Source organism: Cupressus sempervirens, chromosome 1, assembly GCF_028749045.1.
Source record: "Cupressus sempervirens isolate cs-2001-9-10 chromosome 1, ASM2874904v1, whole genome shotgun sequence".
In the NCBI taxonomy this organism is placed as follows: domain Eukaryota; kingdom Viridiplantae; phylum Streptophyta; class Pinopsida; order Cupressales; family Cupressaceae; genus Cupressus; species Cupressus sempervirens.
The window spans coordinates 819,246,086-819,390,264 of record NC_143118.1 but is presented as its reverse complement, the minus strand read 5'-3'; the positions used below and the strand labels follow the sequence as shown (position 1 = coordinate 819,390,264).

General features: G+C 35.0%; 1 protein-coding gene and 1 pseudogene across 2 annotated transcripts; both read left to right on the top strand.

The window, feature by feature from the left end:
- Positions 1-67,128: 67,128 nt before the first annotated feature.
- LOC149580391 (SWIM zinc finger family protein) lies at positions 67,129-127,894 on the top strand. Its single transcript, XM_089790553.1, has 8 exons — positions 67,129-67,266; positions 67,384-67,532; positions 100,155-100,365; positions 124,879-125,153; positions 125,275-125,923; positions 126,014-126,213; positions 126,320-126,564; positions 126,661-127,894. Exons 3-8 carry the CDS (start codon positions 100,234-100,236, stop codon positions 127,848-127,850), a joined length of 2,691 nt encoding a protein of 896 aa, XP_089646679.1. The 5' UTR covers positions 67,129-67,266; positions 67,384-67,532; positions 100,155-100,233; the 3' UTR covers positions 127,851-127,894.
- Positions 127,895-128,942: 1,048 nt separating this feature from the next.
- Positions 128,943-130,429, top strand: LOC149580390 (16.9 kDa class I heat shock protein 1-like; annotated as a pseudogene). The gene is made up of 2 exons (XR_016353540.1): positions 128,943-129,205; positions 129,957-130,429. The product of XR_016353540.1 is annotated as a 16.9 kDa class I heat shock protein 1-like (transcript).
- Positions 130,430-144,179: the final 13,750 nt, after the last annotated feature.

Here is a 144,179-nt window from a genome sequence, read left to right as displayed (position 1 = left end):
AAACCCTCACTGGAGCAATGTAGGATAAATGGGATAGATAATGTTTTACAACATAAAACCATTACATGAACTGCCATAGAAACACATCTGATGATTCATCTTTTTCTTTGTGTGTTTCTCTTTATATCGAATGATATTGAAAATTGTCACTAATTCACCATTCAAAACAGATATTTTACCTTTTGTGCAAACTGTTGACTTTGTGCAAGGAGCTTCTAAAACTGAGTAAAACACTTGCCCCAGCCCTGGCACTTGATCCAATTTCTCTATTGTTAACACTCTTTCAATCTACAAAAATTACTTCATGACAATCACTTGGTCAAAAGTTATTAACCATAAAAAATGCCTACTTTGAACTGCGTACAAACAAACCTATCAGAAAACAATAAATTGCCTTCGAATTTGGCTTTGAAAATAGGTCAAACAATCACATAGGGACTTGAGATCTTGTGAATTGATTTGTTGTCACATGGAGAGTATAATTTTTTGGTTTAGGCTTATGACTAATAACTGGGCAAATTTTGCATGTGTACAAATTTGGGTACTTGAAATTGTGAAACTGGGATTACTAGCAAAAAAGTGATTTTTACAAATGGAAAGGACATGGGAAAGTGTGCAAATTGATTCATCAAGACTTGAAAACTGGCACAATTAAAATATTTTCAAAGTAGTACAAAGTGGTAAAATCCATTTCACTCAAAAAATCATGAATTCAAAGTTATGACATCCTGAATAAGGCTACCGATCAATCTGCACTTTAAGATACCAGTGAAACTTCAAAAGTTGCATTTGGAATCGTGTTTAAAAACTAATCAAATGGATTTTTCATAGGCTCAAATCTACAACATATCATGTCTCTGACCCCTAGAATACATTTCAAGAAGATTTTTCTCAATAGGGTCAACTAGGTCAAAGTTATAGCTGGTCAAACAGGGCTACCCCAAATTCAAAACAATATGCATCAGCATGACAATAGTAAACAACCAACTTTGAGGGATTCAAAACCTGGTCAAAACATATAAAAATGACTTTAAATATGAAACATTGGTTCTATTATATGCATACTAAATACTCCCAAAGTGGCAAGTCATGAAATTTAACCAGATGCAAGATCTTCAATTGCAAATTAGGCTTCCTGTCGTTGTTTGACACTTAGGCAAAAATGGAAATTTAAGCAATGCTCAAAATGAAACTTCATAGAATGACTTATAATGGAAGTGTATCATCATAGGATGCATGCATATACTAAATGAAAGGTGTTAAACACATAAAACACATCATAGGCCTTAAAATGACAGTTGGGTACATATGCATGAAAAAGCTCTTATAAGGGCTCAATTCAAGAATGGTACTCAAAATCAAGACTTTAATTTTGAGTCCCAATAATGGCTCTATCTAGGGATGCATGTCCTTTGTAGGCATGGTAGGGATTTAGATCTTTGGAAGAAGCAGACCACTCAAAAAATTTCTCTTGAACAACTTTATTGAAAGCAAGAAAACTACTCCTAAATTATACAAATGATGATCTCGTGCCACCGAACTTCAACAAAACTTCTTAGCTCTATCATAAACCTGATTCTCATTTTCATTTTCTTGAGGTAAGATGAATGTATCACTTCCATCAGTTTCACCAATCATATTACCATCTTCAATCAATTCTCTTGGCAAAACAAAATCTACATCATCACTTTCATAATGCATGTAAAAACTAGAAACATTCCCTACAACTTGCTCATTATGAAAGTAAAAATCAGCATGCCCCTAGATTTCATAATTAGATTGAAATTTAATCCCATAAAAAATACTTATGCATTCTATCCAATAGAAACATAAAGGATTTTTTCTCAACTTGATTCAAGGAGTTACATATGTCATGGATTTGAAACTCACCTTGTGTAACTAGATATGAAGGGTATATGAAATCTGATTTCTCCTTATTTGCAATCTTTTTGCTCATCCAATGAGATTCAAAATGTTTTGAAACTCCTTCACATCCTTCAAACAATGGATTAGTTACCAAGTTACAAAAACTATCTTGAAAATGTTGACACATAACATGTTAATTATTGTCATTATCTTTCTTCAAAAACTTATTAGAATGAACTTCAAATATATCAAACTTATCATTACTAGATGAATCAACATAAAAGGAAACCTTAGAATTAGAATCATAACTTCCAGCCCTTTCCTTTTCATCATATGAACAATCAAAATTCATTGTAGTATCATCAACATGAGAAGAATTTGAGTCAATGCTAAATCTCCCCTCAGTAGTACTCCTCACATCAAATTAGTCATCATGTGTATTGACATTTGAACTATTATCATATACACTTCCAAAACATGACATATAATATTCTAATTTTTCATTACATTTAACATTGAACTTTGGGGAAATGACTTCATCTTGAGAAAAAACATAACAAGGGAAATTAGAAGAATCCTTAGAAGCATTTGCATACATTTCACAATCACAAGTAAATAGTTCTAAAATTTCATCAGCATTTAGCAAGACTTCATCACAAGTATGTTCTCCTTCACTATGATCATAATCCAAGTGATCTGAAATACTTATAACAGTAGTATCATTAGTATAGCAAATTAAAAAATTAGAATTCTTACTACAACATGTTTCCTCTTCGCTACAAGATACCTCTACAATAAGTACATCACCATACTTAATTTCATCCCAAAAAAATTTATCCCTTCTGTTACAAGAGTTTTCTTCACTCTCATATATACTATCATATAATTCATTTTGAGTTATATAACCATCTTTCTTATGTTGACTGCAATCATTTGATTCACTAAAACTTGAATCCTTTTCTCCACAATTAGCAGACAAATTATCATTATCTATGGATTCATCACATTCAACTTGGCTTTCAACACATTCACATTCATCATTAGAATATTCAACATGGAATTCATTATCAATCAAATAACTCTCAATTTTATTCAAGGATTCTTTAATGTGCATAAGTTTTTGCAATCTTAAATCTGTTGGCCAATCAACTAAATTAGACATAAAGACTTCTAGGAAAACAATGGGCAATGAAGATTCCTTGGATATTAAAGAAAAATGTAGCTCCATGAGTGTTGACTTAAACTTCATATAAAGTTGAACATCATTTAGACCTTGAATGCTTCCTACTATATATTTTATGAAGCTAATAACCTAAATACAAAGTTCCTTTCTCAACTTTACAATATCTTCAACCACCCTTTCATGACTTGGTAAACAACCATTTTCAAGTTTGAGATCTAAGTCCATTTTAAACTAAAATTCTACCTCTTTCCTTAATGTTGAAATTACTGAATAGATGCAACCATTCTTATCACTTAACTTTCATGAAAGGAAAACTCATAAAAAGTAAAATACCTTCAAGTGTTGATATTGCAACTAGATTTGTTGCTTTGACACAGGTGTAAACATGAACTTCTTTATACCATTCATAAAAACCATGTAGAGCTACCACCTTCTTGAATGAGGACAATGAAACCACTGTTGTGATTTATCCTTTAACATTTCAACTTCTTAAAACAATAGATGCATGCAACACTTTAAACTTACAAATCAAAAACTTATAGCTTATATTTTCCTGTCAAGAACTACTCACAAAAGCTTCAGATCTTCCCACACAAGCTAGAAATCCTTTAAAATATTTTGCATACAATAATTTGCAACTAGTATAGGGATTTTAGAGTCACCATTCACACTTGTGAGAAAACATTTGAAACATATTTTGTCACTTGACAAATCTAAACCATACCTTCAACTTATAGGAAAACTTGTAGATCATCAAACCACTCTTGGAGATTTACACACTTAGGAAAAGAGGAATTTATATATTGGATCATTCTTGACTCTAAATTTTGCAATAGCACTATAAAACATTACCCAACTGAATTGGTTGATGATAAACTTACTATGGTTGTAATATAGAATTTTTATCGAACTCTTCAAGTACTATTGTCATGAATAAGACAATATTGGGAGACATGAATCTTCAACAAGGAAATGGAAGAAACATCACAACCTTACTATTGTAGCAAAAAAAAATATGCTTATCTTCTTTTGTATTGAATCTCGTTTAGATTCAATACTTCCCCAGTAGAGTTGACATTTCATTGGTGACTCGGATGGGCAAAACATAGCTGAAGACATGACTGAAAATGCATAAAATATACTAGAGATTCTAGTAATTTTAACAATGAATTTCTTCACATACTCCCTAGCAGAGTTATCATTTTGCCGGCTCCTGATTTAACAATGATTTCAACTACCAGATAGCCAAGACATGATTTGCATCTAAGGGAAATTATCTTGTATGATGGACATATTTTTTCAAGAACTTGGGCTAGCTATAAGTTTGAACTCCTACTTTAGGCTCTACAAAACCTAGGTAGGTAGACCCTCTACATTCACTCCTATGGTACCAGCTCAAAGCATATATCTAAATATATACAAAGAAAACTAAACCTTTATTTCTCCTATACTCATGCAATAATAGAGGTATGCAATAGCAAGGTACAAAACTTATGAAATCCACAAGTTTAGTGAGGGTATCCTTTCAACTCCTAAATAGAAAAGAAAAATGGATAATTGATTATTTTAATTTGAATCAGCAAAACCCCACATATGCAACAACAAGTTGAATTGATCTTGTAGTTGATCAGTACCCTATCCATTGGGTATTCCATAAATCACAACATACATCTAGGATATCAATTATTTATCACATACATCAAGATATCAAATCTATCCTATCACTTTGTGAATTAGACATCAATGTTCATACTGAATCTCATACTTATCATACATCCTTCTCATGTAACTCACAAACCTATCAAAATGTATCAAGCATTTACATGATTTTTTGAATCAAAGGAAAATCACATGAATACATGCAACCCAAAATGAGATGAAATTGGATCTATGTGATTTTTCCATAAACCACAAAAGATTGTAAACAACAGAGAAAGGAGACAAGAATCAGAATGAAACTAACTTTGTACTCTTTGTATTCATTCCTTTGCAACTAATACATTAAATACATATGAAAATAACTCATGAAACAACAAAAAAACCAAAACTATCTCTATACTTCATTGTTGTTATTCATACAAGAGAGGAATGCTAAGAGAATGGTGGAATCACAACTAGAGCTCCACTAAATATCTAGAACCAATGTTGTACAAAGAAAGAAGAAAGAAAGATATAGATGAAAGAAAGAATCTCAGATCTAATCTAGAATTGACACTTGTTGACTTGAATATCCCTTAAATTCTTTTGCAAATCCTCTCTCTTCTCTCTAGAACTAAAAAAAGAATCCAATCCCATCATTGTGCTCAACAAACTCTGAAAATATCTCCTAGAATGATGAGAAAAAACCCTCTTTTTGATTTTAAAAAAAAATTATTTGTTTATTAAATCTACCAAAACCTCTACCAAACTGATTTGGAGGAAAAATATTACTACTAGGATGAATCTCTCCAAGTTTGTTGCATATGCATTTCATCGTTTAGCGACAAATTGAATCTGAACTGCTTACACCATAATGTAGTTGAAAAAGAGTACCTCAAACAAAATTGATAACTATTGCTTCCCACTGATACCTATGTAGAATCTAATGGCATATTTAGAAATTATATATTGAGTTCTTTTTGACAATATATGATAAGCCTATATTGGCCTCAAAGAAAATCTCAAGGCAGCCATTTAAATTTCCAGGTTCAAACTGGTTATTAGATCTTGATTTCTTGCAAATATTTCAATTTATGCTAAAGTCTGAACTATATTAAATAATAAAACATTATTTAGAAAAATCTTGCACATTCATTTCTAAGAAATGAATAAAATATATTTTTATAATTTTGAAATTTCTCCCCATTTTCTAATTTGGGTCAAACCTAGTTGATCGGCACTTGACACATGGCACTCTCTGATTCACTGTCTCTACACCATCACCAATGATATGTCAAAACACTAGGCACCTATGTCCACCTCATCACCATGTGTCATGATCTAATTCACTCACACATCTACCACCTCATCACCTAGTAGGACCCCTTGTGATGCTCTCAGGCCTTCGCAGCTCTATACCCTAATCGTGCATTAACCGGAGTGACCCTGCAACTAAGAACTAGTAGTTAGTCATGATGTTTGAACTACTAGCATCTAATTTCACCTTTAACCAACAACCACGTGACTAATGTCCAATCACACAATCAAAATTGCCAACTCAAAACTGCCATCTTGACTGTTGACCACATTAAACTACGAACCAAAATTGCTTCACATAGTCAGAACCACTAATTGTTAACTTCTTCCTTGACCATTGACCACACAACCACCAATCATGCCTAAGGATGCATGCCACATATTGTGCTCCTATTTTCCTACTTGCCTTGAAATCTATGCCTCATCATATGTTCACCTATCTTAGCCTCCTCAAATTGTGTACCACATGGCACTCTATCATTGGTCCACCTAGCTACCACATGTCACTATTTGATTGGTCCACTTGTCATTGAGTCAATTCCACATCACCGATTACGTCAGTCAAAATTATCCTCTATCTAGCTTGAGTTGGATTTGAGTCCCACCTACGTGAGCCTTGTGTCTTAAAAGGCTCATGCCTTTAAGACAAGCTCTTATTTTGCAATGGGGTATATAAATAGAAAAATCAACCCTCACTGGAGCAATGTGGGATAAACAAGATAAACAATGTCTCATAATATAAAACCATTGTGTGACCTACTACAAAAACATTACCCATGATTTATCTTTTACTTTGTTTTTTTCTCCTCATATTAAATGACATTGAAAATTGTCTCTAATTCACCATTTAAAATGTATCTTTTACCTTTTCTAGAAACTATCGACTTTGTGCAAGGATCTTCTAAAATTGGCTTAAAATACTTACTAAAACACCTGCCCCAGCTTGCAACTTGATCCACTTGCTTTATTTTTAACACTCTTTCAGTCTACAAAATCTTTCTTCATGGTGATCACTTAGTCAAAAGTTATTAACTATCAAAAATTCCTACTTTGAACTGCTTGCAAACAAACATGTCAGAAAACAATAAATTCATTTCGAATTTGGCTTTGAAAACAAGTGAAACAATCACATAGGGACTTGAGATCTTGGAAATTGGTTCAATTTCACATGGAGAGTATAAGTCTATAATTTAGGCTCATGATAAATAATTGAGAAAATTTTGTAGTTGTACAAAGTTGGGTACTCAAAATTACAAAATTGGGAATACTAGCAGAAAAGTGATTTTTACAAATGGAAAGGACCTCAAAAAGTGTGTAGACAAATTCATCAAGACATGAAAAATGGTACACTTGAAGTATTTTCATAGTAGAACATATTGGTACAATCCATTTTTCTCAAAAATTCATAGATTCAGAGCTATGACATCCCAAACAGGGCTACCAATCAATCTACACTTTAGATACTAATGAAACTTCAAAAGTTGCATTAGGAATCACATTTGAAAACTAATCAAATAGATTTTTCATAGGCTCAAATCTAGAACATAGTATGTCTTAGACCCCTAGTATACCATGCAAAAATAATTTTCTCAGTAGGGGCAACTAGGTCAAAGTTATAACTGGTCAAACAGGGCTACCAAAATTTAGAATAATATGCATCAACATGACAAAAGTAAACAACCACCTTTGAGGGATTCAAAACCTAGTCAAAACATATCGAAATGACTTCAAATCTGAAACATAAGTTTTATAATATGCATACTAAATACTTCCAAAGTGGCAATCATGAAACTTAACTGGGTGCAATATTTTCAATTGCAAACTAGGTTTCCTGTCATTGTTTGACACTTGGGCAAAATGTAGATTTAAGCAATGCTCAAAATGAAACTTCACAGAATGACTCAAAATGGAAACTTATCACCATAGGATGCATGCATATATTTAAACAAAGGTATTAAAAACATAAAAAACATATAGGCCTCAAAATGACATTTGGGAACATATGCATGAAAAAGCTCTTATAGGGGATCAATTCAAGAATGGTACTCAAAATAAGGACTTCAATTTTGATTCCCAACAAGTTGAAAGAAGAAATAGATCAATCATTGATTTTGTTAGAATATTGATGATGGAGAAAAATATCTCATAGAAATACTAAAGAGAAGCTTAAAGTATAGTTGTTTATACCCTAAACAAAGTGCAAGTCAAGAAAGGTACAAATGTTGCACGTTTTGAATTGTGGTATGGATATGCACCTAATGTGAAATATTTCAAAGTTTTTGGGAGAAAATGTTACATACTTAAAGATAATAGAAATGGAAAACTTGATGCTAAAAGTGATGAAGGTATATTCCAAGGATATTTCACTAGGATCAAAGCTTAAAAGTGTTTTGTTGGAATAAGTACATGGGAAACAAGATACTGAGGGGGGGGGGGGTTGTGTGTGAATCAGGATCTTAAACTTTTAGCCTCAAAACCAATAATATGAATTCACACCTAATTCATCTCACAGATCTATCATTAAAACTAAAATTTTGTAACATAAATGAAATACATCACATCCATAAAAGTTCAACACATAATATAATGATTTGGTAACCTAGAAACACTTCAAGATGAAGGTAAAATTAGGGTGGGGATGAAACCCACAAATCTTCACTGTTGCAATAATAAAGTTAACTTGTTAAGGTTATAATGTTTGATCATAAGATATGATCTACCCTATGAGAGGTCTAACCTATTAAAATCTTAAGAGACTATTAGGTCTCACCTTGTTAAAGGATTTTACAATCATAATTAAGTAAGGACTCTATTAGGAGGTATGCATTAACCTGTTAGGGCCATTCTGTTAAAGATTTACCCTGTCTTAATTAATAAGTAATTGATTCAATACCTAACCCTCGGTACTCTCTACAAAATGATATTGGGTCTCCTCCTTGCTATATTACTGTATGATTCTCTTAATTTGATTTAAAAAATTATTCCTTCACTACTCCAAGATTGCTCTCCATTGGATCTGTCTCTGGAACTTTGACTTACTCCTTCACTTATGCATTCACATGTTGATAAAAACTTGCAACACTTGCAATATTTTTCTTATCCACTCTCTCTTTTTTTGATTCTAGGGTTAGAATCCTCCTTAAATATATGTTCTATGAAGTTTCTTTATCTTGATCAATGGCTTAAACTTCATCATCTTTTGTCATTTACATCACTTTTTCTGATTGGTTAAATTGTTTGCCTTGGGATCATTATCTTTTATAATGACATGTAAACAACATCTAATATACCTCTACAAATATTAAATGCCATAAAAATGTCAGCCAAAAATTGTTTTCTTATGAGTTTGTGCAATTACAAACTCTCATATCAAAACTGAATTACTTGGCACTTGAATATTCTAATGCTTGGTCCTACTTAAAATTTCATATTGTTAGTTAGCCTCTATGTGTCTATTTTCTCAGCTCTTACTGACTTTTCAATATGCTTAGTATTCTTTATATTTCTAGGCCTTCATTATATTGCTCGACTTGTACTATGTTTCTTGGCTCACATATCTACTAGGTCTCTACTGAATGCTCAGAAATCACTATCTTGCTTGATATAAGTATTGTATGCTCAACCTTTACTAGATAACTCATTTGCAATGATGACCTTTTAATCTTTCTAAGTAAATGACTTGCAAATGACTAAGTGTTTGGACACTAATTGACAACATAGGCTTAGAGATCAACATGTTTGAATTCTAACAATAACAAAGTTGTGAAAAGTGCAAATGTGAAATTTGATGAGTATATGAAAAAGAATGAAGTTGAATGCAAGAAAGAACCTAAAGATTACAACTCATTCATATATGTAAATGGCAGTGCTCCTAGTGTTGGAAATATTCAAGACTATGCTAGGTTACTAAGAAGAGAGGGGTAAATCAGTAACCTTAAAAACTTTCTTAGATTCATATCTTAATTGCAATAACCTAATAATCATTTAATTCATTAACTTAGATCTAGTTGCATGCATGAGAAACTGAAAACATAAACATTCATGACACATGAACATAATAATTTAGTGACCTAGAAACCTTCCAAATAGAAAGTAAAATTGAGGTGGGGATGATACCCACAAAACTTCATTATTGTAGCATAAAGTTGGCCTATTAAGGCTTACAATGATCACTTCTAATGATATGCCCTATTAGGAGCAATTAGGACTGCTAGGTCCACCTTGTTAGAGGATTTACAAGCATACAATGAAGTATGCACTCAGTAAAGAGATTTGACAAAAGACTGTTAAGTCTACCTTGTTAGAGGATTTTGGAGCTGATTCACCTATTAGGATGAAACAGTATATCTCTAACTTACAACTAATTTTTTGATAGAGATTCTTTGAAGCACTAATCACCTCTATGTGATAGATATAACACTCCATTGCTCCTAATATGGCCTTACAATACACTTTCCTCTTTTGTTGATTCACATTCGCATGCATACATTTTATTCACATATCTCATCGACCCATACTATTACATTGGATATGATACAATACATTATGTGTGTGTGTGTGTGTGTGTGTTTGTATCAATCCAATTTACAAAATTACAAAGTCAGCCTATATACAAGTTAACACCAATATTACAAAGTCAGCCCAAATGAAGATGCTCAGGTTGTAAAGACTGACTTGGTGAAGTTCTGATACATAGCATCCACTATCATTAGTCGACATCATCATGCATTTGGTAGATGTGGAAACTTGGTCCATAATAAACATCTCAAAGTATTCTCAAACTTGGTCTACACTGGCAACTCAGTAGATACCGTACAACTTGGTAGAAACTAAATTCCATGTTTACCATACTTGAACTCAGTAAACACTAATCATTTCATAACTTGGTTAACACTAACTTCATTTCACATGAACTTATGGCTTATTAGAAACTATGAATTTTGGTGACCACTAAACTACTTGGTAGAAACTATAAGACTTCACACTACCTGAATTTACTTGGTAACCACTTAAATGCTCGATAGGAACTATGAAGCTTGGTGGCTACTGAATTACATGGCAAACATTGTAGATTGTTCAATGAGCTCGGTAACCATATAGAATTTGAATAAGTGTTGTACTAATAACAAACTTGACTTAATGTCAACAATCTCCCCCTTTGGCATTAGTGACAAAAACACTTATTAGCCAAAACTTATATACATCATTATAGTGTGATACTGGCTCGGTACTGGAATACTATTTTTTATTTTTTATTTTGAGATTTTTCAAAAAATTTCTTTTTAATTATGTACTTTCCTTTGCTTTGCATGATTCTCCCCCATACAATATACATACTACGTGTTTCTTCCCATATATACATATAGACTCACATAGATATATTTTGTTTCTCCCCCTTTTTGACAATAATGCCAAAGATTTACTCAAAACTTATTTACATAGATACACCAATGTAAGAAAGAAACTTAGAATGTACCTTAAGTATGATAGCTAAAGTCTTATCCCAATTTTCTTGCAAAACTTTACACGTTTGTAGAGCAACTTGCACTTCTACAGAGAGCTCGATCATGTGATCTGCAATTGAGAAATTATTGTCATGGATCAATGTTTTGGAATAGGCAATGTGCTTCTACATTGTATCCATGATGGGAAGGATCATATTTTGAATAGGCAATGTGCTTCTACCTACATATCTAACAAGAATTTTATTTTTACATGATGTGCAAAGCTTGAATTAGGGTCAAGTTGCAACTGTTGTGCACTAGCCTTCATATCTTCTTTGCTCTTTATTTCCTTTGTGAACTAAGTAACATTACATAACTTTGCAAAAAGTGATGTAACATTTGTGCAAGAATTTTCAATATTGGTTAGAATTGAGGAAATCTCTACTTGTTGAATAGCAATTTGTTGAGCAATGTGCTCAAGCACTTTGTTATTAAATTTCTTCTCTACTTTTTGAATCAATTTTTCTTGACCACTAGAGTCCTCATTAAATTTCTGGACTACTTCTTCCAATTGAAATAAAATGTGTTGAGAAGTATCAACTTTAGTACCTATTACCTCAGTCAAAATATCCTTAGCACTCTTTATGATTTTATATTCGATGTCTCTTTCTTATCTTAATTTCTTCTACTTAGCTTTCTTTTAGAGGAGCTGACTAGCTAATTGCATTTGATCTACAGTGGCATTATCAAAATCCCACTTTGGAATTTCAATTTCCTCATCTAAATCAATATCTTCCTCTATCTCCTTTCCACTCAAAAGTCTTGTACAAGGTTGAGCATTGAGTTCAACTACCTTAGTACAAACTGCCGTAGAATCTAGAATGGAGACAATAGTAGACATAGCAAAACTAGCAATAAAAATTGATATAGCACTAACAGATGGAATAGTGATTGGAATGCTTACTAAGTCCAAAACTGATATACTTATAGAAGTATCCAAAGCTATAGAAAACAAAACTATGGAATCCAAAATTGTAGAACTTGAAACTGTACTTGCTACTGAAGAACACAAAATTGTAGAACATGTTGTAGTCACTAGTGATGAACCTGACTCAAGAACTGAAGAAAAGGGAGGTTGCACCTCTATAGATGAAGTGGTAGACACTTCCATTGGTGATACACTAAGCTGAGAGGGAGCAAAGAGTGATTGGACATTTGATGTACCTGTTCTGGGCATAATCAAACTTGCTAGAGCTAACTCCAAATTTGATGTAGCTATTGATTTGCTTGGAGAATGAAGAAGTGAGAAAATGACTATTGTAGCTACCTTCACAAGATCAATCTCCTTGTCATTTTCTTTGACTTCCTCAATAGCTTCTTACTCTTTATGTTCTTCAACTCCTTCATTGTCAAACTAAATTGTTTCAAAATTTGTTTCTTCTTCCTCATCATCACTGTCATCATACTTGACTTCTACTAGAGAGTCACTTGGTTTCTACAAGTGATAGATATTCTTCCACATTCCTATAGCATTCTTGACTACATGTTCCATATCCTTTAACAAAATTAAACAAGTATTGAATCTAAGAGTCAACCTATCTTCATATTTCTTCATAAACTCTTTTACCTTAGCATCAATAATGCTCGATAACAAATGCCTCAGGTTTTGTTCATATATATCTCTTGTTATCTACATGGCTAATTCCCATCTTGGCTTTAATCTCTCTAATATATCTTTAGAAATTTGAGAAGTTATCTGATCAAGGGAATACTTCCATTTACCCATCTTGGTTAGCACCAATTCCTCAATCTGCTTCTTCTCAACCTCTGTCCTAGTCTCATACTTCAATGATTTGAAGTTGGTTATGCCTGAACCTTCTTCCATTTGTTTCAATCTTTCTTGGAAGGTGAGAGGAGGCTTGCTAAATAGAACTTCAATATCTTTCTTCCTGGATCTTCTGGTAAACACTACATTGGATGGCTTTGATGGCTTGGTGATGATCACCTTGCCTTTCTTCTTCACTGGCTCTTCTTCCTTCTCTAACTCATCTTCATCCTTTGCATCATCATCTTCTTCTTCTTATCCTTTACCTTTGGTCAATGAAAGAGGAGTGCTAGTTTTGAGTTTTGTTATTCTCCTCTTGCCTTTGTTAACCGCTTGTGGAAGCTTGATTTCAAGCTCTCTTCTTGCCTTGGCCTCATCATAAGTTCCAAACTATGGTGCCTTTGGATCAAAAATTTCATTTAATAAGGCTTCAATTATGTCTTTTGTTTCATCAATGTTCACCTCATAGGGAAGATGTTTTACCCATATAACTCTTGGAATCACTACCTGAATGTAGACTTTGTCATTGTCTACCATGAAACAAACATCATCTTTGTAATCTTCAACCAATTTCATGGGAATCCTAAATCTATTATTCATTTTTTCCTTGAAAACATCAAAGTAGATATCCATTATGCTATCAAAATTCTCACCCATTTCTACAATGTACTCGTTAATTTGATACAAAACTGGCACATCCTTTCTCCATACAACTATACCTTTTGAAGGGAAAAAATTTTGAACATGGAAAAATAGACATGTCAACAATGAATTGAATTTACAAGGATTATTCTTAGATGTCCTTATACTTTCCATGTTTATACTTTCCATGTTTTTGTTGAACTATTTTAACGATAATTCTGCAAGATCATATGACATATTGTTTTTCATGACTTTGAATGACAAGTCTACTGCTTCACATGATGCACTATTGTGAAGGCTCAAACTATAAATCTTGTGTGCTATCACATGTATGCCAAATTTTTGTTCTGCATTAGTTACACTACTAATCTTCATGCCTCTACCATCCCACTCAGCTAGGGTTTTCTTCTCTAACCCCACCCCACCTAGGGTTTTAGTAGCTTTAGCTTTGGCGAGCAAAATTTTAAAAATACTCCAATAAGCTTCCCCAACTTGAGATGTGTACAATATACAAATTATGCTACCAATGCAGTATTTTTTAAGTTAATAATAGTCTCAATTGTCTTCAAGCTTGGTTTTCATGAAATAAATCATCTTCTTAGTAATCAAAACTAGTTTCTTAAACCATAATTAATCATTGTGAACTTGGATTAGGATGTATCTAATCCATTTGATTTGGAAACTCTGGGGTAGGTGGGGAATGTGGGTTAAAGCTTTATCTTCCAAGTGCTTATGCTCGGGTTTAAGAACACCATTTACACATAATTCACCTAGGGCATCATCCATCTCTAGGGTTCCAATTTCTTGAATTGCACACTTAAAATGAGTTTGGATATCTTTAATGAGAAGTACCTTAAGAGGGATTTGCAATTGTGCTCCATTTGGATTGAGGGTTTTTACAACTGCTGGTACAAGTTTGAAATCTAGTAATTTCCATTCAACTCCTCAGACCAACATTTCTAACCCTTTCTTTGCCTTGCTACTGCTACTTGATGCTACCATGGTTACTTGGTAGGATACAGAAATCTTCAAAAAAAATTACTACAAATTTTGCTCGAAATTGCTTGATCTCTCTGCAATTCACTTGATTGCAATAATACTTTAAGATTTTCATGAAAAATGATTTCAATTTCCTACCCTTTTGATAACATTTTTCCATTAATGCTTGGTACAAAAGTAGCTATGATGATATCATTATGCACGACAGACTATCATCCACTATCTGCTTGGGTTGCTTGATGAATACTTCATAACTCGGTAACCAAACATGTGTGACTAATTACTCCTAAGCTTTCTCAGTAGAGTCCATGATCCAACCTTACTTAGTGATTACTGATACTGATCTTTTTGTGATTCCCTTGTATCTCAAATATTGATTTGGATCTTTACTTCCTTTTCAATTTTGGAACTATTTTAGATGTGACAATGATTACGTAGTTCCAGTTCTTACTTAAGAACTTAGTTGGAAATGGTGGAGTCACCCACTTCTTGAGTGACATGACCATCATTGCTTGGACTAGCTTCCTCAGTGGATTTAGGAATCCATTGCTACCTCATTTTCTTTCTGATGTTATCTACATTTGCCTTCTTTTCATCTTCAATTCTACCTGTATTCATGCAATTTTTGGCTAGATGACCAAGTTTTGTACAAGTGTAACATCTTATGGTGGTATCTCTCTTCCTTGTATGATGTTTAACATAGTTCATGCCAATGTGTCCATACTCTCCATAGTAATGACATCTGAACCAAGTGCTATAGTCTTAACCAAATAATGCTTTCACAATTTTCTCTGCTGGATTGAATGACTTAGTTTGATGCCTTGTGACCTTGTTTCTTGCATTTGTGACATTTTCCTTCAAATTTTGGTTTCTCTTTGCATTCATTAGCCTTCTAACCATGCTAATCCCAATTATAACATTTACCATTGAATTTTTCTTTTCCATTACTCCAACATTTATTTGATGTATGACCTATCTTACCACAGTGATTGCAAGTACATCTTTGATTCCTTTGAGCACCTTGTTTGGATGTTTCACCTTCTTCTTTGTATCCAAGTCCTGCCTTACCCTTTTGCATATAAAGATTCTACTCACTTTGTTGATTCAATTGATCCATGTCTACTTGGGATTTTATTATTCTTTCATTGAGTTTCTTTTTAGAATTTAGATCAATTTTCATCCTTTCATTGATTTTCCTTTTAGTGTTTAAGTCATTCCTTAACTTTTCATTTTCAGATCTCAAACTCATGATTTCTTCATTTGCATTGGAGAGTTGATCAATAAGATTTTCTTGCTGAAGGGATTGATTTTGAATTTCATTGTTCCTTGTATCCAAGTCTTCTTTTGCCTAATTTCTTTGTTCTGAGATTTCACACAATCTTATTGACTGAATTTCTTGTTCTCTTTTCAATTTTCTTACTTATTCTTGCAGGGAACCATTCTTTTCTAGGAGTTCTTTGATTGCATCATTTGCTTCATCTGAACTATTTGAAGGGAAAAAATCGTCAACATTTTCTTCAATGTATTGATGATCATTCATTTTATTGGCAAGCTCCTTCCTTCTTTTCAGGGATTGGGAAAGTTGTTCCTTAGCTTTCTTGAGTTGTGCAATGACCATCTCTAGATCTAGCTTTTCATTGTCGATTGCTTTATCAAGTCTAAAAATCTCCATTGTCCTTGATCTTTGCTCAAGCTGTCAAGCTTTATCCTAAGAACCACAACGCTCTGATACCAATTGTTGGAAATATTCAAGACTATACTAGGTTACTGAGAGGGGAGGGGTGAATCAGTAACCTTGAAAACTTTATCAGATTTAGGCCTTAATTGCAATAACCCAAGAATTATTTAATTCATTAACTAAGATCTAACTACATAAGTGAGAAATTGAAAACATAAACATTCATGACACATGAACACAATAATTTGGTGACCCAAAAACCTTCCAAATAGAAAGTAAAACTGGGATGGGGATGATACCCACAAAACTTCAATATTGCAGCGTAAAGTTGGCTTGTTAAGGCTTACAATGATCACTTCTAATGATATGCCCTAATAGGAGCAATTAGGACTACTAGGTCCACCTTGTTAGAGGATTTACAAACATACAATGAAGTATGCACTCGGTAAACAGATTTGACAAAATACTCTTAAGTCTACCTTGTTAGAGGATTTTGGAGTTGATTCACCTGTTAGGATGAAACAGTATATCTTTGACTTATAACTAATTTGCTGATAGAGATTCTTTGAAGTATTGATCACCTCTATGTGATAGATATAACTTTGTTGTTTCTGATATGGCCTTAAGATACACTTTACTCTATTTTTAATTCACATTTGCATGCATACATTTTATTCACATATCTCATCAACCCATACTATTACATTGGATATGATACAATACATTATATATATATATATAAATATATATATATATATATATATATATATATATATATATATATATCTATATATATATATATATATATATATATATATATATATATATATCAATCTAATTTACAAAATTACAAAGTCAGCAAATATAGAAGTTAACACCAATATTACAAAGTCAGCCCAAATGAAGACACTTAGGTTCTAAAGATCGACTTGGTGAAGTTCTAATACATGGCATCCACTGTCATTACCCAACATCGTCATGCATTCAGTAGAAGTGGAAGCTCAGTCCATACTAAACATCTCAAAGTAGTCTCAAACTCGATCTACATTGGTAACTTGGTAGATACTGTGCAACTTGGTAGAAACTAAATTCCACGTTTACCATACTTGAACTCGATAAACGCTAATCATTTCATCACTTGGTTAACACTAACTTTGTTTCACATGAACTGATGGCTCAGTAGAAACTGTGAAGCTTAGTAACCACTAAACTACTTGGTAGAAACTGTAATACTTCACATTGCCTGAATTCACTTGGTAACCACTGAAATTCTTGGTAGGAACTATGAAGCTTGGTGGCTACTAAATTACATGGAAAACACTGTAGACTATTCAATGAGCTTGGTAACCATACAAAATTTGAATAAGAGTTGTCACTAATAATAAACTTCACTTAATGTCAACACCTAGCACTCCACCTACACAAGAAAACAAAGTTATAGATCCTCAGCAAACTAGGAATGTTGAGTTGCAACAGCAAGTTGTTGAGTAGTACATTGTGGTGTTGAGCAATAGGAAAATGATGTTAAGTCGTAGACAGAGGAAGTCAAACATCAGGAAAGCAATGCTAAGTATGCAGAACATGAACCATAACTTGAACAAGAGCGAGATAATGAGCTTGAAATTATTTTTCAAGATGAACCTATTGAAGAAGACAGAAGAAAAGACCCTATATTAGCAAAATATATATAAGAAGACATCATGCACCTGAAAAAATAGTTAGAGATAAAGAATATGGTGGTATGAAAAGGAAAAGACTCAAAAGTGATACATGCTTACTTTGTGAGTTTGAGCCCAAATCTATGAAAGATGCCTTAGAGAATGAAGATTGGATACAAGAAAAGAATGAAGAAATTGAGCAGATTTAAAAGAATAAAAAATGGACCCTACTACCCAAACCTAAAGACAAAAATGTTATTGGAACAAAGTGGGTATTTAGGAACAAACTGAATGAAAATGGTGAAGTCCCAAGGAACAAGACTAGACTGATATGCAAAGGGTATGCACAAGAAGAAGGTGTTGACTATGGGGAAACATTTTCCTCTATATCAAGACTAGAAAGAGTTAGAACATTGCTTGCATATTCTTCTTATAAAGGATTTAAGGTATATCAAATGGATGTCAAATCTGCATTTCTGAATGGGATACTTGAAGAAGAAGTATACATAGAATAACTTGAAGGATTTATGGATCCTAGCAATAAAAATATGGTGTGTAAGTTGCACAAATCTTTATATGGTTTGAAACAAGCCACTAGAGCATGGTATGCAATATTGCATAACTACTTGGTAAAGATTGGTTTTGTAAGAACAAATGATAACAACAAACTGTACTTGAAGAGTGGTAAGAACAATGAGTTATTGTTGTCTGAGATTTTTGCTAATGATATCATATTTGGAGGAAATGAAGCATTATGAAAATCATTTTCTAATGAAATGAAGAAGGAATTTGAAATGTCAATGCTTGGAGAGGTCAAATTATTTGTTGGTTTAAAATTATATCAAATGAAGCAAGGTATCTTCATTACTCAATCTAAATATATTAAAGAGATACTAAAAACTTTTGGGATGCAAGATTCAAGACCAGTGAGTACACCTATGTCTACTAGACATAAGTTATCTAAGAATGATGATTCCACTAATGTGAACCAAACACAATACAAATCAATGATTGGAAAACTATAATATGTTATTCATAGTAGACCTAACATTGCATTAGTAGTTGGCATAATTGCAAGATTTTCTGCAAGTCCTAAAGAAAACCACATGATGGAAGTGAAAAGAATACTAAGATATCTGAAAGAAACATTAGAGTATGGAGTGTATTACTATTGTAAATAATCAAGACTAGCTAAGTTACTGAGAGGGGAGGAGTGAATCAGTAACTTTAAAACTTTAAATCAATTCAGTTTTGAAAGCATTAACCATTTGTTTATTTAATTTATTATATGCATGGAAAGATAAACATTCATAACACATGAACACAATGATTTGGTGACCCAAAAACCTTCCAATTAGAAAGTAAAACTAGGGTGGGGATGATGCCCACAAAAATTCAATACTGCAGCATAAAGTTTTCTTGTTAAGGCTTACAATGATCACTTCTAGTGATCTGCCCTGTTAGGAGCAATTAGGACTGCTAGATCCACCTTGTTAGAGGATTTACAAACATACAATAAAGTATGTACTCTGTTAGGAGATTTATAAAAAGACTATTAAGTCTACCCTGTTAAAGGATTTATAAACTAATTCACCTGTTAGGATGAACCAATGGATCTGCTTACAACTGTTTGCTGATAAGATCCCTTTTTGCACTGATCACTAGATGTGATAGATATAAATTTTTTGCTCCTATGTTGACCTTGTTGAATTCATTTTCCTCTGTTACTGATTTGCTTTCACTATTCTCAAAATATAGCAATACCTTCTTCACATGCGAACATCACTCTCTTTATATTTTCATATCCATCCTGCTGCAAATGATATCATACATTACATATATACCATTCCAATATTTACAATTGCAAGGTCAGCCAAAACTTAAGTGAACAAAATATTACAGAGTCAGCTAGATAGTAGAAAACTCGGGTTCCTCAAGCTGATTTGGTGACCTTCTGATACACGACATCCACTACGTTATTTGGCATCATCATGCACTCAGTAGGAGTAGAGGCTCGGTTTATACTAGCCACACAACATTGCTTGGAACTTGGTAACCATTGGTGACTCAATAGATATAGTGTCACTCGATAGAAACTAACTTCTTCATTTACCTTTCTTTACTCGGTAAACATTGAGTCCTTTATTTCCCTTCTTCACTCGGTAAACACTGAGTCCTTCATTTACCTTTTTAACTCGATAAACACTGAGTCCTTCATTTACCTTTTTCACTCAGTAAATACTGCTAAACTTCTCATTCACTCAGTATCCTCTGGAATGCTCAGTGAGAACTGTTTACCTGCTAAACTTACAAGGTAACCACTGAATGCTCGGTATACACTATAGACTGAGTGATGAGCTAGATAAGCATTCAGAATTGAATAAGTGTTTGCACTAATGACAAATATATGATAATTCCAACAATCTCCCCCTTTGGCATTAGTGACAAAAACACTTATGTGCAAAATTTGACATATTGATTTTGATTTTTTTAAATTGATCTTTGTAAATCTATTACACATAGCTTCCTTATTTACATATATCTCCCCCATACAATATGCATAGAGTATTTAAAAATATCTCTATCTCTTCTTTGGTACTCTATCTCCCCCTTTTTGACAATAATGCCAAATTAAACAATATATATTTACACAGAGACACCAAAATGGGAGATAAACTTAGAGTGTACCTTGAGAATAAGAGCCAAAGTCTTATCCCAATTCTCTTGCAAAATTTTGCAGGTGGAGAGTGCTATTTGAACTTAAACTGAAAATTCAATCATATGATTTGCATCTGAGAAATTATTGTCATGGATCAATGCTTTGGAGTAGGCAATGTGTTTCTGCATTGTGTCCATGATAGGAAGGATCATATTCTGAATGTCAATCAAGGTAGACCTGATCCTTGCTTCCTCTCTCAACAATTCTACCTACTTTTCTAACAAAAACTTGATTCTAATGTGATGGGATGAACTTGAATTGGAGTCAAGTTGTAGCATTTGGGCACTGACCTTCATATCCTTATCAATTTTATTCAATTTTTCTTTGATCTCCTTGGTGTACTCGGTAACATCACAAAGTTTGGCAAAAAGTGAAGTTACATTATTAAAGGAATTTTCAAGATTGGCCAAAATTGTGGACAATTCTACTTATTTTATTGCAATATGCTGAGCAATGTGCTCAAGCACCTTATTATCAAATTTCCTTTCAGCCTTTTCAATCAATTTTTCTTGACCAGAGGTGTCCTCATTGAATTTATTTACAACCTCTTCCAGTTGTAACAAAATGTCTTGAGATGAATCAATATCAACACCTATAGCCTCTGTAATGATGTTCCTAGCACTTTCAATTATGTTATACTCTTTATCTCTCTCATTCCTTAGTTGTTTCTGCCTTGCCTTCTGCTCTAATAGCTGACTAACTAGTCTCATTTCATCAACTGATGCAGTAACCAGATCTATCTTTGGAATGGAAATGTCCTTATCCAAATCTATGTCCTCATCCATTGCCTTTCTAGTAAGCATGAATTTCTTTGATTTTTATGCAGTTCTTAATCTTTGCCTTTAGAAACATACACAATAGTTGATGAGGCTGGACCGGCAGACAAAATTGGAATAGGACCAACCAAAGGAAGGCTAAGAGAAGTGCTAATTGTATCAAAAATTGATGTTCCTCCCAAAATTGATGTACATGCTGGAATATTTATAATGGGAGGACTAACTGGTGCAAAAATTGGTGCTAATGTAGCTAAAAAAATTGTACTACAAATGGGTACACTTACTATACATACTGTAGTAGAGGTTGATACACTTGATGTACTTACTACTATAGAGACTACTGAGGAAGATGACTCGGTAGCTGATGATGAGGGCTGCAGCTCGGTAGATGAAGTGGTAGACACTTCCATTGATGATACCTGGAGCTGTGATGTGGAAATGCAGATGATAAATCTGATGTAGATGCTATCAAACCTGTGGAAGCTGACTCCAACCTTGATGGTGTGATAGTTTTAGGTGGAGAGTGAGGAAGGGATACAATAACTGCTATTGTAATTTTCACTGGATCATCTTCCTCCTTATCTTCCTCTTCAGCTTCTTCCTCCATTTCTTCTTCCTTGTCCTTCATCAATTCTTCTAGGTCTTCATTAGTTACATCCATAGTTATAGAATCATTACCTTCCTCAACCTCTTCATCATCATTATCATCTTCATCATCATCTTTGATTTCAACTGGATGATCAAATGGCTTATGTAGATGATAGATGCCTTTCCACACTTCTATGGCATCCTTGACTATTCGTTCAATGTCTTTAATTAAATTAGGCAAGTATGAAATCTGATTGTCATCTTATCTTCATTTTTCTTCAATGCCTCTTTCACCTCTGCATCAGTGAGACTCGGTAGCAACTATCTCAAGGATTGCTCATATATATCCTTTATCATTTTCATAGTTGCTTCCCACCTTGGTTGAATCCTTGCTAGTAGTTTAGTGGAAATCTAAGGGGCAATTTGGTCAGGGGAATATTTCCATTTACCCATCTTGGAGAGTACTAGCTCCTCAACCTACATTTTCTCAGCATCAATTCTAGTTTCATATTTCAATGCTTTGAAATTTGACAAGCCTAAACCTGCATCCAATTGCTTTAATCTTTCTTCAAATGTGAGAAGAGGCTTGTTGAATACAACTTCCTTCTTTCCTTTCCTGGTTCTTCTTATGAAGACTTCCTGAGGTTTGGTGATAATTACCTTGCCTTTCTTCTTCACAGACTCTGCCTCTTTCTCAGATTCCTCTTCTTCCTTATCATCTGGTTCATTTTCTTCTTCATCCTCATCTTTTCCCTCAGTTAGCATTAGAGGGTTAGATGTAGTTTTCAATTTTGCTATCTTCCTCTTGCCCTTGGTGATAGCCTAAGGAAGCTTGATCTCAAGTTCAATTTTGGCCTTTGCTTCGTCATATGTTCCAAAGGTAGGGATGTTAGGAATAGTTGGTTCATTCACCAGTGCCTCAATGATGTCTCTTGCTTCATCAATATTTAATTCATAAGGCAATGGTTTTACCCATGCCACTCAAGGTATGACTGGCTATATGTACACTTTATCATAGTCAACCATGAAACATATATCGCCTTTATAATCCTCAACAAGCTTAGGAGGAATTATGAACCTGTTATTCATCCTTTCCTTGAAGTCTTCAAAATAGTTATCCATGACTTTGTCAAAAATTTCACCCATTTATGCTATAAACTCATTAATCTGATATAGAATTGGAACATCTTTTCTCCATGCTATAGATCCTTTGGATGGGAAAAAAAATTGTACATAAAAGAACAAGCAAATTAACAATGAGCCAAATTTACAAGGGTTATTCTTTGAAGTCCTAATACTTTCCATATTCTTGTTTAACTATTTCAACAGTAAATCTGCCAAGTCATATTCCAGATTTTTCTTTACTACCTTAAATGTTAAATCCAAAGCCTCACACGATACACTATTCAATCTATTGGAACTATATAGTTTATATGCAATTACATAAATGCCAAACCTGAGTTCCATGTCAGATACATTGTTAAGCTTTAGCCCTCTTTTGTCCCATTATGCTAGGGTTTTCTTCTTCCCAACCTAGGGTTTTAGTGGTTTTGGCTTTGCTAAGCATTTATGAATCATCTTCTTGGTTATCAATACGGGTTGCTCCAACCACAACTGACCATTGTGTACATGGCTCAGAACATATCTCACCCATTTAATTTGGAAATTCCTTGGTAGGTGCGGAATGTGGGTCAAGCCTTTTTCTTCTAAGTGCTTATGCTCAAGTTTTAGGGCTCCATCAACACATAATTGTCCTAGGGCATTGTCCATATCTAATGTACCAATTTCTTGAACAGTGCATTTGAAATGAGCACGAATATCATTAATAAGAAGTACCTTAGGTGGAATTTGCGATTGAGCTCCATGTGGGTCAAGTGATTCAGCAAGTGCGGGCACTAGTTTGAATTTTGGGGCTTTCCATTTGACTCCTTTCATGAGCATTTCAGAACCCCTCTTCGCCTTGTTGTTGTTAGTGCTTGCGGATGACATTATTGCTCGGTGGATGATAAATTCTTCAAACAAGTTCTTTGCAAGAAATTCGCTTCAAATCACTTGGAATCACTAGCATGCAACTGGAAATCTCTTAGCTCTAAATGTTCTAAAGTCGTGGTGAAAAATGAAATCGAATTCTGCCCTTTTGATGGAAATATTGTCATTAATGCTTAGTACGAAGGTGGCTGAGATGATATAGTGCTTGCCAGTCTGTCATTGATTTACTCGGTAAAACCTTGCAACTTGGTGGTCAAACAAAATCTTTGATACTCTCGACCTAGCTCGGTAAGGTCTTCAGCCAACCTTGCTTAGTAGATGCAACACAGTGAATGATAACTTTTCTTTGATCCTTGTATCTGAAATACTGATTTGATCATTTGCACTCTTTCACTCTGGAACTACTTAAGATATGGCTAGAAGATGCAGGTCTTGATTCTTCTTAAATCTAATTGGAAATGGTGTAGTCACCCACTTCTTGAGTGACATGACCATCATTTGAACTGTCTTGCTCAGTAGATTTAGGAATTCACTGTTGTCTCATTTGCTTCCAAATGTTATCAGCTTTAGCTTTCTTTTCATCTTCAATTCTTCCAATATTCATGCAATTCTTGGCTATATGACCAAGTTCAATACATGTGTAACATCTTATGGTTGTATCCTTCTTCCTTAGGTGATGTCTTGCATAGTTTATCCCAATGTGTCCATATTCTCCACAATAGTGACACCTGCACCAAGTATTGTAATCCTAACCAAATATTTCTTTGACAATTTGTTCTATTGGATTGAATGTTTTTTATTTGCATTCAGATTCCTTGTGACCTTTTTTTTTGCATTTGTGACATTTGCCTTCAAATTTTGGTTTTTCTTTGCATTCATTAGCTTTGTGACCATGCTGATTTCAGTTGAAGCATTTACCATTGAATTTTGCCTTTCCATTACTCCAACATTTGTTTGATGTATGACCTATCTTGCCACAATGATTGCAAGTGGGTCTTTGATTCCTTTGTGCACCTTGTTTGGAGGATTCACCTTCTTCCTTGTATCCAAGACCAGCTTTACCTTTTTGTCTATATAGATTCTGCTCACTTAGTTGATTTAATTGAGTCATTGTCTATTTGAGATTTCATCATTCTTTCATTGATTTGCCTTTTAGTGATCAAGTCATTTTTCAAACTTTCATTGATTTGTCTTTCAGATCTCAGATCACTTTCTAAGCTTGCATTGATTTGTCTTTCAGTGATTAAATCATTTCTCAAACTTTCATTCTTAGATCTTAGATTCATAATTTCTTCATTTGCATTAGATAGTTGGCCTACAAGATCTTCATGCTGAAGGGATTGATTATTTCTTTCCTCTAAGTCTTCATTTGCCTTGTTTCTCTATTCCAAAACTTCACATAGCCTGATTGATTGGATTTCTTGTTCTCTTTTAAGCTTTCTTACTTCTTCCTGCAGAGAACCATTCTTTGCTAGGAGTTCCTTGATTGCTTCATTAGCTTCATTTGAACTGTTTGATGGTAAAAGGTCTTCAATCTTTTCTTCAACATACTGATGATCATTCATTTGTCTTGCAAGTTCCTTCTTTCTCTTTAGAGATTGAGAAAGATGCTCCTTTGCTTCTTTGAGTTGAGCCATGGCCATTTCTAGATCTAGCTTTTTATTTTCAATAGATTTGTCAAGTTTGAATATCTCCATTGTCCTTGATCTTTGCTCAAGCTGTCAAGCTTTGTCCTAAGAACCAAAATGCTCTGATACCAATTGTTGGAAATAATCAAGACTAGCTAAGTTACTGAGAGGGGAGGGGTGAATCAGTAACTTTAAAACTTTAAATCAATTTAGTACTAAAAGCATTAACCATTTGTTTATTTAATTTACTGTATGCATAGAAAGATAAACATTCATAACACATGAACACAATGATTTGGTGACCCAAAAACCTTCCAAATAGAAAGTAAAACTAGGGTGGGGATGATGCCCACAAAACTTCAATACTGCAGCATAAAGTTTGCCTGTTAAGGCTTACAATGATCACTTCTAGTGAACTGCCCTGTTAGGAGCAATTAGGACTGCTAGATCCACCTTGTTAGAGGATTTACAAACATATAATAAAGTATGCACTCTGTTAGGAGATTTACAAAAAGACTTTTAAGTCTACCCTGTTAAAGGATTTATAAACTAATTCACCTGTTAGGATGAAGCAGTGGATCTGCTTACAACTGTTTGTTGATAAGATCCCTTTTTGCACTGATCACCTGATGTGATAGATATAATTTTTCTGCTCCTATGTTGACCTTGTTGTATTCCTTTTACTCTGCTGTTGATTCACTTTCACTATTCTCAAAATATAGCAATACCTTCTTCATATGCGAACATCACTCTCTTTATATTTTCATATCATCCTACTGCAAATGATATCATACATTACATATATACCATTCCAATATTTACAATTGCAAGGTTGGCCAAAACTTAAGTGAACAAAATATTACAAAGTCAGCCAGATAGTAGAAAACTCGGGTTCCTCAAGCTGACTTGGTGACCTTCTGATACACAGCATCCACTATGTTACTCAGCATCGTCATGCACTCGATAGGAGTAGAGGCTCGGTTCATACTAGCCACACAACATTGCTTGGAACTCGGTAACCATTGGTGACTCGGTAGATATAGTGTCACTCGATAAAAACTACCTTCTTCATTTACCTTACTTTACTTGGTAAACACTGAGTCCTTCGTTTACCTTCTTCACTCGATAAACACTACTAAACTTCTCATTCACTTGGTATCCTTTGGAATGCTCGGTGAGACCTATTTACCTGTTGAACTTAAAAGGCAACCACTAAATGCTCGGTATACACTGTAGACTAAGTGATGAGCTAGATAAGCATTTAGAATTGAATAAGTGTTTGCACTAATGACAAATATATCATAATTCCAACATTACAAGAAGAAAGATAGGTTTGAACAAAAGGTATTCACTAACTCTGATAAGGCAGAAAAATGTTGATGACAGAAAAGGCACAAGTTGAGGTGCTTTCTTTCTAAGAAAGAGATTGATTTTGTGGACAAGCAAGAAGCATAATTGCATTTCCCAATCAATAGTTTAAGCTGAGTATGTGGGGGAAAAAAATGAATTGTTCAAATATCATATGGATCAAGAAATTGTTGAAAGGTATGAAGGAAGAAATTATTGATCCAGTTGTTATCTATTGTGATAGCACTAGTGCTATTAACATATCAAAGAATCCTATAATGCACACAAAGACAAAGCACATTGCTATCAAGTATCATTATTTGAGAGAGTTGCTTTAGGAAAAAGAAGTGAAATTGGAATATGTGAACACTAAAGAGAAAATTTTTGACATATTCACTAAAGCTTTACCTAAAGATGCTCATGAATATCTTAGAGGTAAATTAGGGGTGATTCCCCTAGACAAAGCTAGTTAAGCATAGATGGTGCTCTACATCAAATGTGTTGATCAGACTATCTTACAAATTAATGTAGACAGTTCTACTTTAGGAGTTCACTAAGGTAGTAGTAAGGAAGAAGGATAGAATGATGTATTAGTCATACAAAGATGACAGATGGTGAAGAATTTAGAATTGATATGAAAGTAACTACATGAGAAAGATGTTTTTGCCATTGTTGTCAAAGAGGGGGAGATTATTTAGAACCATGAGGGAGAATATGCAATTTAGTTACCATTAAGAATAAGAGATTATCAAAGAGGATATCTAATAGAGAGAGATTAGTCATCTAAAGAAGATTAAAATGATAGAGGGAGATAATAAAAGCTGGCAGAGATATCTATGCAAGAGGGAGAGATTAATTGGAGGGAGTTTATAAGACTAATGATGTTGCCAAATCTGATATGATAGAAAGATAATTATAGATGAGAATCAAAATGAAACTAAGGATATTAATGAAGGTTTGACACACTAAGAGTGTTTCTTGAGACAGTACAAGTTTTGGATTGCATAGTAACTAGAAGTATTTTTGAGGTGTTGCCATTAATGCCAAAGAGGGACATTGTTGGAAACTATAATTGAAACAATTGTTATGTTATCATTGATGTCAAACCTATTGGTAAGATAATTTTCTATCTATTCTAAGTGTTATATATATTTGATTAATGAAGAGAATTTAAGAAGGTTTTTATAACAAAATAATCTAGAGGAAAGGTTGAGTTATGCAAGGGAAACTACAAATGGACATTTGATTAGTTGGACTTTGACAAGATGAATTGATTTTTTAAATCATATTACAAGTGGAGAAGACAATAATGCTCAAGTCTTGAAAGTGTGAGCAAAGATAGATCAAATGCATAGGCTTGATTGAGCAACAGAGTAGAATACTAAAGAATTGAAGGACATGCCAAGTGATGCTAGTGTCAACCAAGCCATAGTAAGTGCTGAGAAAATTAGTGTTGACCGAGTATTAGTATCGATTGAGTGATAGTGTATGAGTAAGCAAGAAACTTAGTAGCGACTAAGTAACCTAGTGATGACTGAGTGTCAGAACATAGTGTTGGCCAAGGAACAACATTTAAAATATTTATGAGAAATCATAATTTCTAACTGACTAAGCTGATTCTTGGAATATGGAAAGTGTGTTAAAGATAAGAATCAATGAGTTGGATCATTCAATATTAGGAGAGGATTAGGTAAATGACCTAAGGATTGGATTCCAAGAGAATTTTCTAGAAAAGAAGAGGAAAAATAAAATGGTGATCAAATTCATTGTATGTGACAAATCTAATCATAAACCCTAAGATATACAAGGATATTTAAGTAGAAAAATATTAGAATTGCCTATTTAACAAGGTACAAGGGTGAACTTTCAGCATGTGCAGAGAGTATATGTGTGTGCGAAGGAGTTCCAGAGATATGTTCTAGAGAATTGGAGTAGTTATTGATGTTATCAACTAGTGAATCTAAGCAAAAGGTTGGGATGGGTTAAGAAGAAGTGAAGTGTGATTGCTTGAAGGGTTGCCAAGCGAATGAAGAACAAAGATGACAATGGAGGGCAAACAATGAATTAACTCATGAACTAAGCAGAGATCTGTACATGCAAAGTGATTTGTACTTAACAAATCAAAACTTCTTGTTACTTTCTAACCATTGTAAACATTATTTGAAATTCTTTAATCAAGGTTGACGCAATAGTCATATTGACATAACAATCATATGTAAATCCTTTAACAGAATGATATTTTGATGGAATATTCTAAAGTCCTCTAACAAGGCCACTCCTAAAATGATGATTAAATCCTTTTACAAGGTCACATTTAATAGTGTTTTTTGTAACCTATAACTAGGTTAGCTCCTAATGGAACTCACTTTAGAAGAGTGAAAATGGGTGACATATTGCTAGTGGTTTTTCCCAAATTGGGTTTCCACATTAAATCCTAGTGTCAAACTTATGGGGATGTTATTATGGTGTTTTACTGATTAATGTTTGCACTCTGCAAGTTTATTATATTTAGAATGATGGACAACTAGTTGATGTTACTAATAGTTGACAGTAGAGACCGAGCTATGAAATGATAAGATCTAAAGTTGTTTAAGTATTTGTTTGTTCAATTGGTACATCTAGTCCTTGGATAAATTATTCACCACCCCCCTCAGTTATTCTAAATGTTCTAACAGATACTAATAACCATGAGGATCAAAATCAAGAGGAAATGCAAAATCAACAAGAGGATCAAGTGTAGAAGGCTATGGATTTTGATTAGAATAAGATGAAATCTATGGAAAATAAAGTTAAATATCATTTTCCATAGAATATAATACTAATAAAGTGGAAATTCAATCCACTTCACCAATTCAAAGAACATATACATGAGAGACAATTATTGTTGAGAAAGAAAAGGCAATTACAAGACCTAGTACCCCTAGCACTTCATTCCAAGCATTGTTGGCAAGCAGTAATTTGAGCCAAGATATTACTAAGTTGGTCAAGGAAGACATAGATGAAGATAAATTTATGTAAATATCACTATTTGCATATAAAAAAGGTAAAAGAGTAATCTAAAAAGAAATCAGAAAATCGCGTGAAGATTCTTCAGCTACCTTTAAATAGATTGTAGAAGACACTACCTAACCCCACACCACTTCTAGGAAACAACATTGTAGAGAATCTAAGCAATGAAATAGAAGATTTTGACTCTCATTATTCTTTACTATCAGAATCAGCTAAAGTAAGAGTTGGGATATGATTTGAGTTGGAATGGTTCCACAAGATATGTACAAACATAGCTAATGATATTTAGATCATAAATGAATGCATAAAAGACATCAAAGGATTTATTCAACAAGGAAAGACAATCTACATTGCCTACACTAGATCAAAAAAGAATTTAGTGGATGTAACAAAATGCATCAAGGAAGACAAGGAGAAGCTAGAACAACAAGGTACTAACTTTGAGAAGAAAGTTTTAAGTATTATTGATATGGACAAGGTATTTAGCAAGAACTATGATACTATCAATTTACTATAAAGAGAGAGATGGATTATTGGGTATATTTTCCTTATTGGGAAGTTTGTTAACCCCCAAACTTGATATTTTACAAAAGGAACTTGAAGTTTTCAAATATTCAAGGAAGAGTTATGAGTCATTTAGGTCACTAGACCTAAATGGAGTAGAGGTACCAACCTATGATATATGTAAACTTATCCAAGTGGCCAATTCAGTGAAGAAAAAATGGGATACATAGTATGAGACTCTAACAAGGAATTTTGTTGACATCATAAGGTATGTAAATTAAGAATGGTGACTTTAAACTTTTGACTTGGACATAGATAAGTCACCTTTGTCATTGATGTCAAAGGAGGAGTAAGTATTCAAGTGTGTGTGTGTGTGTGTGTAAAGAAGTGACTACATGTACAAAGAGAAGTAAATAGATATGTATTAAGGCATAGAGGAAGGATAGTAAAATATGCATAGATTAAATATACAAGTTTTTGTGATATAAAGTTTTGGAGTTAGTTTGAAGTTTTGAAATTTTGATACTTAGCCATTTTTTCACTAAGTGTTGCCATTAATGCCAAATGGGAAGATTGTTGACAAGTTAGATAATATGAATGATTATATTTTGTCATTTATGGCATTATTACTTTTAGTTGAGGTCTCATATGATAAAGATAAAGTTTTGGTATGTTGTAATGAATAAATTATCTAAGTATAACCAGGAAAAATTATCAGCAGTCACACCATTTGAGTCAGCAAGCTTCACTAGAAGTATATACAAGGACACAATCTTGATATATGATAGAACATGGAGTATACATGATATCTTTATGTTTTCTAATGTTAATGTATCAATCAAAATGTGTTTTGGGTGAATAACATGAAGCTAGTCTGTTATTGTATATCCATTACTGATGATAAAGAATGGAATTGAATTGTCTTGATAATTCAAGAAATTAGTAATGTAGGGATGAAATCATATATGTTTACCCTCACTAAGTATATTGTGATAAAAAAAGATATGGAATTGTGTTACGAATTTTGTTATTCAGGTCGACTAAAACAAGTTAAGGAAAATGGTATATAATGAGATATTTATGTTATACAAAGATACACATGATTATGCTATGGTATGATTATGATATATGAGATTTGTTTGTGATAGTATATGTATGATTTCATGGTCATATAAGATCAAAGGTTATATGGGTATGATTCGATGCGAGAAACATAGAAGGACTGATTAGATATTGAAGATGTCAGTTTAGTCAGTTTTGGTACAGTATCTATATTTATTTTATAGGTTGTATATTATTGTAAGAGTAGTTTGCTACTTTTGTATTATAACTCCTAATAGGGTTGATGCCTCTAACAATGGAAAATGTACTAATGTATGAAATAGACTCCTAATAGGATGAAAACTCTTTATAAAGTATTTTTGGTTAGTGTATCATTTTGTGTGTATCATCCCCATTGAGGATTTCCCTCGGCTAGGGTTTTCCTAGTTAACAGAATATGGTGTTATGAGTTTCTTTGTGGCATGCTCTTTATTATTATTCAATCTATTTATTTATGCATGTTTATGATTAATTGCTGAAATCCAAAGTTAGGTAAAAAAAAAATTGGAATATTGATTCACCCCCCTCTCAGTATTCCCTATTTTTAACTATCTTATACATATATTTTTTTCTCATCCGCCGAACAAATCATTGCATCTCTTGTTTATTATCATATAAAGAAGGAATTTATCATCACTAATGTTCATTTATTTTTATTACTACAATACAACATGCTTCATCCTATAATAATTCCTTGCACTTTATGAATTCATACCCATTTATAGGATTAATTTTATTTAAATTTGTATCACATTTATAACTCTATTTCTCATGGCTCCTACCATTCTCAACTAGTGTCAAAATCATTATAAGCCTTAACAAACATCCCTTATATTGCCTTTGTTTAATTTGTAAATTTTGTTTAACAAGTATCATTTACACTAATTTTTAAAAGAACGTCAAATGCTACTCATTGGTACTAATTGTATTTAAAGTTTTAATTTTGATTTTTTGTTATGAGAATAATTTAAACATAAATAATTTTCCTTATCCATGTGCTTATTAATAATTATTTTCAAGCTGATTTCTTATTTTAATTTGCCATGGATCTTCATAGTAGTTTACATGGAAGTCAAAGTAGAAGCAAAATCAATGATGCAAAATGCACACCTTATTATTTTTCTATTTATTTTGGTCTCATTCCAAGAGGATTATTCATAATGTAATCACTAGTTTACAAGAATTCTAATGACATGCAAGTTAGAAAATAATTTTATTATAGCCCAATCTCATCCATATTCCAAGACTCAAAAATCTATATGTGTTCATCCACTCCTTTATCTGGGCCAAACCTATAGCCATGAACATGACCTTTAAATTTTTACAATGAAATTAAAATTTTGGGCTTTAGTTAACATCTTCTTATTAGCTATTCTTTGCCAATTCAAGGTACATTGTGTTAATTTTTATGCCACGTAATCTTATAAAAAGATAAACACTAACCACTATTAGATCATTTGGCTATTAGTGAGATACAAGACACATGCTCCATTACATATTTCATTAGAGTGTAGCATCAACATGAAATCACTATCCACACCTTGACCCATCACCCCATTGACCAATCAAGTTAGTGGTAGCCATTATGAGAAACACTCTCTAGGCTTTAACACTGTTATTTTTAAAATTTAAATTTCATGAGACAAGATGAATAATCAATATGTTATCAAAATGACACAACTTGATTTTGAATTTAGAAGATTAAATCCACACATAAAGGTTAAGTCTGTGGCTACAAGGGTTAGTTACAAGTTTTTGGAAATGATCTATAAAGTTGCACAATGAATTTTCTAGCTCATCAACATTCATTAGAACCAAAGGCATTGACGTGAATAATTTTTTTATAAAGATATTTGTCACATAATATTTTGACAACAAAATCTAAAATTAAATACTTATTCCCATCAATTAATTTCAATCCATATATATTTTTATATTTTATCATTAAATATTTTTTTAATAGGTAAAAGGTCTTGGCCAAATCACTTTTATTAATATTTCACCTATTTACAAAGAAACTTACTAGGGGCACCAGTAGGAAAGGATTGGTCAAAGAAAAACTATGAACTTGGCCCAAAAAAGAAGAAAATAAAAGTTTCAAATCCTTGTAGACATCCTGTATATGTGCTACAGGGTACAAATGAGGGACTAGGCTTCTTCAGTTACAATTATATGCGGTAAGCATTTTGAGTTTAAACAATACATTGAAATAATTTTACATTTTCTTTTTTACTTAAGGGATCAATGAGCATTAAGTTTCCTTTTTACCATAAATAGGAAACCCGGAACTCTCTAACTATAACTATACATTTCATTCCAAATCTATGTAGATAAAACCATCTCTTTAGTAGGCATCATTGGATTATTGTCATGAGTCTTCCCTTATCACTACATTCTTTTTTTTGTTTACCATCTTGAAACATCAAAACATCTTCCACATAAAGCTTTCCCAAATCACTAGTTTCTATTAGCTTCTATTACAATGAAAAATTATCCAGTCAATAAATATTATCTTACTACTTACCACCTTTCATCTACAAGCTATATGCTAGCTTTGCTTTATTGAAGACATGAAGAAGGTATAATGAGTAAATACAACATCCATGCCTAATTTTCATCAAGAGTTTAAAGTAGGGGCTTAGCTGATACATCATGCTCACAATTCATCAATCTAAGTTTAAAACTTAATTTCCCATGCATCCTCCACGTACTCTCACCATACTATCTTTTATATTAAAAAGATTAGTAGCCAAGCATATATACTATTTAATTACCATATAACCTTTCCTAAACTTGAAACGTGAATTTTGATTACCAAGGAAAGTGCATATAGAAGCATAGATAACCATTTTCTACTCGTCATCTTTTTGAATCAACCATAAATGACTAGTAATAAATTGTTATCCACCCATGCTATATATACAAAGTGTTTAGAAGTTGGAAAACTTATTAAGCATAGATTTCACTTATAAACTTGTGCAATGTGCCTTTCCACTCTACATCATTGAGAGTATACAATATAACATTTTAATAGTTTTGCAAATATTTTTCTCATACAATGAAAAAGTATTAAGGAAAATTTGCAACTAAATTTCATCTATCTAAATCACTAATTTTGCTATTCGTATCCCTATCCACATTTAATATAGCTCACCTGCTGATATCCTAATGTGACATAGTTTTATATTTTTCAAGATACAATTACTTAGTCAAATAAAATCCATATAATATCCATTTTGACTCACTATACTTCTCATGTTTCAGTACTCACAAGATTTCATTCATCATCGATAAATAATAATAATTTCTATCATATAAGAATATGGAAGCAATAAAATGTCTAAGAATAATTAATCCTTAGCAAAGAGAACTTAACTAACCACACACATATAAATCTTCTTCACTTGCATCCAAAATAATTTAGTGAATCTGCCATAAAATAGCAAAAACCAAAGAATAATCATTATAGCATAACTAGTTTCTAATAAATATACAAAACAAAATTATCTAAGTTTAGAGGAGAGTTTATAAAGGTAGAGTAAGGGTAAGAGATGTTGAATAAAGAGCCATCCTACACGAGACCAAAATGTTCCCACAAGATGAAAGGGCCATACTATATTAGTGTATACCCTACTATGATGAATACAAACTAATAAGAAGGAATTTATAACTAGTTCTCCTAGAGCAAACAATTGAACCAAAAAACCAAAATTAAGATTACAAACCTATGCCCTTCTCATCAAGTTCAACCAGATATTTTATCAACATATACCCATCCAATACACAATATGAGATTCCTCCGAAACTGTCTATTCAAACCATCAAAGAATTAGCTGAGACACAAGCCTCAATTCCCTCCATTTCTATGTCTGAATCCTTAACCTTATTAAGGCTTAGGTAATCATCAAACCAATTATCATTCCATGGCCTCCAGATTGGAAACTGAACTTTAAAAGTCCAAGTTCTTACATTCAATTGACCTATTAGCCCATAAATTATTCAAATCTTTAGAAAAGAATATGGGGTATGTCATCATAGGCCTATTTCATATCATAAGCATGTCATGATTTCTAGGCCTAACGATTGTTTAGGTCTCCTAGAATATTAATTAAGACTCTATCCAAGCCCATCATAATCTCTTCTATAAAGAGGCTATGACATAATCCTACCATATCAACCCTATCATTATAAATATGCATTGCAATAGTGATCAACATGGTTGGAATTCCTAGGTTTGCTTGAAACCTTTCAAAATTATACACAAAAGCATCCCCAAGAATCCTAAGAGTTGCACTCATAATCATTTTACTAAACAACTACTATCCACCTCAACCTATCTATCTTAACCTTGTCGTTAAAGGTCATCTGCCTATTAGCACTACCTAGCTTGATTGATTTTTGTCGCTAAATAAATTTAACACTTGAGCAAGATAAATGACAATGTTTACCTAGAAAGTATGTGGATTTAAAACCAACTAGATCTCTAGAGGTTTTAAATAAGATAACTGAGTACCCCATGTCAATTTAATAATTACTAATCATAAATGATGAGTACTATGTATCGTGAGACTACAATCAAGTTGGTAGTGAAGAGTCAACAAAGTTTAAACATAATATACTTCACTCATAATCATATTATAATGCCAATTCCTTAATCACTTCTGTAGAGACCCTAAAATTGGCAAGACCTAAAACAACAAGAATTTTGATCAAACAATGAAAATTAAAGACAAAATCAGATAAAAGAGGAAAACAACAAGCTTTCAAATCAATGGTAACATCAAGTCATTAATCAATCAATCACATATCAAATAAAAAAGGACCTAAATCACTTTAAAAAGAGGAAAAGTAATTCATAAAATCATAAAATGATTTTTATTTTATTTTTAAAGGAGATTGATAAGACAAAATTTCAAAATAAATGGAACATTTAACAAATCAACAAAAGCCATTTATCCTCTCAAAAGTGAAAATCCTCCTTTTTATAATTAAAAGAATTGAAAAATCTTCATTTTATCCTCACAAACCAACTCTGTTGGACTTTTCCTCTTGGTGCCTTATGAGATATTTTTAGTTACACCATGGCCCTCCAGTGAAAAATAAAATCCTAATACTTACCCCAACCCCCTTCTGAAATCCTATAAATAGGAGGGAAATTCAAGAGCAAAGGAAGCCAATTTTTATGCATCTACACTATAGGCACATTTAGAGCTATCATCCATTTTAGCATTGTTACTAAATAGAAGTCATGTCATTATAGTATCATGTTAGTAGTATTTTAATGTCATTTTGACATCATTTTTAGTACATATGTAGTATCATTTAGCATTGTTAGTCTTATCATATGCACATATTCTAGCATTCTAGTGTTATTATCTTCATATAATTTGCATTGTCACATAGATCTTGCATACACTTTGTAGATATGCATTCATAGAATACTCCCATTCTAGAACTATCACAAAGATGTTGGTCTAAGAGCAATTTTAGTAGTTGTAGTTAGGGAAACATGGGATGTTCGTGGAGTCTTTTATTTAATAGTGATTTCTTGGATCTAGACTATCTCACTGTTATTCAAATTGTAGTCTATTATAAGGTCTCATGAGTACGAGATTTCACCATGTACAAATTGGTGCCCACCATGGGGCTTCATCTTAAAGCCTCTTTATTCTTTAACTTTTCATGCTAATCTCTTATTTCTCTTGTAGATTTGTGTATTTATCTAGATTCTTGTGCAGATCTTTGAGTATATTAAGTAAGATTTTATTTGTGTCTGTATCTTTGAGTATATTATCAATACATCATTTAACCATTGTCTAAACTGATCCTTGCACTTCATTACAACATCATAACTCAACCTTTTCCTTAGGTTCTCTTGTTACATCTTGTTGATCAAATCCTCTTCATCAATCAACTAAGTGATAGTGTTTGGATCTTATAAGAAAATCTCATTCCTATAAATAGAAGGTTTGACATCAATGACAAAACAATGATTAAAAACAACAATCTTCTTTCTTTGCAACAATCTCCCTGTTTAATCTTTAACAATGAGCTTTTCAATCAGATTTCCAACACATTTGTGTAATGCATATGCTATTCTTTGTAGCACATCTTATCAAAGTTATAAACTACCATATCTAACTTGTAGATTTGATTGTTGGTTGTTTATAGGTCTCTACTAGATTAGACAGAAACTCCTAGGCCATTGAAATAGCAAGAAGGGAATGAAGACACACAAAAATAGGCCTAGCCTTTGCTAGTGCTGAATCAAATAGGTCTAAACCCTTGTCGATTAGATTGCGACATTTCAAAGTTTATAACTCACTGAGTTGATCAAAATGCCAAACCTCCTAATAGAGTTAGTAGGAATCAATCAAGGAATGAACAAACACATAGATTAACTAGGAGCCTCTTGTCTTCTACAGGTATAGGCTCATAAATGAACAATCTTATTTTTCATGTTTGAGAGATTGAAGTAGTAGGGATATGCTCTCACTCTTTTAGGGTAATCAAACTCCCAAACATGCTTCCAATTTCTACTTTTCATGCTTTTCACTAGGTAGATTATTTAGCCATAGAAAGGCTACCTCTCGAGATTTGCCTTAGCAGGACTAGTGAGAGGGAATGCCTTACATATTGCATTCTTAATTGAATGCAAGTCAATCATGTTCAAAACATATCCTTCCTCCACTAGTCTCACAAGAGATTGTGTCAAACCTCATTTGCATTGATTGGAAGCTCTATGTCACTAGGGAGGTCAATTCGAACACTATTGGTTAAACACTAAAACCTCGTAGTCACCAGCCTTGTAAGGAAGCCACTTTTCTTTCATTTTCTAGGTGCATGCGAGTTTATTTCAATTTCATCTCCACTACTACTATGTTTGAATGTGTCTGCTTTAATACATATTAATAAACTTCAGATTACAATCCTTCGGAGAAAATTCAACCATAGCTACAAACTAGCATTGAACTGGACATAAGCATTGTTGTATACCCTAGAATAACACATTCAACACCTAAAACAATGCATTTGATCATTTCCATAATGCATTTAAAGCCTATACTAGCGCATCTAATAAGAAAAATAACGCATTTGAGCAATCAAATAGCACATTTGCATTTAAAACAACACTTTTACCTTGTAGAAAAGCATCTGGAACACCATGAAATGATGCATATAAAAAATTTAAATAGTGCATTTGAAGATTCCTGCAACACATCTAAGAGCTTTTTCAAAATAGAGGCTATATGCACACTTAATATCCATAAATAGACAATAGATTTGGATACCCTTTTCCTTCATTGACATTCTGCAAAACTAAGGAATCCTAAAACTAACTACCATCTTTAAAGCAAGCAATGTTCCAACTCTACAGAGGGACTTTTATCCAATAGTTATCATTACCTCAACTTCATACATCAAGTCAGACACAAATGGAAACACACATCCGTCCCTACCTGACTTCACGAAATTGAGTCTTATCATCATCAACATCATTGAATGCCTTTTTGAAACATATCTTGATGTTCCAACACATTTTGGTCTAAAAATAATCCTCATACCATCAAAATGCAGAATAATTAAAGGGATCTCATATGTGTCTCATGGCACTACATAAAACCAGTGTAGCTGCAAAACAAAAGGAACCTAAACAATCACCAATACAAGTAAGTGCTAGAATAACGAAATGAACTACCAAATCTATGCAATACTTGAATAATATTAAGCATGTTTCATGCATTGATTGCTTATTAGCCACTATAGCCAAAGAATCACCCTTGTTCAAACAAAAGGACTCAAAAAACTCTAGCAAAATGGGTTCATCACAAGCATGGGGCAAAAATAGCCTTGAAATAAAGATTGAAGATTTCCAACAAAATCTAGAGCTTGTGGACATAATGGAAAAGATACTCAAATGACATAAGGAACATTACGTGCTATCATTGGCACAACAAGGTGCAAAACTACCCTCCAACTTTGACATATCTAACCTTTAAAAAGATCAATATGAATCTCCCCTAGATGTCGTCACACAAAAACTTCAAGAGTTACAATTAGAAATGGAAAGAATGAAACAAGGGAAAGTTCAAATGGCTAAATTCAATCTCAAGAAGGTTTTTCCCCTCCTAGTTGGTAGAAGAGTCATCTTAACACCCTTTCCACAAAACATGAAAATACTGAAATATGACAAGTATTTTAGCACATCTGATCCTCATGATCATCTTCAACAATTTTATACCCTCAGTATGGAATTTGTCCATGATATGACCTACCTTATGCGGTTGTTCCCTAGAAGCTTGGGAGAACAATCCATGGAGTGGTTTTCAAATCTTCCCTCCAATATCAATTAATTTGACCAACAAGCATATGTCTTCATTGCACAATATTCATATAATATCAAACAGGAGGTCACCATGATTGACTTGTGTAACATAAAACAACTCCCTGGAGAATATTTTAAGGTTTTCTTGCAAAGGTGGAGACATACCTTTGCCAAGTATCATTAGTATATCCTCGATAAAGAAAAAACATATATTTCCATCAATAGCCTATCTAAATGCATAAATTACTAGTTGTAGCTGCAAGGTCCAAAAAACTTTAAAACTTCTCTAGAAAACACAACTAGTGGAAAAAAACCCTGTTAAGTAATGACACTATTAAGCTATCAAAAGATGGAAAAGGTTTCTTGAATTATTCCTCCCAACCACACAATTCATCAAATTGGTCCAATGACAAACAAAAAACATGGTGGAGAAATAACAATAAAAATATGAATGATAGGGTGGTGGAAGCCAATCACATTAAACCACAACTTCCCCCCTCTCCCAATCAACAATACCCAACTATCAACAACACCAATGTACCTACTCACCAGGACACATAGAGGCAAGATCAAATTTGTCCTTTCTATCACAAAAACATAACCACTCCTCAAAACCAAAATGTATCCAACCAATAGGTGGCTTATAACCAAGCCCCTCCATCGAAGGGATACAATCTTATTAACCAACCCAGAGTTTATACTCCCATTAGGGAAACCCATGAAAGAGCTTTGCAAACACTCTTAGCAGATGAGCTTATTGTACTAGTAAAAGCCAAGCCCTATGAACCATAGGTCAAACCCAGGTGGTGGAATGAAAAACACTTTTGCACCTACCACCGAAACAAGGGGCATCTTACCAACAACTGTTATGCCTTGAAAGGGGCCATCCAAAAATTAATTGATAATGAACTATTGAAGTAAATAGTTTCTATAACAATAAAGACCACACAACCTTCAAAAACCCCTTCATGAGCCATGAAAAGGGTGAATCCTCCATAGCCCAATAGAACACATCTTCAATGACAAAGTCAATTATGCCCACAACTATGAGAATATGATCAATATGATCTCTGGGTTTGAAAATGTTGTTAATGTCATCATTGTTAAAGATAAACATAAGAAACAACCTTTAAATGCCATTACCCAAGGTCAAAGTGGTTATGTCGGGGGAAACCACCAATCTAGAACAAATAACCACGAGCTCAACTATATCTAAATACAACTTGGTTAATCAACTATTGAAAACTCTCATCCACATTTCCATCTTCGAATTGTTGCAAATATCAATGAAACTCAAAGAGATACTTATCGAATCTTTAGTACCCAATAATCTTGACGTCAATAGATACCAAAACATGGTAAGTAACCTAGTTTCTCTTCAATGTGTGTCATTCTTAGGACAAGATATGTCCTTCATCCATCCACAAAATTATCCTTTGCACATTGAGGTCTTCATTCATAGAAATAGAGTTAAAAGAGCTTTGGTTGATAGAGGGGCTGGCCTAAACATTTGTACTTCAAATTTGGTAAAAACCCTAGGATATACAGAGGATGTCATTGATCCCAAGAAGAAGATCACAATTAAAGCTTATGGTGATGAGTAGAGATCTTCTAAAGGCATGGTCATCTTACCCATAAGGGTTGGCCCAATAGTAAAACTGTCTAGCAAGTTTGGATTTAAAGTTGACATACAACATCTTATTAGGCAGGCCATGGATCCATGATATGCATGTAGTCCCTTCCACTTATCACCAATGTCTAAAGTTTCCATACATGGGTCAAGAGGTAACCATATCTAGGGACCAAAAATATGCATAATATTGTAATTCCCTTGTCCCTCACAATAGGGAAGAGATCAACATTCTAACAAGTGTCATCATTCAATCTACATTATCCAGTCAATCTACATCAACATAAACCTCAACATCCACTGGTCAAGACAAAAACCACTTATCCACATCAACTAAGGGCAAAGAGAAAGCAGGTTGTTCCAAGTCTTTTGCTCCATCACCATTATCATCAAGAGACTCTAAACATACACATTATGAGAAAATGGATTGCTTAATGATAGAATTTAATCAAAAGTGTGAGCTACAACATAAAGGCATAGGTGAGTACTCAATATCATTGTTTGATCCTCCACTATCTCTAAGATCTAATGGAAAACCATCTTCAACTACTACACCTAGACCTTATCATGAATACTTCATCAAAGAAAGTGGTATATCTTTGAGTTCCATAGAGGAAGAAAGTGAGCAGATATAAAATATTGACATTTCCCCTCACCTCTTTGGCAAGGGTTTCGATCTAATGAAGAAAGTGGGTTACATAGCTGACGGTCCTTTAGGGAAAGGTAAAGGGATTGTTGAACCCCTAGCAACAAAGTTCAAATCCAACAAATCAAAAATAGGGCTGGGATATTTAGAACAAAAAAATGAAAGGTCTGTATCTTATTCTAGATCTTGTTCTAAACATGAGGATTCCTCTTCCTCCACCTTGGTGTGGGTACCAAAAGAAAAAGATGTCAACAATTAGAAAAAAGTCAATACAAAGAATGTGAATATATCCTTCCCTAATTTACACCATACAAGAGAACCATTCATGGACACCACTAATAGAAAAGATGATGACAATTCCACAAAGTGGGAATTTGACTCGTTATTTGAGGAATCCATTCAAGATAAAGACTATGATTTTGTTCACATTTCGACACCCAACAGTTCTATGGCACAAGGATCCACTTTTCATCCAGCCCCTACTTCACCACAAAGAGTCAATACACATTAGAATGGCTTAGAAGATCACATAGAACAAACACTTGACATCACATCACATGAAGATGACAAACCTAATGATGGGTTCTAATTTTAGACCTTATTCCCATATTTCTTTCTAGTAGAGACTGAAGATGAGTATTATGAGCAACTCAAAAGCTCTACTTTCATATACAATTTAGAGGAAGCACACGTTATAGATCTAATAGACACAATGTATGAGTCACCAAATGAGGTCATGTCCTTAAACCCCGCAGAACCATATCCTTACCCAGAATCACTATCTTCGGTTCATCCCAAGCTTATTAGCTGGGATACTACTAAGCCTTATCACATCTCTAATTTTGACACTGACCAAGACATCCTCGTATACCTTAACGTGGTTGAACCATCTTCTAGACTAGGACCAAGAGAAATATCTATGGATGGGTTGGGCATCAATCCTCTTAGTCACACAAGAACATATCAAACATATCAAGGAACTAATAACCTGGACCATGTTGTGGTCAGTCTTGACAAAAAAATAGAAGTGATGTGTTCAATGGTGAAAACCCAACTATGTCACCTACGGATGAGATGATTGATCCCTTGCCTAAATATTCAAAAGAAAGGTCATCAATCTTAATTGAACCTATGAAAAAAGCTAACATCAGGACAAAGCAAGAACCCAAAATCATTCACTTGACATAGTCATTAACTCCATAGGAAAGAAGTGAATTCGTCCACTTCTTCAAAGATAAGCAAATAAATTTTGCATGATCCTATGCTGACATGCCTGGGTTGGATCCCAATCTAATCCTCCATTACCTCAACATTTCTCTTGAATCCAAACTAGTCAAGTAGAAGCTCTGAAAAATGCATCCCCATATAGCATTACTAATCAAGGAAGAATTGGAAAAATTGTTTCACACCAACTTCATTAGGCCATTGGCCTACGAGTCATGGATATCAAACATTATACCCATTTCAAAGAAAGATGGTAGTATAAGGATCGGCATTGACTTTCGTGATGTTAATAAAGCATGTCCTAAAGATGACTTCCCCCTTCCAAACATTGACACAATTGTGGACCTAACATCAGGACATTCTATGTTCTCTCTCATGGATGGTTTTTTAGGTTATATCCAAATAAGAATAGCACCCAAAGACCAAGAAAAGACAACTTTTACTTGTGCATGGGGAACATTTTGTTGGAACGTCATGCCTTTCAGTTTTAAAAATATAGGGGCTACATATCAAAGGGTTATGACCACTATATTTCATGACATGATGCATACCTTTATGTAGGATTATGTAGATGATCCTTTGGCCAAATCTCACATGCATGAGGATCATCTTCCCATTTTAGACAAGATATTTACATGCCTAGAAGCCTTCAAAGTCATACTAAATCCTAAGAAATGTTCTTTTGGCATACAATTTGGAAAGCTCCTAGGTTATATTGTTTCTGCAAAAGGGATAGAAGTTGATCCTATAAAAGTACAAGCAATTGTCAACATGCAAACTCCTAAGAGCGTGAGCTAGCTACACTCTCTCTAGGGGAGACTTTAGTCTATTTGTACATTCATATCTCAGCTAGTTGAGAAGTGTGTACTCTTCACACATCTCCTTCACAAAGATATAGTCTTTAGGTGGGACACTTAGTGTCAATCAACCTTTGATCTTCTCAAGAACTACCTAATAAATCCACCTATTTCGGTGCCTCCCTTGTTGCACAAACCCTTATTTCTCTATATATCTCCAATGAATAAATCAATAGGAACCCTCCTGGCACAAGAGAATGACCAAATCAATGAATGAGCTATCTACTACATTATTCGCACCTTGGTCAACTATGAGTTAAATTACACTTTCATTGAAAAGGCTTGTCTAGCAATAGTTTTTGATTCCCAAAAACTACATCATTATCTCCTGACACACAAAGTTAAACTCATATCCAAAATAGACCCTCTCAAGTATCTTATCATCAAAATGACATTAACTAATAGATTGGCCAAATGGGTGATGATCCTAAGCGAGTTTGACATTGAGTATATTGTTAGAAAAGCCATAAAGGGGCAAGCCATTGCAAACCAATTAGCATGTGCACCTCAAGAAAGTTCCAATCCCATCCTAGCTGATTTTCCAAATACACATATCCTCCGGATAGAGCTAGTCACATGGAAGTTCACTTTGATGGTTCATACACACATCATGGATTAGGTGCTGACATATTGTTCATCACGTCTCTAGGTTTCACCATTCCCAAATCATACAAGTTGCTCTTCCCATGCACAAATAATATGGTAGAATATGAAGCTTTAGTTTTGGACCTCAAACTAGCTTTGGAATGAAAATTAACAGTGCTTAAAGTCTATGGAGATTCTTAACTAGTCATTAATCAAGTTACTGACACGTATCAAACCAAAGATGAGAAATTGTTACCCTACAAGCACACGGTTGATACACTTAAGACATGCTTTGTTCACATTACTTTTGACCAAATTCCAAGAGAAAAGAATAGGGCAGTAGATGCTATGGCTACTTTGGCCTCCTTGCTCCAACTAGCAAATCAGCATGAACAATATGAGTTCTTAGTAGAGGAGGTGGTTCAACCCACATTTACTCAACCTGAATCCCACATCATTTTCCATTTAGACACTCCTAACTCCCCTTGGTATGATTCCATTTCTGCCTATTTACATAATAACATTGTCCCTCCCAACCTATCCTGAAACCAACATTGTAACTTCATTCAAGACCTCATGTTACACATTGGTGGCTGATACATTATATAAGAAAGGTCTAGATGGAACTTTATTTAGATGTCTCAAAAAGGACAAGTCTAGGGTTGCTCTACAAGAAGTCCATGTAGGCATCTGTGGGTCACATTCTAGCGGATTCACATTAGCAAAGAAAATTCTTAGAATGGGTTATTTTTGGCCCACCATGGAAAAGGATTCTATCGACTATGTCAAGACTTGTAAAAAATGTCAAATCCATGACAACCTCATCCATGCACCAGTATAAGAACTCAACCCTTTGGCCACACCATGGTCTTTTTATCAATGGGATTTTGAATTGGTTGGTGCAATACACCCACCTTCTTCTAGCAGACATAAATGGATTATTACTACAACTAAATACTTTACTAAATGGGTCGAAGAAGCACCACTCATATACTCCACCGACAAAAAAATCTCCTCATTCATCTTGAACATATCATTTGTCAGTTTGGCATACCTCATGCCATCTTAACAGATAATGCCTTGTATTTCAAAAATCAAATAGTTGACAAGTTATGTGAGAAGATTCACATCATCCACCATTCATCTTCAATCTACTATCCCCAAACCAATGGCTAGGCAGAGGCCACCAATAAAAACATCATTAAGATCCTCAAAAGAATTGTCAATGATACTGGTAGGGATTGACATTTATAGCTAAATCATATCTTATGGGCCTATAGGACAAGTGTTCAAACACCTATGGGTGCAACACCCTTCTCTTTGGTCTATGATAGTGAAGTAGTACTCCCTTTGAGGTTGAAATCTCATCTTTGTGAGTCACCCGTTGTGATATATTCTCAGATGAGGATTATAGAATGGCCCACTTAGAACAACTAGAATTACTAGAAGAACATAAATGCATAGCACATGAGCATCTTAAAGTGTATCAAAATATTTTGTCTAGACACTACAACAAGAAGGTCAAGCCTCGTGTTTTTCAAAATGGAGATTTGGTCCTCAATGAGAACCCTAAGAATCAGGCAATAAGAGAAAAGAAAGGAAAATTGGAAGCCAACAAGATTGGCCCTTATATCATCACAGAATCCTTTCAGACAGACACTTATAGACTTTTAGATTGTGATGGTCAAGAACTAGTTGAGCCCATCAACAACATTCATCTCAAACGGTTCTATGTCTAAAGCTTTGAGGAAGCACCTCATAGTTGAGATATCAAAAACATCAAAAACACCAAAAATAAATTTAAAAATATGGTATAAAAGGAGTGAGAGATAACACCCTTGGGCTTCCTAAACAACATAAGTCCTTCAATGCTGAAGCCAACAAGGCAGAGCTCTAGATCAACCTCCCATGCCAATTTTGCTTGTTTGTAGCCTTTCCATTACTTATCTTCACTATACCTAGCACAGTTTAATAGAAATGGGAATAAAGGGACACAAAGTACCATATTTAAGTCAATTTTGCACATAGCCAATTGAGAAACACTTTTGGGTAATTGTTCAAATTATTTCTCGACATTAGCAACAATTCACAACAGACAAGGGGGCTACTCAAAGGACACATGGAGTCCAATTCTATTTTGAGATACCACTGACATGAATTGCAAGAAAATCAATGCACATCTCATATATTTACCAGCACCAGTCATTCCTACATATCCATTTTCAACCTTCATAAATCCATAGATGGTCTTAAAACTCATTTTAGCCTTCATAAGTCCATGTTTGGTCCCTAAAATTCATTTTTCACCCCCATAAATCCATATGTGCTCCTAATAATCCCTTTTGGCCCTCATGATTGCCCTAGTAATTCCTATATTCCAACAAATTTCACTTACATCTTTTTTCACCAATTACCAAATCCAAAACTATCAAAAATTATCAAAAACTATCAAAAAATATCAAAAACTATCAAAAATTGTCAACAACAATTTTTTAAAAAGTTATTTTTTTTTTAAAAGTCAAAAATTGTTAAAATTTATCAAAAATAGTAAAAAATTGTTAAAAAATATCAAAAACAGTAAAAATTTGTTAAAAATTACCAAAAACTGTCAAAAAGTATTAAAAACATTCAAAAATACCCAAAATTATCAAAAACAGCTCGAAGATTAGGCCAAACAATAACAAACACATCCCAAACAAGCTAGTTGATTTTGCATAAATTATTTTTATATTTTTTTTAATCGATGATCCTTTGATTTCATGTCGAGCTGGTGTCTGCCTATAATTTTCACTCCTTCAAGATGGGTTTGGCATAGCTCAACCGATTTTATATGAAATTAATGGTGAGGCCCCACTATATTAAAAATATTCAAATACTTTATGGCAAATTCATTACCATGCAGAGATTTCACACTACACAAGATTAAGAAGCAATATAGTTATGTCTTAAAACATCTCCCTGAGCTTGGGAAAATATAACACAATGTAGATAGTTGCAGAGATCCCACATATGTTCCTTTCTTCCCCTTTTCACTCCTCAACACAAGAACAATAACTCTATGGATTTCTAGACTTATTTATGTTGCAGAGACCATGATTGATCCCACATCCTTCAACAAATATATCAATGCTATCCTAAAAGCCCCAAATATTTGTCAAACTCTTTCATCACCACCCAACATGCATCCAAAATAAGTAAGCATATGTTTGAGAGACTTCAAGGCCCTCAAGCGCCTTTTTAGGCCCCCAACACCTTTTTCATGACTCAAGCAGCTTTTGTAGGCCCCAAGGCCCCCATCTAGCACCTTTTTTAAGCCTCAAATGCCTTTTCGGGCCCCCTACTGCCTTTTTAGGCCATCCAATGCCTTTTTAGGCCATATAGTGCCTTTTAGGTCCCAAGTGCCCTTTTCGGGCCCTCAAGCACCTTTTTAGGCCCCAAATGCCTTTTTAGGCCCCATAGCACCTTTTTAGGCCATCAAATGCCTTTTATAGGCCCAAACACCTTTTTGCAAGCTACCTAGTGCCTTTTCAAGCCCACGCACTTTTTTTCTAAACCCCTTTTGACGCCTTTTCTGGCCTTGGTGGGCTATTCAATGCTGCTTACAATCCTAAACATCCATCTCAACACACACCTAGAGAAAGATTCTAGCCTTGGCTCTCACTTATCTACAAAGGCTATCAATATATACAGAATTCTCTAGCCATGCTCCACTAGCCTTTTGAGAGTTAGCATTTCCTACTTTTTCCACCTCATCCACTACTACTCTTTAAATGTTGCACAAGTTCATATTTATCTTTCATTAAGAGGCCATTGTTGCTTTCTTCACTCAACATAAGTGAAGGTCATTCTTCCTCTTGCTTCACACTTTTTGAGAATCTCAACAACATCCAAATATTTTGCCAAAAATTCTGAAAACATCCAAATATTTTTCAAAAATTCCAAAAAAATCCAAAAATTTGCCAAAATTTTCAAAACCATCCAAATATTTTCCAAAAATTCCAAAACATCCAAAATATTGCAAAAATGCCATAAAAATGGACACACACACACAAATATATCAATAGTGATAAGCCATTTCCTCTGCACACGTCAACCTTTTCACCATAGATAGACATGATTTTATTTATTATAATGGAAAAGGTACAATTACATCCCAACATAAACATTTATTCAATCCTTCCTTATGGAGGTGGCATACTAGGACCTTCGTTTAGGGGCATTCCCCTAGGTGTAGTCCCCAGAGATGAGCCCCTAGTGTGGATCCCCCTTCACACCCAAACAATATCCATGGGTATCGGGAATCTCTCACTATGAAATTGTGTGTTCAACAATTGTGTAAATTCCTTATTTGTAAATTGGGTCTCTCATTGATGCTCTGTGGGGACTGACTAATAGTACAACCCCATATAATAGGTGCATTCGCATGTACATTCTTTTCATATCCACAAACACATTGTCTACTAGCTTGTTGATGCCTGATGTCGTAATTTCCCTTTGAGCCACATCTTGTTCTTGCTGCATCTGTTTAGTTGCCATTCTCCAATGCTCCACATCTACTCGCATCTCACTAAGTTGTTAACCGCTCTTACAACTGCAATGATGCGACATTCATCTTTGACATCGCATCCTTAAAGGACTCTAACTACGCTTGTAATAACACCAGCACACTTTCCAAACCCCCTTGCACCATCCTTAGTGAGTCTTGTAATATTTGTGTGCACTCACTCTGCCTAAAGCCTTGCATTGTTTCCCTCTGGTCACGACCTCTCCACTTAGCTCAACTTCCACTGACTACACCTACGCCCATTCGACATCCAACATCGTTTAAAGCCATTTGGCTTTTGTTTGTGTTTTGTTCTCATAGGCTTTATCTGTCATTAAACCTAACAAAAATGCAACCTCTTGCTTAGCATTTTCTGCCAAGACTCTTTCCATGACCAATGCTCTTTGTAGCTCCTCCACTTCACATGTTATACTCTCCATCTATGGCTTTGGCTCAGATGTGCCTACCACCCCCATTTCTTTGCATGTTGATCCTTGCATTGGGATTACAAGGCTTATCAACTAAATCACAACGCTTGTCACCTCACCCATGTTGACATCCTCAATGGCCCTCCAACCCCTTTAGGAAATCTTCCCAAGAGAGCTCGTTCCCCCCATATTTGTTGATCCCTCGGGCATGCTTTTCATTGCCTCAAGAGGACTGTCTTCCACCTTCATCACCGAATCACCACCTATTTCCTCTTACAATGCTTACTATGTTGCACTCCCTAACAACATCAATAACACTGACAAGGGAGGTTCCTTTGCCTTGCCTTCTGAGCCCCTAGGTCGTGTTTGCCTTGGATCTATTTGACTTGACTTACCATGTTCATGCACCAATGCTTGAAGTTTAGGCTAATACACCAGTTCATTGGATGTTCATCGACACATTTCATCCTTCATCCTTGCCTCATCCAGCCTCCCTAAGAAACATCCACAGCCTCCACCTCCTCATGTGACTAGTCTAGTGAGTTTGACATGTTGATTGCTTAACACTTCCTTTGCTCCAACAATAATGCAATCTCCACACAATAGGGATACTTATCGCTTCACCATGCCTCATTTCATATTCACCTACCCATCTATTTATAAACACCATTGCATCCACATTGCACTCCATTTGCCTTGCCACACGTTTTCTCTCTATAACTTGTCACATTAGTACCGAGTACACTTGTCACTCTTTGCTGACATTATGATGCCATGATCCCTTGTTGAAACATCTCTTCCACCATGATCACCATGCATATTTCTACATATTTGTCACTAGTACACTTCACTCCTTGCTACAACATCACCCAACAACTTTAATCCACAAAGAATGAAACAAACTTGACACTATTGCACTCAATTGTTGGCATTACTGGTCCAAAAATAATGGATTTCATACTGTCATGAGCTTCTAGTACCTTGATGATGTATTTGACTAGAGGGATTGGAATGAAGCCATGATCTTTTATTTGTTTTTATTTTCACTATTTTGCATCAGTGATCTTGTAATGTTATGCATAATTAGTGTCCACTTGTAAGTACCTCCTCTCATTTGGATGACCATGTGTACTTCGACTAGTTTTGTATAACATCTCAGGTGAAATATTTATCTGACATATGTCTATTTGAGTGATTATTTTCATTTTTTGTAGCAAAAATTCTATTCTTATTAGTTATTTTATCTTTCATGTACATTATTTATTTGTTTTAACAAATTATCGACATGATTAAGTATTCATATTACCATAGTTGAGCTAGTGGTGGTTGTACTATATCACTTGTTATTTAGGCACTTAATGATGACATTTAGTTTGCATCTCTCTAAAAAATGTGATAGTTAGTTGCATTCATCTAGATTTCATTTCACATGGGTTACCTTTACACAAATAGTTGGCACACAAATAGGGACTAATCAAGATATTTCAAACACTATCATCCAAGAGATTATGAACAAAATTGAAACATGGTAGCAAACAACTGATGAAAACATCAACATCACAATAAACTTTCACCTCTTTTGTATCATGGATTCCACTTTTCATCACCATGTTTGATCACCCCTCACTCACTCATTATCTAGTACCTTTCATTTCATCTGTTGCATTATGTGACCTTCGAATCTCAAACAATTTCGGTCACTCTTTCCCCATATCACCTTTCATTCCCTCATTATGCCATCTATTGCATTAGGTGACCTTCTAATCTCAAGAAATTATGGTCACTATTCTCTCCTACCAAACTTATTTTTCCTCCCATCATCGATCACATTCTATTGTCATGTCCCTGTTTCAAATAATTAAAAAATAATAATCTTTGCTAAGGCAGGCAAGCCCAAAAAGGCGAAGTTTCAACAAAAGGGGATAATCTTTGGAAGCTAATGGAATAATAAATGAAGATTATTATTAAAATATATTTTATTAACCCCTCTTGGACGTGAGTTAGGGTTATGCCCTCTTTTAAGGGGTTTGGAGGCATTTTGGGCAAATTTCAGAACTTGATTTTTGCTCATTTCTTTGTTATTCTTCAGAGGCTGCCAAACCTGTGGAGAAGGAGACCCAAGAATGGCAGTTTTTAGGTTTCTAGGAAGGCTAAGTATGGGAGTTTGAAGCCATTCCATGTGCATGCTCATGCAGAGTTTGCCTTTGTGTTGAACAGTGCAAATTTGTGGTTTTTCGGGTGTGTTTTTTTTAAAGAGTTTGGTGTTTTCGGTTGAGTATTTCATATCAGTTTGGGTTGCTGCTATATTTCAGACTTTTAGATGTTAAAATAGAGCTGAATGTATGTATTTGGTCATGATTATACTTCTGTGATAGATTATTAGTGTTTTTGTGGTGTTTCCGGGCTATTCTATGTTCTTTTCGGGAGCCCGATGAGCATTGTTTTTATCCTCCGTTTGGGAGCTGTTGTGTAAATGTTATATAGATCTGAAAATTTAATTTTGTAGGATTTTATGCTGCTGAAATTTCCATAAAAATTTCCACTTTTAGATTTACTAATAATATGTGAAGCTATGAAGCTTTTGGCACTATTTCCGGCATACCCGATTTGGGGTTTATTGAGAAATTGGTGGATCTTTGAAAGATTGGTTGTTTGATCTTAAAGATCTAATTAGAGGCTTGAAATATCATATAAAATCAGAGAAAGGGACATTTCAGTGGTATCAGAGCTATGACCTTGCCAGCCTAAGGGTTTGTAGAAGTTTGCATGTCAGTTTTGACAACTACCCAAATCTTGCATGTCATAATTTATAGTTGCATGTTGCTTCTAATCAGCTGCATGTCAAAATCTATGGTTGCATGCTACTTCTAATCATTTGCATGTTATTTCTTGCTCAATTTGGTGGTTGCATGTTGCTTCTAATCAGCTGCATGTCAAAATCTATGGTTGCATGCTACTTCTAATCATTTGCATGTTAGTTCTTGGTGTTTGAAGAAGTTATAACCTATTGGGGTTACACTCTACTTTATCCAGAATGGACAGGTATAATACAGAGTCTCATAGGACACGATCTTGGACAATTGATATCAAAAGTCAAAATAGTAGAAAGGATGGTTATTTAGACATTCGAGATAAACTTAGAAAAATAAGCCATGACATGTCTGAACAGTTGGTTGAGCACCACCGTATGATGAATGAGATGTTGTCCGACCCAGCTAAGGTGGATAAGTTGACCAGATTTCTATTTGGCAAATTTTCTCACAGGGCAGGTGACACAATTACTAAGAACTTGTATGAGGAGTTTGAAAAACTAGCTTATAGCCAGGCAGAGGTCTTAGATTCTACTCTGCCACAAGAGGTAGTGAAAAAGGATATTACACAGATTGATAGTAATGGTCAACTTGAGATAATTGTATATAGGTCATTAAAGGGTGATATCATAGGTATTCAGGATGGTATAGTTACAACAGGTAGTGACTACGGCGTAGTGGGTTAAGATGATGATTATCAGGATGTTGTTGTGCATGATGGTGAGATACCTGGTAGAGATGAGCAGACATTGAGCATTCATGACTTTGCTGAGAAAGAGTACCAGGCACAGTTAGATGCTTCGTCACATGAGGTCAAGGCTTGTAGTACTTCACACGATTTGTTCAGCCAGCTGAAAGTGAACAAAGAAAGTACTGTGACTTCATTATCTCATCATGACATGTATGTGGAGTTAGTTGGTATTGGTCATATTACTCAAGTGAGGATTTTTCTTGAGTTACCAGCTAATTCTAGTTTACAGATATGGACTCGAGATTGTTATATTGGCATTTGGGATTCAATTGACTGGAGATCTTTAACACTTTTTGGTAGCAGTGTTTGTTTGGGTGCTATCATGGATTTGATTAGTAGATTGCACGGTGTTGTCTTTTCTTGTGCTAGCAGCCTGTCCGATGTTGGTATTAGTTTTTATACACCAGTGTTGGGCTTTGTTCATGTATCCAGTCGACCATACTTGCTGGAATGTGTTAATGATCTTTCATATTTAGTAGTGTGTACAGATGAGTCCCAAGATCATATTGCCATTGATGACATCCAGGAGGATGCAGTGGGCAATTTTGAAGACTTAGTTTCCTTGGGTACAAAGGAGTTGGACAGCAGTGCTACAGTTTTTGATACTCCGTTTGTTGATATGAGCTTTAGAGTTGATTCACAGGATATGGATGGTAATACTCTAGAGACTAGTAACTTTGAGGATACTCCTTTAAACAGTGCATCAGAGGAGATTTGTAGGAGATAGTCAAGCCAGTGCCATCATGTGTCTAATCAGTTGAGAGTTAGTGAGCAAGACATTGCTATCGCTTGCCAACATTTCGATGTTGCTCGTCAATTGTTAGCAGTTTATGGATGGGGTTCTCCTACTAGTGATGAGTAGGGAGGCAGTTATCTTTCCTTGATAGAGTTCCACTCTTTATGGGAGGCTATCCATATTCTAAGACAGGATTATATGCAGTTGGTAGCTGACAGAGATTATCTTATGGAGTGGGGCAGTACAGCATATGATGCATTGTTGGCCAAGGAAGATGAGGTGAGTGATCTTACTGAGCAGCTTGAGGTGACTTCTAAGATTCTTGAGAGTACACAGTTGGCTTTCGAGGAGTCACAGTTTCATTTGGCTAAGGTGACCATGGAGTTAGAGCAACTACAGTCTTTACTAGATTTTGTACAATCAAGAGTTATGGTGTCTGATGATCCGAGGATGTCCATGGTCGAGATTGTCAAAGATAGTGGAGATGGGGATGCATCCATCCTTGATACAACATTGGCATATCGAGTTCATCCCCACTCGATTCAGGTTCAGTTGAGTTGGGTGCTGCAGCAGATTGTTGTGGTATGCCTGACATGGTGGTGACCTCTAGCACTAATGGCACGAAGACTAGAGATGTTGTATCAAAGACCATGTGTGATTTTGGTGAGCTAATAGTTGGCATGGTTCATGCTAGTAATACTACTCCCTTGGCGATGTCTTTAGAGGTAGTAGTCAGTTCCAACCTTATTAGTGATCGATTGCAGTTAGTTACATCTGGATTGCAGTCTGAGCCACTAACTGAGATTGGCGCATTCTATCAACATTACATTGTGAGGTATGCTCATCAATTTACCTTTGATGACCATGTTGATGAGATGATGATACAGAGATGTACTTTGGTTCCTAGTGCTTATCATCAGTTATGGGATAGTTTGACACCTCGGGATGAGAGTTATGATGGGCACGACATGGCGATAGGTTCTACAATTGACAACTTGATAATACATGACTTAGAGTAGGAGTTTGGGAGTGATGCTTCAGCAGTTGTTGTTATTGATTCTACTCCTTTGGCTATGACATCTCCTGACTTAGTTGGTGGTCAGTCACAGTGGGCTGTATCACTTGTTCATGGAAAATTTGGTTTGGGTTCCATTTCTTGCTATTTATCTTGTAATGTCTTTTCACCATTAGCAATGCATGGGAGTTATGGTTATGAGATAGTGGCCAGTGATTTGTAGAGTTGTGTTGACTGCAGGAGTTGTACAGTGTGTGGATTCTCCATACTTGTTATAGTTTCATTCGAGAGCGTTCACCATTGTTGTAGAGTTGGATTGTACATTCCATATAGGCCAGTGGGATGCGTTGATGGTATTTACTATGTTGGCAGTTTGATTTGTCCACTTTACTTGGGTTCTGATATTCTAAGAGTTTGTGTCTCATGGGTTTCTGATTGTGGCAGTGGTGATTTTGGAGTTTGGTTGAGCTATAATTGTCAGTTTGATTATGGATTCCTCTTGGTCATATTGCAGAGGATATTGTAGGAGCCTGTGTTAATTGGCAGTAGTATAGTTCATGACTACATTTGGGATCCAGGTGGATTGATTGGTTTATTGTTCAGCCATTGCTTGAGGACAAGCAATATTTGGGAGGGGAGGACTTGTCATGTCCCCATTTCAAATAATTAAAAAATAATAATCTTTGCTAATTCAAGCAGGCCCAAAAAGGCGAAGTTTCAACAAAAGGGGATAGTCTTTGGAAGCTAATGGACTAATAAATGAAGATTATTATTAAAATATGTTTTATTAACCCTTCTTGGATGTGAGTTAGGGTTATGCCCTCTTTTAAGGGGTTTGTAGGCATTTTGGGCAGATTTTAGAACTTGATTTTTGCTCATTTCTTTGTTATTCTTCAGAGGCTGCCAAACCTGTGGAGAAGGAGACCCAAGAATGGGAGTTTATAGGTTTCCAGGAAGGCTAAGGACAAGAGTTTGAAGCCATTCCATGTGCATGCTCATGCAGAGTTTGCCTTTGTGCTGAACAGTGCAGATTTGTGGTTTTTCGGGTGTGTTTTTTTGTAAGAGTTTGGTGTTTTCGGTTGAGTATTTCATATCAGTTTGGGTTGTTGCTGTATTTCATACTTTTAGATGTTGAAATAGAGCTGAATATATGTATTTGGTCATGATTATACTTCTGTGATAGATTATTAGTGTTTTTGTGGTGTTTTCGGGCTATTCTATGTTGTTTTCGGGAGCCCGATGAGCATTGTTTTTATCCTCTGTTTGGGAGCTGTTGTGTAAATTTTATACAGATCTAAAAATGTCATTTTGTAGGCTCTTATTCTGCTGAAATTTCTATAAAAATGTCCACTTTCAGATTTACTAATAATATGTGAAGCTGTGAAGTTTTTGGCACTATTTTCGGCATACTCGATTTGGGGTTTATTGAGAAATTGTTGGATCTTTGAAAGATTGGTTGTTTGATCTTAAAGATCTGATTAGAGGCTTTAAATATCATATAAAATCAGAGAAAGGGACATTTCATTTATGCATTCACTTTTTCACCTTCTTGCTAAGGCCTCGAGGTTACTTTGTGCCTTCGAATCTCAAAAGTTTAGTTACACTTCTTCATCTCATTTCATCTCACTTTATCACTCTCTTTATATTTCTCATTGCATATTACATTACATTGTATTCCTTCTTAATTACCATAAATCATTTGCATTTCATCCAATTACATCAATTTAGTATTTATATTCCATTTCATCATTCTATCCTCACTTTTCTTACCATCATCATTTTTATTTCTTTTTATACCATTTCATCTTCATTTCATTAGTTCATTTTCATTTTTCATTTTCACTATTTTCTTTCCTTATTTGTTCCTCATTTCATTTCATTATTATCATCTCATTTTCTATCATTAACCATCTTATTGCATTGCATTTTTTAAATTTTTTATTCACAATTGTTTCATTAATTCACTCTTCATCTATTCATTTTACATCAACATAGCCTTTCATCACATTTTGTTTTCATTATATTCATTTTTGTCTTATTTTCATTTCATCTTTTTCATGTCCTTCCATTGCATTTTGTTCACACATTTTTGTTATTCATTCTTACTTTTACCATCTACATATCATATCATTATATTAAGAATATATTCACTACATTAAAACATCTACACACTTACATTAATCATCTACATTACATCCACATCTACGACTATCATATAAATAAAATCAAATCATCACATACATCCAATCCATGACATCAGCTATATAAAATCCATGATACAAAGATGCAAAAGTCCATACATCCATAAACAAATTTAATAATCATATATATATATATATATATATATATATATATATATATATATATATATATATATATATATATATATATATATATATATATATATATATATATATATATATATATATATATATATATATATATATATATATCAAATGGATCATCGTACATCAAAAGGATCGAATCACCATACATCAAAAGGTCGTCATCATCAATGATACACATGATAAGCCAATAACATGCAATAGAAAATGATGCACATGATCACTATTATGTCTCACCACCTACATCATCTATATGTGCCTGATCACTGGAGGAACTCTTCCCATCCCATGTAACCTGATCTATCAGATCTACAACATGTGTCCTAGGAATAGCTGAGGTCACTTGACTCATAGTTGCCCCATCTGTCCTTGGTGGTGGTGGTGGTGGTGGAGACCTCAGTGTCATTGAAGCTATGAATGCTTGTACTATACTGCTCAACTAGGTAATTTGTGCCCCAATCAATCCAACATGTATCTCCATGGCACTCACATAGGACTCTATATCTGATGACCCCTTTGATCTCATTGGTGGTGACATTAGAATTGTAAATACCCATGGTAGCCCTTCTCGCTGTAAACCCTATGCACTTGTAATTGAGCCCTGTATCCACGGCCTCTACCAATTGAAAAACTAAATATCATCTGATAACTTGGCTTTTGGTTGCTCTATCTTTCCATGACCCATCTCATCTACTTGTTGGTTCAGTCCTACATTGCTACTTGTGCCACCTCTCATCACCACCCTACCTCACCCGTTGACCTCTTTGAATCTATCCACCTTGACATCCATTGGTCTTTGTAATGGGCCACATACAACAATCCTTCATTGTAGCAACATTGTTGCTTGACCTCGACCTCCATATCTTTGTTGCTCCCTAGCTCTACCTCTAGCTTGGTGCCTACCCCTACCTCTCCCTTGTCCACCCTCATCATCACCATCCTCCCCTTTGCTTGACAGCTCCTCAATGCCTGGTATCAACTCTGTCGGATCTATATACCGTGGGAAAGGATGCCTCGAAACCATCATGTATGATCATCCTCCATCCCTGCATCTACCTCCCCATCCCTCACTGCCAATATTTGAGGTGTCACTATCATCTGTATGAAGGCCTCATGACATGCCTCATACTCTAATGTCAGTCCCTATTCTGGCCTCTTTGCCTACACCTGAGCATAGTGTGTTAACCCATATGGCATGCCCTATTGTTAGCCAAACTATTTGACCACCCTCCTAAAACAAAATCTCTCTATCACCACAAGCACCCGACCTAGTAGATATTGCAAAGAAAAGAAGTACACCATCTCATCATCGTCTTTGACCCATCACTCTGTGAACCTATATGGTCTCCATACGACCTCATCAAGGTCATCCAACATATGCCACCAATATTATGTCTTGCCTAGATGGGGTTGAATGATCATAGCTGAGTATACATACATATACAACATATCCAATGGCCGCTAGCAAACACATATCGGTCGAATAATGGGAAGATGCTCCCATGTCCATATCTATAACAAAAATGTACTTGTTGACAATGATGATGCCCCAACATACACTATCTGATGTAGATCATGATATAGGTGAGCTAGTATGCAGCTACCCCATGAAAATCTCCATGGCCAATAGATCATGTCCTGAATAATATGACCCCATCCGTCTGGACATCTGCGCCTTCACCTATCTGGCCATAAGAATCTTCCTATTAGTCTAGTTAATACTGCAGGCATTGACTCATACTATAGCATCTGGAACCATGGCACACTGTCATCTCCAATGTTGTCATCCCCAAATATGTCTCAGAATGTTGTCCCATCAACAATCTGATCATAATAAGTAAGACCCCCACTGTAGGGATTCACATAATCCCATATACATCCTTGAGAGTAATCGTCATCTCTCCTAAGGGCATGTATTATGGTCCAAATGCCACTACTCAGCTACAACTGTCAACAGTAGTCTATTCACTTGGAACTAAGGTATCTATAAAATATATGTGAATCCACATCTATCAATCACCTACTGCTCAGCTATAGACAACCTACCAATCAACTCTAATGGCCATGGGTATAGTCCCCAAACCATGAGCTTCTATTGGCATCCCTATTTCATCAAACAATCAAGCACTGACATCAGTTTTCATCACAAATGATTATCACACATCAATCAAAAACAAACATCAAGCTATCCAACTAATAGTTCTATCTTGAACTCGTTATTTGTCCTACTTTGTATCTGGAGATGGACATGTTGTTTTTTCCTACTCTATATCCTGAGGGGGGCACTTTTGTTCTATCTATCCAACATCACCTAATTGATTTTACACATCACTTTGTGACCAACATTCACTATCACTTCGATTCATTATGAGAACAAGTATTTAAGTTGATTTCTAACTCATCAATTTCACATCAGGATCCTATCCTACACTCTAAAGATCTGTGCATAGTCGAACTTAACTAACCAACCATTATGCTATTAGACACACTTTAAACTAGCCATATGCACTATATGAGGCACCAAATGTGCTACAAAATTGTTTTGCACTATCTAATTCATTGTATGTGCTATTAAAACACACATACATGCTACAAGATTCAATTACACTACTAGATTCATCACATGCACTGCTTTGTCACATGGATGAGCTATACATTTCACAAGCACTATCAAATGCCACATATGCACTCTTTTATTGATTGGATGCGCTAAAGACTATAAAAGTGATACTATGTTATGTGCTACTCGACTACTCAAATGCACTACAACTAACGCAAGCAACATGAAAACCTGCATAAGCGCCATAACACATACATGCAATTTGACATTGCTCATCATTTTGACTCATTAAACCCTAAGCCTTAGATGCACTATTTTGCACTGCATATGCGCTCAAACAAACCTTGTCTGCGCTAAAAGACTCAAACAAGCTATGGAACGCTACGTGTGCGCTATACTTTTTCCCTATGTGCTATTTCACTATGTTATTTAAGTTTCAAATGCACTATTCCGCATTGCAAATGTGCTAGTAAAGGTCTCAGATGCGCTAAAATATCTTAAATGTACTAAAAGAAACATCAAATGCGCTAAAACGTTGAATTGACACATTTATGGGGCATTTTCATGCAAAAATATCAAGTTCTATGTAAAAATTCAAAAAAATTAAATTATAGAGGATTTTGATGGCTTATTGGGGCAACATAGTTAGTTGGCCACTCATACTAACGACCCCTCTCGAATTTGTGCTCTCGCAATGGAACAATCATCCTCACTAGCTTAGAGCTCCAAGACACCAAAAGTAAAAAGGGAGTGTAAAAATGACATGGTTAAAAGGTCTTTTGACCTATTGAACCCTACATTGGGGCCTTTTATGACATTTTAAACATTATACATCCTTTTCAAGGCCTTTTGACCCATTCCCTCGAACTAGGTATTATTCCAAAATAACTCATGTGACCTACATTCACCCCAATTTCCTCTCAATTGTTTTAGAAATAAAATTGGAATCTCCCTATTTTTACACATCAATTTTTTTTGAATTTCATTTTTGAGGGGGCAATATACCCATATCAAACTGGGGCATCAAAAAATTCCAAATATAAAAAACATTCTACCCCAGCCAAAATTTCAACATCAAATCAAAACTGAGGCATCCAAGCAAGTTATCTTAAATGAAGGATCTTAAACATCTCAGTATCAAATCAGACATCAAATGACTTTTGTTGATTTATTAAATGTTCCATAGAAGTACTGGGATGGGTGACCTCCCAGGAAGTCCCAGTGCTTCACCCTTGTGAGCATCACCTAGATCCAACGAGTGCTAAGTGCTCCATTTATCCTCATGAGAGATGGATTCATATTGAATCACTACTCATGAAACATGGGTCAATGAGTTTGACTCAAAATCACACAGTTAAATCCTAATAGCAATATCACAATTTGACTTGCTGTGGAAATTATCTCCTACTTACCAACTGATGAGCTTAAGGGGCTTTCTAATGAATGGTTCATAAGTCACAACACTTGGTGAAGGTTTTGCAAATGGGGTTGAAAGCTTTGGGTTTAACCATGGAGGAAACTTCGTAGTTAAGCGTGCTCAGGCTAGAGTAGTACTGGGATGGGTGACCTCCCGAGAAGTCCCGGTGCTTCACCCTTGTGAGCATCACCTAGATCCAATGAGTGCTAAGTGTTCCATTTATCCATCATGAGAGATGGATTCATGTTGACTCACTACTCATGAAACATGGGTCAATGAGTTTGACTCAAAATCACACAGTTAAATCTTGATAGCAATATCACAATTTGACTTGTTGTGGAAATTATCTCCTACTTATCAATTGATGAGCTTAAGGGGCTTTTTAATGAATGGTTCATAAGTCACAACACTTGGTGAAGGTTTTGCAAATGGGGTTGCAAGCTTTGGGTTTAACCACGGAGGAAACTCTATAGTTAAGCGTGCTCAGGCTGGACTAGTACTAGGATGGGTGACCTCCCATGAAGTCCCAGTGCTTCACCCCTATGAGAATCACCTAGATCCAATGAGTGCTAAGTGTTCCATTTATTCTCATGAGAGATGGATTCATGTTGAATCACTACTCATGAAACATGGGTCAATGAGTTTGACTCAAAATCACACAGTTAAATCCTGATAGCAATATCACAATTTGACTTGCTGTGGAAATTATCTCCTACTTCTCAATCAAATCATCAACAATCAAACATCAAATCATCACCAATTAGACATCAAATTATCAACAATCAGGCATCATATCAACCTTGAATCAACAAAACATCATCAATCAGACATTCAGTCACCATAATTTAACCTAAAAACATAAAAATCAGGGCAGTCTTTGAACTAATATGCTTGGCATATTAGCTTAAAGAGGGGCATTTGTAGACACCCTAAAATTGGCAAGACCTAAAACAATGAGAATTTTGATCAAACAATGAAAATTAAAGACAAAATAAGATAATAGAGGAAAACACTAGGGTTTCAAATCAATGGTAACATCAAGTCATTAATTAATCAATCACATATCAAATAAAACAAACCTAAATCACTTTAAAAAGATGAAAAATAATTCATAAAATCATAAAAGGAAATTAAAAAAGGGGAAAGGGAAAAGAAAAAATTTGAAAATAAATGGAACATTTAATAAATCAACAAAAGCCATTTATCCTCTCAAAAGTGAAAATCCTCCTTTTTACAATTAAAATAATTAAAAAATCCTCATTTTATCCTCACAAACCAACTCTGTTGGACTTTTCCTCTTGGTGCCTTATGAGATATTTTCAGTTTCACCATGGGCCTCCAATGAATAGTAAAATCTTGATTCTTACCCTAACCCCCTTCTGAAATCCTATAAATAGGAGGGAAATTCAAGAGCAAAGGGACCCAAGTTTTATGCATCTACACTATAGGTATATTTAGAGCTATCATCCATTTTAGCATTGTTATTATATAGAATTAATACCATTTTAGTGTCATGTTAGTAGTATTTTAGTATTATTTTGACATCATTTTAGCACATATTTAGTACCATTTAACATTATTAGTCTTATCATATGCACATATTCTAGCATTCTAGTGTTATTATCTTCATATAATCTGCATTGTCACATAGATCTTGCATACACTTTGTAGATATACATTCATAGCATACTCCCGTTCTAGAAATGTCACTAAGATGTTGGTCTAAGAGCAATTTTAACAGTTGTAGTTAGGGAAATATGGGATGTTCATGGAGTCTTTTGTTTAACAATGATTTCTTGGGTCTAGACTAGCTCATTGTTATTCTGATTGCACTCTACTCTAAGGTCCCATGAATACATGATCCCACCATGTACAACTTCTTAGAGTGAATAAATACTTAAATTGGCATTCCTAAAAAAAATCAGGATTAAGTTCCCCATACTAACCAAAATCCCTATTTTATACCATAGATCAATTTTATTAATCAATAAAGATAATTGTTTACCATAACAAATCAATAAAAATAATCAAACATTCAAAAAGCTATAATAACTAACACTCTCATCCCACAAATTATAATTTTATTAACTTTGTGAACATTTAATTCTTTTTTACTTTTATATTCTTCAAAATTAATTTATCCTATTACTATTATTAGTCTAATATAGACTATTGTTTTCAAGTGATAAAAAAAATGTTTTCAAGGGACCTTGTACATTTAATTTGGTCTTTGGAAAATGTAGAAGTAGAAAATAAAACTAATTTACTAGCTTTTTTTAGTTCCTACTGATAGGCAGGATACTATAGCATCCACGAGATGCTTATTCTGAATTTTTATTCAACCAATGAAATGTTTGAATTATTATATATTCCTGTTCAAATATAATGTTTCATTATATAAATATTTGTACCTCCAATTAATAGTCAGTGTTGAACTATTTTTAAAAACTTTTAGCTGATCAAACAATCAAGTATTTCTATTGAATTGTATTGTGCAAACGTATAGCATAGTGACAGGTATTAATATTGTCAAATCTCAATCAATATATCTATACTGAAACCCAAGATATTTTCTATGTTGAGCAGTGACCAGTGTTAAACATTTAGTGTGATTTAATGTAGTTTTTAGAAAAAAAAGGTCTGCATTGAATGTGTGTCAGGCATTAGATTATGAATTCCATAGTAATTTAGAACATTCGTACACTTCTACTATTCATTGGCAAAGCCGATTATTATGGGGTGGGTATGTTACATATAGATTGATTTGTTCAGATTGAAAGGGAGGAACTGCAACTTATACCACCCAGTTGCCTATAGAATGGTAGGGTAGTTGTTGAGGTTGGTTCATCGGTTGATTGAGTCAATCCAGTTGCACAAGTAGATCCATACTCAGTTGCAGTAGAGCATAGAGTAGTTTCTCCCCCTGCATGCATGGTATAGGGCATTCTCTCTTCCTAACGTCTACAGACGTGCGAAGCTTTGAGTATTTTGTTACCTCCATTTTTGAAGTTCGTCTCCCTTAAGCTATGGTTTGTTTTTCCCTCATCTTCTTCCTATTTTGTTTTTAACTTGTGTATGCATTTTTCATTCTTGGTACATTTACAATTTCAAACAGACTGTGATTATGGTTACCAAGTGCTACAAGGGAAGCCAATAAAAACAAAAATATTATTTTTTTGGTATCTGCTAGTACCGATAAGGGAGACTCTAAAGCCCTTGGGTGACTCAGTTATTGGAAATCAGAAGAACATTCCAATTAGAACGATTTCAGACTTGAACATATTTCTTACGGATCAAGATTTCCTTGCAAATGTTAAAAAGTTGTAAATCAGCAACTGAGCAATCCAATATCTTTTCTGGTCCCACTTGCTCACATTTTCCCTTTAAATACCCCCTCCCCTATTCTTCACTCCCCACAAAAAAACACTCACTGAGTTCTTTTTCTTCTTTCCAATGGAGAAAATTCATGCTGTCTCTCTTTTTTGCTCTCTCCATTTCCCTTGTTTCCACTGGAACATAGAATGTTTTTTCTTTAAATGTAGATCCTCCTTTGGCAAATGAGCTCTCATGGGCTTTTTATGAGACCAGTTGCCTCACACTCAAATCCACTATTGAGAAAAGAATCAAGTTTTATTTAGAGGAAGATATTACTCAGGCCGCCAGATTGTTGCATCTTCACTTTCAAGACTGTTTTGTTCAGGTTGGATTTTAAACTCATCTAGTTTTTTTGATTTGTTAATTTGTTGGGTTTGTGCTCTTAATGGTGAAAATCTTGTTTTTGCAAGGATGTGATGCATTTGTTCTATTGGATGGATCAACGAGCGGACCGAGTGAGCAAGATGCTCCCCCAAATTTAACGTTGGAGAAAAAGGCATTTGAAATAATAAACTACATTAAAACGTGTATGGATGAGACACCTTCAAATTGGGAAGAGACTTGCAATAAACCAACTCGATGATTTGAAGCTATCTAAACAGAGTAATTGGGGATTATTTGATTGAAATAGAACATCTCTTTTTGGTCGGTCAGCCTAGCTAATAAGTTCTTGTGGGTTGTGGAATTGGATTCTGGTAATTTTATAATATACACTTTCATTACTGTCCAAGTTATCATTATTGGAGCATTTGGATGAAATATTTAAATAATATCTCATTTCAGAAATCTCCCCGGCAGTACAATAGAATTTGATAAATTTAAAACATTTAACTTTATTGATTATATCTTCCACTGCAGGGTGATTGGGGTGTGCTCTAAAACTTGCAAAAGTAGCATGAAAAAACCATCGTCATTGCCATGTTTTCTATTATGCAATACTTAAAGAAAAATGAAGAGTGAGTAGGCATACTGGAATACACAGTCATAATATATCTTTTAACATGTTTCTTTCACCATTTGTTGAGCTCAATATTAGCAAGATTCTTAAGCATTAAGACTTGTACACTTATCAACACTCACTTTTTAATTTCCTCCACCAACTAGTTCATAGATTTTTCCAAATGACTAATGACAATATTGGAGGTTTTGATGAACAACTATTTTTAAGAGAAAAATGGAAAAATGTAGAAATAAAAATTAATAGTTTAATCCTCTCAAATAACTAAGGCTTAAAAAATAATTTGCATTGATAGACACTCTCTATGTAAATATATTAACCACATATGTACACTTTTTTTTGTACATTGAAATTAAATAATTAAAAAATTGAAATCATGGATTATCGGGTTAACTCAATTTTCTAAATTATTTCCTATTAAAACTAGAATTGCAAGTAAAAATCATTTAGTTTCAATTTTACTTAAAAAAAAAAAATCTAATAAATCTGAAAAATTATGTTTCTAATTTTAAATATTAATATAATAATTATTAATTGTTATAATCAAAATTGTTAACTATTATTAATATTGAGAATGTTAAAATCAAATATCAATATAATAATTTTTAAGAAAGCTTTTCAATTATCACTAAACAATTACAGAACAAAAGTAACACCATCAAATATCATATGTCCTCAAATTATAAAACATATTTATCTAATAATTACCATCAAATATCATATGTCCTCAAATTATAAAACATATTTATCTAATAATTATTTTTAAAACAATGTGATATACTCATCAAATATCATATGCCCTTCTTAAAATAATGTTTTCTATGCAAGGCTCGTACACTTATCTTTAACCACACAACTCTCTATTCAAATTCTAAATCGGCAGGAACTTGACGTTATGGTCCTTGTTTTAAAAGGTATTATTAATGAGATATTTAGCTTTTACGATTGGCTGATTATATTTTGGTGCAGTTTTTAATTTTTATTTGTTAAATTTGTTTCATTGACCAATAAAAAATGAACTGTAAAATATATTGGATGCATTTCGACTGTTTTGCTGAAATTCGTTTACAGAGCCACTCGGCAGTGAGAAATTCTTCTGCTTGAATTGTGTGGGGGCAGGACGAGAGTCGAAGAGGCGAATTAGAGACTGTGCGATTATTTTTTACAGTGTTCTTCTGTTTTCTATGGCGTCCATCACTTGTATTCGTCCTCTGTGCTGACTTGGGGTGTTTTGCTTTCTGTTATTTGCGTCCTGTTTTGGTTCAGGGCTCGTCTTTTCAATACTTTGACACTCCCTAACCAGGCAGCGACTGTGGCTCCCTAATGATGCTGTTGTCCTTAAGTCTCATTGGACATTGAAGCCCTGAGAGGAAGCGCAGGGCACACAGACTGGAATCGCCTAGCGCTTTGCTCAGGTAGTGTCACAACTCTAAGTTCTAGTTTGATTTCTTTATTCAATTTAAGAATAAGATTATGACTAATAATTATTTTTATGTCCATTAATGACTATATTAGATAAGGGTAACGAAAATGTTAATCAGTATATTTTGTCACCTATTAAAAAAGATATTTGAGGGGAGTCAGGGAGGATTAGTGGGTAGAAACCGAAAGATAGTCGTCCTTTAAATGAGGAGGTTTTCTGTGCATGTAATTTTTTTTCCCACTGGCGTGGATGGAGCCAGCAGTCGGGGATTCCCCTAGATACTTCATTTTATTCATTCATTTTGCTGGCAAAAAACGGGGGTGGATTCAAACTCGCAGATGGGGATTGGAAAGCTTTGAAAATCATATAGTGGGCAGGATTCAAGATTGAAAACAGCAACCAGTGGGTTCCATGCATGAGGTAGTTGGAATTCATATATTCACATCCTTTTGGTACTGATTCTTCCTTCGTAACAGAGGTATGGGATTGGTTTATGGCTATGTCACTCACTTGTTTGAGGCTTCTCCAAAGGACCAAGATTTAATGGCTATTGCAATTCATAGGCCAGATAATTGGCCTGTACTTCTGCTTTTTGAAATCTATAGCGGCCCTTATAAAAGATCAGGCTTTTTGCCTCACAAAGGATCAAACCTCTAATGTTATCCTATTAATAATATCCCAGCCATTATCTCCATGTGGAGTATTGCTCTTTGGAATGGATTGAGCATAATAATTTGCTTCAAAATAATCCTGCATTATTTAGTTCCACTTATTGACTCTTGTTAGGCTAAAAAGCAAAATGTTTCTCACAGAAAGGTTTTGCAGTTTTAGTAACTCGGGGACTTGGGTAATCCTTATTTCGTCCTTCCGCGGTTTCCTTGTTTCTTGTTTGACATAGAAACTTTGTCAAATTAGTAAAGGATTGTTTGACATAGAAGCCTTGCCAAATTAGTAAAGGCCTAGAGTAAGAGTTTAAAACTTGCAGGCCGAGATCTTGTTTTATTACACCATTTAGTCTTCTCTTATACTCTTTGTATACTAATTTCCCTAGTGCATACATACATTATGAACCACATTGAAAATTAGGGGCTAGATTGTAGTGGCTGTGATTGCTGCTTCCTATTCTGTGTTCTTTCATGCCTTAGATATCATCATCATAAGGAACGACAAGTGCTGCATGTTTAAAATTATTGTTTAGGTAGAATTAATTTTTACATTATGTTTTTCTCAGGGAGGATTTACATACAGATGTCTGGCTTAAATAATCCCTTCTGTTGTCAATATTGCCTTGGAAAGACAAATTGTCTTCTTTTAATCATTAGTTCTGGATCTTGATTCAAGTGCAATTGTTTTATTTCAAACAAAAGAAATGTATGGGCATCGTGAATGTTGTGATAGCATACAATTTACCACTTTGATTATCAAGCCATCTCACAACTTATATGGATCTTGGAAAATCTTATAATGCTGATACAAATAATGTTTATGACCGTAGATTGGATGTAGTTTTTTTGTCTCACACTATGAGCTCTAACTGAGAGAGTAGAGCATTTTCGGAAATGCTAATGTCTTCTTTCTATTCTGCACCAAATATACCATTATACCCTAAAATTTTGGAGTCTTCTAAGCCTAAGATCACCCTCAAGGATTGACAAACAATGCGCACGTGGCTTCTGCCACTGTTTTCACCAAACACTAGCGTAGCTCCTTGTCCTTTTCATTAGTTTACCTATGTATCAGTTTGGGTGCTATCAAAAGCCATTTTTTACGATTTTGTTTGGAGGTTTGGTTGCAGTTGCTAAAATGTAATAAAGACTTTTCTTCATGTCTGACTATCTGAAGTACTCTACTGGGCTATATCATTAGCTAATTTTAGCAGCATTATTTTTCATATTAATAAGAATAATTGGTGCCTCAGTGATTTGTACCTAGATGGTCAAAAGTTCTTGAATGATTAGAGTTGCCATGTGCAGAGGGATCATTATTAGGACTCATGTCCGGTCGTTTTATTTTGATCTTTCAAAACCTATGCCATTAAGTTAGTGAAAGACCTATTGATAGGTATTAATAATCCAATCAGACATGTGACATTCATATGGCCAGGATATTTTGTTGAAGTAGAAATAAGCCTTGGGGGCATGGGATCGTTTATTACTTATGCTACAGTAACTTTCGAGTCTCTTCTTTGGTTGATTTAAGGAAGGTAGTCATCTCATCCTAGTTACCTATGCTTGTACCTAGTTTTATTCACCCATTTCATACACGCTTATTTCTTTTGTGTTCTTAATTATAATATTTACCTCTACTGTTTGGTTGATTCTTTTAAATGTCATATTACCCATAATTAGAGTGGCATAGACGAACATTGTTTTTGTTATGATAAATCTATGTATAGAACATTAGAAATAAATGTAATCAATATAATGAAAGGAATGTGCTCATCCATACTTTTCTGCAAAACAAGCTTGGGGCTTGACAATAATAGATATTTGTACTGAACATTACATTATCTACATGTTTAAAAGAGTAGGAAAAGTGGTCATTTGTTGGGCGGTTGGTGGCTCTTCCCCCTCTAGGTGAAGGTGCTGTTCAGCATAGACCAATGGATTTATGACATGTGCTTAACCGCTTCTAGTGGATCCTTGTCTTTGGCTGTTGTGACATTCATTGACAACTTGAGCTTTTGGTGTAAGGACAATGGTGATTCCAAAAAGTGGTATTAGAGCGCTGGGTTACAAGTTCAAATCCCCTGGGTCATGCTAAAGTTGGGGATTGTTGGGAGGTTGGTGCCTCTGTCTCCTCTAGGTGAAGGTACCATTCACCATAGACCGATGGATTTGTGACATACTGCCTCCCATGGATCCTTGTCTCTGGCTGTTGTGACGTTCATTGACAACTTGAGCTTTTGGTGTAACAACAATGGTGATTCCAACAGTTATATTAATATGTGAGAGAAATGATCTTATTAATGATATGTTTGATCCTTTTTAAATCCTATCCCATAATTGTACAAATAGATATAGATTTTTATATTATGAGGCACATAGCATGTATTGGAATTCTTGACTTCACAAAAAAGTATGATGGAATTGTGATGTCCTCTTATTTCAATTTATTACCATTCTATTTCCACATGATGAGATGGACTCAGATTTTATGAAATAATAAAAAATATAGAAAGAATTGATGTTTTTGATGCTTTAATTTGCGTTTTTGTGTACACCATATGTGTTATGAGATGAATTCATTATAATCATGATTCTTGGGATACTTATTGATGAGAGGGAGTTCAATCTTATGAAATGTTTTCATTACATAGTTATTGAAAGTAGATATTCAATAATGCACCAATTCCATTACTCCTGTTTGTTTTGTTTTGTTAGTCTTCCTCGAGCCAAGGCTGGGTATCTTTCATGTCAGGAAAGATTATGGGAAAGCATAACTACTTTATGGTAGGGTGGAAACACACTCCTACAATATTCTGGCTCTGATGTTTTGTGTGTAATAGGTGTTTAGAGCTCCTATTAGAAAGGTCTTCATGTAAGGTATGTTATGATTTCATTGTAATTGACCCTATAGTCTATTGTGTTGATAGATGTACTCATATGCTAGTTAGTCGATGACTCTTGTTAATCTTGTTAATCTTTGTGACATATGTAAGTTAAGTTCATGTCTTGTCTATTTTTTGTATCATACATTGATGTTTTCGACAAGATGGTCGAAGTATCCTTAAGTTCTTATTATTGATGGACTTCAACAACCTGGTCGAAACTGTTAATGATTTTGGTGTATTATGTCATGTGATCTATTGCGGGTGCAATAGTTAGGTTGACACTTCTTGATTATGGACCCATGTGTTTTCTTATTCTATTCGACAAGTTGGTTGAATGTTGTAATTTTTTCTTATATTTTAATGGAAATTATTTTATCTTTTCGATATTTGGATTTGACCTTTTGACTTAGTTGACCAAATTCCTTGTCTTTTGTATATTGCTTATGTGGCAAATGTTGTCGAAAAAGCAGTCCTTACGGGTAGTTGTTCACATTTCCTAAAATTACACTTCTTTGTGTTGAATTTGAACTTTTGTTTGAATCTTTGAATTTTTAAAAGCAGTCCTTACAGGTAGTCCTTTTGTGTTGATTAATGATGTGAGAGAAAAGCTTCCACACAATTGATCAATTTATGTGAAATCTTTGATGTGTTTGAAAAAAATAGAAGAGTAGCAACACAAACTACATAAATAGATTTACCAGCAAAATATGAAAAACGAAAAATGAGGATTTGTTCTATCCATTTTTCTTCTTGTTGTGCCGACAAGGCGATTCAATCTGTAGATCTGCTGAATTATCTGGAAGCTAGGGCTTCTAAGCAGTGCAGCCAAGGTTCACAGTTAATACAGAAAGACATGATGAATTTTCCATTGGTTATATAATTGTGCTAACATAAAATTAGCCTTTTCATAGCTTATTCTTAGGAGCCTCTATTTCGATAGTCAAATTATTGAAGGCTTCACAGTTTCTAATTAACATCTGTATTGATTTTGTAGTAGTGAAAACTAAAAGGCTCCAATTTAACCCACACCTATTAGCTTCTCATGATCAAGCTCTGTTTATTGATCTTCAACAGGATTGCAATTAATCTCCATGAGAAACTACCTCACATATTAAAATGGTAAGAGTCCAACACTTTCCCATCTCCTTGTGCAGCAAGATGGATTGCCCTACCCAAGTATGCATAGTAAGATACTGTCTGAAAATATAAAACTGCACGTCTCAATAATAAACTCAAAAACTGTGGAATCACTCCTGTTAGCACATCAGAGCCAAGCAAAAAAATATGATAGTTGACATTGGAAAACTTAACCTTTTTCCTTCTGTTCACACTGAGAAAATTTAAAAGCAGATACAGAGAATCTGAGAAGCTAATGTCCCCAAAATGTTCAATATGACAAGGCAAATATCATGAGATCATAAAACACTACTTAGTGTGTAACTTGTTTGCCAAAAAACATTTCAACTGTATTTGTGAAAAGAATATCAATTTTTTCATCTTTGTGCTACAACAAATAGTAATCTTTGTAAATAAAAGATAGATGATACCCCTATCTGCATCCTTTTTTAACTGTCACCATTACTTTGGCTTGCACCACAAACAAATTTGAAAATTTTGGATCTCAACTCATTTCCAGTTTTCACTCCAAAACAAGGAATGAAAATACTATTTGTAGCTATCAATGAGTACAATATTACCAAAAATAGTCAATGATTGCATAATCTACTAATTGCACGAGTTTGAAGCTATATAATGCACATTTGCTCGCTTATTCTAGGTATAAAATAGCTGATCTCGCGTCACTGAGAAAGTATAATATGAAAAGCAACAGGCTAATTTGGATATGCATTCGTACATTCTTGAACACAGAATGAAATTGAAAATAAGCTACTCAATCTCTATTCCAAGAGACTTGCAAAGAGCAGAAGGGAATGCATATTTGTGAGATGGAAATATTGGATATCCACCAAAGTTCTTAAGAATACACATTCTTCACACTGACCATGTTTTGTAAACAAAAAGCAAGGACAGGTTTTTTAAAACCTGACACAAGTATCCAAAGAAATATATACGAAGCACATGCTACCAAATTTAATATCATTAGCCATAATCCAATCTTCATACATGAAAAAGCATATGCTACAAAATTCAATATCTTATTGATTGCTCAGCCAATATCCATTCTAGAAAAAACCAGCTGATGTTCAAATTCAAAGTTTAGATCCTAAGCACAACTTATCGTTCAACTAATTACAAGGTAAAATATTTTCAACAATTTTATATGATTCTTTTATATAAGGATGAAACATGATACTGTTGTGTATGCCTAGAGTCCTCTGATATTGCTGGGAAAGAAACTTGGGACCATTGGATCTACCATAAATGCTGCTACAAAGAGACAGTAAAAATTGGACAGCTCAAGGGTCAACGCTGATCAAACATTCTGAATTTTTTTTTAAACAATAATTGTACACAAATTAAAAGCCTACATCAACACTCAAACATGAGAACAATTTCAAAAACTCTTTTAAGTGCCAAAAGCAATATCAATAGGATGTGAATCAATCAAGCTGACTAGCCTAAGGAGATCTAACCTAATGTTTTGTACACAAACATGCATGGTCTCAGAGAGAAAGCCACCCAAAAATGGCTTTGGACAATGCCTGCAAACTCTTCCCTTGGAGCTATCACCATTAAAGATATGGACTGGCACTACAAAGAAAAAAAAATATTCTAAGTTGAAAATACAAAAGTACAATACTAGTTCCTATAATAATGTTTTTATGATAATCTGTAGCCAAAAAAAATGCTGTAATTCAAGAAATGAGATGCAGAAGCAAAGATGAACTGGACTAATCTTCCCTTCCCATACCCTGCTACCAACTTACTCATTACACCATAAAGAAACAATAGGAGGCTCAATGAGTTTCCATAGCTGGATGGATAATGTGTCTCCCATAGCCTCCAGAGTAAATTCTGCCACTGGCTCCAACTGGAGGCCCATAGCCATTACCTCCTTGAGCATAACCACTACCGCATCTGCCACCATAACCAGTCTCACCGTTTGCATATCCATAGCCAACAGAAGCTCCAGTAGGTTGTACTGCAGGAGCAACTGCGCCCGAAGAGCATGCTACTATCGCCGCATAACCTGGAGAACCACCGCCAGTCCCTCAGTCAGTTCTAGCACCTACAACAGCATTTCTGTATGGAGCAGGCACAGCTGCAGCAGCGTAGCCAGCTGTTCCAGAATCATATGGGCACTACTGGGTGCTGTGCTAAAACCAGCTTCATAAGATCCTGTTATATCACCTGCATAACCTGCAGCTGCCCCATATATAGTCGCTGCACCATATCCACCATTTATGTTTGTCTCATATCCAGGGGTGCTACCATACCCAGTTGGGCCATAAGCAGGAGCTGCACTGTAAAGAGAATATCTACCCTTGGTCCACCTTAATGAGCATACTTTAACCCTTTGTAACTCTTCTATTTTTGCAGGAGGCAGGAACTCCAGCTGTAACAAAGCTCTCGATCTATATAAAAACCATTCAATCAATTCATTTATCTCATAATATTTTTTGTACATAATAAGCATTGAACCGATCTATTTATCCTATTATTACTCTATATAAAAAGCATTTTTTTTCCTTATAATTATGGGTGTGAATTAGAGAGCTAAAGCACGAGGGTCAAATGACAGCTTTAAAATTAAGAACTGTTTACTTCTTAACTATTATGCTTGATAGTTTGAACTCTGGAGTAGCTTTCACCCGGAAAGTTGTCTCACAATGGGAAAATAAACCTTCAGGCGCTTGGAACATTTCTCACTTCATGTGCGAAAACAAATTACAACTCGCAACAGATGTTTTTCCTTAAAAAATACTGCAAAATTTTTGTCTTGTACCCAAGAATTTAGTAGCTCTAAAACCCTGATATTTTAAGACTTTTTTTTCGCTTATTGTGAGTAAACTGAAGTAGCAGCTGTAGAGACTTCGATTTTGGTTAGTCTCATTTAAAAAAAAATTTACTTTGGAAGGGTTTTGTAATATTTTTTCTGCTAACTCTGCCCATATTTTCTCATTGGCATCCTTGACATCATGGCATAATTGGCATATTATCTATGGCTGTTTTCACATATGATATTATTGTAGATACCTATTTGCTTCTTTATGTAGAGATGCTTTGAACTATGAAGTGAATTTATGTGTATTTGATGGTTTTGAACTTTTGTTTTCTTGTTCTTGAGGCTATTTTGGTGACAATCTTCCTCAAAATTGTTTAGTCAATATTGAGAGGATGTCAGCTACTGCTGATGCTGCAAATGCAATGGTTGGCAGAGCTATTTTTCACATAGAACACTAGAGATTGGCCCATCTTCATGTCTGAAACCTACTCACATTCTTCTTCATAGATGTGACACATTGTATGGCATATTTCTTCACACTGCTATGGTATGCTTTCACACTTCTGTGCCATTACAGTGGCTGTTTTACTTTAAAGACCAAATATCAGAAGGCAAGAGGTTGGTTTGATATAAATTAACTCAAATTTTGTAATATTTTGTGGAATAGCTAACAAACAGCTTGGTTTTCCAGATAAGTACATTTTCTCATGTGGTTGGTTGGTTGGTTAGAAGTTAGAAATCAATAGTGCATTTGGGTATCAATATATTTTCAATACTATTACATTCTTTTCTGGAGCCATCTGTCTATGTTAAACAAAATAGAGGTGCTACATTTGAAATATCATGTCCCACAAACAAATAGATTTGGCATGTTTTCTTTTGCATCAATTTGGAACGATGCAACACCCTTTTAGAAGCAATTTTAGACATGATTGTGTATGGCAGGTCCATCCTTAAAATGTCAGGATTTTGTATCTGCAAAGAAGAACTCTTTCTCAAAATTTGATTTAGATGCTTTGTATGCTTAAGTAATGGGATCCTGGATTTGAATAACCTAAGAAACACACATACACGTACACTTTCAACTATTAGGGTTAGAAAAGAACACATCACATTCATATAATATGTAGTACGTGATAAAGTAATGTTGTACTTGGCATTAGTTAAGCTTTGTTGGGTCAGATGGTTAGGAAGCAAGGGGATGCGTTCGTTGGTTTTCCCAACCAACGGACCATTATATAAGAACTTTGAATTATGAATGATGTACTTATGTTTCTTGATATCAATAAAGAAATAACATTCCCTCGCCATTCTGGTATTTTGGTACAAATAATGAATGCTCTATTGGTACTACCAAGTCACTATTATATTATGTGAATCTATGTTATATTGTTCTATGCATTGTGCTTGATAACCATTCTACATTTGCGCGTCGTTGCCTAAGTCCGAACCTGGAGGTCGTTGGCTAGGCAAGATGGAATAATGGGAAGACCCTTCCTACCACGTATACAAGTAACAAACAATGACGGAGAAGAGGAAGAACTAACAAGAGAAGACCAGTTGACAAATGGTCTGGTGGTGGCCTAGAAAGTTTTTGACATCTATTGACTAGTACGTGCAAAGGGAAGCTCAAGAGGGAGCGGTTCCTGAGAGCGTGGTACGGGACGAATTTTTGGTACTACCAGTAGTGTATGATCTATTTGGATAGATCACCTGACTGTTGGCAAGAAACTTGGTATGCATGGAGGAAGAACGAGCCAAAATAGAAAGAGAACAAAGAAGACAAGTACTCCAACAGTTTGCCGAAAGGTCTCGAGAGTAGGAGCGGGACAATCCAAGGAGAATAACTAGGCACTAAACCAATTCATGCCCTTGCTTTTGAATAAATACCCTAGGTGAGTGCTAGAAGAAGAAACCAAGGAGGAAGCCATCGTACAAACTTTGTGTCTCCACCAATAGGAGGAAAGACGTCATCATTTAAGGGGACGGGTGGACCACTCCCGAAGTAAAGAAGGGTTGATTGAAAATGCAATAGAAGGTATAGCCAACTTGGCTATCTCAGAAACACTGAGGAGAAAGGGTGGGTGCATGAATCTTGAAATCCCTACATGAAGAGAGCATCGACAGGAACAAAGCTCCAGCCTAAGGCAAGGAGATATTGTTGGACCAGGAACCCAAGAATCCAACCCATCAGGAGGGAGCATCCTGGCAGGAGGGAACATCTCGACAAGAGGAAAAAATAGTAGAGGAATGGCAATAGATAAACAAAACTCCCTAGTTTCACAAGGGAAGGCTCAGAGGATCCCACACATCATTGTAAAATGTGCATAACCATATGGCAAGCCTATAGAGAGAATGATGTAGATGAATGACTAAAAGCGTTTACAACCACGCTAAGAGGTATAGCCATTGACTGGTACACAGACTTAGAGGTTGGGAAGAAGAACACATGGAATAATCACCATGCAGCCTTTGAGGAGGAATTCAAACTCCTTTGGGATGATGATGAAATAGTGAGAGAGATCTATAATACAAGGCAACAAAAAAATGAATCTGTTAGGCCATATAGCAGGGGGCTAAAATAATTGATAGGAAAGCTTGACAACAAGCTTGTGGATGGATTGGAAAAAAGGTGGTTTATTGAAGGGTTGACTTTGTCCCTAAGAAGAAAAATGAAAATAGTACCACCATCATCCTTTGTGGACACCTATACCCATGCTATGGACATAGAAAGTGAGAACAAAACCTCCAAGGCCAAGAGGCATGGAAGCGAGAGTGAAAGCTCGGAAGAGAGTGAGGATGAATCCAAGACCATCCAAGCTCTTAGGAAAGATATGATGAGATTAATGAAGGAGGTAGCAGGAAGTAAGGAAGAGAAAAGAGAAGGGAGGGAACTATGGTGCATAGGTTGTGAAAAGGAGGGCCATACAAAAGGGACATGCCTGCGGAAAACATTTTGTGATATCTGTCAGGTGTTGGGACACACAATCAAAGACTATCCCTACAATCTAAAAGCATAGAACACGCATGTATTCTTCACCTAGAGAGAACAATCCACACCACCCTCCACCCCTCCACAAAATACAAATACAGAGGCCTCAACTGGAGGTTATAGAAAAATAGATGGGGGAGCAATAATAACAGCAATAACATTACACCCTACAGAGCAATCTAGCATGATTCTAAGGGAAGACCTATGATCCAATGTAGGCGGTGCAATGAATGGGGGCATTTTGCACGGGACTATCAAAATGGAGGAGGATAGAGCGGAGGAATGTTGTGTAAATGGTGCGGACCATCATGAGGATGCAAATTGCCCTAAACAAAAATGGGTGAACATGTTGGATTTGCAAAACCAGAAAGTGAAGTCCTTGCTATCACAAGAATGTAGGCTAGGAAACTTGTTTATCTGGATGCTACTATGAAAAATGAAAGATTTCATGAAGCCAGAAAAGACATTCAAGACAACATGACAGCATAAGGGAAGGCAAGTACGGATAAACGTCCTATCGACCGGCCTGTACTGAATATCACTTAACAAGTACCGGGGACTACTATTTTGGTGGAAATTGTCGATCTACTAGAAACACTACCTTAGTTACGGGTAGCATTAACGCAAGGAGTAAGTATCAAGGGATACCCTCCAAAGAGGAGAAGAAAGAGGAAGCACAAGCCTTAAAAGAGAACAAAACCCTATTCACCATAGGAATGGGGAGGACACCAGTAGTGGTCGAAATTGAGATGATGGGATGTAAACTATTGATATTATCATCGATGGAGGATCTAGTGTGAATGTACTCCTTGAGGAGACTTGCAAGGCATTAGGGTAACCCACCCTTTGACCACCCCTATCCCAATTGGTGGGTGCAGACCCGCATGGAGTTAAGCCAATAGGAACTTTGATGGGTCAAAAGGTAGTAATTGGTACACAACAGTTCTTGGATTTTGTGGTGATCACCTTGGAGAAGAAAGTGTATGATGCACTGTTGGAGAGAGGATGGCTCGTGGTAGCTAAGGTGTTACATCCCAATTTTTGACCTAGCTTGAAATATAGCCATTGAGGTTCACATGAAGTCAGTTGGTAGTTTAATTTGATATAATCTGGCGAAATGGTAAGATAGTTGGTTGTTATGATTTCAAGTGAAGATGACATGTTAGTTGATCGTTAATCATGAATTCATGGAATTCAGATGAAAGGTTAATTGTTATGATTATTTATGATTAAATAGTTTAATTACTAAGAAATTTCTTGCAGGGAGCATGTCGAAGGGGTGGAAGCATTGTCAGAAAAGAATTAGGTAGGGCATCGCCATCACTGGGCAGACGGGTAAAAGATCTAGCCAGAATACATGTGCAGGACTTGCATGAGCTATTTAATAATTTAATAAAAAATAATTGGGATAAAATATAAAACGTATCTTAAAGGATTTTAATTTATCTTTCGTTGTATTATTTTAATAATAATTTATATTCATGCATTTAATATATAAAATGATTTTTGGCACTATTATAATTTAATAATTAATAAGTAGTGTTACAAATAAGATTATAATAATGTTCGATTTATAATAATTGTCTTATTATAATTTTCAAATTATAATCTTCCAATTCTTCTTTCCAAATTCTTATTTTTCTTTTGTTCTTTTCATAGTCGATTTTATGTTTGGTATCTGAATGGTCTTCTTGGGAATTCGAAGTGATTCTTGTAACTATTTGGGAAGCCGATGAGTCAAGTCAAAACTTTATATTAGAGTATCGATGATTGCTTTTAATAATCTTTTTCTTTTTGGTACCCAACTACCATTATTAATTACGGCAATAGCATTTTGGGCCTTTGAAATTCCTTAGTGTCACATACTCTTATATACCTGCGATTTTATTATATGCTTGGGGTGCGATGAAGGTATGGACTGCTGTATTCCTGCGAGTTCATTTAAAAATCTGTAGCAGCACTTTTCCAATCCAACATGTCATACAAGTTCTGATTTTACTGAAGATTTACGCAATATTTATACTCTGGAGTTTTTTCTGCAAGCAAACCAAAGAAGAGATAATACAAATCGACTCCAAAGAGTTCTGGACTTACACAGGTTATGTGGTAGTCAATCTCACATTTGGAGCTGTGTACAGTTGAAATGTTTTTGAATCTATTCTTTCCTTTCAATCTTTATTCCATGCTAATCGGTGTTTTGTTATCATTTCCTTATCATTTTTAAATAGAATCTGATGCCGAAAATATATTCAATCTGTATGGTGAATGCACGTATACATAATTATAAGCTTCTTAAATGAAATTCAATGGGTCATGTATTAGAGCTTATGCTGTTCATTTGGGATTATCTCAGCCTTAGATTAATGAACCTATCTGAGTACAAATAATTGTGTTTGTGTTTTACAGTTTCTTCTTTCTTGTTTGTTGCTGGCTACGTCTTGATAGAGCTAAGAATAAATTAATATGTTTTACAAATCCTTTTCACCTTGGCTGAGTATTCATCCATAGCCGGCTAGGCAAGTTGAATAGAGATCAATTCATAATACTAGCTGTTGGTAATCTGAGATCTATATTAGATCATTCACCAAATATTCTTGAGTTATATCATTTATGAAATCTGTTGGTAATTGTAATAAATTGATTGATTATATGAAACCACACCATGCACATGCTATCATAATTTTTTGAGCACATCCAAAATACTATTAACACCGAGGAAATTCACCGGTAGATAAGCCATGAAATGGTGAAGAGGAGGAATTTAATCTGCAAGAATGCAGAAGAGAATTTAGTTATGATTAAATTAATTAATTAAATATTCAATTTTGAAATCTTTAAAGAGCATAATTATGTGATCACAAAGTGTGAAATGCCGGATGTATGTAATCTTTTTGAATAATTGTCAGAGCCGTCTGCTCTGAAAATTTCGAATACTTGGGACTCACCTGGCTGTGTAGCCAAGAAGATGGGTGATGAGATGTGAGAAAGAAATCACCAATAATAAGAATCAGAATCAGTTATGACATATCAATATTTATCATTTAATATGAATTATTTAATAGCTCCTGCACATCCCTGTTATTGTGATCTCTTGTTGCCAAGTCATATGGTGAAGTTAATTATTAGGAAGTCCAGTGAATGGTAAGATGATCCTTGTCATTTCCGGGTAGGGGGGGCCTTTCTCAATAGAGATCGTGTGGGGATATTATGTGGTCCGAGGTTGGGTGGTAAAGCCCTTAACAATGTTTCACCTCACTCATGATGTCAGATATGAGTCAGAAAGAAGTAAGCTATGCGTTCCTATGTTTATTGGAATCAGGTATTAATACTTTTATATGGAAGGAGATAAGATTAAATTAAGTTATTTCATTGATATCGTCATTTTACTTTCACATATATATATGATATCGAATATAAGTATATTTCTAATCTTGAGTTACTATCACAGATAAGTAATCGGAAGGAAAAGAAATCCGAAGCCCTAATTGATTGTATGACAGCTGGAACCTTAAATGATACAGTGGTAATGGAAGCCCTAGATTAAATCCGTCTTCACAGATGCCCTAAATTGAATCTGTGGTTGTGGAAGCCCTAAGTGGTAAAGCGGTTCAGGAGCCCTAAATGAATCGATGGTAATTGATGCCCTAATTGGTAAAATGATATGTGATGCCCTAATTTAAATCATAGTGGTAATTAGTTGTATTCATCATTTGATTTTGAGATAGTGGTTTTTAGATGATAGTTGAGTTGTGAAATTGTTATAGTATACTTGTGGACTAATCCGGGTGATTGCAGAAGCATCCCTAGTTTGATTCGAACTCAGTTTTCTGAGGTATGTGGTTTTCAATTTCTGTAGTAGTTTCATTTGATGGTAATTCAAGTTTTTAGTTAAGAAATTTTGTATAACTGTTTTTAATAGTAAATCTTATTCACATGAACATGAATGATATAATTGTCATCCTATGAAACGAAGCTATAACTGTATTCATTGAGTATGTTAATTGTAAATTAGACCCTGGAAAACCGGTTGTTACATAAGGCCACCCATAATTGGAAGAGGAATGCCCTGGTCATAGAAGTAGATGACAGGAAGTATACAGTAGATCTATGGAACCAATCGGTAAGGTAGGGCCTGGCATTCGATTCAGAGGCAGAGGGAGAAGGTGGAGTGGAACTAGACGAAGGAGTACTCCGGCTTGGGGAGTGCTCAGAAGATGAAACAAGCTCTCTCAACTGGTTGTTTCATTGGCAAATGGAAGACTATGAGGTATTCCAGCCAGAATGCAATATGTTACAAATTTAAGAAGCCGAAGTAGATGAAGGGTACCCAGAAGGCTATAAGGAATATAGGGAAGGTACAACAACCCTTAGTAACAAACCAACACACATATTTGAGAAGAAGATGGAATATAAAGAGGCAAAATTGTAGACAGTAAACCTAGGTGAGAAGGACCAACCGGAGGAGATCTCCATAGGGGATGACTGTGATCCTATATTGAAGGCGCCAAATTTTAAAATCTTCCTTGAATATAAGGATGTCTTTGCATTGACATACAAGGACTTGAATGGAGTAACTCTGGAGCTCTGTGTCCACCGAATACGCAAGACCAGTACACAAATGACCATACTAGATCAACAAGTACTATGCAGCTAGGGTGCAGGAAGAAATCACAAAAATGCTAGAGGCAGGAATCATATTCAAAGTACAGAGCAGTGAGTGGGTATCCCCTATAGTCATATCATTGAAAATAAGTGGAAATCAGATTCGGATATGAGTAGACTTCAGATGCTTGAATGCGGTAACTATAAAAGATCTTTTTCCAATCCCTTTTATTGATAGTATCTTAGAAGAGGTGGCTGGTCATGAAATATACTCCTTCGTGGATGGGTTTTTAGGATACAACCAAATCAGCATTTTTGAGGAGGATAAACTGAAAACCACATTTGTAGTGGAAGATGGGGCGTATGCTTATAATAGGGTGCAATTTGGGTATGCAATGTACTAACCACTTTTCAAAGAATCATATTGCATATCTTTAACGAGATGTCCATAGGAAACTTTAGTGCCTTCCTCGACAATTGGTCAAATCTATTGTGGGAAGGGGCAACACTTCAAAGTCATGGATGAATGCATGGATCGATGTAGAAGGGTAAGATTGGCTTTGAACACTAAGAAATGTAGATTCATGGTTCCACAATGTAGACTTCTTGGCCATATAGTATGCATGAAAGGGTTAAAGACAGATCTAGAGAAGATCAAAGTCCTCCTAGACATGGAAGCACCATTTGACGTAACTAATGTCAAGTCCTTCTTAGGGCATGAGGGGTACTACAAGAGATTTGTCAAGGGGTTTGCGACAATTTCTCCACCCTTAGAAAAACTAACCAGAAAAGGAGAACGGTTTTGCTGGGGGAAGAACATGAGGAGGCTTTCCAAGAGCTAAAGAAGAGACTAGTGGGGGCCGCGATTCTCATATACTCTGACTGGAACAAAGAATTCCATGTGCATGTGGATGCCTCTAACTATGCAATAAGTGCCACTCTGGCACAAATAGGAAAAGAGGGACTGGATCATCTAGTGTACTTTGCTAGGAGGCTGCTACCAGAGGTAGAGCGAAATTACAACACCATTGAAAAGGAAGCTTTAGGTATGGTCTATGCAGTCCAAAAATTTAGGCATTACCTATTAGCTACCCTTTTTGCATTTTTTGTTGACCATCAAGCATTGATGTATCTGGTGAATAAGCCCATGATTCAAGGGAGAGTAAACAGTTGGCTAGTTCTTCTGCAATAAATCATAGTCCGGTCAGGGAAAAGTCATGTATTGTGGACCAGTTGTCAAGAATTAAGTCAAGGGAAGCCTCTAGTAGTGGAGTGAATGGAGATTTCTTTGATGCCCATTTATTCCAAATTGCTGTATTACCTTAGTGGTACGAAGGAATCGGACAATACCTATCAACTGCTACCTTTCCAAAGGAAATGTCAATGATAAAGAGAAGAAAAATTACAATCGAGAGCAGGACATTCCAGTTGATAGAGGGATTGTTGTATAAGAAGGGGTCTAACCAGATATTAAGGAGATGTGTCATGGAGGAAGAAATTCCGGGAGTTTAGAGGGAAGCCCATGAAGGACTAGCAGGAGGCCATATAGGGTCTGATGCCACAGCTCGAAAAGTATTGTTGGTGGCCCACATTGTATGCAGATGCTAGAGAATGGGTCTTGAGTTGCGACATGTGCCAAAGGATAAGAAAACCCCTGAAAAGAGATTCTTATGCCATTATTTCCATTACAGCCACAAGAATTATTTGAGCATTGGGGGCTGGACTTTGTAGGGCCCTTGCTCGTTAATAGTAACCATAGATACAAGTACATAGTGGTGGCAACATAATATCTTACTAAATAGGCGGAGTTACGGGCTCTCTTGGATTATACAGCTCTTAGTACACCCAGATTTCTATATGAACAAATAGTAACCAGATTTGGTATCCCACTGCAGTTGACAAGTGATAGAGGGGTGCACTTTGTCAGTAACACAATCGGGGTAATGAGAAGTGAGTACAAAATCTTTCATTCTTTTTCCAGTTCGTACTACCCAAGGGCGAATGGTCAAGCAAAATCTACAAATAAAATATTGGTGATAATTTTGTACAAAATTTGTGGAGTTGAAAAAGGAGATTGGGAGGAAAGACTTCCAACAATCCTATGGGCATACAGGACTACCTACAAGGCCACCACTGGGCAAACTCCCTTTCACCTAATGTGCAGACAAGAAGCAGTAATGCCAATCGAATATGTAGTACCTAGTCTAAGAATAACTGTTGAACATAGATGGGGAGAGGAAGAGAGTTAAAGGGAAAGACTTAATACTCTAATAAAATTAGATGAAAGGAGGATGCTAGCTCAATGGGTGACTGAAGTGGCAGAAAGCAGGCAGAAATTCTGGCATGACAAGCACTTAAAGAGGATGAATTTTAAACTAGACCAATTGGTTCTCAAGTATAATGCAAAGAACAAAATAAAGCCCGAAAAATTGGAAATTCTCTGGTTGGGGCCATATAGAATATTGGAGGTAAAAGAGAATGGAGCTATAAAATTATCAACTCTCAATAATAAGCCATTGAAAGATTTGGTTAATGGGATCCAAATTAAAGCCATATCAGGAAAGATGGGAGTACCAATCTACCTATTATATCAACATAGAAGAAGACACCAGAATAAAAGAAGATAGAATATCAAAATAAATAAATAAAGGTAAATTAGGCGATCATGGTCCATTATATAAATCATACAACACCAAAGTGAGGGCATTACTTCTAGAGCTTGAGAGAAAGGGCGAGGCCGTACGAATAACCAACATAGGAGTCTATAGTACAAGGAGTGGCAAAAGGTGTATAGAGTGGGCAGAAGGATACGTATGAGTGGGGAAGGAAGAGATATAGGTGACATATGTGGAGGAACATACCATGTATGGAGTGCAAGCACAAGGGGACACTGTACGGCCTAGGTGGAAGATAGATATCATATTGCGTAAAGAAGTACATAGCATAGAAGCTTGCTTACAGACTGGAGCAAGTTGGGGGCTGTATGACTAATGTAGTTGGGAGCCGTATAGACAGAGGAGTTGGCAACAACTGTACGATCAAGACGTATAGATAGACTTGACACCATTGGAGGTGCACTTGACACTGTACGAGAAGGGTTATTGTCCAGTAGAGCTGTACGAGCCCAGGGTATGACCATCATCAGAAAAGTACGAGCAAGAGGTACTTAGCATGATATAGGAATCATTATAATGACACGCGACATAACCCTGTATTGAGAATACTGTTACAAAACCACCTAGAGAACAAAAACAGTTGGAGCACAAGAATCAATAAAGCCACTAGAGAGACATCTCACCAGCATAAAATGGTAAAAATAAGTGTGGGCAATCCAAGTAAAGGGAAGATAATTGATTCAAAGAAGTAAAAATCAGTTTTATAGGCACAGAGGGAAGTGTAGAAGATGACGGGAAGCAAGAGTAAGGGAAAGGTGGCAGAAAAGGTCAGGGTTGTGAATGTTACCTTTGAAAGTGTAGTAGGAAGCGAATGTCGCACATGGTGGGAGAACACAGAGGATCATCATCCCATGAAGGAGGCATTGCGCAGAGCATAGGTAGACAGAATAATTTTCATGCCGATTTTTTATTTGAAGGAGTTTGTAGCTACATTGCGAACTATGTGGCTGGGTATAATAAGGAAGTTGACACATTGGTAATCCAATATTCCCATCAAACATTGATAGTTTCCTATTTTGTTAATGAATTAAATAAAGTGTTTGGAATTCCTAAAGGGGGACAGGAGCTAGCAAAAACCCCCATGACAATGGAGGAAAAAAAATGGTTGAGGTTAATGTGTAGAAAGGACCTCACAAAACAGGGTTGGGAAAGCATCCTCAAGAATAGTTGGGGCTTAAAGAAAAATTTCATAGCCAATGAAGAATAGCATTGCATTGTTGATTTGGTTAAAAGAAAACTAACAACTGACAGTCGCACATCCAATATTGCTCTATGGATGCTACCCGTGGTTGATGGATTGCTACAAGGGACAAGTGTACAGCTGGGCACAATTCCATCCAGAAAGGTTGCAAGAATTCATGGAGCTGAGGCATAAGGCATTCTGCATGCTACATCATGCCATAGCCTTATTTCTAGAAGCAGTTCGTACTCAGTTGGCCGTCGAGCATAGAGGGGCATTGATTCCAACTAGCAGAGTGGAACCCTACAAGCCGACAATGACATATTGGGTTCACATGGACACCTTTGGAGCAGCATCAGGTGGAGGAGAACCACAGAAAAAAGAAACCAAAATAGGTAGCCGTACAGATACAACAGGTATCATTTGCTGAGAGTTCAAGTCAAGAGGATATTAGAGAGGACAGTTCCGAAGAGGATGGGAGTAGCACAGACACATCTTCAACTCCCAGGAGGCAGAAATCCGTCTAAGTCACTTGATAGGCACACCTCAGGAGGTCACCTCATGAAGTCACCTCGGGAGGTCACTTGAATCTATGTTATATTGTTCTATGCATTGTGCTTGATAACCATTCTACATAATATCTATAATGTGATACAAAGGCATTAAGGTTTAGAGGAAGAAACATGATAAATCTGCTTGAAGAAATACCTACACTAAGTCCAAGCGCGGAGTAATGGCCAGAGCCCTCTTGGCCTTTAGTGACTAGTCAATATGCATGTCCACAGAGGTGGCTTGCTTTTACCTACTTTTCCTATCAATATCTCATATCCCTAAAGACAAGTGCCATCATTGAGAGTGTGTCTGAGGTTGTAAGCGGGTTTCTTGGTTCTTCTATTTAAGTCCTAGAGCGGAGTGAATGCCAGAGCTCTCTTGGCCCTAGGAGCCAGTTATATGGTCATCTCTAGGATGGCCTATGTAGATAACCCTCTTATAACCCTCCTCTTAGCCCCCCGATCCTTCATACTAGATGAATTTCAATCAGTTAGGTATGCTGTATATTCTATCATAGGAATAGACATATCAGAGATAAGCATTATCTATTTTATCTATCCATCTATATATATGTATGTATGCACGTGCACGCGCGCACACACACACACATACACCTCTCAAAGGGCAGATTTGGAAATAATACCAGACTGCTGTTTTGAGCCTATTCTGATTATCAATTACTTCAATGTATTTGCTGATTGAGGACTAGAGGTTCTATTTGAAATTCCTTTCATTTTGAGAATTGCTCTTGTTGATCTGCTTTTTCAAATATTTCAATTTCTTCAATGAAAGATCTACAGCGAATATATAGAGCATTTTTTTTTACATGGGGGTGTCCCAACGACCTAAGCCCAATGATGACCAGTGACCGATGTGAGCTTAGGACGAAACTAGTCCCCCATGGGTGCAGAGCAGCCATGCGCAAGCCACTCTCACCTTTTGAACCCGGAGGCAGAATCAAACCCAAGATCATGGGGGTGACTGACAAATTCAAGCCTATCCATCTACCGTGTGCGCTAGGGGTTGCCCCCTAATAAAGCATTACAAGAGCTTCAAACTGAAGCAAAACTCTTTTAAAAATATAAGTCTAAAATAAAGTGATAAATACAACACCTAAATGACAATAAATAGAAGAATCTTTAAAAAAGATGGCTAAAAAAACCAAACTAAAATTAGCAAAATATTCTAATATCCACCCTTGATGGTCATCTATCAAATACACCAAGTTGCCCCCTTAACTCATCAAACTTTTTTGGACTGAGAGACTTGGTGAGGATATTTGCAGTCTGGTCCTTATGGTAGACATATTGCAACATCATTAATCCATCTACAACAATGAAGGTCAACATGCTTGGTCCTTTCATGGAAGAGTAAATTTTTGGCAAGGTTTAGGACCCCTTGATTATCACAAAACAAGGGAGCAGGTCTTGCTTGTGACATGTGCATGTTAGCAAGCATCCTTTAAAGCCAAACAGCCTCACAAGCTGTTCTAAGAGTTCCCTGAAATTCTTCTTCACTTGAGGAGAGAGCGACTGCCCTTTGCTTCTTGTTGGTCCGTGTGACTGCACCTGTGCCCAAGCTGAGAACATACTTAGAACTAGATTTTCTCCCATCAACATAACATTCCCAATCTGAGTCTATAAAGCCAATGAGCCTAGGATCTTTGCTTCTTCTGTACAAAATGTGAAAGTCAGGAGTGACCTTCACATATCTATGCACATGCTTTGCTGCAAGCTAATGTCCAATTTTTGGGGATGTCATGAAGCAAGAGATGTAGCTCACAACATAGCTGATGTCAACTCTAGTTGTGGTGAGATAGATGAGGCTGTTCCCTAGTTGGCTGAAAGCTGATTCGTATACCACCATTGAATCCAAATTGGTTGATAGGTCAATCTTTTCTCCATGGTTGTAGATGTAGGCTTGCAATCATGCATCCAAAAGATATCCAGTAGACTTTCGGCATACTTTGACTAAGGGCAGGTCTTCATGCAGCTGCTAAGCTTATTTTGGCTAGTAGCCACTGCTCAACATTTTTAACAGCAATTCATGGATCTGGTGGCCCTAGTGTTATTAATTTTTGCTGCATATTTCTTATCAAACAGCCAAAATAGAATATTTAAATAAAGTTTTAATAAAATAATTTGTAGATAAATGATTTGATTAAAAATAGGAGACAACTAAAGAAAGGGAAAATGTCTTGTGGAGCTACATGTCATTTTTCTCGATAAGCAGCGGCTGCTTATTCTAACCCTCCCTTTTTTTCATAGCTTACTTTTAAACTTTAAGAAGTGGCTGCTCCACAAAAGTAGGGATAGATTCCAAATCATCTTTTTTCCAGGATTAAAAAATGGCATGGGAACACTCCAACTAGTAAAATTTAAGCACAAATTGCACTTAAGCAGCCACATAGGGACATTGGGTAAGAAATGAATATGTCTCTATTTGTTTGTCAAACCTCTACTTTTGGGACAGTAATGGAGTCGTCTCAAACCTATTATGTCAAAAGTCTCGCACAAATTCTATTTGACATGCTTGACCAAGTGTGCTGCATTAGCAATAATAATCATAACAACAACATAGATCACAAGAGTAAGAATCTTGCCACTAGCATGCTTGACCCATAGAGTAGGATTAGGACTTTGCTGAAATGATTGATCAATCAAATACTTATCAATCTTGATATTCCATGCACGAGGAGCTTGTTTGAGGCCATAGTGCTTTCACCAGATTGAATGCCAGGTGATCTTTAATGACAACCTTGAAATGTGGAGACTGTTTCATGTAGACTTCTATTTGCAAATCACCATTGAGGATAGTGTAACAACCACTTTTTCCCGGGTCGTAACTAACAACAAACATATCAAAGAAATACAGTTATTACTTCATTTTCATAGGAAGACATTTATATCAGTTATGTTCGTGTGAATGAGATTAATGGTTACAATTAGTTAAACAAAATTTCATAACTAAGAATTAAAAACACCATCAATGAATTTATTGTGGAAATTAAAATGTACATACCATGGAATTTGAAGCCGAAATCAATCTAGGAATGCTTTTGCAAACACCTAGGTTAGTCCACAAATACCACTTAGGAATGACAATTACCATCAAATACCACTATATCAATTAGGACATCAAATACCGTTGTATCAATCAGGGCATCTATTATCATTGAATCATTTAGGGCATCACATAACACTGTATCAATTAGGCATCAATTACCATTGGATCATTTAGGGCTTCAGATACCTCTGTTTCATTTCTTTTTTTTCCTATTGCTAATTGAGGCAATAACATAAGATTAGAAGATATGCTCATAATCATTATTCTTATAAATGAAAGACTAAAATAACTATCCAATAGATATATTTCATAATTCAATTGGAAGGTCAACTGATCTAAATGGTTACCAATTACATTGACGAGAAAGGTTGCTTTCGTCAAAGGGAATAACCAAATTCAACGATATAAATTTATCCATCATATCTTCTACTTGATAAAATATCATAAATGTAAAAATACCTGTTACCAATAAATGTTTGAATGCTCCTCTTATCTTATTTGATGCACGTCCTGACATTTCGTGGAGAGGGGAAACATTGCCAGGAGCTTAACCACCCAACCACAGATCTTAAACTTATTCCCAATACTTTCTTTACCTTGAAAGGTCCTCCCTACCCGGAATAGACATAGAACACCTTGTCAGCCACTGAGCATCTTGGTATCTAATCACACCACTTGACTTGACAATAGGAGAAAACAATAAACATGAGGATGCATGAGCTAAATGATTTCTCTTAAAAATGATAAACATTGTTATGCCACATCTGATTCTGTTTCATGTTATTGCAAATTCCTTTCTCTCACCTCTTCACTTTTTCCATGGCTATACAACTGGTGAATCCTAGGTGCTCGGATCTCAGAGTAGTTGGCTCCGTCCGTTGATTCTCAACTGATTCATGAATATTATATGTTTTCAGCTTATCACAATCTGTGATTTGAAGAATGTTTTCTTTAAGACTTGCAGAAAAATATCATTTTGATTCCGATTTCCAGTGGCATAAATATATCATGATTTCATAACATGGTTACTTGGCTTTTATTTGCCATAGACAACTTCTAATTTAGAGAAGGTCTAACCTATGATGTTAAGCAAGATGATTTGCATCATGATATAATCTATAGCTTATTGCTGTATAATTAGAATACAGTAACAACTGATAAAGAAAACATATTGCAATACTTGGGCTTCGGTTAACCACATAACTTGATATAATATGTAAAGAAAGGAGATGTCTTGCTGGATGCTAAATCAATTTGCGTCACTCTTTACAGGAGAGGTCTTGAAGGCAGTTTTCAGTATGAAGATTGCTCACGTTTTCAGTAGAACATTAGAATAAACTAGGTGGAAAGGAATAATGCAATGGTACTAAATGATAACTACAGAGATATCGGCGCTATGAAAGTCGTGGTCGGAAATATGGAAGAAGACAGGTGATAAACAAAGAAGTCAAGTACTTAAAAAAAAATGAATGTCTTCCACCTCTCTCGACTTCATAAAATAAAGAGATAATTTGTCCCTTTGGCTTCCAAGAAGTTGTAACATAAAAGAAGTGTCTTGGCTCTTGGACACCAAATAAATATGCCAAGTGTTTAATTGGTTTCAAGCAAGAAAATGAATAAAAAGATGGAAGAAGATTGAAGGTTATAAATCGAGAATAATTATAGTTTATATCCATCTACTTGCATGTAGATATATTTATGAGGTGGCATCATATTATTATGAAAATAATACTATGGTGTCACTTTATTCTTATATCTATATGTACATACATATGTATATATTATAATGATGTGGTGGAAAGATCAATCAAAAACCTTTTGAGGTACGTATTATTTTTGATTAAATTAATTTATGTTTTAAAATGTTTATTAATAGCTCATGCATGTCTAATGTGTGTATCCTGTTATGCAGTCACTAGGTGTTCAACTATGGCGATTCACGATTCATACGCATTTGCCTAATGATGGTGATGTTCTTGTGCCCAATTCTTTTCTGACAATGCTTCCACCCCTTTGATGTGCTCCCTATAAGGAAATTCTCCACAGTTAAATCATATTACCATAACAAGTGATTAATCATGAATAATCATAACGGCTAACCGCCTTTTCAATTCCATGAATTCATGATAAATAATCAACTAGTATGTTATTTTCATATGAAATGTAACAACCACTTTCCTCGGGTCTTAACTAACAACTAATATATCAAAGAAATATGGTTATTACTTCATTTTCATAGAAAGACAGTTATATCAGTTACGTTCATTTCAATGAGATTAACGGTTACAATCAATTATACAAAATTTCATAACTATTGAAAACATCGTCAATGAATTTACTATGGAAATTAAAATCTACATACCATGGAATTCGAAACTGAAATCAATCTAGGAATGCTTCTGCAAACACCCAGGTTAGTCCATAAATACCACATAGGATCAAATGACGATTACCATCCAATACCACTATATCAAAATCAAATGACGATTATCATTAAATACCACTTATATCAATTAGGGCATCGATTACCAATGGATCATTTAGGGCATCAGATACCGTTGTATCAATTACCATTGGATCATTTAGGGCATCAGATACCACTGTATCAATTACCATTGTATTACTTAGAGCATTAGATACCACTGTATCACTTAGGGCATCAAATTCTTCTATTTCATTTAGGACATCAGATACCACTGTATCATTTTGGGCATTAGATACCTCTGTTTCATTCCTTTTCTTCCTATTGCTAACTATGGCAATAATATAAGATTAAAAGATATGCTCATAATCATTATTCTTATAAATGAAAGATTGAAATAACAATCCTATAGATATAATCCATATTCAGTTGGAAGATCATCCGATCTAACTGGTTACCAATTACATTGACGAAAAAGATTGCTTACATCAAAGGAGATAATTGAATTCAACGATATAAATTACTCCATCATATCTTCTACTTGTTTAAATATCATAAAAGTAAAAATATCTGTTATCAATAAATGTTTGAATGCTCAACTTATCTTTATCTGATGCACGTCCTGACATCTTGTGGAGAGGGGAAACATTGTCAGGTGCTTAACCACCCAACCATGGACCTTAAACTTGATGGAGCCTTGAAATTTTTATAAATTATAGTTTGCGTTTGCAAAATTTTACCCAATCATTCACTCAATAAAATTGGATACGGAAGTGTGAGCAGTTATATGCAGGATATATAGTGTTGAAGGTGTATTCCTGTGTAGTTATGTCTTCACAATCAGAATTTTGGAATTAGACTTTGGCAGCAATCCTTGAAATAGGTCACACGGATGAAGTAGCATATTCTGCATCTGAAATAGAATGTATAAAGAGTTTTTGACAATCTGGGCATTTCTCGATTGATGAGGATCTGTTTATTAATCAGAATTTTGGAAAATGAATTCAGTTGTAAAAGATACCCATCCAGATTTATCTGCAGCATAAAGCATTATTTGATGATATGTTTAGGATAACAACAGCAATGCAAGATATTGAAACATCAGAAACATGCATAATTTGTACATGGAAATAGTGATGCGTGGATGCACTCAGCCAATAGGCAAATATACAGCAGCACATAGAAGTCAGCATATTGAAGATATGATTTACCCAGTCTAAGGAATATATGCTCTCTTCAGGGATATCTTGTCCTAAGCATTTCAGACCAAATTCTAATTCAAATGCTTGCTGGGTCTGACAGAACATTTGGCACTCTAAATACAGATAACTTGTATTTCATTCAGATGCAGGGGTCATTGAGAATAGAGACAGTGTTTGACAAACTACATGGACGCCTGTGTGGAAGAAAGGGGTAGATAAATTGTGATCATTGGTGGCAAGATGCATTGAGTTAGTAACAATAATATTTGAAGTAATTATTGGAAACTTGTGACTGCCTCAGTGAAACATATACAACAGTGATGGCAAAGTCTCATGCAATACGGAAAAGGGCGGAATCTGGAGTATATTTAGTCAAATAACAAAATTATGGATTACTCATATCAAGTCATATACAATTCGATACAAACTCCAGCAACCAATGAATACAATCAGCGCATGTACATTACATCCAATCTTCGGGGGTATCTAGTCAAGCATTAGAGGAGATCAAAAATGGAATGGTATTTACATCAAATAAGTCTTGCCGCATTGTTGCCTTTGGAAGTCACACAGAAAGGAGTTTATAATGGGAAGAGAATAGGGTTCGAACAGAGATATGTGAGAGGCACGATATGCATCGTTCACATATGATTCGGAGTAAAAGCTTTATGGAAGAAGTGTGTGTAAACATATAGTGTGCAATGTCCTCATACTCAGTCGGTTAAGATCTAGAAGTCATGCCTTTGCAATCTGCCAATTAGTTATCATTGTGCATTGGTCATTTGCGGGCATTAGAGCACTATATTTAAACATATCGATTATTGTCTGTTATTGCTATAAAAGAAATTTGAATCATTTAATATCACTCAATAGTCAAAATCTTATTTCGTTTTGTCTTTGTTGCAGGTTTGGAGGTATATGCGTGAACAAACAGGAGTTATTTGGAAGCTTGCTATGGACACGTAACGGAAATAGAAATATATGTGATGAGAATTTGAAGGATACACCGCTAGTTACATTGTAACAGAATCCAATTATATTAAAGTTATAACATTGATTAGTTATTAGTTTAGAAAGGGTGAGACCCTTTGGAAGATACCCAATGGGTTTTTCATTCTCTATAAATATATGATGAAAAATCAGACAGAGCCACCATTCATTATTTTCAAAAAAAAAACTCTCTGCATTCCTAAAACTTATATAATTTTTAAATTCTTCCTTGAAGAAGATTGAAGTTTGAACCAAGCTATTGGATATTGAATTATTGGGCATACATTTCGATATTGGGGGAGATAAAATTGTGTTGAGTGGAGCATCAGCATCTGAGTGTCTTCAATACGATTTTCTTATAATATAATCAATAAGATTTTTATTTTCTTTAGAGTTAAATTACTATATAGTTTGTCCTTTGTGATCATCTTTATTTTCTATTAATAATCTGTTATTAGGATAAGTGGATCAAATTGTTTGTTGCTATTTAAATCCGACAAATACAAATATTGTGAAATATTATTATTGTTTTCTTTATTTGTATCTATTTTGTCTATAAAAGGGTTAAAACATCATAGACTGGTTTAAATATGCATAAACATAAAATAATTTGATGCATCCTGAGAATTGAATTGTTTATAGATTTAATAGACATAATATTATAGAATTGTATGTGGAAACATATAGTTTTGACTCTATTGCCCTTTTAAATTTCAGCATTGATCATTTAAATTTCAGCACTGATCATTTAAATTTCAGCACTGATCATTAACTCGCTCATATTTCTCAATCTATATGTTGGCAATATTCTAATCTTTTTCTTTTAAGGGTTTGATATCTATTTGTTTTAGTAATTCACTTTTAATCTTATATCAGCATTCACAAGTTTATTAAAGTAATCGTATTTTGAAGATTAATACTCACCATTGGCAATCCAAAGATTTCCTTAAAATCTTGCCATTTAGGGAAATTGTCTTTGCATTGAATCTATTTGCTATAAACGTGTTGGATCCAAGTTTGTTGTCCAGGATCAGGTGTACAGGCTTTGGTACAGAGCCAAAAGTGCAGAGGATCTAAATTGAATTGATTGATCCTGTCAAGTTGGCCACAATTGATTAGATATCCCAACATCGAGTAGGCAAGGCTCGTAGGATTCTAATCTACGGTTTTGGGAACCAACAAAACTTATCGCCACACTTTCTTTAACTAGAAAGACCCTCTCTACCCAGAATAGACATGGAACACCTTGCTAGCCACTGAGCATCCTAGTATCTAATCACACCACTCGACTTGACAATAGGAGAAAACAATAAACATGATCATGCATGAACTATTAAATGATTCCTTTTAAAAATGATAAACATTGTTATGTCACATTTGATTCTGTTTCATGTTATTGCAGATTCCTTTCTCTTACCTCTTCACCCTTTTCCTTGGCTATACAGCCGGGTGAGTCCCAGGTGTTTGAATCTCAGAGCAACTAGTTCTTTCTGTTGATCCTCAATCGATATAAGAATGTTACATATTTTTCAGCAAATCACATTTCTGTGACCTGAAAATATAATCTTAAGACTTGCATAATAAATAACATTTGTTTCTGACTTTCAACGGCATAAATAAAATATGATATCATGTCATGGATACTTGGCTTGTATTCATCATAACCGATGATATTATAAACAAGGATGATTTGCTTCATAATCCAGAATTGTATCTTAGTGCTATAAAAATCAGACTGCAGTAATAACTGATATAAAACATATTGCAATATTTGAGATATGGACAACCACATAACCTGGTAGAAATTTGGAAATAAAATGGAGTCTGCTGGGTGCTAATAATCAGCTTCTCCACGGAATGAATCTTCAGGCGTGATTAATAATCATTTCTTCAGCAAAATCAATGAAAAAGGCATTTGTTGCAAGGTAAATGTAGTAGATATTGAGCGATATATAGCAGGGATATTGTGTAATATATGCAAAAGTATTCAGTTGATATGTCTAGAAAAAATCGGGTGATATGTTGTGTTTTTAATGGTCTCTCTCGACTTCATAAAATAAGAAATATTCGAAGTCTCTTTGGCTTCCAAGAAGCCGTAATTAAAAAAGAAGAGACTTGGCTTGTGATCGCCAATAAAATATGCCAAGTGTGCATTTCGGTTTTTAGCAAGAAATTGAATAAGGAAAAGAATTTGAAAGATTACAAATCAAAAGAATAATCTAAACATATTTATTTACTTGCACGTAAATATATTTTATTAAGATGGCACATTAAATGTTTATCCAAGGTCGTACCTTTTAAATCTGTATATCTAAATACATGTTTCATCTTGGAAGATTTATTTTATCTTTTTGTACATGCATTTAAATGTACGTTTTAAATAGATAAAATCTCATATAAAATTAATATCATGATGTCACCTTTAATTTATATCTGTGTACGTACATAAATATGTATTCTAATGATATGGTGGAAAAGTCAACCAAAAGGCATTAAAGGTATGTACTTTAATTAAATTAGATTCATTGATGTTTTTAATGTTTATCTAATAGCTCATGTGTGTTCATTAATTGTATCATGTTATGTAGTCACTAGGTCCTTAGCCATGGTGATTCATGATTCATACCCATTTGCCCAGTGATGGTGATGCTCTTGTGCTCAATTCTTTTCTGACAATGTTTCCACCCTTTTGATGTGTTCCCTACAAGGAAATTTTTCGCAGTTAAATCATATTACCATAACAAGTTATTAATTATAAATAATCATAACAGCTAACTGCCTTTTCAATTTCATGAATTCATGATAAATAATCAACTAGCATTATAACGACTAATTATCTTACCATTTCACAGGATTATAACAAATTTAATTGTCAACTAACTTCATGTGAACCTCAACGGTTATATGAACATTTTAAATTAGGTCAAAAATTGTGATGTAATAGATAGCACTATTGGCATTTCCCATTATGTCCCCTTACCATACATTAATGTATCCTAGGGACTTATAGGATACATTAATGGATCATGGGGGTCATAAGGGATCAAAAGAGATCCCAAGGGACTGTAGGATACACTAATCTAGCCTAGGACCCCTCAAGGCTCCTTATGATGGACTTTCCACTCAAACTAAGCTGAAAGAGCAAGTAGAAGCCGAATGGTGCTCATTTTGGTTGTGGGAGCAAATGTCTCTTCATAGTTGATGCACTCCTTTTGTAAAAGACCCTTAGTTACTAATTGAGTCTTGTACTTATCAAGAATTCCATCAACCTTATACTTGACTTTATACACCCATTTGCAGCCAATGGGTTTCTTCCTTGGTGGAAGATTTGACAACGCCCAATTTTTGTTTTTCAGGTTACTTTGATGTTCAATTGTCAAAGCCTATTCCCACTGAGGTATACCTTTAGCCTGCAAATATGATTGAGGCTCATAAATACTATGAATGTTTGCCATAAGAGGAAAATTGATTGTGTTACATTGCTTGCTCTTATCCCTAGCTGATCTATCTCAAGAAGTTCATCATCATGAAGATCACTAATGGTCTTGGCCCACCACTTAGGTTGGAGAGTAGAAGAAGCAACATCCACTCCAGGAAGAAAAACATCACTTGGGATCTTTGGATGTGGATCTTGAATGTCTTGAGGAAAGGCGTGTAGCACAATGTCATATGAATACCTCCTATTAGGTGAACCAAATGGAACTCTTCTTCTCATTTCTACAATAGCATTGACAAAGTTTTTGACAACCTAATAGTAAGGGTGGTAAAAAAAAAACATTGATTGCTAGCAGATTCTTCCTAGTTTCAACTTTCTATCTCTACTTTGTTTTGATCTACGTTTGTAGTGAAAGATAGTACTCTTAAAGACTTGATAGTTATCTTATTTTAAACTTTATCCTACTATTATTCTGCTACCACGTGCTTCCTTTGTCACATATTTCTTGAAGAATTCTTATTGTAAAATTTTGATTACCATATATTTTGATAAAATACCACAATTCGATATCCAACTCATAGTTTCAGTTAAAGACCACAAATATCTTACTTTTCAATGCTTGTACAGTCACCTTGTACTTTATCTCTATCATTTATGATTTTTTTAATTTGAAAGGATGCTTTCAATTGCTTTCAAAGGTGTTTGGAATGCATATTCAAGTGACTAAAATTTCATCCTCAAAGGCTGCCCTTCTTTATAATTTTATAGTTTGCTTATTTATCTACAGACTTGTGTACAACTCAACATCTATATGCCTCGTTACCTTTGACCTTCAACAAGGAGTTGCTATTTATTTATTTAACCATATTCAGAGAATCTTCCTTTTCATCTTAATTGTAACTATCTTCTACAGACAGACTTGACATTTACAAATAGTACATCACCACGACTTGGATTAACCCTCCTAGGGGCTTGTGACCATGGATGGCCTTCTACTCCGAGCACTTTTTAGACATCCATGACTGGACTCTTGTTCGTCCCTTTCACTTGAGTTGGCGCTGGTGTCACACCCTTCGCATTTCTCTAGGATCTTTCAAAGACGGTTCCCACCGGCTTCGCTGCCAGACGGAACACCATTTCACCAGGGATGATCGGATCTGCCACCTTTGTACTTTGTTTGAGGCTGAGATTGAGATCCATTTCATCTTCAGATGCCCCATTTATTATGAGATCAGAGGCAGGTTCCATTGCTTATTCAGAGACTGTAGATCCCTTTTCAGCTATTTCGACCAGCGGTGTTTAGTGTTGTACCTCCGTGAGACTTCTCAGCTTCGTGATCTCACTCTTTTGCGCATATTTCCTCAAAGCCAGGCCTTAGATCAGCTCATCAACACCTTCTTCCTGCCCATGTCCTCCTCCAGGGGCATGAAGCAGCCACTTGACACACCCGCCTCTGGGCACAATAGATTTGATAGAGCTCATCATGGTTTCACCAGATAGGGACACCCTTTATCCAGGATTGCTCAGAGACGGGCCCAAACCCAAGATTGCTTTGGGCCTTATCCTTCAGTGCTGGATTTCTTTGTACTGAGAAAGGATGGACAGTCCTTCTCTCATTGGTTGTTGTTCCCTTTTTTTGCTTTGGTTTTTTCTCTTCTTCAGACAACGTGTGGTGCTCCTGCTGGGTTAGTTTTATCCCTTGCTGTATCTTCCAGTCCCTTAGACCCTTGTTGATCTCTTGTCGGACATCAATATCATTATCTTATCTATCTATAATTCTGGCATGTGCACTCTCTTGATTGATGCTCTTTTTAATACCTGCTAGCCAACTTTCTTCAGTTTTTTTGGCTGACATAAATGATGTTTGCCACCAGGCCATTAGCTGATATTGATATGTTTGTTTTTTGGTTGACATTGGTAATCATTACTGTCCTCCATTAGTTAATATTGGTAGGTTGCCTTTGTATTTCCTCATAAACTGTTTTTTGATGTTCGAATATAAATAATAAGTGCTTTTGGTGATCTGTACTTGTGTAGGTACTGCTGAAAATGGAGCATTGAGTATCATTTACACATTTTCTCGGTTAAAACTTTTGTTTGGAAGATTTTGAAAAAGATGCCAAGATTGCATCAGCAGCCAATGGAGCAACATAAACATACTGAAGCTCTTCAACCTCAGGGACCCCCTGTTCTGACGTATCAACGAAGAAAAAGAAAACAATCAGAAGGATCCTCATATTTGTTCACAGTAAAGACAGTTTTTTCGCATTTTACATGTTTAGTTAGATGAAAGTAATTTGTATTACGTTCTCTTGTTTCAATTGCCTCTATCTACAAATTGCCTTTGTATCACTTCTGGATATACTTTGGTTGTGTTAGGTAATTGTTAGGGCACCCTGATAACATATGCTAATTGCAACAATTGATATAAATTTCTTGTTAATCTATTTGGTTTCGTTTTGTTTAATAGTTGCATCCTTCATTCTTCAAGCATCTTTTTTTGTTGTAATATCCATTTTCATAGTTGTTCATTGCTTATTTGGTTTGAAAATAGGCAAAATGAAGATTAACTTTAAGTTCATGATAACAATGTTGTACGTGAGCTAATTTAGTGGCCTTTCAACAGGCTGTTGAAGTAGAAATCCAGATCCTAAGGAGAATTTAATTTAACCCAAAATGGGACACAATAGATTTTTAGACATGTCAAAAAAGAGATGAAAATAGCAATGGGGGATGCAATGAGTAAACTGTTTTACAAAACCTGAAACTCTGGACAAAACAATTCTACATAACCAGATCTTAATGTCCATAATTATGATAATTATTCTGACCAAACCCCCTCACATAAGTGAACTGTAACTTTAAACAGTTGATTAGTTAGGATCTGAGCTCAACCAGGGAAGACCAGAACCATGATGTATATCTATTGCTACCAAGATCTCCTCATGCACATTATTCTCTAAACAAGGACCTTCATTGCTAACTTGCTTTTAGCGTATGGGGTGGTGACAAGCAGAAAGGAGAGGCTATGCACAGTCTCACCCTGCTGCATTTGTCATTAATGCTTCTGAACAGCTGTCCCAATGAGTTGCCCAAAGCAGATTTAAGTCTTCCATGTTAGTGGAGGGTTTAAATGGCCAAATATGAGCTTTGGCCTTGCAAGCATTTTTAATAGCCATCGAGTAGATTTGTTCAAATTGATGTAAAGGAAACTCCTTAAGTATCTGGATTTTAGTTTTCAAGTGATTAGTCACTTGGATTTCTTTAGAGGGATCAGCTTTGGTAGACCTGTTAATGGGTGTTTTATGACCAGCACCAACACAGAATAATGTGCAAATGGACACTCTATCCTCTCTTCAGCAAAGATCCCCCCACTACTAAGATTGGAAGATCATAGGGGTGAATCCAAGGTTCTTTTTGTGAGCACGTGACTTCATGATGAACCTGAGCTCGTTTAGCTTGACGTACATGTTATCCAAGGAGACTTATGTGATTGATTTCAAGAGAACTTAGACAATACGGTTTTTGAGAGTTATGCGAACAATATGGCAATGGAAAGTGCTTCAAGTTTTTTTCCTGATATATGCAGAAAGTAAATGGGAGCAAGGTTCGAGAAGTCCTATTCTAATTCTAAGAACTTGAAGAATAGCAACTGCTACAGGGAAATCTACCACACTTTGCTTCACAAAATCAACTACACAATGGGGGTGCAATCTTTAAATTGTGCAAACAATTATCATATCACAAATGAACACCATCATAGAACAATGCACATTCAATGATCAAAGTTAAGCATCCACACAAAAGATTAGGACCAACTTTACATTGCACACAAAAGTCATCTAATTGCAAAAGGTATGAGCAAATAGTATCAATTTCATTCATCTCAACGTGAAAGCAAATCTAACCTAAGCGAGGAACAAGAAATCATGCAAACTCCAAAGCTCTATAAGTAGTCACCAAACTTCAATGAGTACTCTTATAGTGGTAGCTCATAGCAACAATGTCCCAAAGTTCACTTTGCTACAAATGAGGGGTGAGCCCCTTTATAGTTTTCAAATTGCAATGGGGGCTCCGGATTGAAACAGAATCGAGGGCCTAGATATTGCCACCTCTATCCTAATTAAGGTTAGGTTATAGAGAGAAATTTTTTCATAAAGAAAAAAATCCACATGGACCAATAAGAAGATGGTTGCCCACTTAGTGAGGGAGTGGTCAAAGTGACCATTAATGAAATGAGATCCCTACTATGGTTTCAATGCCCTATCCCTAGAATAGCTCAAATTTGATTCCTTTCTTTAAATGTTGAGCATTTGGAGATTGGATCTTTCTGTTGTCATTTCCTCATAAGTTAACCTCTTATCAAACATTGCTTGAACTACATTGAAGACTCCCTAAATATTTCTAATCTTCTTCCTCAGTTGAGCTGATTCTTCATTTGATTTCTCAAACAATTCCTTCCCTGTGATTACTGCACCATTCCATTGAGCAAAGTCATAGGCAACACCTTGTCTTGTCACTCCACCATCTATCAATCCCTGCCTGGAAATTTCCTTCAAAGCCTCAATGTATGGATGGTCTCGTTCTAGTAAACATGGGTGTCTTCCCATGCTTCATCCACGTGTATCATGGAAGGGAAGCTAAAGTTCTTTCATGCATCTAAGTTAGAGCCTCGACAAACCTACATGCAATATCATAAACATTTTCCACCCTTCAGTGCCTTGGACAACTTTCCTCTTTCTTTCAATGCCATTCATTGACTCTTTTGAAAGAGTTGTAGGGGGGACAAGTGTTTTGATTATGTAAAAGCAAGTTTTAAGGACCTGAAACCGTAGTACAAGTTAAGCTAGAAAAAGATAGAAGAAGTAGAAGCATACACGAAACAGACCTCCAGAAATAACACAAAAGAGGTCAAAGAAAGAAACAACAAAAAGACAGCAGAGAGACAACAAAAAGACAACAAAAAAGATATTAAAGACCCAGCTAGGTAGCCTTGACCAAATCCAGCGCCTGATCAGCCAGGATCTGCATGTTGTCTGCCACTGCCTTCGCCTCATCCTTTGTTCCCATGTCATCAGTCTTCTTGGAGTGAGCCCTGGTGCGCTTACTGGGACCTTGGCAATCAGCCGCCTGAGGGGAGATCTGGCCTTTATCCATTTCCAGTTTTTTAACCAAAATACCCACATTGTCAGCCAATTGTATTATCAGTTTCTCAAGGTTACTTATCTTGGCTTCCATCATGGTGACCTTGCCTTGGCTCGCATTGAAGTCTCTGTCCATAGCCCTGTTCTTGGCCTCCAACTGCGGGATCTTCATCATTAAGTTTTTAACATCTTCAGCACTTCCAACAACCTCCATGAGCTTGTCAATATGTTGGTCGAGAGTGCGCTCACCATGAGCAATCTTACTAGCATGCACAACATCTGTCCTTAATTCTTGCATCTCCCTACCAAGTGTCTGCATTTGGCCTTTCATTATCCCAATTTCTTTCAGAATAGCCCTCGGATTACCATACATCCCTTTCAGAGGTTTAGAAGAAACATCAAATTTGTCATCAAAATCTTCCTGTGTCCCCTGCTCCTGAGTGTCCTCATCACCCGACTCCCCTTTATCACCTAAATCTTTCTCGAGGCGCCTTGAAGGGTATTTTTTCTTCTCTAGTTGACGGGCCAGGGTCTCATCATCCGAAGGGGAAGAAGCCCTCACCCCCGCACTCGCCTTAACCCCCTTACCTTTAAGCTTAGATTTCTTCTTATAGTCCCTCACCAAATCCTTCACAAAATCGCTCTCCTTGTTAGAGTCAGAATGACCCACCACTCTTCTTTTCTTCTTAGACCTATTCCCAGTAACCTTGTTTATATTAACATCACCCCCTTCAGCTTCATCCTGGGTTTCAAAATCGTAACCTTTCTCCTGCATGCTCCCTTCCGTATCATAATCCACATCCTTAATTCGACCTCTGTTCCTCACAATTCTTTTAGACTTTAAAACATTCATTATAAGCACCATTAGACCCTCATGACAGACATGATTGCCATTAGGGTCTTTTTGTAAAGCTTGAACAAAAATGCTAAGGGACTGATTTAGATAGTAAGGGAAATTGATTTTGACGCTGTGCCTAAAATGGTTGGCCAGCATGAAGTGATAACCATAACATTTTGTAAATCTCCCATCCAAAGTTAAATACTCCATGATAACATACATAATGAACCGCTAGGGACGAGAGATAGAGGCCGGATTAATGTAAGACTTACCAATTTTAACCAGATAGCTCTTCTCAATCTCAGAATCCACAAACTCAGCAACGGCTCGGTTAGACAATTTCCGTTCCTTGTAGAAATTGAGGCCCTCCATATCCAAACCCGTAGCCTTAGCAATCACCTCCGCAGATACCTCCATACGTTGATTGCCCACCATGATTGAGCCCTCTTTCCAAGTTTTTATTAACTGTTGCGTGATGGTAGGATTGCTGCCATTCAACCTCTCCATAAACCCAGTGAAGTTACCCCTTCTCAAAATTTCCCACACCTCGTCCTTTTTCATCCATTCTCTGCAACTCACGAGTTCAACACGCTTCCTCTTTCCTCCCATTATCCAAGCACCTAAACTCTCAAATTTCTTATTCTGCAGCTCCCAAGTGAAGGAAAGCTTGGGAATAGCTGCAAACATTAAGGCAAAATAGACCCAGAATCCGTGCGAGACTTTGTAAAAATCATTGGGAATTAAAGCACGAAATCTGCGGCCACATAACTCCACATCATAACCCCGTACTAATACAACCATAATTAAAAAGCCTTCTGTGATGACCTCCATTTATCATGATTAAAGAGAAGTCAAGCCTCCAAAGGTAAGGGATCATGAGTATCCCAAATGAAGGAATGATCATTTCTACAAGCCACGTTGGCTGCCCAGTCAGCCAACCCATTAGCCTTTCTGAAGTTATGGGAAATCACACACATATCAAAAGAATTAATAATTTGGATAGCCTCATAAATTATATTACTAATTGTCCATGAAGGTGTGGTTTTTTTATTCAGGCAATTAATAATATTCAGAGAGTCCCCTTCTAACCAGATTTTCTTCATGTTCATTTTTTTCGCATAAAGAAGACCATGGAGAGCTGTCGAGGCTTTAGCAACATGATTAGTTTGAAATCCAATGGGGATAGCCAAACTTCCCATATTATCACCATTGGAATTTCTAATCACAATACCACACCTTGCTTTGCCTGGGTTACCTTTCGAGGCCCCATCAAAGTTAATCTTATACCAATTGTCAGGAGGGCAATCACATCTAGCAAGATCTCTTGGATTAGGTCCCTGATCCCCTTTTGTCACATTGTTCAAATACTAGTTGTGAAGAACACTAGTTTCCCATTCATTACAAAATTGCTGTTCTAAAGCCAAATTATTAATATTCTCAATCAATAGAGTCTTTATTTTGTGGAAGACTTGAGTCGAGTTGGATTCAACATCTCTAAAGATTCTGTCATTACGCTCCTTCCAGATGCCCCATCCAACATATGGCAGAATGAAGTCCCATAATTTACCAATCAAGGTATTCTTAGAAGGTGCCTTCCAACTAGAAAAGAACAGCTGAATAGTGGGAGGGAAGACCCAATCAACATTAATAAGTCTGAATAAATCATCCCAAACCTTCTTAGAATACGGGCAATGCAAAATGATATGATCAACTGATTCCCCATCATTCTTGCAGAGAACACATCTATTAATAATAATAATCCCTCTCTTTTTAAGATTATCCAGGGTAAGCACTTTATTCTACAAAAGGATCCAAAAGAAAATGTTGACTTTGGGAGTCAATCCCTTCATCCATGCCTTGGCCCAACAAGGTTCTTCATGGTTATCAAAAGAATCAGCATAGGCTGAAGCGACAGAAAATAAACCACTAGGTTCATTTCTCCATCTCAGCTCATCCTCCTTTTGGATTAGGAAAAACACATTCAGGCACTTTCTTAGTTCAACCAAAATGGGGTCCAGTCTAGAGAGGTCCACCCAATCATTGTCTATCCAGTAATCCGCCACAAGAGAACCAAATTGGGTCTTACAGAGATCCATAAACCTGTTCACAAGTGTTAAGGTTGTAGTTTCAGTTGGTTTGATTTTACCATGAGATACATTGTTGATGGTAAATCATCATTTAGATAAATATCTTATATATAATATATTATATATGCTATATAATAATAATATATAGTATATTATATAATAATATATTATATATATGGTTATTTATATTACTAATATATTAATATATATTACCTAGTGGTGATTAACTGTAGAGACATGTCTCCTCTCATATTTAATAAGCCTTCAATTTGCATTTGGCAAATTCAAAATAATCAATACAATGACAATTGTTAGTACATTTGCAGCGATCCTAGAAAAACAACATGGTATCAGAGCTAGGCTGTCAAAGTATGAAATAATTGAAAAGAAGGGAAAAGAAAACAAATATTAAAAGGGATTTTAATAAAACATAAGAGATACCAAATGAGTTCATGCAGTTGCAGGATTGACAATTTATGATGGATGCAAGGTCAATGCAGAAGTTCAGCTACAGGCATTCACATAAGACGAATATATTTAAAACATTAACCAAAGCATTCATTCTGATCTACACTCGTGGGCTACAGGCATTCACGTAAGACAAATATATTTAAAATATTATGCAAAGTATTCATTCTGATCTAGACTTGTGTGAAAGTTTGGAAGGTAATGATAACCAATCACAATCTAAACTCTTGAATGAATACTATATGGCTGGAGTAACTCGATTTTTAAAAAAGGTTCCTTCCTTAATTGTATAGTCATTCCAAAATACACGTTGCTCTTAGAATAGTATGAGAAAAATTGATCCATCACACATACACTTTGTTCATTCCTTCATTAATCCTAAAGGGATGTATTGGCACGAAATAATAATAGACCAAATACATTCGGAAGAACAATTTCAGTTCTCGTAGAAAATAATGAAGATTGGAACCGATGGTAGGTGGGAGAAATTGGGGAGGAGAATTGGACATCTTGATATACTCTATTCTATTTAGACATAGTTTTGATTAGATCACATTCCCACAAATGGAACATAGACAAACTAAGGTCTGAAGTAACTGCACGATACATGATAATACAATTTGACTATGATGAATTTGATCATATACACTAGCGCATCCTTCCCACTTGCAACACAACAATCGCAATCATCAAGAGAATAATTAGGGATGGAGTATTATCAAGGGCAAATATAAGTCAAGTATATTGAACTCCTTGCTTCCAAAAATGAATTTCATAGGGTGTCGTTCCACGTGTAATCGACTTCTAGTTTGTATGAGTTGGACAATGAAACAAGATATGTATCATACCACACTTGCAGCAATTAAGCACTTCACTCCATGCCAGAGTTTGCACAAGAACTAGTATCTGTTTAGAGATGGAAGCTATATCTAACAGAGAAACACATAAATGGAGGTGACAAGCCAAGTCAATGTTTGAAATAACACTTCAATGGATTGAATATGGTGATCGATAACAATTCAAGATAATGACTTATATATTGAAACACCAGTTTGAAGAAGTCAATAACAAAACTATGTTATCCTTTCCCAGAAATCAAAGGTCAAATAGAAAAATACATCAACACCGTTGGACATGTGGAATCGTTGTGCCCTAATTATAATAGTGTATAGTCGATAGAGACAATGATTTATTTATTTAAACTCATAACTGACAAGTATTCACAGTTGAAAATATATCTCCTTATATATATTGGAATCAATATAGTTTGCAAGGACAAAATAAATGGCTGCCAATAAGAACCAAGGCAGAAATAGGAGTCAAGGGAGCACACAAATGTGAATAAAAACACTGCGAGCATAATAAGCAATCCGATCTAGAGTGAGTAAAGGAATCAAATCCTTAGAAGCACGACCATAGGGGAGCATAAAAGTGTTTCATTTGAGTGTGAGGGACACAAAGTAATACCACAAGGGCATCTATGTAAAGGCATAGGAAGACAAGATTCAATTTACAAAACTCCATTGGCATATATAAGACTGATGACAAAATTAGTGGACAAATTAATAAAGGATGGGCATTAATAGGATTTGGAGATTGATTTGGTGATTAGGGAAAGGTGGAGTTTGTAGGAATACCAAAGGATAATATTGACATTTCTCTGGTTTGAGGCATATTGAGATAGTTTATGATTTGATGCACAGGAGAGATAAGTATTTTTGTTATGTCCAACATTATTTCAATTTATTTTTGTGATCATTTTAGGTGAAATTAGTAAGGAAATAATATGTTGAAAATATAGAGTAAAATATATATAGAAGATTGGATATATGTATATATGTTCAAAATATGTATTTTTCTATATTAAATTATAATAATAATTGTAATGTAGAATAATACTTATTTTTAATTTCAATACATATTTTAAGAACTATGTGCCTTGATTTTTTCCTCTGAGAATTTTAGTGCAGGAAGAAGAAGATTGAGATTCAGAGGGAGCTAACATTTTTATTAGAAGCAATCATGAAAGAGAGGGAGCAAATAGTGGAAACATGTATTTTGAAGAGTAAAACATATACGATCTCCTTAAAACTAAGGCAAAACCTACTACATATCAAAGTGAAAGGTGATAAATATTCTACAAGGAAACTACAAGGTACGAATTACATAGAACGAAATGATCGCTCATGAGAACTAAGTTTCACTAAATAGATATTATCACCCAACAATGTTGATGGAATGAGTTGGAGTTTTACATTGTGAGGGGGAATAACAACCAATGTTTCATTCCCATTGGTCGACAAATGTTTATACAGAGACAAATGTTTATATGGACCTTCATTAGAGCAACTTGTATCAAGAACATTAATGTGTAGATAAGTATTTATTATCCTTGAGTATTATATTTACTTGCTTAATGTACTTTCTCTTATTTGTGTTTATACACATACTATAAGAGTTATTTGCCTTGATCTTTTCCTTTGTATCTAAAGTTGATCTTGCAGGAAAAGAAGAATGACACATTAGGCAACTTATGGCAGTAGCTCAAAAGAAGTTGAGGCTGTGATCAAGCTCGATGAAGTGAGGTTCTTGAAGCAAATATCTTTGATGATTGAGATTATGAGTATCCTTCTATATTAAGAGGGAGTATGACACTTCTTTGAAGGCAACACAAGAGCTTAGAAGATTAATACTCCGAGGGAGTCTAGAAATACATTGTGTGACTGCATGATTTTGATGGGCCTACTCTTGAGTGCATCATAAGGAAGTATTGACTTATCACTAGAAAATCAAAAGATTGATATCAAATTCAGAGTGAGTTTGACAAGAATCCTTGGGGGAAGAGAGCCTCTAAGAGAGTAACTGCTGGACCTGACTTCTCGAGATCATTGTTCGGAGGGAGAATTTTGAGGTGCAATCCTTTGTGAATGATATCTTCTCTATAAGGAGAAGTCTAAGTGAAATTCCTTGTAATGCATTCTTCTATGTGAGAGAGAATTGAGGTGAATGCCTTTGCACCACCCTTTGACTTGGTTCATGGTGGTTACTATTTCACATATGTAATGAAAAGTGATGATTTTTCATTGACATATATAAACAAAAGGTAACCATTGTAAGGTGATGATCTTATAAATGGTAGACCCATTATCATAACAGATTTCATTAAGTTGTTGGCCCAAAGTGTTGGAAGTCATGATAATGAACATATATAAACAGAAGGTAACCATTGTAAGGTGACAATCTTATAAATGTAGACCTGTTATCATGACATACTTCATTAAGTTGTCTTAGAGTGCTGGAAGTCATGATAACAAATGTATCATACAGAAGGTAACCATCGTAAGGTGGTGATCTTATAAATGGTAGATCGGTTATCATGAGAGACATCATTAAGTTGTTGCCCCAGGAAGTCATGATAACGAACGTGTCATGATTAGACTTCATTAAGTTGTTGTCCCGGAGTGTCGGAGATCATGATACTTGTTATGATGGAGACCATGACATTGTGATTTCTTGTTATTTTGATATACTATTTTAAATTGTTATCCCGGAGTATCGGAAATCAGATAACTCATATCCATCTAGGATATAACATATTCTTTTGGTAGGCATCAAGGATTTGATGTCAGTGCACATACCAAAAGAATATACGTATGATGGATATTATACGATTGATATTTCTTGTTGAATCATACTTCGGATTATATTAAAAGATAACATCTATGTTGATGGATTTATGTTGATATCCCTAAATATGCCATTCCAGGAATATCATACTGAGGTGATCTCTTCATATACTTAAGAGCATAATGTGTTCTATATCAATCCTCCTTAACTAAGAGAGAGCGTTAAGGTTGTAGCTTCAGTCGGATTGATTTTAACATGAGATACATTGTTGATGGTAAATCATCATTTATATATATATATATATATATATATATATATATATATATATATATATATATATATATATATATATATATATATATATGTATGTATGTATATTAACTAGTGATGATTAACCGTAGAGACATGTCTCTTCATGAGACATGTCTCCTCCTCTCATATTTAATAAGCTTTCAATTTGCATTTGGAAAATAATCAAGACAATGGCAATTGTTAGTACATTTGCAGGGATCCTAGAAAAACAGCAGGTGCTTGATCTTCTTGTCTAACAGAATTTTCCAGACATTGCAAATACAAACACAAAGCCTTGTTCTCACTTTTCAATTCCATGCACTTCTCCATTTGCCTTAATTTTTTCCTTTAGTGAATGGATGGAATCATCGAATTCCTCAATCACTTGTGCGTTGGTAGCATGCCTTATGTTCTAAGTTACGATTCAAATTCGGATGTGGATCCGGAATTAGGTGCACGATGCAAGATTTTTTTTTTGGGGAGATGCAGATGCGTGTATATATATATATATATATATATATATATATATATATGTATGTATGTATGTATGTATGTATGTATGTATGTATGTATGTATACACACACACATACAGTTATACTATGTATTTGCATATACAGTTATACCATGTATATGCATATGTATAAGGTTGTTGATTCTGTTGATGATGTTTCACTTGGGATTGGGGTGACTCTTTCTGTTGGAGAATTGATGTTGATTTGTTCTGTTGAAAGCTCTGCACTGCCTGTTGTTGCATAAGCAATTGCAATTTTTGAATACTTTGCATTTGATAGTCCTACTGACTATGAGGAATAATTTGGGCAGTTATTTGCTGCTGCTTTATTGGGTTTAACATGAGTGATTGGAGATCACATGATGCAGAAGATGACTATAATTGGGGCAAACTTGCAGTTTGCTAATTTCGTTGAGGATTTACAGTCTGTGAATTTGAAGTTCATCTATGGATGACTTCTGGGAAGCATCCATAGGGCTTCTGGTCACATCCCGCATCCACATGCTTCTGGTTTCACATCCACCATATGCCAGGACGAATCAGTAACTATGCCCATGTTAATTGCTGTCACATCATACTCTTCTGGAGTAATCCTGTCTTTGGCTTTGTCAACCTTAGGCATTGCCATATGTATAGTTTTGGTTCCCGATTCATCCTTGGTGGAATATCATATGATTGATATTTCTTGTTGAATCATACTTCGGATGATATCAAAAGATAACATCTTTTTTGATGGATATATGTTGATATTCTTAAATACGTTATTCCAAGAATATCATATTGAGATGATATCTCTCTCTATGCTTGAGAGCATAATGTGTTCTATAACAATCCTTCCTAGCTAAGAGGGAGTGTTAATGTTATAGCTTCAGTCAGATTGAATTGATCTAGAGATAATCCTTTTATGGTTATTGGTTAATCATCAATTAGACAAACTTTCATATATATATATATATATATATATATATGTATTTAAATAATATATTTATTATATATAGATATGTTTATACTATAGTTAATATTACCTAATTGGTTATTAACATATAAACTACCATAGAGACATCTCTTCATTAGCCAAGTCTCCTCTACTCCTATTTCTATACATACAAATCTGCACTTGGAGACAGAGAAATAATGGCAGTGCTATTACATTTGCAGAAAACAATCTTTCCTTAACAACCCACTGGATCAATCTTTAAATTTTATAATTTCTTCTCCCACACCTTGCCATTCAATTTACTTGATAAATAAATTTCTCTTTTCATTAGTTTCTATGCTTGAGTCTTCTGCATTGTGTAGGTGCTGGAAGATTCTAAAAAGACATCTTTAGTTCTCCACAGACCTACTTCCAATATAATTATGTCTTTAGTCACGGACCCACACACCCCCCCCGCACCCCCACACACACATGATGCAAGTTGCATTCATTGTGTAACCCCATCTGCATGTTAATACTCATTCTAAATAAAATCTGAAAATTCTAATGTAATCTGTGCTTGTGTATATATATATATATATATATATATATATATTAATAGCTATTTCGTCTGCACCAATTTTTGGTCTGAAACCCCAGACACACAGACATACACAGATATAGTAAAGCCTATCAAATGCAATGCTGGTTACAGATACATTGCATGGTATCAGAAACCCAAAACATGATCACATAAATCAAATGTCAAATTGTGCCATACATACATAGGCATCCACATGTATACATATGCACACATCTAGATATAGTAAAGCCTTTTCAGATCTGATGTTGTGCTGGTTACAGATGAATTGCATGGTTTACCCAAGATTTGATTTTATAAATTTAAATCATAAGTTTTGTTTGAGGATGAGCACACTGTGTTCACAGGGGAACATAATAGGTGGAGCCGTTTATGTAAATTTGATCTGTAATGGAAGCAGGACAAAATAGTGCCATATCTTTGTTTGGATGGCTAATTAGATTGCCTCGGCAGAACATTTCTCTACTCAAAAAAAGATATAAGATTTCACAATGACAAAAGATGTAGACTCAAAATTCAACATGGCAATGATATTGTAAATGATATGATTTTAGATCCAGGTTTGTTGGTAATGGAGGATCCTATCTGATTTTTTTAATATATCTTATTTTTGTGGGATTGTTCATTCTGTGGGGCTAATTTTAGTGCTCAAGTCGCCACTTTGATGACTGTTTTTTAGGTGTACTAATTGCTCTCTGACCATCTAACTTAATAACCCTGGGGAACCCACAAAGCATGTAAACGTCTCTCAAGTATTTGCTAGTATCGAGTAGGAACAATGAGTTTTAGAAATTCCTTGCATTGGGCATCGCTGTATAGACTCATTCATAATTACAAAAGCTTTTGGTGTGTATAATGCCTTATTGTGTTCGAAGTCTATGTAATATTTTTTTTCGCTATAGTTGAAGAACTGAGATTCAGCAATAACTTGGCAGAGACCCAAAGTTTTTAAATATTTGGGACTTGGCAAAAATTCAGTAAATCAATTGAACATTGAACAAAACATAGATATCAACATTTTTTTTATAAGCATTTGGAAGGTCGAATTGCCATCTGAGTCATATGAAGCCTATGGGTAGGTGGTACGTCTAGGGTTGCCAATGTCTGGTGAGTGCCACTGTCAAAGTTTTATGTATGTGTATGTGTTTACATTAATACATATTTATACACGTATTCAGTTACATGGATTTTGTAATAAATCGATTCTAAAATTATTGCAAACAACTATATTGGCTAATGAAGCCAAATGCTCACATGGTAGATTGCTATTATATTATTTAGCCATGTATAGTGTATAAGGGTGCCACCTTCCCATATTTGGGTGTTTGTCAACTGACTGAATATGGGTTGTAATTGAAATTGAATGAAAATGAAATGGAATCCAAGGATAACCAATCTTGATTAAATGGAATGTAAGCATTTTGAGTTCCAGAGATATACAAAGATGCTTTTATATGATATCATCTTCTTACACATGATAAAAAAGATAGACACACCACCACATCATGGGTTGACTGGAGCACTAAAAAGACAAAAGTCTGGTGTTTTTGATATGGGCTGTGGAAGCCATAGCTTGTAGATTTTAGAATCTAGAAAGCCTTGGGAGTATTCATAATTATAACAGAGGTAGTTTCTAGATAATAGATAGGAGTTGTACTGAGATCTAGCTCACGCTTGGAGCCTTCATCTGACTGAAACTTCCAGGCATGAACTATCATCTCATTTCTTATTATTCCTAGCTGTATATGCTCCTTTCTTGCTATTGCCAGTTGCATATGCAAACATATACTGAAGGTAAAAAGTCTTAAAAGGTAATCTCTTTGGTTAATTTTCTGATGAATATCTAATTGATCATGACGAGGAAACGTTCTGGAATTTATATGTTATAGAGCAATATGAAAGAGATATTGTATTTAAGTTTGGATATTGAATTTGTAGTGTTATAGTCCTTAATTCCAAAATCTTTTATTAACTATCTTTGCATCCTTGCAATGGGTCTAAGAACCGTGAACCTATTTACTTATCTTTCCAAAGGACTAATAATCGAAGTATAATCAACTTGAAATGAGAACATTTGGAAACTTGAAAGGTAACCTGTAGTTATTTCTCCATGTTTATTGAACTGTAATTTACTCCAGAACTTAGAGTAAAGACGATAATAATCTATGATATACTCTGAGATAGCTTAGAATTATTCTGTCTGAAGTATGGCCGTGGAATCAGGGCATGTAAATAAAGAAGCTACAAATTTTAAAAACTCAATCCCATCTTTTAAATTGGTTTCAAAGAGTCAACAGATGTAAACTATGTTTCCTAACATAGAAATTCCATTTGAGTGGAACGCTAGTGTGCTTATAAGTAGGTACTAGGGAGCTACTATGAGCATTCAAGCTGAGTGCATGTAAGGTGGGATGACTGTTTCATGTAGTAGCTGTTAGAGTAATTAGATATTTTCTAATTAACTCTAGTCTACTTAAGCTAAACTTTAGGCATCTAATAATTAATTCTTTTATTAATTATTATGATGCAACCTAGGTTAGACCTTTTTAGGGTTTTGATCTCTTTTATAAGGACGATCTCTCTTTGTAATAATTAACTAATTCATTGTTGATTATAGCAATCTACATTTTTGCTCATCAAGAATGTCTCGTCTATGGATATGGCAATTCCTGCCTCCATAGCTTTTTGTGTCTCACTCTTCTATAACAAGTGTTTGCATGTAGGTGATTCTTGGGAGCTGTGGGGTTGATCTTTCATCAACTTCAACATGGTATCAGAGCACCAGATCTTCATTCCTCTATTCTATTCTTGAGGGTTTTGGCATCGGTTTTCAACTCTGAGTTTTTAGCGTTTTTTTTATTGGATCTGGGGGGTCATTGATTTTCGAGGCACTTTGAGCAAAAACGAACATCACCGTTGAGCTTAGAACGCTTGAAAACCCCCATTTCCATATAAAATACGTTGTTGAAATCTGAGACAAATTTTTTTTGCACCTAGGTCGTTTTGACTTGGGCATGCAAATTGAGGCAGCAATATTTTTTATTTTATTTTGTCAAGTATTTTATTGCAAATTATTTTTTGCAAAAATGCATGCCGAATATTGAAAGATGATTTTTATCTCGTGATGGGGGGAGGACATTTTTGGGAGCACATGCAAGGCATGTTTAGAGCGTGATTTTTGAGGTGCATTTTTATGTAAGTTTTGTCTGCTTCGGTACGGTACCTGCCCTAGTCTCTGGTTTGAAGACCTACATAGTTTTTTTTTTGGCAATTTTGGGGGTCCGTCCATAGTCAACATCACAACTTAAATGTTGGATCTCATGCCCTTTTTTGGGCCCCATATGGTGCTACTCTTTGTAGCTCTGTTGCTCCATATGAGACGCTTGTACCTTTCCTTAATTGCAGCCCCATCAGTGCATGAGGGTTTTTTTAGGGGAGTGAGTTTTTTTTGGCGCTGAATTCCTTGTTCACTCTAGTAACAAAGCAGATTTGACGCCGATGTCTTCAGCGCCTGATCTCAAGCATTTATGCCATGTGGCGGAGTCTTCTAAGTTTTGGCTTGCGATTTCAAGGAGCAGCGCTCCACCTTTGTTAACGCGTGCTCCTCAAATTTGGCCAACAATTTCGGTGTATGCTTACACAATTATCTTGTTTTCTGAATGATGATTTTGTTGTTTATGAGTTATTTTTAACTCCAAACTCTTTTTGGAGACCTCATGTCAGTGGTGCACATGATTAAAGCATGTTGATTGTGCATTTTTATTGATCCCACTCGACATCAATGCGAGCCCCACACTCCAGGTGTATCATGACTGTGTTTTTCAGCTAAAACACACCTTTTTGTGCTATTGGTCTCATGCCCCTCTGCAACTTGCTTAGAGATATTGCCACATTGCCACATTGCAGTTGTGCCTAGATTCATCAACCCCTGCGCATGGAATCAGCTCGGGTTGAGTTGGGTGATTTCTTGTTTGTGAAGTCATGTTTATGCTTGAGTTGATTTGATGATCCTCCAACCTTGCTCTCCATGTGGACATTTTGACCCCACTCAGATGGACATCGTCTTTTAGTTAAGTTTATCGGGCTTTGACAGAGCCTCTTCTATGGTGATTTCTAGTTCCTTCGGTGTTTTTTCTTACCTACGGTGGATGTTTGGATACATCGCAGTTTGGTTTCTCCAATGAAGGTGGTTTTCCTACATCACATGGTAGTGCGGCTCCGTAAAATGTGGTTGGCAGATCTGTCTTGCATCGTGCCTTCTTCAGAGGAGTCATCACTCTTTGGAAGGGTGTCTTGCCTCTTTCTACACTATTTGCGGAGTCTTCTAAAAAATTGACACGATCTTTGAAGGACGCTCGAGCTTGTGGAGTGGACTACCTAGTTTGTTATGGCTGGGTAGTGGTTCTAGTTTATCTGATGCTAGCAGCTTCGGTCCTTTTGTTAGCAGATCCATTTGTTTTGGCCCGACTCTTATTTAGTGAGGTTTAAAATATTATTTGCTTTTTGAACACACATCTCCTTGGAGTTGACTGTGCTCGGGCTTTGTTTTTCCATCATTCTATGATTGGCTTTTATGGTGGTTTAGACTTAGTGTGATTTAATGGTCACCAGAACTCTTTTTCCGGCTCTGGCTAAAAAAGCACATTGTTTTTGGCTTGTGTGCTGCACTTTTTATGTGCTTTGGAAACACTGGTTTTTTCCACCAAACAAATCTTTATTTGGCACTTATGTATTGGCTACTAGATTTTTCTCCTACGCTGGCTCTTTTACTGGCCACAGATTTTTCAACTCTATCTTGCTTCTAGTGGTTGGATTTTTTCGACAGGGGTAATTTTCAGGCATTTTTTTGCCTCGACGGCTGTTTGACTGTCAAATTTGGGCTTGTCATTTGTTGACATCAGCGCCACATCAACATTGCATCACTACTTCCTATCACCTCCTCGGCCTTTGTTTGGACCTACGTTCGCTTTTTTGCTCATATCTCGAGCATACAGACTTCGTTTTTGCAAACGAAATATCATCGGAGAGCTAGTTCCGAGCCCTTTATAGTGGTACAGGAGATTTTCCGTTTTGATGGCTTTTTCTACTGTTAAAATCCGGAGTTCCTTTTTGCACTCTGGGAGACATATCTTGAGCATTTGATCTCGGATTTGGGAATTCTTTATATGATTGGAAAGGTTTTTTTGAGGTCTTTCCAATGATGCTAGTGGTTTTTCCAGATTTTGGTTGAGGCACATTCTATTCAGTCTTCTGCATTTTTGCATTCTGGTGGATAACTTGGTTGTTTTAGGTTCAGGGATCGATTTCGTTGCTTCAGATGATTTGTCATGACTTGTACTATCTTTTGTATCAGTCTTATGTCTCTTCTGATCTATTTAGACACCATTTGTATGCATTCTTGTAAATGCACTGCGATAAAATGCCTTATTGCATCTATTATTTCGTTTTAGTTGTTTTGCCTTGGTTTGCCTTGTGATTCGAGTAGTGTCATCTGAGGACACTCATGCAGATTATTGTATTCTTAGGATTCATTATGTCTTGTGCCTTATTGTACATGCACTACTCATGATAAAGTGCCATGGGGGGTTGATGTTTTGCCTTCGTTTGCCATCTTCCTTTGTCCAATGAGTGTCCCTTCCGTGACATTAGTCTCATGACATGTTTGAGATTGATCACCTCAGTACACACATGTACTATTTTGTGCATCTTGATTGTCGTTCCTTAACATGCAGTTCTTTTGGCCTACTTTTCCAATTGCTTATCACCTAACCCTTGTCTGCATTAGGGGGGTTCTTCTATTATTTCTTATGCTTCCTTGGTTCGATTGATCAGCTCTTCAGGCTTTGGTGTTTCAGACTATCTATTTTTTCGAGTTCAGTTGTTTGTCTTTGTGCGCCTCCTGATTCGATGTAGATTACAGTCTTCTCTACCTTGTCAGGTTCTATTTCAATGGAGGTTCCTCATATCAATAGTTACTTTTGATAGAGTTTTGCAACTTCTACATGCTTTAGTGATGTTCTTCATGATCATCTTTTCTTCCTATCTTGTGGGACATTCCCTAGTTTGGAGGCTTCTTTAGTCCTTCACTAGTTTATTTTCAACATTATTTCAATCTCTTTTTGGAGTAGGGTTTTTCCCATGTGGTTTTCTCTATTTCTCCTCTTTTCAAAGATTTGGTTGTGCTTGGGTACCTTATCAAGCTTTGTTGTCAGGACCTAATTCTACTTTCAATAGTAGTTTCTCGGTTTTTAGCTACTCCCTAAGTTTATCTTAAGGGGGGGTGTTAGAGTAATTAGATATTTTCTAATTATCTCTAGTCTACTGAAGCTAAACTTTAGGCATCTAATAATTAATTCTTTTATTAATTATTGTGATGCAACCTAGGCTAGACCTTTTTAGGTTTTCGATCTCTTTTATAAGGATGATCCCTCTTTGTAATTATTAACCAATTCATTGTTGATTATAGCAATCTACTTTTTTGCTCATCAAGAATGTCTCATCTATGGATCTAATAGTTCCTGCCTCCATAGTTTTTTGTTTCTCTCTTTTGCAATAGGTGTTTTAATGTAGGTGATTCTTGGGAGCTGTGGGGTTAATCTTTCATCAACTTCAACAGTAGCAGATAGTGCACAATGAGTGTCTGTGTATGGAATGCTAACTTGTAATGAATGCCTGCTTATAGAATGCTAACATAACCATGTGACATGACTTAGTGGAGGAGTGCTGATAAGTTCATCTATCGAACTTGAGCGAGTCATCAATTCATAGACAGTTGTCTAAGTGAGCATAGCTGAGTGTTATTCCTTCACAGGTGTTGTAAGATTGTAATGAATGCTAACTAGTAATCCTTAGATCGATTTAATCTAATAAGATAAAGATGTTGAAGTATAACATTAGTTGAAGTGATATACTCATTACATTGAGTATTTGTATTCATGATTTATATGAACATTATTTTATGTCTCATATTACTGATAAGAATATGTATCTGTATATGTATATGTATATGTATATGTATGTATGTCTGTCTATGACTTGCATAAGCTACGGGACATGACCTTGTTGTAGCCTCTATTGGATTGATTTTATTAAAGCTACCTCATTGATGATAAATTGTCCTTAAGATAAGTATCTTATATATATTATATATATTATATATATATATATGATATATGTTATATAATATGTATTATATATATTATGCATTATATATTATTAAATAATAATATAATAATATTATATTATATTACATATATGGTTAATATATTAATATTATACATATGTTAAAGATGAGTTATGCATATAGTTATTTATATACTAAATGGTGATTAACTATAGAGACATGTCTCTTCATGTCTCCTGAAGAGACATGTCTCCTCCTCCCATATTTATATGAGATCCAAATCTGCATTTAAAAATCATTAATTACAATGGCAATGAAAGTACATTTGCAGAAACGATCTTAGTTACTTTAACATGGAATCAGAGCCGGACTGCAAATTATAATACTTGAAGATTTGGCAATAATAATTGTGTCCTATCGATTTATTGGAAACACACTTTGATTGTCATTGAATAGGGGGCCACCCACATGCCATGCTTGGATTGTAAATGGGAGAGGGACCAATTGGGATGTCACGCTGGCAAGAAGATTGCAGGCACGAGAGTGATGCTTGTTTTGAGCCAGGGAACCTATGCCATTTCGAACAGGTTTGATCATTTCATATGGATGTTGTCCTTGATGAAGATTGGAACACAAGCTACATTATATCTGCGGAGGCACCTCTGTTTGACTAGTTTGGCATTGCTTTTGCAAAAGATGTGCATTGGCATTTGATTGTACAGGCAGGCAAATTGTCCAGTTTGTAGAGCTGACGTAGCCATGGTTTTGGTTGAACAAATTCAGCCACCTGAGGGCAAACATGAGCAACGTCACGAGATCGAATCTCAGGATCAGAGTGGGATTTCAGAGCAGCAATGAAATATAGAAATAGCAGATGGGAGATGAGAAAAAGGAATGATGGTCAATCATTGATCATGGTTACATAGAAATTCGACACCTTTGTATTAGAGCTGAAGTTCGGAAAACCAAGAAAATAATCAGCTTTAGCAGAAGGCATATCAAATAATAGGAGGTCTTTAAAGCATATGACAGTTCCATTGTAAAGACAACATTAAGATGAAGGTCCAGCAGACTTAGTAATATGCAGTTGAATATAGGTCCTAATGAAGAAGAATATTCAGTTCGGGATTAATGGAAAGGGAAACATCTCCAACATTTTAAGGGCAAAAGCAACTCCTAAATTCACTACAGCAGCAGTGTTAAAGAATGCATTTAATATCTGTACTCAATCTAAAGTCCAATGATAATTTATATTTGATGAAGACATAGAAGTATCAAAGGAATGAACACCAATACAATAGTTATTGAATAAAAGAAAATATCATTTTACCTACAGCCATAAAAAGAGATGATTTACTTTAATATACGACAGATCAGAGGACAATGGTCAAAGACAGCAGTATGCTTCAGAAAAATAAATATCGTTCCTTGAATCATGGGTTGATGACATATATTAAAGCCTAGGTGGTGAATATCAAATGTCTATTAATGGTAGAGTCATCAACACACGTTAGCAACTGCACATATTATGAACAAAGTAGCAATCAGACTGAACCTGAAAATGAAGAATTTACGGCAGCCTATAAACCATTACATTACACAGAATGAAGTATGCGATGATAGTAATATTAAAAGGTCATTAAATCTTTGAAGTCCGATAAGGGTATTGTGCATGAATAAAATGCTGACTAACATTCCAGCGATAGAGGATTGACATATATAAGCCTTTGAGCGATTGACAACAGGGAGAAGTGTTAAAACATGTTAATTTTGTAAAGATTAACGGTTGTTTAACAAATGTCAAAGCATTGCAAACCTCGATGTAGTAATTCCCTGTGTGCTTGAATATACGTATTTATGGGCAGAAATGTAATGAATGAACAAATCCAGAAGTAAAGTTCAAGCAACGTGGATGGTGACGATTATATACTCCATTCAACTAAACTCTCCATTATGTATAGTGACGTCATTGGTAAGGTATGTATAAAGGCATTTTATTATATATTATATATTTGTTACTATACCATATGAGATGCTATAGTTGAAAATAAATGTTTGATAATATATATAAAAGGTAAAAAATCAAGTATAGTTGTATGATTAATTTTAATTTTATATAAATGATGAATTAATATAATTTTAAATATTTTGAATTATACATGTGCTTATCTTAATTACATAATTGCATGGATTGTAAAAATCATATTACATTGAGGATAGAGAAAATATTATGTAATTTCTATTATCATTATGGGGACTAATATATTATTCGGTTGTGTAAATAAATATTTTTTAACACTTCTTTATTCATTATTTGATTATCAAATAGTTATGTTGTAGGAATCCTAACTAATGTTAAGATTCTTATGTATACTATAAAAGCTATGTGCCTTGATCTTTTCCTTCGAGAATGTTATTTCTGGCAATTTTGAAAAAAAGGTAGCAGATAGATGATAAGATTCAGTAAATTTTCGGTGATCTCGATCATATTGATTCAGAGGGAGTAAATCGTGTTGTGATAGAATCTTCAATGATCTATAAATTGTAACAGTAAAGAGGACTATAATGCATTCAACTATGTGATCTTAATGGACCTACCCCTTGTGTACATGATATGAAAGTGCAAGTTGGAACTTAGAAAGAAGTATTCAAATTTGGTGTGATGTGGAAGTGTTCAATGATATACGAGTGGTAACTTTACATTGTGGGGGGAATAATAGGCAATGTTTCATTCCCACTTGAACCATCCTTAGAAAAGGAGATATTCCATGATCCTCATGGGTAGATAAGTACTTGTATCTTGTACATTTATTTATTCATTTATTCATTTATTTTAAATTCTATACAAAATATAAGGGTTAGTTGTTTTGATCTTTTCTTTTATGTTTGAGGATATTCTAAGAGGAAAAGAAGGTTATTCCTGATGATTAAGATGGATAAAATGAGGCTCTTGAAGAAAACATCTTTGATGATTAAGGTTATGAGATTCGTCTACATTAAGAGGGAGTATGACACTTCTTCGATGGCAATATAGGAGCTTAGAAGATTGATACTCATAGGGAGTCTAGAAATACATGTGGGTAACTGCATGATGTGATGGGCCTACTCTTATGTATATCATGAGGAAGTGATGAATTATCACCAAAAAATCAGACAATTGATTAAGAGTGAGTTTGATAGGCATCCTTGGGTGAAGAGAATTTTTGAGGAAGTAACTAGAGGACTTAACTTCCTAGGATCGATGCTCTCCTCTATGAGAGAAGTATGAGGTGAAAACCCTTTGTACCGCCCTCTGATTTGGTTCATGGTGGTTACTATTTCACATATGATATGTAATGAAAGGTGACGATCTTTCATTGACATATATAAACAAAAGGTAACCATTATAAGATGATGATCTTGTAAATAGTAGACTTGTTATCATGGTTCTTTGGGCCAGATTTTGCCGGACACCATGATAACGAACAAATAGAAGGTAATTGTTTGTAAGGTGACGATCTTGCAAATGATAGGCTTGTTATCATGGACATCTCTAGATATTGCTTCGAGCAATTAGAGATCATAGATAACGAACTCATTTGTTATCATGGATATCTCTAGACATTGCTTCGAGCAATTAGAGATCATGAGTAACAAATTTTCATGTTATTATCATGGACATCTCTAGACATTGCTTCGGGCAATTAGAGATCACAAGTAACAAATTTTCATGTTATTACTATGGACATCTACAGACATTGCTTTGGACAATTAGAGATCATAGATAACATTTTCATTATCACTCTAGATATTGTTTCGGACAATTAGAGATCATAATATATATTATGATAGTGTTCATAACATTGTGATTGTAGTTATTTGACAAGTCACTATTTCAGAGTGTTAAAATCAGATAATATGTTGTGTATAGATATCCTTGATTCTGATGTCTCATAAAATGTTTTTGTTACTTCTCCCTTGCTAAGAGGGATTGTTGAAGTATAGCATCAATCGAAGTGATATACTCATTACATTGAGTATTTGTATTCATGATTTATATGAACATTGTTTTATGTCTCATATTACTTATAAGAATATATATGTGTGTGTGTGTGTGTGTGTGTGTGTGTGTGTTTATGACTTACATAAGCTACAGGACATGACCTTGTTGTAGCCTCTGTTGGATTGATTTTATTAAAGCTACCTCATTCATGATAAATTGTCGTTAAGATAAGTATCTTATATATATATATATAAATAATATGTAATATAATATGTATTATATATATTATGCATTATATATTATTATATAATAATATAATATAATATTACATATAAGGTTCATATATTAATATTATATATATGTTAAAGATGAGTTATGAATATAGTTATTTATATACTAAATGGTGATTAACAACTATAGAGACATGTCTCTTCATGTCTCTTGAAGAGACATGTCTCCTCCTCTCATATTTATATGAGATCCAAATCTGCATTTGAAAATTATCAATTACAATGGCAATGAAAATACATTTGCAGAAACGATCTTAGTTACTTTAACAAAGGACCTTGTGCAAACCTTATTAAGGCAAAAGGGCTAAGACTATTGACCTCTAAGCAGTTACAGCATGCCATAACCCAAGTCAACATTTTAATAGCCTAATAAGGAGTTCATGTGTTAAACGAAACAAGCTGAGCAGGTAAAGTGCCTCGATGATAATCTCCTTCTGCCTAGCATGTGTCTACAGCATGCCTGGTTACATAAGGAATTCCATATTGAATTCAGAGTACAATAGACCCTAAACCCTTCTTCAGATCTTTCAGTTGTATGATGATAATAGTTAGAGATTGAGATAATGTATATACTTAAATGTTCTTGCATTGCTAATTTAAATTACTGATGGGTCATGCTAGTGTTAATTGAAGTAGTGCTTTTCAGTTCTTTACAAAAATACATTTTGCTTTTGTTCATGCTTCTGAATATAAAATGTTAAGATATGTTTACTTTCTTGCAAGTAGCGTTGGCATTTTACAAGCCCACCTAAGCTTCAACAATCTCATGTCAATTTCTTTGTTCTCGTTGTTTATCTACTCTTTAGACATATTTTGTGAATGGAAGGACTGTCAACACTATATTTAATCTTGACCATGTGCATTAAAACTTTTCTTGAACAGATAGAACATGGGTTTGATATTCTCAAGCTTCCAGTGCAAGATCCTCCCTGCAAAGAGTTTTCTTCATCTCATCTTACTTGGGCCAAGGTGGAGGGGCATAATCATACACTTGAAGATGTGGCTCTTATACCTTATTCCAGAGTTGAAGATTTTGTGAAGGGCGAGTCTGAGAATGTTGAATGCCCTACACGATTTCGTATTGAAAATGGAAGAAAAAAATCAAGATTGAGCAGCTCAAAAGAGCGAAAACCTGATGAATATACTGAATTTAGACTGTAAGACATTTAAATCTAATATTTGTATTTCCCTTTCATTCAAACGATGCCAAATTCTTTGTGTTAACAAATCTTTATGCTTCAAATTTATAACCAGTTCTCTTGGTGTTGATGTATATAGTTATTGGTGTGCATTTGGACCTGATAACTATGAGGAGGGTGGAATTGCATTGCCTAGCAGAAAGTTTAGAACAGGTGGAAGAAAGCGGGCTGTACGACCACAAGCAATGCGAGGCTGCATGTGTCACTTCATAGTTAAGCGCTTGTTTAGCCAACTATCTTCTGCTGTAATTGTATATAACCAGCGACAACATGTTGATCGTACAGGTTCAGTTTGCCATGGACCCCTTGACAGGAATGCTCTTGCTCCTAGAACCATGACACATCCCTATGTTCCAAATGAGCTTCGCCAACAAGCCATGTCAATGATATATTTGGGAATCTCAGAGGAAAGTATATTGCAGAAACACATTGAAGATTCAGAGACATTTGGTGGTTCTGCAAATGGGGGTGACCTGGCTTCCAAGTTTGTACAGAAATTAGAGATGGTTATTAGAAGGTCTTCGTATGAACTGGATCCAGATGATGCAATGAGTGTACGGAAGTGGATTGAGAGACATCAGAATTATGTGTTTTTCTTCCAGGATTCTTCTGACATAGATCCCTTCATATTGGGGATTCAAACAGAGTGGCAATTGCAGCAGATGATTTGTTTTGGTAACAACAGTATTGTAGTAGCTGACACAACTTTTGGAATTAGTAAGCTCAAGGTTTGTATCAATTAACGTGAGTGCTGTTTTTTCTGATAAATAGATTTGGAGAAGGTATATTTCATTTGATGTTTTCTTTTGCATTTGCAGTATCCTTTGTACACTCTTCTTGTCTTTGATTCAAACCAACATGCTCTCCCTGTTGCATGGGTCATTACACGGAGTTCTGCTAGTGATGATGTCCGAAAATGGATGAGTGCCCTCAATGATAGAATTCGTGCAAAGTGTCCCTTGTGGAAGCTGAACGGCTTTACAGTTGATGATGCAGCAACAGAGATTGCTACCGTTAGGTACATATTGCTGATTACCTTGTTTATGATGATCTAATTGTATTTTGGATATTTCCGATTTTCAAACTTGATATTTTTGTAATTTTTCTTGTTATATGCTCTACAGAGATGTATTTCAGTGTCCTACATTGCTTTGTTTGTGGCGTGTCCATCGAGCATGGCTTAAGAACATCACAAAGAAATGTAGCAATGTAGAGGTACGGCGGGAGATGTTTAAGCGCCTTGGGAATATCATGTATAGCCCTTGGACAGGGATTGATTCTGTAGATGCGATCTCAGAGTTTGTGCAGGATTTTGTAGACCAAAGTGTTTTTTTAAAATACTTTAAATTGAAGTGGATGCCCAAAATAGGTGAGAACATCTGAGTTCCAACTTTGTAGTTTTTTAACAACACATTAAACTAGTTTTAAATAATTAATACTATTTTCACCATCTTTAATGTCATAGAGATGTGGCTTGCGGCCATGAGAATTCTCCCAATTGCAAGTCAAGAGACATGTGGAGCAATTGAAGCTTACCATATTGGACTGAAGGCCAGGTTATTTGATGAATTCGACATGGGTGCTTGTCAGCGTGTTGATTGGTTGGTACACAAGCTAACTACGGAAGTGCACTCTTGCTATTGGCTTGATCGATATGCAGAAGAAAGCGGATTGCTTGGAAGCATAAGAGAGCAATACATAAGTCCCACTTCATGGCACAGGGCACTCCAAATTCCCAACACTGATGTTATCTTGGATGATCAAGATCTCCGGTTTGCGAAGGTTATTAGCCAAAGTGATCCCACACAAACACATGTTATTTGGAATCCTGGATCAGAGTTTGCTCTTTGTGATTGTTTATGGTCAATGCAAGGATATCTTTGCAAGCATGTTATTAAGGTCAATATGGTCTTTTGCAACCGTCAGCTGGCACAGCCTTCAATGGCTTTTCACACATACCATCATGTTTTGCTCAATATGTGGCATAATTCGCCTGATGACTCAATTGCTCTTGACCATGCTTCAGCACATGCTGTTCAAATGCAGCAGAACCTTAAAAAAATAGTTGACCTTTATACTTGTGAAGGTGTTTCCTCTATGGCTAAGTCATTTTCTATTGCATGGATTGGAAAGAAATGTAGAACATCTAGACTTAGAGCTATTACTGCAGGGCATGGAGATTCAATGGGCAGGATTATTGTTGCACCCAATCAGAATGACGAGCATCAAAATTCAATGGATGGGAATAATGTTGCACTGGATCAGAATGACGAGCATCAATATTCAATGGATGGGAATAATGTTACATTAGATCAGAATGTGGGGCATCAAGATTTAGTAGTTGGGGATAGTGTTGTGCCAGATCAGATTTCTGAGTATCAAGATTCAGTAGTAGATAACACTGCTGCACTAGATCAGAATGTTGAGGTTCAAGATCGAAGTGACAAGAACACTATTGCATTGGGCAAGAATGCTGAGTGCCAACATTCAGTGGGCGTGGACACTGTTGCACTCGGTCAGAATGCTCAGCATCAAGATTTAATGGATGGAAACTCTGTTCCATTGGGTCAAAATACTGATGTAATTCAAGTTAGAGATTCATCTAATATAAATAGAAAGAAATGGAAAGTAAAGTTAAAGGGACGAACAAAGTGACATTTAAACTATGGAATTATGTTATGAATAAGCAGATTTGTACATGTGAGTTCTGTTGCTTCCATCTCTTGAAATTTTATTCACTGTAGGCTTCAGTACAGCATGTAGTTGGTATTTGCTCAGTCACGTTTGTGAATTTCTATCTGAAAAAAAATGTTTATGGATTAAGTAAATCCATAGGATAGCCATCTACAGATTTTGATTGCTTCTCTTGGACTGAATATATTTTCTGTCCATTCGTATGTTTGGAGCAAATTGGTTTCTTATTTCTCACACCAAAGTTCCAAACACGTGATTGTTGATATCATATACTACAACTCTTACTTCTGAATGCTACTCTCTGTAACACTCGAGACATTATATCCCTCCCCTTCCCTACAACTTAGGGGTAAACCCCATCTCTTTCAACAATTATATCAATTATTTTTGTATAGTCCATTATTCAACCAACTCTGGCTTTTCATTTTCCTCGTTTGACAGTTGTCTCTATTTCATTTTTAAAGCTTGTATTTTATGTGGTCTCCAATCATGCACAAATTCATTTCTACATATCAGGAAGGATTATATATGTTCTTCTATATTCTGTTAAATCCGTAAAAAAACAGCGCATTATAATTGCTTTTACTGCTTTCTGCACTAAATTCATAAATCACCAAGTTAATAACGCTACTGATACAGCAACGCTGAATATCTACAACTAGCTTTGCTTGTGGTTTATCAATATTTTTCTCTAATCAATTGAATAACTGGAAGTGGTGTTAACATTTGAAATGATAAAAAAGAAAGTGCATTAATAAAATAGAGCGCAAAATACAAAACATCAAGATTCCTTGGGAGAAAGCCCAATCATGTAAAAAACTCCATCAAGGGCATGTGATTTGCATTCTATCACTAATTTCAGTGCTGTTATATGAGATATTATGCCAATAATGGCTTACAAGTTGCATGAAATCGTCCTAGCCATACAGGACTTCTATATCTCCATTCTGTACATTTGATTTTTTAAAAGAATCTCATTTTGCATATGTTAGATTATCCTAGTGTGTTTATAATTTCACTGTGGAAGTTTACTCTTTGCTTAACAAGTGCAGAATGGCCATGTCCCAAGCCTTTGCAGATGACTACAACAATGAATTGGATGCAGATAGAGGAGCTCTTTCAATCAATCATTTTACCAAGGTTGAATTCAGTATTCGGATGTTGCCTCTTTGATTCCTGCTTGTTTTGGACTTGCTGGGATCCGCCACAGCTTTTTCCACTCTAAAATCTCAATGAATTAGAAACCATTGCCGACACTTCTCTTATCGACTGGACCAAAACTGACAATAATCACATTCTCCGAGCGCAACTCCCAGGTATGTCACCCAGATCTGCATGGTGGTTTTATTTTCCTTTTGATAGTTTTTGTTATTCTTTGATATCTGTATAATTTGTAGTTTTCACATTCTTGTTTATGTAGCTTACATATTTTCCCAAACACGTTTAAGGATTTTTGGGGATTGTATTTTGCTCGGAATTTCAGAGTTTAACTTTTCTTATATTTTTACAATAATTGAGTACGATCTTAAAGATTTATCAGAAAAATATCTACATTAAGCAAATTTCATGTTTCTAATTGAAATATATATATTTTCAATCTTGTTTTTAAAGATTTTTGTTTAAAACATTATTTTCAAAATATAATATTATATCTTTATGATAAATCATAGAGTATGATCCCAATATCTAATTCAAATAATTTGTTCTTATATTTTTATAATGTATCATAGAATATGAATTTATAAAAAAATCTCATACTTCTAATTGAAATATATTCTCTTTCAAATGTGTTTATAAATATTTTTGTGTAAGGCTTTATGATGAGTCACAAAATATTGATGAAAAAGTCTGGCTTAAAAACCGTCATATTTGTAATTAAAATATTTAAAAAAAAAAATTGCATTTCAGAGATTTTCATAGAAGACTCGGTTTTCATCAGCAGCATTGGAGATCATATTTGTGTTTTTATTTTTATGATGATTCATATATGTGATCCAAATCATGGATGGATAAATAATATTTATATTAATGAAAATCTGATGACTAGTTGAAATCATTGGTTTGCAGGTTTAACTTACAAATAAATTTAGATGATCGTGGAGGATGGGAGCATTCTGAAGAAGCAGAATGAAAACGTCAGGAGCAACGGAGAAGGGCATGGTGCAGAGTGTTGGGAGGAGGGATACATGCGAAGGTTAAAGCTTCTAGATAATATTGACAGTGACAAAATAGAGGCCAAAATAGAGGATGGTGAATTGAACATCCAAAAATTATAAAGGGAAAGGTTTCTACTAAGCTGCATGATCGAGTGAAGATCATACAAATTAAAGATTGAATTCAGCACGAAACATTTTAGGGATGAAGAATATTGCTATATGCTTTACAGAGTCTGGAAATAGAAGCTCCAACTATCTTAATTGTATGAATGTTATGATATTGTCATTAGGATTACTCATGAAACATGGGTCAATGAGTTTGATTCAAAATATTACCCAGTTGAATTCTAACAGTAATATCAAATCTAGCTTGCTGTGGGAAAATACCTCCTACTTCCTGAAATGAATTGTATAAATATGTATTATAGAATCAAAACACAATTTATAAAAGATTTTACTGACAATGTGTTTTAGGTCAGGTTCTTACTCATGAAAATAAATAATTTAATTTTAATCTTATTTTAAAAATGGTATAATATATGTATTTTAAATATGTTTGAAAATATACTTTTAAAAAATAACTAGAGTGAAAAGTCTGAATAGTAAATAATTATGAAAGCAAATTTTAAGAACTTTGAGAGAAAAAAAGAAAAAAAGAAAAAAAGAAAAAAAAAAAAAATTAAAAAAAAAAAAAAAAATAAAAAAAAAAAAATATATATATATATATATATATATATATATATATATATATATATATATATATATACACGATATTGCTATTAAGGTTACTCATGAAACATGGGTCAATTAGTTTGATTCAAACTATTACCCAGTTGAATTCTAACAGTAATATCAAATCTAGCTTGCTGTAGGAGAATACCTCCTACTTCCTCAAATGAATTGTATAAATATGTATTATAGAATCAAAACACAATTTATAAAAGATTTTACTGACAATGTTTTTTAGATCAGGTTCTTACTCATGAAAATAAATAATTTAATTTTAATCTTATTTTAAAAATGGTATAATATATGTATTTTAAATATGTTTGAAAATATACTTTCAAAAAATAACTAGAGTGAAAAGTCTGAATAGTAAATAATTATGAAAGCAAATTTTAAGAACTTTGATATATATATATATATATATATATATATATATATATATATATATATATATATATATATATATATATATATATATATATATATATATATTGTTGGCTTGACAGCCATGGATCATATGTATTCTAACTTCATACATCTCAACAGCAGAAAATACAAATTATTTTTTCTTATTTAATATATTACTTTAAACTTTAAACTTGAATTGAACTTAACGCTACATTCCTTTATTGCGATTTAAAAAAATAGAATTTATGTTGTTCCCTTCCAACCACTTCCTTCCCACCAACTTGAGTGCATTATGTTTATATTTAAATTTAGGGCGTTTTAAAGGACAAACTCTAATTCTTTATAATTATCTAATATGGTCTAGGAGTTGGCATACAAGTAAATAGATATTCATCCTAATACCATAACATTTTATAATTTACATGACATTGATTGTATATAGGGTAATCAAGGTTTTTTCTAAAGAATATTTATTAATTTTATTTTTAGTAACAAGCTATAAAATTAATCAGTAGTTGGCCTCTTTAATTTATTACAATAGGATGGATAATATCCATTATATCAATCATGAACAAATAATATTATTTTATTTTAGCTAATGCATGCATGTTTTTGTTAATGATCAAATATGTTTTGAAGGCACTAAAAACCATTTACAACATGGTCACATAAGATATAACATGAAAGCCCTCAACAAGGAACATATCTAGACCAAGATGAGGGTTTGACCAATAGACTCCCACAACTTGGAACAAACACTGCATGAAAAAGGTAACATGCAACAAGAACTAAAGGAGGACCATAAAGCACTTGAGTCTCACCACCCATAGACAAAAACCATTATGACTTAGTTGTCCCTAGTGGGAAAGAATAGATGTTTTGACTTTTTTCCCCCTTCATTGTAATCCAACCCTCTACCACCTTAGTAACCGCATCTTGCCAAGCCAACAAATCTAGTGTCCATATCCTAACACCTTGAGAGGGAAGACCAACAACACCCATAAAAATAACAAAAGTAGACTCAACAACCACATGAGTGACATGGCCAGTTGTAGCTAAACAAACTGTTGATGCGAGTTTTGTATCACTTACATAACATATTAGTAATTGGATAGCTAATACGGAGTATCAAACATACAATTCCTCTCTTGAAAAGTTATTGCTCATGGGATATGAGAATAACTCCAATGTTCCTTACTCTTGTGGATACTCGCTCAGTTTTATCGATGTGATTTGCTGGTAATCACGTAGGCGGCCTTACGCTATTCATTCAAGGATGACTTGGACTTTGGTGGAATGATGGTGATGGTGATGGGTTTGTGAAATATACGGGTGGCAGATAATGTTGATGGTGGCGATGATGGAGGATGTGTCTGCCAATGGTGATGTTGATGGGAAAGCGATAGTGGTGGAAGGTGAATGGATGTATTCTAATGCTTGACCTGCTCTAACTTCTAACTCCCCCGTCTCTAAACTTCGACTACCCAGCTACTCACTATTCTACTCCTACTCCTATGAATGGAAGGTTAGCAAATGGATGGGGATCGAACCTAATGAGAGTTGACCAACAGCCTCACTTCCACAGGTGCAATGATTCAAAGGAATGATAAACTAGCTTACCACACAAAGCTTCCCAACTAGCCGCTAGGATGCTAGTGGTCTAGTATTGATCCCTATCAAACATTTACCAATGCTACCATACAACTATCCATCTACTTTAACCTCACTTAAACAACTTGAAATGAAATTTTGCTTCAACAACTTGAAAAGAAATCTAACTAAGTGGAAGTAGAAAACATGCAATAATACCCAATATTCTTAATCAACATGCAAATTGCAACAATGAAGAAGAGAGCAATTTTGGTATTATCTTCACAACAATTTCTTCAACCCCTTTACAAATGAGAGCAAATGGGGGCTAGAAATACAACGGACGGTGGAGATCAAAACAAGATCAACGATCCAAATTGGATCCTCAAAACCCTAATTAGGGTTGCCACCCCATCGGCCAATGAGAAGATGCCACCTCATCAATGGACCAATGAAATTGCAAAAAGTGGCAACCAATGAGAAGGCACCAAAATGGTGGCCAATCAGAAATAGACACTTGTCCTATTCTAGAAGAAAGGGGAAATTTGCCACTTGGGCTTACATCAAATGGTCTTCTAATATAAATCTTCCCTTTTCTTTCATTTTTTAGCTAAGGCAATGAACCTAGCTAGCCTTTCATTAACTTCTTCCATAGGAGGACAAGGTGTGTGCTTTGCCTTGAGTTCCGCTGACTTCGCCACGTTGTTCGCTGCTTATAGTATCTTTTCGTGATCCTTCTCATATTCCTTTGCAAATCCAATAAAAGCGCTGAGAGAGGAAAGGGTGCCCAAATGTTTTTTCTTAATAGCAACCTTTCCCAACTCATCCAACCTCGATCCAAAATCTGTTTCATTGACATCCTCTTCTCTGATATCCTCAAAATCAAGTGCCACTCCAACGTCGCTCATCATGGCTGAAATAGAAGTGTTAACGCCTGGACTGTGTTGTGTAATCTCATTATGTATTTCCTCAACTGTTCTAAATCTGGTAGTTAATGCAACAAACCAAGATTCAACCATACTCAATCCTCTCTCATCAACCAATCTGGCCCTTTGCAAATATGCCGCTGGTAGCCCAATGAATGCTTGTAGCCTAGGAATAGCCAAATCTCTGATGAGAAAGAAACCTTTCCACTCTTCTTCGCATAATCTGAACTTGTCTCTAACAACCACTAATGACTAGAATGTCGAGATGAAGGAAGGCAAGAAATTTCATCCATCTTGGATTGTATCATGGTTCCAATCCCTGACTTCGTGTAGCTGAGCTGATATTTCCCCTAAATTGCTCCTGCTGTCTTGAGGAAGGGCTGCCTGGTGTAGGTGTTGGATGGGCTGGCTATCTCTCCAATATTTTTTCTCTACCTCCAACTTTACTATCCTTTCATTTGCCTTCCTTAACCTTTCTCTGATTGATGCTATACCTTCCTAGACCTCCTCACACTCCATATCATCTGTATTCCTTCCCAAGTTATGTTCTACTATCTCATATTCCTAGGCTGCAACCTCATTTGCTGCCTTATTGACTATTGGAATAGCAATTTGAACCTTTCGGTGATCATCATTGTCGCTCCTGATTACCCTTGCCACCATTCTTGCCATTTGTTTTTGGTTCTCACTATCACCCTTTTCTATTAACCCTTGGATGTCCTTAGTTGTATGGGCCGTTATCACCTCGCCTCTTGGCATAAGCATTTGTCTTAACCATAGTGGTGTAGTGCATCTCCCCAAATCTGGATTTGGTTCAACTAACAAAGCATCACCAATGGCCTCGGGTTCCTGACTTATTGCCTCTATGTCGATTGGTCCATCTTCTTCTCTACTAGTTTCTTCCATATCATTTCCTTGCTGGTTCTCTGAGAAAGGGGAGTATTCGGTGCTTTCACTATAGCCACTTGATTCTGAATCAGAGCTCACCTCCACCGCGACCCCTTTATCATTCGAATTGACCTCTTGGCCTCTAGCCTCAATTATACTCTCTCTTGTTGGCGCTGCATGCTATCTCTTGGCTGGAGGCTCTGGATGTTCTTTGCCCTTCTCTACCTCTAAAACTTTTTTCTTGCCATTTCTAATCATTTCCTGTTGCCGACTATTTCCTTCATTCCTGTGCTCGACTAATTCTGCTTGTCTCTCTTTTGGTTTCATCATCTCATAGGTAAGGGGAATCCTTTGTCTTTGTAGCTTCCTTAGTCCTTCATTATACCATGACTCGGTATGTAAATCCACTACCCTTGTGACTGCTTCCAAGGAAGGATCCTGATGGTCATCCCAATCCACCGGATTCAATTATGTTCCTTCTACTGTATCATAATCTTTTCTCAACACATTTCCATCATCCTCCAGTTGATCCAGAATATCAAGGCCTCTCCATTTAATAGCCCTCATCATGTTCACCGACAACCTTGAGAAAGCTAGCTTTCTCACATGAAAGCCATCTTTGGCGTTGGCCCAAAAGTCTTCTGTGGTGGGAACATGCTTGAATTTGTTTCCATGAGATGCCTTGATAAGACCATTAGGGTCAAAACCTTGCCTTGCTCTGTACCATCCTAGATGATACCATTCCAATTCCTTTTCTGCGGCTTCAAAGGAGGCCCGATTTGGGCAACTATCATTGCCAATTATGATTGAGAATGAAATGCCTATTTTCTCCTCGTTTCTCATTATTCTATCATAGTGCTCAAGTTGTCTAGCCAATTATAACAAAACTACCTTGTCGGGTGGGTACCTTGGAAGCCTCTTGGGACAAACTGTACTTCTTGCCACTCTAATGTATGTAAACTGTGGAAATTGGATGAACCAACTCCCAAACTTCTTAATTCTTACTTCTGCTTCCGATGAAAGTCTCTTAGTAGGTGTCCCTTGTAATACCCTTATTGTCTTCATAGCGAAGGCATCGCAAAATATCTTGTAATCTTTGTTATTGTGCAAATGGAGCTACGGATAGCATTCATGTACCAAATATTGCCTCGGTCCGCTACCAACTTCTTCTAAGGCCTTAAGTCCCAGACTCTTGTACAATCTAGCAATTAGGTAGAACAGATAGGAGCCCATGTAGAATTGCTTTTGATTTTGCACGGTTCTGAGTTGCAATTCTAAGTTCTCGCTTATGATCTTGGTTCAATCAAACCTTCTTTTCCCTTTCTCAATCTCATCAATGAAGTACATCCAATTTTCAAATCTCGTTCCTTGAGCTAGGCCCATGATTCGACTGAGCAGAACAACGAGATCACCATATTCTGGTTTGAAATCTGCCATTATGAGCCTCAATGATCTGTTAACTCCTTTCCTTCCCTCGCATATCCAATTCTGCTTTAGATGCATGTAATAGGCCTCTTGGTTATCTTGAAATGACTTAGTTGCTTGATCCATCATTACAATTGTCATGCCTTTGTACTAGGGAATGTTAAATGTTTCTTCAATTGCTTGTTCACCAATCCTGGCCAACACTCTCTTCCCTTCATAAAAAATGATGAAATTACTATTTAGGTCAAATCTGGATGCACATTCCATAATCAATTCTGGACAGGGCAATGTGGGAGGAAAGGCCGTTGCATGTACAATTCCACTCTTGTAAATCCTTTTTGCCAAGGGGGATTGTCCTTCCTTCAGTCTGTCCCTCATCCGTATCATGTCCACTATATAGATATTGGTGTGAGTTATTCTCTTCATTTTCAAGAAGAAGGAAGTTTTGGGCATCATATCCTCTTTCTCTTTCTTAGTGTTTGCTCGCTTGGGATTCTTACTTGCACTATCATCCTCCATGCTCGTCGCCCTATTACGGGATGGTAGAGTGGTGGACCAAAAGGCAAGAAGAACCAAGCGGAGCAATCCTTAGACTAGAACGAAAGATGGATGTTAGCTTAAGCACTCCTTGAAACTCTAGATGATGAAAATTCACCTTAACCAATAAACTTATAGCGACTTTTTGGAACCTAGGATATGACTTTCAAGAAGTTCAAATCCCTTTGCAAATTAGAAATTTACACTTCTAAAACTATCCAACACTTGCCTTCTACGCAAAAATCAAACTTTCATATGTATCTCTTCTCCCAACAAAATTGCCAAAATGTAGTATAAAAATGTAGTCCTAAATAGGAAAAAATCAGACCTTCACCATGAATTGCCCAAATATCAGAATCAGATCTGCCTCAATAAAATGCCAAGAATGGAAAATTTTGCCTTTGTCTCAAATTCCCCCAAGCATGAAGTCTGAAATCTGCTCAAAATGTTACCTAGGGCACAAATTGCAGCCCACAAATGGAGGAGAAAACCACCAAAATATGCAAGAATCTACCCACAAGAAAAATTGCCAAGGCTTGAAAATGGAGGAATGCAAGCAAAAATCGCCCAAGCATGCAAAAAATTGCTTTCGAAAAAATTACCTAAGTTTGGAAAAATCTGCTCCTTAAGAAATTCGCCCAACATGGACAGGAGAAAAGTGATTTGTGAAAATGAAATGGGGAGGAGACTCCCTTTATAGCCAATCTTCTTTCTCCATAAAGCTGGCCAACCTGGTCTAGGAGAAAACAAAAAACAAAATTAACTCCAAATTAAGGGCCTCAATTAAATGCTTTGCTCAACAAAATTAATTTTGTCAAAAGGAAATTGCACTTTTAAATTTGCCAATTAGCTCCAAATTGCAAAACAAAATTAAATGGCCTTGAGGGGGTTAAATATTTCCATTTAATGAGGGTTTAGTAATTAATACATCATTAAATCTGGATTTTGGCTAACCAAAAGCCATTTTTTTCAATATTAACTTACTAAATTCATTAAAAAATAAAAAGTTTTCAAGGAAATTAATCCAATTAAAGCCAATTTTTTGCAATTTTCTACCAAATCGATTTTGCCAAGCTAAATTAAAAAAAAAAAAAAAATTGCATCTAGAACCAAAAATCGATTTTTTGCAATTTTCCTCATTTCAACAAAATTAAAAATTTTGACCAAAGTAAAATTTGAGATTTTCCAAAAACTTAAGTCTAAAAAAATTCTCTTTTGAAAATTATCCAAATTTATAGAGTTAAAACCAAATTTTCAAAAGAAAACGTCTAAGTACAAAATTCACAACTTTATCCTGCCAAGTTGAAATTAACTTAGAAAATTATTCGACCTAGGGATGAAATTGATAGCTTTGGAAAATCAAGTTGAAACCGGGTGAAAATAAGCTAAGCCTCCCCATATTTGTCTTGAAGGTGCCAAGGTGTGAAGTTTTCAAAACTCAATTTTTTTTGGGCAATTCAAAAAATTGCCGAGGTGATTAAAAAAAAGGGGGTTCCCCAAGATTTGGGGCGATGTGTGAAAACCTCACAACATGAACAATGTCAATATGAACCCTAGCAACTACCCTATAACAAATAACATCAATATGAGACAAATCTTATGAACATCTAGGGAGACCATGTAAGAAATTGGAAGTTTGTCACCGACACCCCCTCATTAGACACTGGAACATGCCAAGAAGTGGGAAGATCTTGAGAATCTAAAGCAACCATTGGTGAAAAGCTTCTCTGAGAATTAGATTTTCAAAAAAAATTGTATAATGCTAGATAGAAGCACCATACCACCATGAAGCAAACAATTTCTTTTTCTCAAGTTCACATTGAGCATCCAAAAGATCTGTTTTAAAACATCTACACATGAAGGGAATCCCTTTGTAGTCCAAAGTTTGAACCAAACTTCCCTTTGAATTCCTGATAATAATTTTCGGAAGTAGCACAATAGAAACATCCAAATCAACCAAGATACACACAAAGGTGGAGTGAAGTTTTTTAGAAAAAATAATTATAAATCATGAAAAAGTCCCCCAGAGCTTCACTCACAGCCTCAAAAAGAGAATTTACCAAAAGATGAAGGGGGAAATAGGGAAGACAAACCTAGATAGGAAGTTGATTCAACTTTTCAAAAGATGGATTGAAATTTGAGTATTGTGGCTTAATCATTTGCATAAAATTTTCCTCCCAACTAAACAATGATGGCACACAATCTTATTTCTATCATCAACAATGTCAAATTTTGCAATAAAAAGATCCTAGCCATAGGGAAAATGTGCTTTGTACCAAAGAGAAGAGGCTTTCATTGATGAGAAATCCAACCATGGAGTTGAGGTAGGCTAGGCCAAAAGCCCCTAAACCAATAATTAGTTATTAGTAATCATAACTATTTGTTATATCTAACTTTTGGATATCCAACACTAAAGGACAAATAATTCAACAAAAAATATTTAGTTTTTATAAAAATAACACATTATTATATAAAATATAACTTAAATCAAACACAAAGGGACTAGTAGTTAAACACTAAGACTTCTTGACAATATTACATGTTTCATGGGAAAATACAATGTATTTAGGACTAAATATCTTTTATATTCGTGACAAGACAAATTGTTAATATGAAATACTCTAATGCATATACATTGTTACCCCAATAGTTGTACACATAAGAATAGTAGTTGTGCACTAAGACACAAATATTTGTTATGTGAGCATCTTATTTTATTAAGTGAACATATTATCCTTTAAGTGACACACATATAATAGATAGCTATGATATTTTCTTTGAGACAAAAAGTTATTTATTTTATTGGTTAATAAATATATTTGTGTTTTTACTATAACATTGATAAGTTCTTATGTGTTGAGGCATTGATCTATTTCTATCAATATTTTGATTATTTTTTATTTGCATGCAGATTATTTAATTACAATATATAGTAACAATATGTGGTAAGACTAGTTAATATATTCACAAGTGGGTGATTGACTATTGAACTCCGCACAACTACCACTCTTTCTCCCCTAGATATTTTTAGAATAAGTTTTGGCCAAATCTTTAAAAAGTCATTTTTTTGGACATTCTTCACAAGTGTGCTATTTTAACAAGTTGTGTGATGAGTCACATCTTCAAACTCAAGTTGTAGGTTGTCAAGCGTGCATTTTACATTCCTAAAAAAACTTAAGGTCTTACAATATTCCATGCAACAACTTCATGTTGACAAAGTTAGCCCCCGCAACTATTATCCCCTCTCCCCGAATAGCTTCATAAAATTCACAAATTCCTCTACTTCAACATTTATCTTGTCCTCTTTCTTAAGATCCCTTAGCTCCAAAACTTGATTAGGACTCACGCTAGTAACTACTTCAAATAGTATCTTTCTTGTGCTTCTATTTTGCAAACTATTATATGCAAACTCTTCTTGTGCTAAAATCAAATCCCAATTACCAGACTTATCTACAACCAAGCTCCTCAATAAATTCCCTAAACTTCAAGTTACAACCTTTGTTCATTAGTTTGTGGATCATGATGGGCAAACCCACAATAGTGGGTTACACGTCTTTGGAGGAAGGAATTCCTCCAAAAAATAAAATTACAATTTTTTTTCTCACGGAGTTTCGATAGAAAATCCTTTAATTTCTATCAAACATACCTTTTTAAGGTAGTTTCGATCGAAAGTACTTGCTAGAAATCATGTGGAAATTTTGAAATAATTTTGATAAAAACTACCTAATATAGTTTCAATCAAAACTACCTAATACAGTTTCGATCAAAACTACTTTGTATAGAAAGTCCTAAGTATATTTTGCAAAGGCTAAATAATTTTTGAAGAAATCTTGGCTTGGGGACTCAATTAGAGGGCACAAATGGAAAATTTGAGACATGTGCATTTGCATGGAACAAGTACTCAGAACAAGCTTTCTAATGATTATAGATTTGATATATTTTGATTTCATTATGTACATATTTTTTCATGTGAATCAAACATAGGCTTATTGCCCAAAAAAAACCTTTGTATGGGATGCTCATGGAAAAACAATAAACAAGAGAATATTTTTTTTGAAAAATAACCAAATGCTCCATACATGATTCCTCTTTATCAAAAAATGAAAATTTGAAATTGGACAAACAAAACATAAGTTACATGCGTAAAAAATAAGGTATACCAAAATTAGAGGTAGGTCAACTTTAAACATCAATAAAATATGAAATACCAAGGATAAAAAAATCAAACCACTTTTTTCATGATATTGGTATGGGTGTTACAAAACTAAATTCAAAAGAATCACATTGATATCTATTACAGAAAAAAAGTTATGCTTGTCAAAACCAGAGTAACTTTTAAAAATTAAGTTTTTAACAACATACTAATTTATGTGGGAGAAAAAATAAATGAATCAAATCAATTCATATACATACATACATACATACATACATACATATATATGTATGTATGTATGTATATATATATACATATATATACATATATACATACATACATATATATATATACATACATACATACATATATATATATATATATATATATACATAGATAAATGTATATATATATACATATAAATGTATATATACATATACATATATATATATGTATATATATATATGTATATATATATATGTATATATATATATGTATATATATATGTGTATATACATATATATATATATACATATATATGTATATACATATATATATATACATATATATATATATATACATATATATATATACATATACATATACATATATACATATACATATATATATATATACATATATATATGTATATATATATATATATACATATATATATGTATATATATATATGTATATATATATATGTATAGAATTTGCACAAAAAATTCTAAAAGACTCTAAATCTTCAAATAGTTAAATGACAATTTGCATTCAAAAGTGAGTTTTTTTTTGAAAATTCACAATTCAGTGTCAATTTAGGCAAAAAGTGTCACTCACTATTGTGAAATTTAGCTTCCTCCAAAGTGTCCTCTAGAAATACCCTACAAATTTTTCTATCCATGTTAGAAACTATACTACTTGGTAATTTATGCAATCTTACAATCTCCTTAGAGAATAAGTCAACTATAAATATTACATCCAATATCTTTTTACAAGGAATGAAATATGACATTTTAGAATCTCTATCCACAACCACAAATGTATAATCATTAACTCTTTGTGTCTTCAATAGTCCCAACAAAATTCCATGCTGAGAACCTCCTAAGGTTTACTAGGTACATACAAAGGTGTATACAAACCCTTACAAATCTTTAGCCAATACCTCTCACTCACCAAACTTATTGTCTTATCAATGCCCAAATGTCTTGCAAGTCCTCCATTGTGGTTCTCCTTAGATTATCCCTCACTAACCCTCTAGATATGCATAATTGAACTCCTTTGAACAACATATCATCTTGAAGGAAATAATCCAACCACTTGCTTTAGTCAACTATAACAAGTTCCTTTCTAGCCTTCCATGCTTCAAAAAAATCAAGATCTATCTCATACGAGGTCTTCAATTCACAAACCTAAGCACTTCTATTTTCATTTCTATAGTAAAATTCCTCCTACTGACATCATCTACTCTATTTTATTGTCCACTCCTATACCTTAACACAAAACTATAACTCTACAAGAACTCAAACCATCTCATATGTCTTTGATTTAATTTTCCTTGACTCTCAAATATTGTGGTGCTTTATTGTCTCCACTTATTCAAGGCTTGAACTATTGCATAGAACTATTGATCGTAAACCAAATATTTCCTCTTGACATCATTCAACTTTTCCCTATAGAAAGAAACAAGTCTACGTTCTTGAATTAAAAAAACTCCAATTGCACTCCCACTTGCATCACAATCCACTTTAAATACCTTGTTAAAATATGGTAAAGGCAATACTGGTTGTTCAAAAATTTCTTCTTTAATAACTCAAAACTATACTCTACTCCATTTGTCCATGTGAAATCCTTTTGATCACCTCTCATAGTCTATTTCATAGGATTACAAATTGAACTAAATTTTTTGATAATCTTCCAGTAAAAATTAGCTAATTCATGAGATGATCTAACCTCTCGAACACTCTAAGTTGTAGCCTATTCCAAAAATGCTTTAACATTTTTAGGACCCATCTTTAGACTTTCAGTTGAAATCACAAATCCAAGATACACCATCTCTTCCTTCATGAAGTAACATTTCTTAATATTGATCAATAACTTCTTCTTTCAATCTTCAATACTTTCTTTAGGTGCAAAACATGTTCTTTACTCTTATAGAAAACTAGAATATCATCCCAGCGCACAATAAATAATTTACTCAATATTTTCTTCAATACCTCATTCATCAACCTCATTAAAGTATTAGGCACATTAACTAAACCAAAAGAAATAACTAACCACTCATACAAAATCCTCATTAGTGATCTTAAATGTGGTTTTTCATCCATCACCTTCTATAATTTTTATATGATGATAATTACTCTTCAAATTAATCTTAGTAAAGTACTTTACTCCACTCAAATAATCCATTCTATCATCCATTCTAGGAAAAGGAAATCAATACCATCTAGTGATCTTGTTGATAGCTTTGGAATAAGTACTCGTTCTCTATTCTCCATTCTTCTTAGGTTTCAATACCACAAGTACTATACAAGGACTCAAAATTTCTTTGATTAGAGCTTTCTTCAACAACTCTTGTTCTCCCTATTCAAATTTTCATTGTCTACATATGTCATTCAATGTGGTAATTTGTTTAATACACTTTCTTCTAGAATGAGATCCATACAATGACTGATACTTCTGTTAGAAATAGGGATTACTAGGGGAGGGGGGGGTGAAATAGTAATCTACAAACTTTAGTTGCCAATTGGATATTATTACTTACTTTAAACCATGCATAAAAAAAACAATAAAGTAATGCTGAACAATAACAATAACAATGCACAAAGATAACTCATAACACTGTATTTTTTTAACTAGGGGAATCCTGGCCAAGGGAAAACCCCAGCAGGGATGATACCCACTAGATAATATACTGATATAAATGTTCTTTGTTAGAGGATGGACCCTATTAGGAGTCAATGAGAAAATTCAGTATAAGAAGTCCCTATTAGGAGACTTTGAATCCCTATTAGGAGATTCCAACCCTATTAAGAGTTGTGCCAACCCTATTAGGAGTTGTGGTACATAAGTCCACTGCCCAAACATGCAATTTCAACTACAAAAAGAGCTCAGTGCTTAAACAAGTAATCTATTGTTATTTTCCTTCCTTGACTGATCTCTAATGTTTAGCTTGATCTTGAATCACCAGATAGTTCGTGCAAAACTTCGCATATATTGCTTTCACAAAAATTTGCTTACTTCACAATTTTTATAATCACATAAGATTACACACCTCTTATCGCAAGAAGTCCTTTGCATAAATACTGTGCTTTTACATAAATTACTGCTGGGTCAGCTAAGATCACAATTCACTTTTCCAAGTTAGAGTAAACATCTAGGTTGTCAGCCCTAATTGGACAAGTAATTGTTTTGCAAACAAAACAATTCTTTCCTCGCTTCATCAAGAAAAAGATTAACTCTATTCCATATAGCCTGTACAATT

Coding starts and splice junctions, on each gene's coding strand:
- LOC149580391 (XM_089790553.1), top strand. CDS start 100,234: ATGCCAAGATTGCATCAGCAGCCAATGGAGCAACATAAACATACTGAA. Junction 125,154..125,274: donor GAATATACTGAATTTAGACT/GTAAGACATTTA, acceptor TGATGTATATAG/TTATTGGTGTGCATTTGGAC. Junction 126,214..126,319: donor ACAGAGATTGCTACCGTTAG/GTACATATTGCT, acceptor TATGCTCTACAG/AGATGTATTTCAGTGTCCTA.